General features: G+C 39.8%; 1 protein-coding gene, 3 non-coding genes and 3 pseudogenes across 7 annotated transcripts; 4 read left to right on the top strand and 3 right to left on the bottom strand.

Moving 5' to 3' along the window:
• The first annotated feature begins 36,136 nt into the window (after window positions 1-36,136).
• Window positions 36,137-36,204, top strand: LOC150013048 (small nucleolar RNA SNORD50). The gene has a single exon (XR_016510981.1). It is a non-coding gene; the product is annotated as a small nucleolar RNA SNORD50 (small nucleolar RNA).
• Window positions 36,205-48,172: 11,968 nt separating this feature from the next.
• PDCD1LG2 (programmed cell death 1 ligand 2) lies at window positions 48,173-114,333 on the top strand. 4 transcript variants are annotated; one of them, XM_090275830.1, is made up of 6 exons: window positions 48,173-48,381; window positions 59,215-59,283; window positions 72,692-72,991; window positions 81,997-82,266; window positions 92,159-92,293; window positions 93,949-94,152. In XM_090275830.1, exons 2-6 carry the CDS (start codon window positions 59,229-59,231, stop codon window positions 94,122-94,124), a joined length of 936 nt encoding a protein of 311 aa, XP_090131956.1. In that variant the 5' UTR covers window positions 48,173-48,381; window positions 59,215-59,228; the 3' UTR covers window positions 94,125-94,152. The 4 variants fall into 4 exon arrangements, with proteins under 4 accessions (XP_090131956.1, XP_090131957.1, XP_090131959.1 ...); XM_090275831.1 differs by lacking the exon at window positions 48,173-48,381 and adding an exon at window positions 113,478-114,333 and having other exon boundaries at window positions 59,101-59,283; window positions 93,949-94,064; XM_090275833.1 differs by lacking the exons at window positions 48,173-48,381; window positions 93,949-94,152 and adding an exon at window positions 113,478-114,333 and having other exon boundaries at window positions 59,101-59,283.
• Window positions 105,011-105,173, top strand: LOC150013047 (U1 spliceosomal RNA). The gene has a single exon (XR_016510953.1). It is a non-coding gene; the product is annotated as a U1 spliceosomal RNA (small nuclear RNA).
• LOC150013046 (small ribosomal subunit protein uS10 pseudogene) lies at window positions 105,945-106,462 on the bottom strand (annotated as a pseudogene).
• Window positions 114,334-123,510: 9,177 nt separating the features above from the next.
• Window positions 123,511-123,617, top strand: LOC150013044 (U6 spliceosomal RNA). Its single transcript, XR_016510912.1, has one exon. It is a non-coding gene; the product is annotated as a U6 spliceosomal RNA (small nuclear RNA).
• Window positions 123,618-128,266: 4,649 nt separating this feature from the next.
• Window positions 128,267-128,781, bottom strand: LOC150013043 (ferritin light chain pseudogene; annotated as a pseudogene).
• Window positions 128,782-133,706: 4,925 nt separating this feature from the next.
• On the bottom strand, window positions 133,707-134,566 carry LOC150013042 (small ribosomal subunit protein uS2 pseudogene; annotated as a pseudogene).
• Window positions 134,567-144,179: the final 9,613 nt, after the last annotated feature.

Below are 144,179 nucleotides of genomic sequence, written 5' to 3'. Positions count from 1 at the left end.
TGGGTTCTCTAGGGTACACTGGGTCAACTTAGTCCTAAGGGTAATTTTATTACTAATCCTGTATGACAGAATTATGTCTGGAACCTTTTCTTTTTCTGCTTTCCCTTGAGTATAAACTTCACTTTGATGTTGCATTTGCAAAATTGCATGTTCTTTTTAGAAATTACAGTAGAGTACTTGACCCTAAGACCCTCATCTGTGTCAGTAAAGGCCCATGAGCTGTGCTTAACCCCTTGAGTCCTACCAGTTCTTATCACTACACAGGCTTCTTATGTTATCTTCTAAAGGTATCGAGAGTCAGATGCCCTCTCCAGAACTCCCAGAATATTCCTTCCCTCTTAACTATTTACTGGGATTGATAACAAGGAAAACCTTCTTTGCTTTTCCATATGTGAAGGCTGAAGAAAGAGATCTCCAAAGAATGTCTTCTGTTAACTTTTTTGCACATGTTCATTTGTACAATATCCCTTGTTTGTATGAAGTATAAGCAAGCATCATAGTTGAGCAAAACATGAATCCTATTCAGTCCATTCCTAAGTATTAATGCCTTTTCATGATGTTGGATTCATAAAGCACTTTATCCCTTTGCCTTGTGTTTCATTGTAAATGACATAGGCAGAGATGATATTTAATTCTGCATTTGATTGTCACTGTATACGCCTGCATTAATTTAATAAAATACTCTTATTTATTTTGCTTCCAGTGTACCAGCATGACCGTTTTCTTATTTTCTACATGTTTTCTGAAATCACTCCTAGTTTAACATCCCAGTGGAAACAGTTACTTGAAAGATCTGCAGCCACCTTCCTAGTTCTTTTCTTTACATAGCTTCTGTATTTACACAGCATACTCTTGAATCCTGCATGATGAAAAATAGCAAAAGGTTTATTTTTAAAAGAATATATTGAACATTTTTATTCTTTCTCAATAGCTTCTTTCAGGGAACCGCCCCCCCCCCCCCTTGCCACCTCCAAAAGAGTTAAAATTGTATCATCCAGATTGAAGATCTGATGGACAGAGGGTGCAAGAGAACGAGTGATCAGGAGGACCATAGGGAAACAAAGGGGCTTTCCTTTATGAGAGTACTATTCTCGGATCAGTAAGCATGGATATGTAAGCCAGCGCATATGATGCTGGGTGTTTTCAGTCTTCAGTTTCTGAAAAGGAAGTGAGAAAGCTAGAATGAGGCCAAGTTGAGGACTGAGGCCTGGTACTGTGTGGCACCATAAGATTTATAGTTTTAAAACAAAATGACAGCACTTGTCATTCAAGGAAGTATAGAACTTTTAATGTATCATCTAGCTTAACTGGTTATCAGGTTTACTTTAAATAGGCTTTTGATCATTTCTCTGTATCAGAAACTCTCAAAAGGTGATGATAATTTCTAAAAATATATGTGAGATTCTACATGTTTTAAGAGTCTCAGTATCTTTGTAGAAATTATGATGGTATAATATATATGCCTCAGAGAAGGAAAACTCTGACTCCAAAAAACCTCCGCTGCCTTGCGGCATACCTCTTCAGGGGAAAGGCTAAGGGAGTAAACCCCGACAGAAAATCCGGAGCCGGAGTCCCTAAGGCGGTTTGACGTTGTAGTCAACACCGGCAACTCCTGCGGCGCACCTGAACCCAAGCTGTATCGACTCCGTCTTTCCCTTGGACCCTTCAGCTGCGAAGAGAGGGGGGGTCTGCTGCATGGGCAACAGCAGACCCTCCATATTACCCTGCCCAGGCTCTGTAGCTTCAGCGTCATCACAAGATGTCGATTCAACACGGGAGGAGACAGATACCATGTCACTCCCGAGTCGGACTGCACAGCCATTCTCGGCGGTGCAGATAGACTCTTAAGAAGCTACACCATCGTCTCTTGAGACGGACGGCTGCCGCCGCCGACGAATATATATGCCAGGGGCTGGCCAAACAACGCAATAAAAATGGGTGCTGAGCATCAGGCTGTACCACCTTTCTGACTAGTCTTCCTGGATGACTTTGGTGGTCATGGTTCTAGTTGGAATTTTGTGACATTGGAGGGGTCTGTGTTATAGAAAAGGTAGCCTGAAATTGGACCATAATCTTTCATTAAACTTTTACTCCAGTCCCTTCTACAAATATGTGACTATCTGCCATAATGGGCCAAATATAGTTTTATCTAAATATTTTAGAAAACAGATCATTACTACTTTAACACTTAGAATTTGAAATTAATTTCTACACTATTAATATCCCTGGCCAAATTTGTGAAGACAGATATATTCTGTTTTTATATATTTTTTTCTACCCCAGAACTCCAGTTTCAAGGAAGTTAATATAATAAACCAACATCTCTATTATAATTTAAATATTCCCAAAATTATATTTTTTAAAAAGTTAAAGTTTGGCTAAAGTGAAGCACAGGTTAATGGTTGGGATATATCATTAATAATAATAATATTAATAATAATAATTACCATTTATTGAGCATGTACTCTACGCCAGGCACTGAGATTTACATACATTATCTCATTTAATTCCATGAACTAGCAATGAGGAATAGCAAACAAGGGAACCACATTTACCTGGATGGCTGCCAAATCAGCAAAGTTAAGGAAAATTGGAGTATTAAATAGCCAAAAAAAATAAGACTGGATAATTAGACTGATATTATGGGGAAACGTCAAAAAAAATTTTTGATTATAATTCTTGCTGATTACTTACATCTTTTCCCTCAACAGAAAAAAATATAAAATAGCCACTTAAAAGTATTACATATAATATTGTGACATTAATTTTGAATGGACAGTAAGTAGCCAAACATTAGCTGAAATATACACTTCTTAGTTTCTGAATTGTTGGGAAGCTAACATATTTTGGCTCCATTTATCCACTAACTGATGGGCTGATTGGAGATTCTATAGTACAAAAATGCGATGGGATGAGGAGGAAGTTTAGAATATACATTTCCATTGAAGGAAGCATTATTAGTAAACACAGATTCCTGATTTCCTTTGTCCAGTCAGTGTGACCGCTGTAGGAGATCTTACAGAAAATGAGAACATCTAATCCTGTGTTGCTAAGGAGTAAGGCTGGGGAGATGGACAGCTGTCAGTACTATAGAGTGAAATCTCACCCACAACTCTGGTATTCAAACCTTTCAGGCCCGATGACAAACCAGGGGATGATTTGGGAGTTCAGGGTAAGTCAGAAATGTTAAGGGACACCCACTATAAAGATAGGCCTGAGGAAATGAAGAGCAGCAGCCTGGCTGAAGGCACAGTGAAGGAAGGTGAGGATCCACCCAGTCTCTAAACTTGCATTATCTCCATGCTGGGACCAGCTATAAAGGATTACACATTCTCACATTCAGTGCTTTGAGCTCCCTGAGAATGACCACAATGGTGGTGTAATGAGTTCAGACAGTGTTCCAGGGCCTACATTTTGTGGGTGGATAATTTTCAAGATAAGAAGTAAATGTGTTTACCAGAAAAGGGTTTTCTGTCAGGATTGCATTACATATATCTCAACATATTAATCTGATTTTTCTCTGTGTGTTTCCCTCTACCTCTGATCTCTCTCTTTGTAGCCTGAGGGTCAATTTCCCTCCCCAGCCCCATGCCAAAGCTGAGACATAGAAAGTTACCATTTTCACACCTGAAAGTCCATTCACATTTTCCACATTTCTCTACGAACAGCTCAGTGGGTCACAGTTACTCACTGAGCATCTTCTCCAGGCCAGGCATTTCCAGTGCATTGTGGGAAACTTAAAGAAAAATTAAATGTGGCTTATGCAGTCCTGGAGCTTTAGTCTGAAGAGATGGCATAAATTAATGAAGAATTAACTAATTATTCAAGTGTTAGAGGAAACTTGAAGAAAATGCCTCAGAACTGAAAAGAGGACAGCAAATGCTGTGAAATAGAGGAGGGAGTATATCCTAGGTGCTGGGAAACCTTCAGCAGGGAGGCCAGGTCCTATCTGGACCCTGGAGAGTGGAGAAGACTCCTCCCTCCAGTGATGGGTATCCTAGCCCATTCAGGCTGCCTTAGCAAAATACCACAGACTGAGTGGCTGATAAACAACAGAAGTTTTATTTCTCACATTTTTGGAGTTTAAGAAATCCAAGATCAAGGCACCAGCAGGGTTGTGTTTGGTCAGGACCCCTTTCCTGGCTTCTGTGTCCTCACTTGGTGGATGGAGCAAGAGCTCTCTCTGGAGATCTCTTTCATAAGAACAATAATCCCATCTGTGAGCACTCCACCTTCATGACCTAAGCTCACCCCAAAGGCCCCATTGTCCTAACACCATCATCTTTGGGTTTAGGATTTCAACATGTGAATTTAGGGGGAAAGGGTGAATCAAACCATTTAGACCACAGCAGTGTAGAAAGCAGTTTTCTTGCTTTTCATAAAAGATAAATTTAATGATTGAAGGAAATCTGTGATCCCTTGTATTTCTAGTGGAAATATAAATTAGTACAACCTCTGAAAAGGATAATTTGGCAATATCTATCAAAATTATAAATGACAGAGCAATTCCACTTGTAGAAATTAACCCTACAGCTATATTCTCATAGGTGCAAAATGACATATATAAGGATATTCATTACAGCTTTATTTATAGCAGCAAAACACTGGAAACAACCCAAATGTCCATCAATAGGGAACTGATTAAATGTGGTGGCACAATAGAATACTATATTAGATAGCCACGTGAACAAATAAGGAAATTCTTTCTCTACTGATATGAAATAGATCTCTAAGATATATTTATTGTTAAAAAAGGAAGTTATAGCCCTGGCTGGTGTGGCTGAGTGGATCAAGCGCCAGCCTGCAAACTGAAAGGCCGCCAGTTCAATCCCCAGTCAGGGTACATGCCTGGGCTGCGGGCCAGGTCCCCAGCTGGGGGCGCGCTAGAGCAACCAATTGATGTATCTCTTGCACAGCAATGTTTCTCTCCATCCCTTCCCCCCGCTAAAAAAAAAATAGTAAACAAATATTAAAAAAAAAAAAAGAAGTTATAGAACAGAGTGAAGTATGCTACTGTACACTATATTATGTATACAACATGTAGACTACAAACACTTGCTTTGCATACTAGGTACTTAGTATGTATATTATGTAACTTAATTAGTATATTATATACACTATGTATTCTTCCAGATATACATTTTTCACTTTTGAAAGGGAAAAATGTAGATGTATATCTGTCATATATGCAAAACATGTATCAGAAAGGATTCATAAGAAACTGGTAAAACTGGTTGCCTTTGGTGGCATATTGGGTTCCTAGAAGGAGAATTTTACTGGTATAATCTCTTGACTTTTGAGCTATGTGAACATATCACCTATTCTAAATGAACAAATTATAGTCTTTAAAAGTCTGAGCTCAATTATTTGCCTTCCAGGGCAAATAATTTATATACTTTGAAGGAAATGATAACTCTCAATGTATAAGGCCAATACAAAATCAGCGATAAGGAAGTTTGAACAACTAAATTCAACCACCACTGCATTTGTCTGGACTTGAAGACAACAGATTTGAATTAATTTTTTATTTAAATTTTTCCCTATTTTTCCCTTGTGTCACTCCCAGCACAGCTCTAGTATGTAGAAGCGTGATCAGGTTATTTATGGCCTCTGATTAAGCAGCTATGGATTTGGATCCACATGATATAAATGATATTATTAGAAACAAGCAAATGAACCAAATCAACCCACTGGTTGTTTTCTTACCTAGCAGAATTATATCTTACTCTTTTTTTATTGTTATTCTATTACAGTTGTCCCAATTTTTCCCCATTTACCCTACTCTGCCTAGCCCATCCCGTTGTCCATGTCCAGGAGTCATTCATACATGTTTTTTGACTAGTCCCTTCCCCTGCTTTCCACCATTATCCCCCTCTCTCCTCCCCTCTGGCTACTGTTAGTCTGTCCCATATTTCCATGTTTCTGGGTCTATTTTGCTCATGAGTTAATTTTGTTCATTAGATTCCTCTTACAAGTGAGATTATATTGGTATTTGTCTTTCACTGAGGCTTATTTCACTTGGCATAATCTTTAGTTCCATCCACGTTGTCACAGAAGGGAGGAGTTCCTTTGTTCTTTCTGCTGCACAGTATTCCATTGTGTAAATGTACCAATTTTTTGATCCACTCATCTGCTAATGGGCACTCATCTACTGTTTCCAGCACTTGGCTATTATAAATAGCATGGCTATGAACATAGGGGTGCATAAGTTCTTTAGAACTGGTGTTTCGGGATTCTTAGGGTATATTCCCTGCAGTGGAGTTACTAGGTCAACCCACTGTTTATGTTGCCATAGACATGAAAGATGCTTCCATAGATATGAAATAACTAAAACATTTGGACTTTGGAAAAGCTTACAAAAATGATCCCAGCTTACATTTATCCAGTCTGAGAAGTGAGTTTAGCATGTGAAGTTTTTGCCTAAGAGTGAGATGAAGCTTTTTGGTCAGCATTTTAGGGGATATTGCTGACTATCAAAATTCCCCAATCTAGGCTTCCCCTCTTAGCATCTTGGCTTCTCCTTGGGAAACTTTGGCTGCCTGCCCCCAAATCAAGCATCCCTTTGACAAGACACAATAAGCTATTTTCGCTTCAATGATCTGCAATGGTGAAAACTGAAAACGGAAAGATCATGGAGAAGTTACTCAACAGACAATAAAATTTACATAAATGAAACTGATTAGAAGAACTTTTGTTGTGAGAGTTAAAGAAAATGCCATGTCAAGCTTGAATAAAAACAAAACAAAACAAAAAAAATAGCAACAACAAATGAAGCAGGCTTCATCTGTCATCCACCTTTCTTCCTCTCTGGACATAGATGACTTAGCAAGCTTGGGGTAAGTTATGAATGCTAATGTATATGAGATCAAATAAAGTGATCTCTTTCTAGGGCACTAGAAAGGTGTTTGGGGACTTTAAAACATGGCTTCTAGCAGAAAACTGAAATAAAGAAACACTACTGTAAAAGTTGCTTCATTCTAGGTGACCATGAAAGGGGAAAAAAATCCAGCTGTATTGAGAAATATATGTATATTTGGGAAGAATGGGAATTTAAAGACCTATAGTTGGTGAGACCCAAATTCCAATTTATTAACTGTGACTTTGGGTATGTAATTTAACTTCACTATGCCTGTTTTCTAATGGGTAAGATAGAATAAGGACTAAATGAGACAGGATATCTAAAGTGCTTAGAGCAATATAAATTTGTTTATTGATATTATTGATGCCAAGAAATGGTTTATTAAATTATTTTAAGGCCTAAGAGCTATGAATTCAGCCAGACTGTTATTGTTATGAATGACTTAAGAACTATTTTTAATTAAAATTAATTTTGTATTATTAAAATGTTTACTTAAAAAATTAAAAACATTTAAGTTAAAATGCTTAATTTCTCTTTCTGTCTTAAGAGTTAAAATAACTGTGAATTAAAGTTGTGCTGGATTGATGGTCCAAGTTGATTATCTTAAATAATTTTGGAATTTTTAATAATATTTAACTAGAATTTCTTTTCTTTTTCAATTTGCACATTTATAATTCTGGCACTAATTCCTTTTTGATTTAGCTAGGGCTCCTCATATCAGTTAATGTTGAGCTGCTGTAAAACAGAAATTATGTAGCATAACATAATTTACTTAAGGGTAACTTAGTAAATTATTTTGGATAAATCATGTTTTGTTTTTAAAGAAAAATGCTTCATTCTTTGCTAATTTTAGAACAAATAGCTTTCTAGTGGAAAGCAATTTATCTTTTTACACCTCAAATTAAATTTCTATCCTCAGTCTCTTCAATAAATGGTGTTGGGAGAACTGGACTGGTACATGCAAAAAAATGAAATTAGACCACCATCGTACACCATTCATCAGAATAAACTCAAAATGAATAAAAGACTTAAATAAAAGTCATGACACTATAAAAATCCAAGAGGAAACCATAGGCAGTCAAATTTCAGATATCTCACATAGCAATTTTTGCTGGTATATCTCCTAGGGCAAGGGAAATAAAGAAAAAGTAAAAAAATGGGCCTACATCAAATTAAAAAGCTTCTGTACAGCTAAAGAAACTATAATAAAAATGAAAAGGGAACTGAATGGGAGAACATATTTGCCAAGGATACACTGGACAAAAGTTTAAGCTCTAAAATATTTAGAGAACTTAATACAACTCAACACCAGGAAGACAATCCAATTAAAAATGGACAAAGGACTTGAATAGACACTTCTCAAAGGAGGACATATAAATGGCCCATGGACATATGAAAAAATGCTCAACATCACTAGCTATCAGAGAGATGCAAATTAAAACCACAATGAGATATTACCTTATACCTTCCAAAATAGCTACCATTAATAAATCAACAAACAACAAGTGCTGGCAACGATGTAGAGAAAAGGGAACTCTAGTGCATTGTTGGTGGGAATGCAGACTGGTGCAGCCACTTTGGAAAACAGTATGGAATTTCCTCAAAAAACTAAAAATGGAACTGCCTTTTCACCCAGCAAGTCCACTGCTGGGAATATACTCGAAGAATCCTGAAACACCAACTCAGAAGAAACTATGCACCCCTATGTTCATAGCAGTGCCGTTTACAATAGCCAAGATCTGGAAATGGCCTAAAGTGCCCATCAGTAGATGAGTGGATAAAAAACTGTGCTACAGCCCTGGCTGCTGTGGCTCAGAGGATTGAGCATCGGCCTGCGAGCCAAGTGTCGCTGGTGCGATTCCCAGTCAGGGCACATGACTAGGTTGCACGTCAGGTCCCCAGTTGGGGGCGGGAGTGAGAGGCAACCACACAGTGATGTTTCTCTCCCTCTCTTTCTCCTTTCCCCTCTCTCTAAAAATAAATAAACAAACAAATAAATAAATAAATTATTAAAAAAAAAAAAAGAACTGTGCTATGGCTACACAATGAAATACTACTCAGCAGAAAGAAAGAATTCCTACCTTTATGACAACAAAAGCCAGTCAGTGAAATAAGCCAGGTGGTGAAAGACAAATACCATATGATCTCACTTATAAGAAAAATCTAATGAACAAAATAAACTAATGAGCAAAATAGAACCAGAGGCATAGAATAATGGAACAGACTGACAGCTGCAAGGGGTGGGGGGGGACTGATTGAAAAAAGGTGAAAGGATTAGTCAAAGAACATATATGAAGGACCCATGGGTATGGACAATGGTGATGAGACTGATTATGGAAGTGGGGGGCAGACTGGTTAGAGGGGTTGAGAAAGGGGAACAGTGGGACAACTTTATAGCATCAACAATAAAATGTAAAATTAAAAATAATTTTTGTCTGTTCTTTAGTCAAATTGAAAACAAAAGCATAACAAAACAACGATCCAGCTTGGTTTCTAGAACACACCATAAATGAGTGCTTATCCTTTTTATTGAACATTTATTGAGCACCTACCATATCCTTTAGGCATTATGGAGAATAGAAAAGTGACCGAGACACTCACACTGCCCTTAAAAACACAAAGATTGAAACATAAGATCATTAGTTATGGACCTAATGCCTATGCCTCCCAAAACAAAACAAAACATACAAATAGCAGGATTTGTCAGAAATATAGACACAAAACACTGAATCACCAGAAAATAACTACAACAGTTTGAACTCAGTTTTTACACTCTCTACCACTTGAATTAGAGTTTATCAAATTTTTGAGTTAGCTCATGTAGTTTAGTGCCTCACTGAGTCTAATCCAAATAAGGTATTTTTGTAGTTCCATCTGTTCTGATGCCATGTCACAGCACTAGAACATACGGAATAGATTTAATAAATAGTGTCAACTTTTTTTAGTATTTACTATGTGCTGGGCAATGTTCTGAATGCTTTATTAATTCACTTAGTCTTCCTAAAAACCCTATCAGGAAAGGGCTGTCTTTATCATCTCCTCTCGACAGATGAAGAAATAGAGGAACAGAAAGTTTAGGGAACTTGATCAAAATCAAGTGTCTAGTAAGCTATGGCCCCAGGATGCGAATGCGTTTTGGCTTCAGAGCCCATGCTTTTAAACTCTATGCATGTCCACTAAGAGGTTTCAGAATTTAATACTATGGAAGCAGTGTAGCACATACTGATGACAACTCCAGAAGCAGTCTGATGTTTGCCCGTATATTTATGTTTTTCCAGTCAATGGGCTAATCTGACTAGTGCTGCTATTGATATTCTGGTATGTTTTTGATAAAACTTTAATCTCATTTCTGGTCAGTGAATACCTAGTAGTTCAATTGCTGAATCATTGGTATATACAAAAGAGTGGAATTTCTGGGGCATAGTGTGGAATTGCTGGAAAGTGGACCAATTCGCATTCCCACCATCACTGTATGGGAGTTACTAGTTGCTCCACCTTCTCACCAACATTTGGAATTTTGTTTCTTTCATTTTAGGCACTCAGGTGGGTATGTATGTAGAGGAATCACATTATGATTTTAATTTGGATTTGTTAATGACTGATGGAGTTGAGTTCCTTTTCTGTATGTTTATCAGCCATGTGGCAATAAACTTTTATGAAATGTCTTTTCAAGTGTTTTGTCCATTTTTCTATTGGGTTGTCTATCTTACTGATTTTGTAGGAATTCTTAACAGATTCTAGATATAAGTCTTTTGTCAGATATACGAATTGAAAATATCTTCTACTCTTTAGGTTGTCTATTTCCTCTTATAATGGGGTCTTTTGATGAACAAAAGTTCTTAATTTTAAAATCCTATTTATCAATTCTTTTCCTGTATGATTAGTACTTTATTCATGTCCCATTTAAGCAAACATTGCCTATTCCAAGGTCATGAAAGCCTATTCCACGTTTTTTTCTAAAATTTATATTGTAGTAAGTTTTGAAATCAGGAAGTGTGAGTCCTTCAGGTTTGTTTTTCTTTTTCAAGGTTGCTTTGTCTATTTGGGGTCCCTTGATATTTCATATGGAATTCAGGATGAATTTTTTTATATTTCAAGAAAAATTACTGAGATTTTGATAGAGATTGAACTGAATTTTTAGATTACCTTGAGTAGTACTAACATTTTTATGAGAAAATTATTCTCTGTATTGCCATCTTTTTTATTTTATTTTAAAAAATTTATTGGGTTAACATTGGTTAATAAAATTATTTAGGTTTCAGGGGTACAGATCTATAATACATCATCTGTATGTTGTATTGTGTGTTCACCATCCAAGTCAAGTTTCTTTCCATCACTATTTATTCCTCTTTATTCTCTCCTACCTCTCCCTACTCCCCTTTCCCTCTGGTAATCACTCTGTTGTTGTCTGTCTATGAGATTTGTTTTATTTTGTTTTGCTAAACCCTACACCTTTTTCACCTTGCCTCCTACCTCCTCCACTCTGACAGCTGTCAGTCTTTTTTCTTTATCTACAAGTCTGTTTCTACTTTGTTAGTTCATTTTGTTCATTAGATTCCACATATAAGTGAAATTCATAGCATTAACATCTTAACAAAATATTAAGCCTTCCTCTTAATGAACGTGGGATGTGTTTCCATTTATTTATGACTTCTTTAATTTTTTTTCAGCAATGTTTTGTAGTTTTCACTGTACAAGATTTTCACCTCATTGGTTAATTTCTAAATATTTTATTCTTTTTGAAGCTATTGTAAATGGGATTTAAAAAAATAATTTTTTAAGATTGTACATTGTTACTGTATACAAATGTAACTAATTTTTGTGTGTTGACTTTGTATTCTACTACTGTGCTGAGTTCATTTATTAGTTTTTAGTATATATGCCACCAGAGCGAGCACCATTTATTAGTTTTTACATGTAGTTGTGTGTGGAATCTTTAGGGTTGTCTACATATGAGATTATATCATCTGTGAACAGAGATGATTTTACTTCTTCCTTTCCAATTTTGGCACTTTTTATTTCTTTTTCTTGCCTAATTTCTCTGTCTAGAATGTTCAGTCTTTGTGTATGATTTTTGATGTGGGTTTTTCACACATGGATTATATTATGTTTAGGAAGTTTCCTTCTATTCCTACTTTGATAAGTGTTTTTTGTCGTGAAAGAATGTTGAATATTGTCAAATGCTTTTTCTGCATGATTGAAACAATTGTGTAGCTTTTCTCCCCTTCAATCCATTGATGTGGTGTTTTACACTGATTGATTTTTGTATCTTGAACCATTCCTGCATTCCAGGAATAAATTCCACTTGGTCATGATGTAGAATCCTTTCAACACAATTCAGCTTGCTGGTATTTTGTTAAGGATTTTGCACCAAAGTTTGTAAGAGATATTGGTGTATAGTTTTCTTTTCCAGTAGGGTCTTTGTCTAACTTTGATATCTTGCCTCCTAGAATGAGTTACAAAGTGGTCTCTCCTCTTCAGTATTTTTCAAAACTCTGAGAAGGATTGGTATTAGTTCTTTTTTAGATGTTTGGTAGAATTTACCAGTGAAGCCATCAGGTCCAGAGCTTTTCTTTGTTGGGAGATTTTTGATTATTAGTCAATCCTCTTGCTAACTATAGGTCTATTCAGATTTTCCTATTTATTTTTATTGATCTTTGAAGGGTTTATGTTTCTAGAAATTTGTCCATTTCCTCTAGCTTATCCAACTTATTGGCATACAATTGTTAATAGTACTTTCTTATAATCCTATTTTTTTCTGTATAATTGGTAATAATGTCTCCACTTTAATTTCTTTTTTAAAAAATATGCTTTATTGATTATGCTGATACAGTTGTCCCAATTTCTTTTCCCTTTGCTCCGCTCCAACCAGTGACCCCCCTCCCTCCAGTTGTCCCCACTCCTTAGTCCATGCCCATGGGTCGTGCATATAGTTCTTCTCAACATTTTCCCGTCTACTCCACTCCCTCCTACTATGCTTCTTAATTCCTGTACCATCTCCCTCCCTTTCCTCCCTTCCTCCTCCCTGCTAACCTCCCCCCATAATGTTCCCCATACCTATAATTCTTTTCCCACTCTCGTTGCCTACTTAATTTGCTTTTGTTTTTGATTTCCTAGCTTCTGTTGTTCATTGTTGTGATACAGTTTTCATTTTGATGTTCATAGTTTTGATCCTCTTTCTCCTAAACAAGTCCCTTTAACATTTCATATAACAGTGGTTTGGATATGATGAACTCCTTCAGTTTTACTTTGTCCTGGAAGCACTTTCCCTGCCCTTCTATTCTGAATGACGGCTTTGCTGGATAGAGTAATCGTAGTTGTAGGTTTTTGCTTTTCATTACTTTGAATATTTCTTGCCAGTCCCTTCTTGCCTGCAGAGTTTCTTTTGAGAAATCAGCTGAGAGTCTTATTGGGACCCCTTTGTATGTAATTCTCTTCTTCTCTCTTGCTGCTTTTAAGATTCTCTCTTTATCCTTAATTTTTGACATTTTGATTCTAATGTGTCTTGGTGTGGTTCTCCCTGGGTCCAGTTTCTTTGGAACTCTCTGTGCTTCCTGGACCTGTAAGTCTATTTTCTTCCTCAAGTTAGGGAAGTTCTGCTTCATTATTTTTTCACAAAATTTTTCAATTTCTAGTTCTTCTTCTTCACTTTCTGACAACCCCATGATTCAGATGTTGGCCCGCTTATAGCTGTCCCATAGGTTTCTGAGCCTCTCCTCATTTTCTTCACTTCTCGTTTCCTCTTTCTGCACCGGTTGACTGTTTGTTCCTTTCTTATATTCTGATTTGTTGATTTGATCCCTGTTTTTTTTTCCCTCACCACTAGTTTGTTATGTGTTTTTGTTCATTTCAGCAGAACTAGCCTTCATTCCTTTCCCATATTGTTTAAGATCTGCTGTTAGGTCTCTAAGCATTTTTATAACCAAAGCTCTGAACTGTGCCTCAGAAAGATTTCCAATCTGCTGCTTCGTTAGGTTAGATATTTGCTGTCTGGTCAGCTGCATCACGGGATCTCTATCATGATCTGTGCCATCCTGACAGGTTTGTGTTTACCTTTGCTTCCTGGGCGGGGCTGTTGCACCTCCTACACATTAGGGGGCAGAGCCCCATACACTCCTCACAACCGGGCGACCCTTCTCACCATGCTATGGCATTTTCTGTGGGGTTGGGGGTCCAAGATGGATTCCTGCTGTTCATTCTCCGCTGAGAGACTGGGAGCTTCTTCCTCCACTGCCCCTCCCCCCCCCTTCTGGGCCTCATAGTCCAAGGCAATGAGGGTCTGCCTTTCCCAGCACTGGAATTGCAAGCTGATGGGTCTGGTCTGCAGCCAGGAGTGCTCCCCAGGCGCTTCTCACCTTCCCTTAAATACGGGTGTCTGTGCTTACTGCCATCCCACCACTATTGCCGCTGCTGCCACCACCAGCACAACTTGACCTCTCCACCCTGCCTTCGCCCTTTCTACCTGTCCAGACAAACACCACTTCTTTATAACTGCATATGTTGGACTTACATTTATTTTCTGGAACTTCTGGTTATTTCTGGTTTTGTGGTAGTTGTAGGCCTTAGTTGTGGAGGGAGACAGAGTGTGTCAATCTAGGCCTTCATCTTGGCTGGAAGTCTCCACTTTGATTTCTGATTTTAGTAATTTGAATCCTCTCTATTTTTTCTTAAAAAATAAGATTTTATTTATTTATTTTTATAGAAAGAGGAAGGGAGGGAGAAAGAGAGGGAGAGAAACATCAGTGTGTGGTTGCCTCTTGCATGCCCCCTAATCAGGGACTTGGCTCGTAATCCAGGCATGTGCCCTGACTGGGGATCAATCCGGCAGCCTTTTGGTTGCAGGCTGGCACTCAATCCACTGAGCCACACCAGCCAGGGCTCTCTTTTTCTTTTTAGTCCATCTAGCCAAGGGTTGTCAATTTTGTTAATCCTTTCAAAAAAACAAAATTTTGGTTTTATTGATTTTTCTCTACTATTTTCTATCCTGTATTTTCTTTATCTTTGCTCTAATCTTTATTATTTCTTTCCTTCTGCTAGCTTTGGGTTTAGTTTGTTCTTCTTTTTCTAGTTGCTTGAGTTGTATAGTTAGGATGTTGATTTGAGATATTTATTTATTTTTAATATGTGTTTATAGCTATAAATTTCTCCCTTACCACTGCTTTTTTACTGCATCCCACAAGTTTTGGTATGTTGTTGTTGTTTTTTTCCATTGATCTCTAAGTATTTTCTAATTTCCCTAGTGATTTATTCTTTGATCCATTAGTTATTTAAGAGTTTATTATTTAATTTTCACAAATCTATGAATTTCCAGTTTTATTTTTGTTATTGATTTCTAACATCATTCATGGTGATCAGAGAAGATACTTTGAATATTGATCACATAAATATACCTATGATATCATATACCTATTCTAGAAAATGTCCCATGTACACATATGATAAATATATATTCTATTGTTGTTGGATATAGTATTCTCTATATGTCTGCTATATCTAGTTCATTTGTTGTGTTGTTCAAGTCCTCTATTTCCTTACTTATCTTTTGTACGGTTGTTCTTTCCATTATTTAGAATGGGGTATTGAAGTATCCAGCTATTCTTACAGAATGGTCTATTTCCCCTTTCAATTCTGTCAGTTTTTGTTTCAAATATTTTTATGGTCTAACATTAGATGTGTAAACATTAATAATTGTTATATCTTCTTGCTGTATTGAATCTATAATTAATATACAAAGTCCTTCTTTGTTTCTTGTAAGCTTTTTGGTTTTAAAGTTGTTTTTGTCTGATATTAATATTGCCATCCCTGTTCTCCTTGAGTTACTATATGCATGAAATATTTTTTCAGTCTTATACTTTCTTTTTTAAAATTATTATTGATTGATTGATTAATAATTTTTTGTTTTTCAGTTATAGTTGATATACAATATTATATTAGTTTCAGGTATACAACATAGTGATTAGATATGTATATAACTTATGAAGTGATCACCCTGATAAACCTAGAACTCATCTGATACCTTACATAGTTATTACAATATTATCGACTATATTCCCTATACTTTACATCCCCATGACTATTTTGTAACTATTAATTTGTACTTCTTAATCACTTCCGCCTTTTTCACCAATCCTACTAACACCCCTCCTATTTGGCAACCATCAAAATGTTCTCTATGAATTTGTTTCTGTTTTATTTGTTTATTTTGATTTTTAGATTCCAGGTATAAGTGAAATCATATGTTATTTGTCTTTCTCTGTTTGACTTAATTCACTCAGTACAATACCCTCTAGGTCCATCCATGTTGTTGCAGATGGCAAGATTTTATTTTTTTTTAAGTATATTTTACGGATTATGTTGTTACAGTAGTCGCAATTTTTTACCCTTTGCTCCCATCTGCCCAGTACCCCCTTCCCTCTAGCAATCCTACCCCCCTTAGTTCATGTCCATGGGTTGTACACATAAGTTATTTGGCTTCACCCTTTCCTATATTATTTTTAACTTCCCCCTGTCTATTTTGTACCAACCAATTATGCTTCTTAATCCCTGCACCATTTCCCCATTTCTCCCTCTTACCCGTCCTAGCTGATAACCCTGCAAGTGATCCCCATACCTATGATTCTGTTCCTATTTTGGCTTGCTTAGCTGGATTTTGTTTTTATTTTTTAGATTCAGTGTTGATAGCTATGAGTTTGTTGTCATTTTAGTGTTCATAATTTTGATCTTCTTTTTCTTAAGTAAGTCCCTTTGACATTTCATATAATAATGGCTTAGTGATGATGAACTTCATCAGCTCTACCTTGTCTGGGAAGCACTTCATCTGCCCTTCTATTCTAAATGATAGCTTTGCTGGTTAGAGTAATCTTGGTTGTCAGTCCTTGCTTTTCATCATTTTGAATACTTCTTGCCAGTCCTTTCTTGCCTGCAAAGTTTCTTTTGAGAAATCAGCTGACAGTCTTATAGACACCCCTTTGTAGGTAACTCTGCTTTTCTCTTGCTGCTTTTGAGATTCTCCCTTTATCTTTAACTTTTGGCTTTTTAATTATGATGAGTCTCGGTGTGGTCCTCCTTGAATCTAGATTTTTTTGGGACTCTCTGTGCTTCCTAGACTTGTATTCTATTTCCTTCACCAAATTTGGGAAGTTTTCCTTCATTATTTTTTCACTTAAGCTTTCAATTTCTTGCTCTTCTTTTTTCTCCTTCTGGCACTCCTATGATTTGGATGTTGGCACGTTTAAAGTTGTCCCAGAGGTTCCCAAGCCTCTCCTCATTTTTAAAAATTCTTGTTTCCTCATTCTGTACTGGTTGACTGTTTTTTCTTCCTTATGTTCCAAATCATTGATTTGAACCCCGGTTTCCTTCCCTTCACCATTGGTTTTGTGTGGATTTTCCTTTGTTTCATTTAGCAGAGCCTTCACTTCTTCCTTTATGCGTCTGCAAATCTTAAGCATATCTGTCAAGCCTGTGACCAGCTTTATCACTAGTGTTTTGAACTCTATGCCTGTTAGGTTGGCTACCTCCTCATCTCTTAGTTCTCCCAATGGAACCTTGATTTGTTCCATCTTTTGGGCCATACTTCTCTGTCTCCTCTTCTTGACAGGCTCCTGTATTTGTTTGCTTCTCTGTCTTAGGTAGAGCTGTCACACCTGTTATGTTGTAAGGGGTGGAGCCTTAGGTATTCATCAATACAGGGCGACCCATTTCACCACGTAGTGGTGCTGCATGTAGAGGGAGGGGTCTGAGGGAACAATGCCGCTTGCTCAGCACTCGCCCCTTTTCCAGGAACTTCTCCCACTTCTGTATGGGACTGGCAGCCCTCTAGCTGTTGCCCTGGCCATTCTTCCCAGAGTGGGTGGGTCTGCAGATGTTCCAGGACCATGGGGCCCTTTAAACAAGCAGACTCTGCTGAGAGACCGGCAGTTTCTTCCTCCGCCCCAACCCCCACTGGTTTCCACAGTCAAAAGCAATGAGGCTTTAATTTCCCCGGCTCTGGAACCATGAGCTGTGTGGTCTGGTCTGGTGCTGGGGGCTCTCCCCACTTTTAAAAACATGTGACTGCACTTTCCTCCGGCCTGCTGCTGTCACCACCACACCGCGTCCTCTCTGCCCTGGCTATGCCCCTGCTACTTGTCTGGATGAGTATTTCTTCTTTATATCTTTGTTTGTTGGACTTCCATGCAGCTCAATTTTCTAGAACTTCTGGTTGTCTCTAGTTGTGAGGTAGTTGTATTCCTTCTTAGTTGTGGAGGGAGATGCAGCATGTCTGTCTCAAGATTTCATTATTTTTTATAGCTGAGTCATACTCCCTTGTCTAACTGCATCACTTCTTTCCATCTATTGATGGATGTTTAAGTTGCTTGTCTATCTTGGCCATTGTAAATAATGCTGCAATGAACATATGGATGCATATGTCTTTTTGAATTAATGTTATGGGTTTCTTTGGATAAATACACAGAAGTAGAATTGCTGGGTCTTTCTTTGTCTCTTGTTATAGTATTTTTGAAAAAGACTATTGTGTCTGGTATAAGTATTGTTACCCCAGATTTTGTTTGTTTGTTTCCATTTTTTTTGAAATACCTTTTTCCATCCCTTTACTTTCAGTCTGTGTGTGTCTTTTGATTTGGAGTCTGTTGTAGACAACATGTATAAGGTTTTTGTTATCTTATCTGTTCAGCTACCCTGTCTTTTTATTGGAGCATTTAATCTGTTTACATTTAAAGTAATTGTTGATAGATATGTAGTTATTGCCATTTTATTATTTACATATTTATCCTTCTTTTTCTCTTCTTCTTAAAAAAGACCACTTAACATTTCTTATAATACTGATTTGGTGGTGGTGAACGCCTTTAGCATTTTCTTGTCTAGAAAGCCCTTTATCTGTCCTTTGATTCCAAATGATGGCTTTGCTGGGTAGAGCAATCTTGGTTGTAGGGCCTTGCTTTCCATCACTTTGAATATTTGATGCCAATCCCCTCTGGCCTGCAGTTTCTTTATAGAAATCAGCTGACATTCTTATGAGAGCTCCCTTGTAGGCAACTGATTGCTTTTCTCTTGCTGCTTTTAAGATTCTGTCTTTCATTCTGGCTGCTATGGCTCAGTGGTTTGAGTGCTGGCCTGAACACCAAAGGGTTGCAGGTTTGATTCTCAGTCAGGGCATATGCCTGGGTTGTGGGCCAGGTCCCTAGTTGGGATTGAGTGAGAAGCAACCCATAGATGTTTCTCTTGCACATTGATGTTTCTCTTCCTCTCTTCCCCTCTCTCTAGAAATAAATAAAAATTCAAAACAAAAGTTTCTTTCTTTGTCTTTAATCTCTGGGACTTTAATTATGATGTGTCGTGGTGTGGGCCTTTTTAGGTTCATCTTGTTTGGAATTCTGTGTTTCCTGGACTTGTATGTATATTTCCTTTGCCAGGCTAGGAAAGTTTTACATCATTTTCTTTTAAGTAGCATTCATTTATTTTTAATTTTTAAAATATATTTATTGAATTTATTGAGATTTTGGTGAATAAAATTATATAGGTTTCAAGTGTACAATTCTGTAATACATCATCTCTATGTTGTATTGTGTATTCACCACCTCAAGTCAAGTCTTCGTCCATCACTATTTATCTCCCCTTTACCCTCTTCTACCTGTCCTCACACCCCCTTTTCCTCTGGTAATCTCCATAGTGTTGTCTGTGTCTATGAGTGTTTTTCTTTCATAATCACTTCACCGATTTTACGCAGACCCACAACTTCCCTTCCCTCTGATAGCTATCAGTCTGTTCTCTGTATCTATGAGTCTGTTTCTATTTTATTTGTTTATTTATTTATTTTATTCATTAGATTACACATATAAGTGAAATCATATGGTATTTGTTTTTCTCTAACTGGCTTATTTCACTTAGCAAATTACCCTCTTGGTCCATCCATGCTGTTGCAAAAATTAAGGTTGCCTTATTTTTAACTGCTGAGTAGTAGGTTTTCAGTTCCTTGCTCTCTCTTTTTTTCTTATTGTACCCCTATGATTTGAATGTTGTTACACCTGATGTTGTCCCAGAGGCCCTTTAACTATTCTTATTTTTTTTTATTCTGTTTTCTTTCTGCTATTCTGATTGGGTGTTACTGGCTAGCTTATCTTCCAAATTGCTTGTATGATCCTCTGCTTCATCTAAACTACTGTTGACAGCCTTAAATCCTTTCTAGATATCCTGGATAGTCATTGAATGCAAGGATAAAGATCCCTCCTCATTCCAAAAATGATTTTATTATATAGCTTAGAAAGAAGAACTATTATTTCTTACTGTTTTCCTAGAGGGTTGGTGGTTCTGGGTAGATTAATTAAGAGGATTAAGTTATTAAGACAGTTGGGACTTTTAGAGAAAATGGGTCCAGAGAATCCAAATTGCTACTAAGGACAATTTGTGAATGTAGGTCATGGAGCTTGGAAGGAAGTTTCTTTTTGATATTTATTTTGAATTATGTGAAAAGGAGATATTGGGAAATTCTATGAGCAGTCAGGGAAGCCTCGAGTGTGGGTGGTTGTTATGAAGAGAAGAGTTACAGATGGGGGTCAATAGGTGAATGTGGAGAGGGTGAAATAAAACAGGAGACTACTCAGAATCAGAAAGGTTATGAAAATTCTCTGGTTTAAACTTCAAGAAGTTACTGGAAGTGAATAATTTCATACACACATGCACACACATCTATTGAAAAGAAAAAACATAACAAATGTCTTTTTCAAGTGGTCTTGTACCAAGTTAAAGTACAATGATTATCCTTAAAATCTGCAGAGAAGGATATGAACAGGGAGTGAACATCCTGGCTGTTAAATCCATAGGGGAAATGTGCTGCTCCCCTCTTCGGGCCAGCCCTCCCAACTCTCCCAGTTTCTTTCCTTCTCATCCACTGCATGATGGTCACTGTTTCCAGCATCCCTGTCTCTTCATTCTTAGTATCATATTAAGACTGGGTCTTCCGACTGAGCCTCTGATAATCTTTACTACTTCATTTGACCCAACTGTTTTCTTGAGTAGTCAGGTCATAATTTCACAAGCTTAGGCATACAGTGTATGGAGTAAAATATTTATTAAATCTGATTACTTAATAACATTTTTAGAAAATTAACCATTTGTGGAGACAAATGGTATATGTATGAAATATATATACATGTATGTATAGATATAGATATATACAAAGAGGGAACATATGCATACAAGAGGGATCGACAGTGTGTATGTTTATTAGATACAAAGCAGTTAGTTGCAGCCTATGAGGAAAGGACAGAAGAAACAGGGAGGGAAAAGTAAAAGAGCTAGAGTTGACAAAGCATAAAAGCAAAGGTACCCACATATCTTCTGCTTTTATTGCAAAGCATGTCACTGTCAGATAATGTCATAAATCCCCTAGTTAGAATCCCCAGAGTACTGACACTTAAGAACTTGTTTTCCTTCCAACTCCCAGGTCTGGAGAGGGTTCAGTCCTCTTGTTTATCAGTTTTTTAATCATCTTAAGAGGTTTCACTTTTTACAACAGGCTCTTAAACTCCCCTTAGCTTCTTCAAGGCGTCCCCTCATACATACATACATACATACATATATATATATATATATATATATATATACAGCCCTGGCTGGTTTGGCTCAGTGGATTGAGCGTCGGCCTGCGAGCTAAGTGTCGCTGGTTCGATCTTCCAGTCAGGGCACATCAGAGAAGGAAAACTCTGACTCCAAAAAACCTCCGCTGCCTTGCGGCATACCTCTTCAGGGGAAAGGCTAAGGGAGTAAACCCCGACAGAAAATCCGGAGCCGGAGTCCCTAAGGCGGTTTGACGTTGTAGTCAACACCGGCAACTCCTGCGGCGCACCTGAAGCCAAGCTGTATTGACTCCGTCTTTCCCTTGGACCCTTCAGCTGCGAAGAGAGGGGGGGTCTGCTGCATGGGCAACAGCAGACCCTCCATATCACCCTGCCCAGGCTCTGTAGCTTCAGCTTCACTGGAGAGGACACTCCAGCGTCATCGCAAGATGTCGATTCAACACGGGAGGAGACAGATACCGTGTCACTCCTGAGTCGGACTGCACAGCCATTCTTGGCGGTGCAGATAGACTCTTAGGAAGCTACACCATCGTCTCTCGAGACGGACGGCTGCCGCCGCCGATATATATATATATATATATATTTTTTTTCATGATCATTTCAAGAGTGTCTGGTTGAAGATAAAATTACAGATCCCATTATTACAGACATGAAGAAAAGCTAGTAAACAAAGGAAATCCAGAGCTAGTTGATGGGGGTTAAATGTCACTTCTCTTATTTATTCAATGTGTAAATCTTGAGCAAATTGTCTACCCTTTCTTTGCCTCAGTTTTCCTATTTATAAAATAGGACCAATGAGCATATCTACCTCCTAGGATTTTTAGGAGAGTTAAAAGGGTTAGTCAATACTTAGAACTTCTCTGGCAATATTTAGACCTCTGTATTGTTTTCCTCTTTAGTTACAACAATGTGGTGAAGGCAAGGGGTAGGAAGTGCTTGGTGAAGGAGAGAAAAGAGGGAATATGGGGGGGAGGTCTGTAATAGTGTCAACAATAATTTTAAAAAATAATTGCTACAAGTAGAATAGACTGTACATTCCACTAATCCCTCATGGTCACTCTTCTCCCATGCCAAGCTGTGTGATGGAATGTTCCACCCTGGAACAGCATCAGGAAGGGAGGCTGGAGTGAAATTCGTAGCATAGCTGATCTCTAGTTTAGGGTCAGGGGCCAGGCACTTCCCCACCTTCCTCCACCTATGACAGGAGCCAGCAAATTGGCCAACCCTGTGGCCATTCCTTTGCATCCTCTATTCATCTTTCATTATTCTCCAGTCAGTGGAAGGTGCTGGTGTCATGACCACCACTCTTATTGGTTGCTTCACATTCCAGCTTTACTTGCTAAGGAAAATGCTCAGGATCACAGGCCAAGTGGTGAGGAACCTTTGGGGCTAGGAAAAATCTTCCCCAAGCCTGATTAGAGAAAAACTCCCTTGTACGGTATGTCCTTAGCAGGTTCCTCAAAAGTTGAGTAACATTTTTCAGCCAGTTGAACTTCCTTAACCTGATTTCCTAGAAAAGCCAGATATTCAGAGAAGTTGTAGGGCACTGGTGATCTAACAAAGAGGTCAGCAAATTCTCCCACAGAGTCCCTCGTCAGGCCTGAAAAATTACCTGCCAGCATAGGAACATGTTCAAACCTGTTGGCAGGGACAGCCTCCAGCTGTTGGCCCTCCACAAACTGATCATTGGCTTAGTTTCCCTGCACAATTACATCCCGAGTTGCTACATAAGCCTCATTTACGTAAGTTCTGTCAAGCCAGTTGACTAACCAGTCTTTTTCCCCACAATATGACTTACTCTACTGAGGCATGTGTCTTCAAGTACATGCCCTTTGATACAGAGATTCCACTTACAGAACATTTTCCCAAGGAAATAACTAGACAAGAGCTCAGAGCCAACTATACAGGGTCATTCATGGTGCCATTGTTTTATAATATTAAAAATATTGGAAATAACCTAATTGACCATCACTAGGAGATGGCTTAAATAAATTATGGAACAGCCATACAATGAAATTCTAATTAGTATTTACAAATAATCATGGGATCTATAATTATTCACATGGAAAGATTCCCACACTATCTTTGATGAGTGATGAAAGCAGTTCACTGAGCAGCATTCTGATATAATGAGTTTATTTTTCTAGAGAGAGGGGAAGGAAGGGAGAAAGAGAGAGAGAGAAACATTGATGTGTGAACAATGATCAGTTACCTCTCACACGCCCCCAACTGGGGATCAAACCCTACAACCTAAGTATTTGCCCTGACTGGGAATTGAGCCGGCAACCTTTCAGTTTGCAGGACAATGCCCAACCCACTGAACCACACCAGTCAGGGCAATATAATGACACTTTAAATTAAAGTTGCATTGTATCCAGAGACCTATAGAGAATTATATTCACCAAAATATTAACAATAGTTATTTCTAGGGTTAGATGTTTGAGTAATTTTTCTTTTTTTTTCATTTAAAAATTATTTTATAATACTACACTGTGTCATTTTACAATCTGAATAAAACTAAGCTTTTTACATTTTAATTCTAGGAGAAAATGCAATAGGTTTTTCTTTTTTACTTTTTAATTGAATTTATTGGGTGACATTGGTTAATAAAACTATATAGGTTTCAGTTTTATAATGAATCATCTTGTATATTGTATTGTGTGTTCACTACTCCAAGTTAAGTCTCCTACCATCACCATTTATACCCCTCTTTGACCTAGATTTTAATTATGTTTTGGGAATGTAATCTTGTATTGGCCACATCAACCAGGCACTAGCAACCAGGCACTAGCATGCAAATAACACAATTAATATTTATTGAATGCATACTATGTGCCCACAGGCCCTATCCGAGGCACTTTCCATATCTGAAATAATTTTTACAGTAATGCTGAGGCAGGTCTTTTATGATCCCTGTTTTACAGATAATGAAACAGGCACCAAAAGAGAAAGTCATTAGTTCAAGTTCTCAGGGCTGATAAAAGATGAAACAGATTTGGACAGAGGTCTCTGATCATGACCTCTGTGCTGCTCCACATACGGTTTACCTGCTCCTTATCTTCAAGAAGTGTGGAAGGGGCTGAGGAAGTGATGGGAGCAGGATTTTATCCTCTTCTCCCTGCTATTCACAAAGGCTCTTTGGACTCGCCACTGGGCTCCTATTCACTTAACGCCTCTAAACTTTAGTTTCTCTTTTGTAAAACAGGAAGCCTTCTTAGGCCACCCAACTTAGAATTAATTAGTCCCCTCTCTATGCCATACGTGGACCTAGTAGCTACTTATTTTGTGGAACTTATACGTCCCCCACTTTCATTACCAACATCTTGTCTCAGATCTAGAGACAGGCCCCAGCTAACCCAGTGAGATTGTCCTCAGAGTGTCTGGAAGACAGTGGTTATTCTCTGTGTCTCCACTTACCAGCCTGTATAATAATTCTATTCATTTGCCATCCTTCCACACTGGATGTGAGCACATCAAGGCAGAAACAATGTCTTGTGTACTTGGGAAATAACATTGTTCAGTTAATAAACATCCTTTGTGGAGTGAGTAACTGGAAATTAAAGCCATGTGGCCTTGTGATTCCAGAGTCAAAGTTAAGGAAAACAATACTTACACATTAATGTATTTTTTTAAAAAATATTTATTTATTTGTTTATTTATTCATTTCTTTAATTTTAGAGAGAGGGGAAAGGAGAAAGAGAGGGAGAGAAATATCACTGTGTGGTTGCCTCTCACTTGTGCCCCCAACTGGGGACCTGACGTGCAACCTAGTTATGTGCCCTGACTGGGAATCGAACCAGTGACACTTGGCTCGCAGGCCGATGCCACATTAACTTCTTTATTCTTTATTTCTTGTTTTCTACCACATCAGATAACAAGTTTAGAGAAGAATTGCCATTGAATTAAACAGTCACTAATTTTTACATGTGTCTATGTAAGAAATGTCCAAACCAGTAGAGAATTTTTATGAGTTCATTTAAGCCAAAATGAGGACAATTGCCTGGAAGCAAAATCTCAACAAATTGAGAAAAAACTCTGGCAAATGGTAGTTTTGTGGCTTATTTTACACATTAGAATGAAAGAAGGAGACGTAAATAGGATTACATGAAAACCGTTGGTGTTAGATTAAAGGGGAAGGAGAAAGATAAGTGAAGAAATCTGGGGAATTAGATAAAAAGAAAAATTCAGGGACACATACTTCTTTTACATTGGTGGGTATAGGATAGCTAATAATGAACATTTATAGCACATAGAGATGGGATGTGAGGGACCAGGTGACTATGAGGTGTTCTGTGGTGCGGGCGCCCTGAGGGGCCTGAAAAAGATGATTACTCTCACATTTCAAAGGTATGTTATCTTAGATGCAAAAAGACAATAGACAGGCTTAAGTAAGGCAAAGACTGACCTTTGTCAAGGAAGATACTGGCTTAGTGCATGACTACCACCATGGCCTGCTTTTAGTTAGGAATTTTTATGTTCAGACTGTCGTATGTGGTTATTTTCCTTCTCTGGGTTGGTAAGGCCTGCCATGCAGGCCTCACCTGAGTTTGTTAGGTCTAGTCGGTGGCCCCTTTTTCATCCAAAGCTACATCCTCAGCAATCTGGGCCAACCTGGTGCTTAGCTCACCCTCCATCTGCATGGGAATAAAATTGGGTGCCTATGTCCAATAGAGCCATAAACATTTGAGTCCCCCCTATCCCATCCCTGAAGTCCCCCAGAACACTCAGCTTTCTCCCCTAAGGCAGCTGAAGTTGGGAGAGAGACAGCCAGGTATCAGTAAGCTAGCCTTTGAATTTACTCTGTTTCTACGGGCCTCCCACCACTGGGCTCAGCAAACAAGTTTCTCATGTTTTTAGTCTACCCCAAGTTCTGTAACCTCAATGCTGACACCATTATTTCAGCTTTGGGGACCCCTTTACCCACCAGCCACAGCCACTGTGCATACCTTTGGGCTGAGGTGTGGAGCTTCATGCTCTATCGTCATGGTAACATTCTTCTCTCACAGCCAGAGGAGAATGTGCCACAACCAAAGTACCATCTGGGTGACCTGTTTTGACCCTGCTTTTTGTTGCTCAGCCTCACTTAACACATAGGAGAGTGAGAGACCTTTACTCTCCCCTCCCACCCTCACCACCACCTAGGGGAGAGCATTTTCTACCAGGTCACAGGGAGTCTTCTTATATCCAATAACCCCCCAGTGAGGACTCCTGTCCTTTCCCTTTCAGAATGCCCTGTTTCTATCAGCACCTCAGCTTTGTCACCACAACAGGCAGGTCTGGGATTTCACCCTACTGGCAAGTTAACAAGTTAGCCTATGACTCTTTCTGGGATGCAGGAGAAGACTCTGTTACAGTCGGTGGCAGTAGCAGCATGAGCAGACTCACAATGTTTTCTATGTGCCCTAAGTCCCACGGGGGGTGGCAGGGGGCATGCAGGTAGGTCTAGTCGGACGCTGACGTGGATGCAGCGGGTTTGTCACTTAACTGAGGAACAGTGAGCTATGGAATCTACTACTTTTACAGTGAGTGGTCAGCAAGGCTGCTCTTTGGTAAGAGAGATTACTTCATCCCTCAAGATTGCTCACTGCAAACACAACAGTGAGAAATGGCCCAGGTGAAGAATAGTCAGGGCCTACATCCTTGGCCTGTCCAGCAAGAAAGTACAAGAATGCTCAGGGCCCATGCCTACTGATTCTCTCAACATGTGTGTTGGTTAAGATGAATCCTCTGATTTCAAGGAAGGAGACAAAGAGAATATGTACACATGCATACGTACCTCTCATTTTTCCTAAAAGGATTTCAGGTAGTCTACAGTTAAAATCTTTAGATTTCTCACATGCATCTTGTTTCTACTTCATTTTCTTCCCTAAGATAATTAAGAGTGCAGAGCAGCAGGGAGAGAAAGAGTAGCCTCTATAAACATCCGTAATAGTTAACATACGGGGATAATCTCAGTGTCTTTATTCTTGAGTAAATTTACTAAATGCAGAATAATAATGAATTCACATTTTCAGAAATGTTTTAGTTGAAATAATTTTAGATTTGCAGAAAAGTTGCAAAACTAGTACAGAAAATTTATATATACCCTTGTCTAACTGATGCAAACAACTTAGAGTGATCAAAACCAGGAATTTAGCATCAGTATAATACTATTAACTAAATTACTGGGCTTTCTGAAGCTTCACTAGTTGTTCTCATACTGTCCCTTTATGTTCCAGGATCCAGTCCAAGATCTTATATTGCACTTAATTGTTGTGTCTCCTTAGTCTCCTCTAGTCTGTGATGTTCCTCATTCTTCCCTTGGCTTTCATGATAAGTACTTCTAATAAGTACTTGTCAGTTATTTAGAAGTTCTCTCATTTTGGGTCTTTCCAATGTTTTCTCATGATTAGATTGAGGTTGTGGTTTTGGAGTTTGTTGTTTTTTGACATATTTTTTTTAAACCGCAGAATGCTATTGTGTCTGTTATTATATCATATCAAAGGGCACCTGAAGTTATGTCTTATTTCTGGTGATGTTAATCTTGATCTCTTGATAAAGGTGGTGTTCACCAGGTTTGCCCAGTATAGAGTTACTATTTTTTCTTCTCTAACTGGTAAATATCTTTGAGTAGATACTTTGAGACTGTTAATGTCTTGCTTCTCCTCAATGTTTTGCCCACTCATTTTAGCATCCATTGGTGGGGCCTTACCTGCAACAGTTATTACTATAATGCTTGCCTAATTGTGATTCTTTTTATCTCCTTCATTTAATCTACATTTGTTCATTGGAGAAGCTGCATCTTTTCCATATATTACTCATTAAGTTATTTAGACAAATATGGTCTCATGGGCATTTTATTCTGTGGGTTATAATCTGGTACCATCACCATTTATTTCATGACTTAAATTGTTGTTTTGGCTATTAGGAACTCCTTCCAGTTGGCTCCTATGTCTTTTTGACACATCCCATCTTTTACTGAATACTTGCTTATTTTCTTCTTTCCTAAGATATTCACATATATTTACCCTGCCCCAGGCCTGGAATTAACCACTCTTTCAAGGAGTTCTGATTCCTCTTTTTAGAGAATGGTTTTTAGGAATCAAGATCTGGGCTCCAGATTTGCTTATTGCTATAGGTCCATTGTTCCTAGATCCTCTCTGCAAGGTCATGTATATATACCAACCTATGCATATGCATACACTTATCCTGTTTCTATATCTACCTGTGAATATATATATTCTAAACCATGAGTTCATACTGACACCCCTGATTCCAATCCACTAAGACATTTCCTTCCAGCCCTTCCCCTTTATTTGCAAGTTCTTTCTCAGATAGTGAGAAACCCTTTTTAGAGGCCACCTGAATTTCTTGGCTCGTGTTCCATTCCTCCTTCTTTTTCTAAAATTTTTTTTATAACTTTATTTATTTATTTATTTGTTTATTTATTTTATTTTTTGAGAGAGGGGAAAGGAGAAAGAGAGGGAGAGAAACATCACTGTGTGGTTGCCTCTCACTCGCGCCCCCAACTGGGGACCTGACGTGCAGCCTATTCATGTGCCCTGACTGGGAATTGAACCAGCGACACTTGGCTCGCAGGCCGACGCTCAATCCATTGAGCCACAGCAGCCAGGGCTCCCATTCCTCCTTCTTTAAGCCAGCAGTGTAGCATCTTCATGTCCAACTCTGACTCTTTTGCTTCCCTCTTTCACTTATGAGGACTCTTGTGATTACATTTTGCCCATTTGGGTAATTCCAGATGATCTCCCCGTCTCAAAATCCTTTAGTTAATCATATCTGAAAAGTCCTTTTTTTCCATGTAAGGTAATATATACTCAGGTTCAGGATGTGGATTTCTTTATGGTGAGGGACATTATTCTGCCTACCACAGGTACTTATTATTTCCCACATTTACTATTGTAAACAGGGCTACAATGAATAACATTGTGTTTTTATATGTTTGTACTGTTGCAGGTATATCTTCAGGGTAGACTTCTAGAAGTGGGATTGCTGGGTCAAAGGGAGGTGCCTCTGTAATTTTGTTAAGTATTGCCACATTTCCTTGCCTAGCATGTGACTACCACCATGGCCCACTTTTACTTAGGAATTTTTATGTTCAGACAACCCTATTTGGTTATGTTATGTCTCTGAGTTTGTAAGTCCCACTATGCAGAACTCTCCTGAGGTTTCAGGTTTAGTATGTGACCCCTTTTTTGGTCTCACATACCACTCAAACAAAAGGGACAAGTAGAGCCTATTTTATGTTACCTAACTCAAGAAATTCTAGACATTCTATATAAATTATAAAATGTCAAACTTCCTTTCTCAGTTCAACCATTTTACTACCAACGTAACCACATATTGAAATACCACTGTTTGTCTTTGGGTTCTCTCCTTCCCTTTCATCCTTTTACTCACTTTTCTATATAAGGATTAACATGATCAATGTCATCAAACCCAGGGATTTCCAAAGACCAAGTCATCAATTAGGGCACATTACTTCAGAACCACCTGATCAGAGTTTCAAAAAATGCAGATTTCTGAATCCCACCAGTAGCGATTTTGAATCACAATGTCTGGGGTACTGCCCCTATGTTCTGTGTTTATAAGGTTCCCCAGGGGGTTCTGATGTGCAGGCAGGTTTGGGAACCACTGATCTGACCCCAAAACATGAGTCTGCTGCTTCCTTCTGCTCCTGACTGTATTTGAGGAAATGAATCCTCATTTGAGTCAATATGAGAACTGCTGACTTCTTTCACCTGAGACTGAGTTCAGGTGTCCCCTCCACTTGGACTCAGCAACGCATCTGCTTCCCCATATCTTAATGCCAAAAGACATTGGTTCAGGCTTCAGGAGTCCCCCCTTCATTCTGTCCTGGGAGCATGTTGTGCTGATCCGCCCTGATTAGGGAGTCCCTGGGTAAAACAGCTATGTGATGTTGTGATTGATTGATTGATTGATTGATTGATTTTATTCCTCACTTGAGGATATGTTTATTGATTTTAGAGAGAGAGGAAGGGGGAGAGAGAAGGAGAGAGAGAGAAACATCAATGTGAAAGAAACATTGATCAGTTACTTCCCATACATGCCCTGACTGAGGATTCAACCCACAACATTTTGGTGTGCAGCATGACACTCCAATCAACTGAGCCACCCGGCTAGGGCATGATAGTGTATTGTGATTTATAATAAGAAATACATATTTGTTTTTTTTGTCTCCATTTCTGGCACAGAGCTCCTAAAAGCCTTGGAATTTCCTAAGTGTTGAGAGCTATAAAGGTGTCTTTCATTGTTTTAATGAGGTAACACAGTTGGGCACACCTAATGTTGGGGAACGGTTGCCTAAGATATTCACATATATTTGCCCTGCCCCAGGCCTGGAATTTTCAGTCCTAACCCCCTGACTTCCTGGGAGGGGATAGGGGTTAGAGGTTGAATCAATCACCAATGGCAAATGATTTGATGAATCATAGCTATTAATGAAGCCTTCATAAAACATGAAAGGGTTCAGAGAGCTTGTAGGTCAGGGCATCAGACACTTCCATGTGCCCCTGTGCTGGGCCAAAACTGTGCTGTTTGGGAAGCTCCTTCATTTGGGATATCACCCTATGTATCTCTCCATCTGGCTGTTGATTCATGCCCTTTATTATCCTTTGTAATAAATCAATAATATAGTAAGTAAATGGTTTTCCTGAGTTCTGTGAGCTGCTCTACAAAATTAATCTAACCCAAAGACAGGGTTGTGGAAACTTTCTGTCTGTAACTGATCTATCAGAAGCACAGATTACAATCTGGATTTGTGGTTGGCGTCTGAAGTGGAAAGCAGTTTTGTGAGTCTGAATCTTCAACCTATGGAATCTGATTCTATTTCCAGAAAGATAGTGTCAGAATTGAGTAGAATTGTGAGACACACAGCTGGTATCCAAAAATAGCTTCATTGGTGGTATGGGAAAAATCCACCCCCCACACAGACACTGGAAATTGGGTGTAGAATTTTTGGCTGGCTCTGGGGATTTCTTGGTTCCAAGTTGCTGGGTGTCACAAACGTCTGTTCATGATTTAGTCTTTCCTATAAGTTAGCCAGGCAGCTCCTCAGCTGCCTGCTGCACAGGCTGGCACCAAGGAATAGAGAAGAGTCACACACAGTAAGAACCACTGTGCTATTCACTCAGCTTTTATTGATGCAGGTTCACTCAAAGTAGAACATCAACATGCGTTAATATCCTACTCACACTCTAACAATCTAAGACAATTATAACACACAAACACAAAGGAGTCAATGGGGGATAACGAACCCGAGTCCAAGAGTCTCAGTCTGACGGTCCAGGAGACAGCATGGTGGGCAGAGGAGTTGTCAGCGCCTTGCAAGGCAGGATCTCTGGAGACAGGTGGGCAGCAGGGTGGGCGAAGGCCTCAGTGGAGCAGAGCTTCAGTGGCCAATGCCAAGGGAGATCAGCGTGGCAAGGAGCGGCACTCTGGTGTGTAGAGCTTGGCTGTCTCAGCAGTGGTCTGGAACCTGCCTCAGTTATACCTGAGAAGTGGTGTACTCCATCCTTCTGAGTCCTTCTGATATATGCCTTGGCACTCCTGATGCCAAGCTTGGAATTTGTCCAAGCACCTATGGATGTTACAAGGCTGTTCTGCTTGACCCCCCTCCTAGCAAGAGTGGAATTTCCCCAGGAGCCTATCTATGGGTGATCCCTCTCTGCAGACATGGCCATTCTGATCACATGGGCAGATATCTTAGCTGTGTCCCCTTGCCAGATGTGTCTAGAGTGACTTAGGTAGTTTTCCTCTTGAACCAAAGTGTCATGACTGACTGAAAGCCAATTTAGTTTACATGAGTGACTCCATTTTGTTTTATATACTTTATGCCGTCTTGAGCAGACCAATGCCATTTTATTGGTCCTGCTCTCCATGCTGGGACCATACCAGGTTCAACTTACTGCTGGCCCAGATATCTGAGTCCAACAGAGATGAGCCAGGATCAGGAAAAAGAAGAGACTTTGGGAGGCACGTAGGTTATTTGGTGCCTTAAGTCTGCCTTGTCTTACTCCCCAACTATCTGAAAAATGAGGTCAGGCCTGGGTCTGCATTCAGCAGTAGGTGAATCTCAGGCACTTATACTTGTTTTGTGTTTCAGAACTTCTGAAGGAGCGAAGACCCACTTGAACAGAAAGCATAATTCCACACAGGTATCTAGGCAATTCTGAGGCTAAGACCACAACCCAGGGTGTGGAAGGGACTGGAACAAGGGCCAGTATAGGACGCCAGCTGGGGCTGTGTCTTTTTCTTGTTTGCTTCTTTCTTCAGTTAATCTCTTAAGAACTTCTCTGGGCTACATGGTTAAAGATGCTCTCCGTCTTTCCACATACACATCAGCTTCCACAGTTACACTCTGTACTTTCACATGAAGCAACTAACTTGCTATCTTTTAGACCCACTGCAACTGCCCAGGGAAAAGAATCTGATAGGCTTGGCATCAAATGCCCATGGGAATAGGAAGTAAAGTGACACAGCACAGATATGGCCACTCAAAACCAATTTTATGATCTGAAGAAGTTTCTGGAGAAGAGGTGGATCACTGTGCCCTGATAAAACACAAAGGTATCTTTTCACTTTGGATGGGGATGAAGGGACAGATGCCTGGCCTTGTGCTCTAAACCAGAAGAGCTGCTGCAATGGCAGAACCCTTTATGAGTGTCTGAACTGTAATTCCAGCCCAGGGCTGTCATCCAGGCCCCGGCCCTCATCAGAGGTGTCCATCTTCTCCCCACTAACTCTTTCAGTCAAGTTTTGGAGTAGCTGCCCCTTTCTGAGAGAAGTTTGCCTGCCTTCTCCCTTTACCTGAAAAGGCACCCTAGAAAGCCAGGCTTCACTCTGCGTGACCCACATCCCACCACTGCTCAGTGGGCCAAAGGACAGGCGGTTTACAGGTGGCTTCATGGCACAGGGTATGGCTGCTTCAGGAAACTGTGTCAGCGAACCAGATGCTCCCGGCAGAAGCAGCCAGGAGGTTACCAGACCCATAATGGGTGATGTGGTGTTGAAGCAGCAAAACTCTAAGAAAGCAAAACCAACAAAGAGGAGAAAAAGAGGTTCAGACTACAGGGAAAGAATGAGGAAATCAGCAATGAGAGGAACCCGATGAGAAGCACAGAGAGAAGTAGAGATAAACAGAGGGAGAGACAGCTCCATGAGGTAGCAAAGAAAGCAGCTGGTGCTGGAGCTGTCTTGCTTCTGAGGTTTCTGCACCCACCCATCACACCCCCCCCACCCCCCACCCCGGCTTTCCTTAAGCCACCAAATTGGTTGAGGAGACTGAGTTCATTGAAATGTTCTACTTTTCCAGTAACTGTTGTCAACAATATTCTGTTAAGCCTCCCAGCCTGCAGGGTAGAGAGTGACCTTCATCATTATCTCAGTTCCGTTTCATAATGCGCAGGTCACTTGTTATGGCTCAGTCCAGTCACATGTTTCCTAATAGCTTTTTGAGACATAATTCACATACTATACAATCCACCCATTTGAAGTGTACCATTCAATGGTTTTTACTACATGCAGAGTTGTGCAATGATGACAATGATCAATTTAAAAATAGTTTTGTGATACTGAAATGAAACCCCATACCCTTTATTAATCACCCTTCTAAGTCCCCCCATACCTACAGTCCTAGGCAAACACTGATTATTTTCTGTCTCTATGGATTTGTCTATTATGGACATTTCATGTAAATGGAATTATATAATATGTGGGTCTTTGTGACTGGCTTCTTTCACTTAGCATAATGTTTTCAGTTTTCAAAGTTCATTCACATTGTAGCATGTATCGGTACTTCATTTCTTTTTAAGGCTGAATTATATTCCACTCTATGGATATACCAGAATTTATTTGTCCATTCATCAGTTGCTGAAAAGTTGAATTCTTTCTACTTTTTTGGCTGTTATGAATAATGCGGCTGTAACCATTCACATACAGGTTTTTGTGTGGACAAATATTTTTTTTTTCCTGGATCTATACCTCAGAGTAGAATGCTGGGTCATACAGTAACTACGGTTAACATTTTGGGGCACTGCCAGAGTTCAGTCCCACTTGAAATTCCAGTCATATATCCTTTATCTCCTTGTTCTTCTCCCAGAGCAGGCTAAACTTTTGGCTCTGCCGTGTTGGAGTAAGGTAGGGATATATCCCCAGGCTCCATCTGGTTCAGTCTAAAGTCAGTGGCTTGTTAAGGGCCCAGGACTGTGCTTCTGATGTTCCTTCCTCTGCTTTGTCTGCAGTCACAGAAACTGTTGGAGTCTTCGGTGGTCACTGAGAGCTCAGGAGGCTGGGATGAAGAATACGCTTATTTTCTCCATCCCTGAAAACAACCCTGCAGCTCTTCACATCCCTCCCCCACCCCCAGGTATAGGATACTGCAGTGAACCTCCCCCATTCAGAAACCCAGGCAAGAAGCAGATATTGATCTCTAAGTAATGATATTCTCAAACTTCAAGGATGTGCATCTGGTATCCTCTTTTCTCCAAGAATGAGAGGGAAAGAGGACAGCATATGTTCCCTTCTAGTCCCCTAGAACCTCCTCCTTGTCTCTAAGCCCTCTCTTTTATTTTTCACTGTTAAAGGCCTGTGGGCCAGTTCATCCACTTCCATCCCCCTCTCTTCTCTACTCTTACTTCCTGACCCAACCCTATACCTGGGAGACTCACCTGAGAAATTGGACCTTACTGAAATTTTAAGTTTTTGACTTCAGTTTTTTTCTCAACAGGGAGCTAATAGTAGCTTACACCAACTCATTAAAGTTATAGTAAACCTCCCTTTTATCTGAGTTCCTTTCAGGAAATGAACTACACCTGTTCCTCCTTTCTTCTTAAAAACAAACAACCACCTCAGTTGCTCTGGCTAGATTATCTATCCACACCTTCCCTTCCCTCACTTTAAGGCCAGGCCTTCCTTACCATGGGCTGACCATGACTCAAGGAGGGCCAATTTTCCGGTGGCCCCCATGTGGACTTCTCCTTCTCTCCCCTCTAGCTGCCTATGACTTCCTCCAACCTCTGAAAATGGGGATAGAGGTATCCCCATTTTCCAGAGAGGAGGCCTGTCATCATCCCCTATCATTATATTCCAGATAAACACAAATCAAAACCTTGGTTCCTGCATTTGGTGAGGTTGCTAAGGATGGTTCTAGATAAACTACTAGCTCCTTGTAGTTCTCACCCCTTCCTGAGCTCTTCCTTTTGGCCCATGTTCCAGAACCCTGGGTACATTTCTTTCTCAGTCTTATGCTGTGGGTTTTTTTTTTTTACCCCCTCCTGTAAGGCCTAAAAGAGTGGACTTAGTTTTTGGACCTGAAATAGTTAACACTGATTCAGTACCTGCTATGTGGAAAGTATTGTCCTCGATGCTTTATATGAACATTTACATCACATTACATTGCATTGCATTACATACATTGCATTGTATTACATTGCATTTGGAGGAAAATATTCTAGGAAGAAAGTATAGACATTATCCCACTATGCATTCTACTCACCAGGTGATCCTGGTTAAGCTGTGCAATCCTGGTTAAGCAACTTTTTCCTCTATAAAATGGAAGGGGCCTTGCAGATTGGTTGTATACACTGGTGAGATCATTGTTACACTTATTATAGTGCAATATTTATGACCTAAATTCCAGTTTTCCATTATCAAGTATCATCCGACACACTGTTAAAAACAAAATTCCTATCTACAATGAACCTATCTAAACCTGAATTTCTGTTGAAAAAACAATATGGATCTGGCTTCTGAAATAGACCTTTATAAGGAGAATAACATTTTTGAAAATAAGTTTTAAATAAGTTCTGAAAATATAAAAATTAAAAAATTCAACTTAGTAAATCTTATTGGCTTTATTCAATTATTCACAAATCCGGCAGTATCCAATTTAGCAAATAGAAAGGGGCTCTGAGGAGCTGTAAGAAATGGAAGATTTGCATGGCAGGAGGGAGCAGGAACAAAGAAGTTATGAAACCGGAAAAGCCGGTGTTGGTGCTGCCTGTCACCTACAAGACACAATAAGCAGAGACAGGGATTGAATCTTTACGGGCGCTTTATTCAGATGGTTGGTGATCTGAGAAGACAGTGGGTTTGTACCCTAACAGACTGTCTTAAATTCCATTATAAATAGACCCTTCTTATAAGGAGAGGGAAATTGCAGCAAGGGGCCTGGCATTCAGGGACAAAGTTACTCAGATAAAAGCTGCAGCATTCTTTCATCGGTGTCCTGCGTGGCGGTCCTTGTGCCTGGGCGGTGGTCTTTGTGTCCTGGTTGGTGGTCATCCCATCCTGGAGTATAATGGCTCAGATGCCATCTTGATTGCTTGCAGTCCTCTCGAGGCACAGAGGTGGAACTGCTTGTGGTCTCCTGGAGTCAAGATGGGTCATGCCTCCAGTTCCTGAAACAGTATCTTTTTACATGCATTGATTACTGTGCTTATTAGCTGTTACCTGAAACTGAAATTTTCCAACATTTGAGTCTCTCCCATCAGTTATACCAGATGAAAAAGCAAATTGTTATGACAAGGTTGCTTTTCTTTAGGGGATGGCAGGGTCTAGCAGATAGATTATCTTACTAATGCTGATGAGGTAATTCTTGATTGACTGGTTTGATGATTCCATTTGGGGAGAGCCAAAACTATAGTTAAGTTAAATCTTGGTTTGGTGAGGTGACTGGTGGTTGGGCAGAGGAGGGGTGTCAAAGTGTAACTGACTCTGTTGTTTTATTTGTTTGTTCTTTTATTAATAACTGACTCTATTTTGAGCCTGTTGTTGTGTTTTCAGGAACACACACACAATTTAGCTATGCCTCTTGGGGATCTTTTCTTTTGAATGGAATAAAGCTAAATTAAATAAGTTAGAAACAAACATAGCCCTTTGCGAAGTTCTTTAAATGTTTTCTTGTTGCTGTTGTTTAGCAATATAACTATACTTTCCACTACTGATTTTAAAAAAATTATTTCCATCTTTACAAAAGTAATTTGTGTTCATGGAAAGTTATTTAGAAAATAAAATATAAGCAAAAAGAAGAGACTATAAGATCACCTGCAAGTCCTCTATTTAGATGCCCCTGTTAACACTTTGGTATTTCCCCCTCTGGTAGTTTTTTAAGGCACAAAGATTTATGAGGCAGGAAAATACGCTGAGGTATTAGTTTTGAGTTTTATTTGGGCCCTGTTGTGAAAACACCCAGGGGTTTGTTGTGAAAATGTAACAGAACCCCTGGGCTGCTCTGACTGAAACAAAACCCACAGGCCGTTTAGTTAGGGGCCTGATTGCCCGCCGCCAGAATTACAACTCTCAGCACTAGAGTTTAGTGAAAAGAAAAGGAACTGTTTATTTAACAGTTAAATAGATTTAGATTATTTGCAGATTTCTGCTGTTGAGTCCTATGTTCTTTAAAATACCCACAAACATGTAGTTCTGCCTCCCCCTACCAAACCAGGCCAGCCTTAGAAAAGTCGGAAACACCATTTCCCCACTTCCTAGGCACAGTTCAGCTTTACCAGTAGCTGCCAATCACTCAATTCTGATTGGGGAGGTCCTTTCTGTGCTGTGGTGCCCTCCAGCTCTCAATGCAGGACCTTCTGGATTCTCAGCCTCGTTGTAAACTGCCTTCTCCCTGCAAACCGCATGGATCTCCTCTCCTTCTCAAAACAGCATGGCAAGAGCCTCTTAAAGCGGCCTGGAGAGCCCTCTCAAACCTGCATGGAGAGCTCAGCTTCTTTAATCCGCATGGAGAAGGCCCCTTCACCAAGCCGCATGGAGGGGGCGCGAGAGAGAATGAGAGCGAGTGAGAGAGAGAGAGAGAGAAAGAGAGAGAGAGAGACCGAGAGAGCCAGAGAGAGCTTGAGACAGAGCTAAAATGTCTGCAGCTGCTTATATATCGCTGGCTGCGTCCTCTAACACAGTGGGTGTTGCAACCAGTTCTGACCATTCACAGAACCCTACACAGGCAGGCTCTGTAGGCTCCTTGGTACCATCCCACAGTTCAAGACTCCTCCCATCTTCTTGGGCCTTGGAAGTATCAAAGCCATTTTGCATAACAAAGACACTAGCAACTAGCCCCAGGCATGCAAAGGCGTCTTAAAAGCTGCTTCCTTTTCCCCATCCCCCAGCCGCAAATTCTGGAGTTTGTTTTTGGACTCTCCTGTTTCTGTAACAAAAACACCCTTGCTTGGAATTGAGTCATTTTCCCCAAACCCATGTTTATGAAGAAAGAACCCAGAGGAAAGGGTGATGATTGAGGAAAGGTAAGAGGAGACATAGATGAGATAGGAATGGGAAACAGTGGCAAGGATATCTCCATCCTAAAGAGGGGCAGGCATTCTGAGGGGTCGTATGTGGGTTCTATGTAGACACTAAACTCTTAGAGCCATGTGGGAAGCATATGCCCATTCCTCAGGCCTCTGTGGTTCCACTGCACCATGGGGCTTTTCAGTGGTGAGACTAAAGCCAGGTGGCAAGAAAAGGTCAACTTGAATACAGACCTGGATGACCAATCTCATTCCTAATGAGACAGGCTAGTAAGCCGGGACAAACGGAATACGGAAACTGTGACAAACAGTTCAATGGCCAAGCAGTTTTTACAGCCATCTAGTAAATTTCAAAATCCTATCTTCTCTAACCAAGGACACTTAAGAATAAATGGTTTACACTTCCCCTCCCCAACCAGAGGATAAATAGCTTAAATCACCCTACTCAGGGAGATAGAGAGCAAAAATCCAATTAGTGCCATTTGTGCCAACCACCCCCAAGGATGAGGCCGGGAATAAATCTCATGTTGGCACATTTGCATAAAGCTGATAAATATCCTATTGATATCTTCCCCTAACATCTCCCCTAAACTCCCAGCCTTTAAAATCTTGAGACAAAGGACTTAGTGGGCTCTCCCTCTCCCCTCAGGAGCGAGTCTGTGCCTTTCCCTTCCCCCTCTTCTTCCCCCCAGGCACGCTGCCTTTGCCCTTTTCCTCTCCTAAGCTCCAGGGGCCCTCTTCTGCTTTCTGTAACTTGTCTCAGCCCAGCTGGTTCACTTCTACTACCTCTGTAACTTTCTAAATAAATTTTCTCTTATAATTTGAGTTCTTGGCTCTTAGTTCTTTCTTTCTTGGTTTCAAAAACCAAGGTCCAACCTGGCTGGTAACAGCTGGTGCCATTTCACTACTAACATCACCAATAACACTACCATACAATTCCTGTGGGCTCATAGAAGTGGAGTCAGCAGAGATGGGACTCTGATGCTCAGACAGAATATGTTTCTTAGCCACATTTCTTTAATGTTTTCTTGTCTTCTTTCCATGTTGCCTCCAAGTCTTTCTTAATGTTTTCTTGTCTTCTCTCCATGTTGCCTCCAAGTCACCTGCCTAAGGGTTTTTCTTCTGAAAAAGCAGTGTTCCCCTTCCTTCCTCCTTGTTCTTTTTACTCCATCCCTCAAACAAGAAACATTGAAACTTGTAGTAGCTACAACCACAAGTGGCTGCCTAAATGCCAAGAATGGGAGGCTGTGTCTGTGCAACTTAGGAAAGGTTACTTGAGGACAACTGTTTCTTTGTATGTAAAACTGATAGGGGAACTCAAGAGCTAAAGATTTTAGTCATAGTGGATAGGTTTAAGTGACTAATGCACGTGGAAAGCTGTTATTCCGGGAACTGAAATGCTTGGCTCCAACATTTGTGCTCCAGGGAGTCTGCAAGGGATGGAGGTGGTATCTGAGTTGTTGATCTACAGAAAAAGAAGTACTAGGAAAATTGCTCTGGATTGCAACTCTTATCTGATTAACCTTTTCCCCAAACCCATTGCCTACCCTTTCTTCTCCTTATGAAAAAGTTGGCTTGAGATGAGATACTAAGATGGTTTCTGAGGGTACATAACCCACCATTTTCTCAGATCGCGGCATCTGAATAAAGCGCCCATAAAGATTCAATCCTTCTTTCTACTTACTAGCTCTGGTAGAGACAGGTAGCACAAACACTGACTTCTCTGGTTTTATAATGGGCAACAGTGTGTTGATTGCAGTAGATAGGGGGTGGGTAGAGGTGAAAGAAGGTATGGGGGTAAATGGTGATGGAAATAATAAAAGATAAGAAAGAAAGAAAAGGAAAGAAAAAAAGAAAGAAAGAAAGAGACAAAGAGAGGAAGAGAAAGAAAGAAAGAATGAGGGTCTAACAGAATCTAGGCCGCAAGTTGCTCCAAGAATGAAATGAAGTCCTGTAGTGGGTTGAATAGTGTTCCCCCGAAAATTCATGTCCACCTGGAGCCCAAGAATGTGACCTTATTTAAAAGTAGAGTATTTGCAGATGTAATTAGTAAAGAAGAGGTCATACTGGAATACGGTGGGCACTAATCTAATGGCTGGCGCCCTTATAAGGAGAGGAGAGGACACTCAAAGACACGCATAGGGAAGAATTCTCAGTCATGTGAAAATGGCAGAAGAGAGGGAAGTGATGCAGCTACAAACCACAGAATGCCAAGGCTTACAGGGAGCCATCAGTAGCTAGGAAGAGGCAAGTAAGCATTCCTCCCTGGAGCCTTCAGAGGGAGTGTGGCCCTGTGACACCTTGATTTCAGATTTCTCACAGGATTGTGAGAGAGCTATGAGGGAGCTGTGAAAACAGTGTCTGTTGTTTTAAGCCACTCAGTTTGTGGTAATTTGTTACAGCAGCCATAGGGAACTATTAAAGATACCTGTGTGAAGTTCCCGGTGCACAGCTAAAACATGCTGTTTATTATCCGTTCCCTCTCCTTTTCTGCTCCTAAATGCACCAGTTCCCCCAGGGACACAAGTCAAAGGTGATTCTAAGTGAAGTGATTGTGAAAGCAAGACCAAACTCAGTAGGCTAGGCTTCAAGTAGTTCCTCAAAAGCAGCTCTGAGCTGGAAGGTAATGATGTCATTTCTTCTTGTTTAATGTACAAAAGACCACTGATGGCTTTTCATTATCTATCTTCATGTGTGTCTGCAAGCTAGAAGGAATCCTGGCCTGGAATTTCTGGTTGCTGCAGCGGTCTAGGCAGCAACCTAGGGTTTTTTTGTGTTTGTTTTCTTTTGTTTGGCTGTTTGTTTAACGGACTTCTAAGAAGGAACCTGATGCAAAGAACCATTTTATTGTTTTATTTTGTTTCTTTGCCTGAGGAGCAAGTGCCAAGTCCTGATGTGAGTATCAAATGGTTTGACATATCTCTGGTACTTTGAGTTAGTGTTGTAGAAAATGATGAGACTGTCACAGTGGGGGAAGTGTGGGTACACTCTGTCTCCACACCATTGGAGGCAGGAGAAATTCTGCCTCAGACATTTGTGTTAAGGGGCAGAAACAGGCTAATTTCCTCCTGTTCCCAAAATAACAGGATTTTCTTTGCTTGTCCTTATGCTTATTGTTCTTGTTGGGTGGTTTTATGAGGTGAGCTATTTTTTTTTTTTTTTTTTTTTTAAGATTTAATGTGTTTTATTGATTAAAATATTACATTTGTGCCACTTTCCCTTCCCTCTGCTCCCCTCCACCCGGTGGCCCCCTCCCTCCAGTTGTCCCCCCCTTTTAGATTATGTCCATTAGTTGTGCTTACAGTTCCTCCCAACCTCTCTCCGTCTATTCCATTCCCTCCTACCATGATCTCCACTTCCTATATCATCTCCCTCCCTCTCCCCAGTCCCCCTCCCTGTTGACCTCCCCCCACTATATTTCCCTTACCCACAGTTCCTTTTCCACTCTCGTTGCCTGTTTCGTTTGCCTTTGTTTCATCTCCCTAGCTTCTGTTTTTTAAACCAGTCCCTTTAACTTCTCATATAACAGTGGTTTGGATCTAATGAACTCTTTCAGTTTTATTTTGTCCTGGAAACACTTTCTCTGTCCTTCTATTCTGAATGACAATTTCGCTGGATAGAGTATTCGTGGTTGTAGGTTTTGGATTTTCATTACTTTGAATATTTCTTGCCAGTTCCTTCTTGTCTGTAGGGTTTCCCTTGAGAAGTCAGCTGATAGTCTAATTGGGACCCCTTTGTACATAATTCTTTTCTTCTCTCTTGCTGCTTTTAAGATTCTCTCTTTATCTTTAATTTTTGACATTTTGATTATAATGTGTCTTGGAGTGGTTCTCCCTGGGTCCAGTCTCTTGGGAACTCTCCTTGCTTCTTGGACCTGCAAGTCTATTCCCTTCCCCAAGTCTGGGAAGTTCTCCTTTATTATATTTTCACTCAATTTTTCAAGTTCTAGTTCATCTTCCTCATTCTCTGGCAAACCAATGATTCTTATGTTGGGCCTTTTATAGCTGTCCCAGAGGTTTCTGATCCTCTCATTGTTGCTTCCCATTTCCTCTCGCTGCATTGGTTGACTGCTAGTTTCTTCTCCATATTCCAGTTTGTTGAAATGGACTCTGGATTCCTCACCATCTGTCTCATATGTGGTTTTGTTCCTTTCGTTATGAAAGTTTTTCGCTTCTTTCATATCTTTTTCCTGCTCTTTTGTGAATTCTGTAAGCCACCTGATAACAATGGCCCAGAACTGAGCCTCTGACAGGTTTCTTATCTGTTCATCTGTCAGGTTCTCTATCTGCTGTCTGGTGAGTTGTGTTACCGGTATTTCTAAAGTTGCCTGCCTCATTTTGACAGATGCGTTTTGTTTTCCTGGGCTGGCTGTCGGGAGCAGGGGGCAGTGCCTGCGTACGCGTCACAAATCAGCGACCGGCAGGCGCGCGACCTATTTTGCAGCCCTGTGGTGCTTTCTGTGGGGGCGGGGGTCCAAGATGGATTCACACAGTTATTCAGCTAGGAGACCGGGATCCGTCCTCCCGCCCCCCTGGGCCTCACTGTTCAAGGCGATGCTGTGGCTGCACCCCAGCGCCGGAGTCGCGCAGGAGTCGCGCAGGAGTCGCGCAGGCCAGGGGCTTGATTGGAGTCGCGCACGCCAGGGGCTTGAATGCCTCCAGGATTTTTCGCCGCCCCGCCCCGCCGCTCCACAAGCAGCTTTGCCTTCTTTAACTCTTACCTGCCCATATGGCACCGCTGGTTTATAACTTCATATGTTGGGCTTCCGTGTAGCTTTATTTTCTGGAATTTCTAGTTATCCTTTGTTTTGAAGTAGTTGTATTCCACTATAGTTGTAGAGGGAGACCTAGCGTGTCCGTCTAAGCCTCCATCTTGGCCGGAAGTCCGAGGTGAGCTATTTTTATGCACAGGATATTGGCTTGACAAAAAAAGTCTGTTTGTGTTTTTTTTTTTTTTTTTTTGTGAGATGGCTCTAGTAGCACTTAGTTGTCTTTAACTTCATTCGAAACAATTTTGTTATTGTTGAAACCAGAAAAGCTGGCGTTGGTGCTGCCTGTCACCTACCAGACCCACTAAGCAGAAATAGGGATTGAATCTTTATGGGTGCTTTATTCAGATGGTCGGAGATCTGAGAAGACAGTGGGTTTGTACCCTAACAGACTGTCTTAAATTCCATTATAAACAGACCCTTTTTATAAAGAGAAGAAAAGTGTAGGTAAGGGATTTGGAATTCAGGAAAAAAGTTAATTGGATAAAAGCTGCAGCATTCTTTCATCGGTGTCCTGGGCAGTGGTTTTTGTGCCCCGGGTGGTGGTCTTTGTGTCCTGGGTGGTGGTCATCTCATCCTGGAGTATAATGGCTCAGATACCATCTAGATTGCTTGCAGCCCTCCTGAGGGACAAAGGTGGAACTGCTTGTGGTCTCCTGCTTCATACCTTCAGCTTCTGAAACAATAGCTTTTTACATACTTTGATTACTATGCCTATTAGCTGTTACCTGAAACTAAACTTTTTTTAACGTTTGAGTCCCCCATTGTTTTGACAGCAGTCATATCAGCATGCATTTTTATTTATTTATTTTTCTAATTCTTCACACTGACTATATTTTCATACTGCCTTCCAGTTATGAAAACATATTTCACATGGTTATAGTAACAGCTACAATACCACTTTTTGTCTTTATTTTAACATAACATATTATCAGAAACGATTTTAAGGTATAATTTTCATAGTGATATCTTAGTTATTTCCCTCATGTTTTGAAAAAGTTTGTTTACCAAACCACATTGAAACACTCCTTTAGTTCATTTTTCTATTTCATTTCTCAAGGACACATGGAAATGCTAATAAAGTTTCTAATGAGCATCTGATAATTAGTTTGGCCACTAGTTGACACAATTTGCTCACGAAATCTAATTGCAATTTTTATCAGTTTTTGAAAACTCCACCCTGAAAATAATTGCAGACCCTATTATTATCCTCACAAATCTGTAAGTCCAGGAAAACCAGGGTTGGAGCCACTGACTTAAAGTGTCACCTCTCACAGTAATGTTTCTGATGGAGTGTGATCATTTTCTAAACTATTAGATCTTTTTTCTTTTTTTTAAATATATTTTATTGATTATGCCATTACAGTTGTCCCTATTTTTCCCCGTTTTCCCCCCTCCACCCAGTACCCCTCTTCCCTCTGGCAACCCCCACCCCCTCAGTTCATGTCCATGGGTCATGCATATAAATTCTTTGGCTACTTTATTTCCTATACTGTTCTTAACATCCTTCTATCTATTCTGTACCTACCAATTTGTATTTCTTAATCTCTGCACCTTTCCCCCCATTCTCAACCTTTCCCCTCCCAACAGATAACCCTCCAAATAATATCCATATGTATGATTCTGTTCCTGTTCTGCTTGTTTGCTTAGTTTGTTTTTTAGATTTAATTGTTAATAGTTATGAATTTATTGCCATTTTAATGTTCATATTTTGATCTTCTTTTTCTTATATAATTCCCTTTAACATTTCATATAATAATGGCTTGGTAGTGATGAACTCCTTTAGCTTTATCTTGTCTGGGAAGCAGTTTATCTGAAAGCTTTGCTGGATAGAATAATCTAGGTTGTAGGTCCTTACTTTTCATCACTTTGAATACTTCTTGCCAGCCCCTTCTCACCTGCAAGTTTTCTTTTGAGAAATCAGCTGATAATCTTATAGGCACCCCTTTGTAGGTAACTCTTTTTTTCTCTTGCTGCTTTTAAGATTCTCTCTTTATCTTTAACCTTTGGCATTTTAATTATTATGTGTCTTTGTGTGGTTCCCTTTGAGTCTAGCTTGTTTGGGAGTCTCTGTGCTTCCTGGACCTGTATGTATATTTCCTTCACCAAATTAGGGAAGTGTTCTTTCATTATTTTTCCAAATAACTTTTCAGCTTCTTGCTCTTTCTCTTCTCCTTCCAGCACCCCTATGATCTGAATGTTGGTACATTTGAGGTTGTCCTTGAGGCTCCTTGCCCTATCCTCATGTTTTTGGATTCTTTTTTCCTTCTTGCTGTTCATATTGAATGTTTTTTTTCTTCCTTATGTTCCAAGTTATTGATTTGATTCATGGCTTTACTCACTGAACTGTTGATTCCTTGTAAATTTTTCTTTATTTCACTCAGTGTAACCTTCATTTCTTCCTGGTCTTTTTTATGCTGTTGAAATACCTGATGAGTTCCTTGAGCATTTAATAATTAGTGTTTTGAACTCTGCATCTGATAGGTTGCTTATCTCCATTTTGTTTAGTTATTTTTCTGAAATTGTTTTCTGTTTTTTCATTTGGGCCATATTTCTTTGTCTCTTCATTTTGGCAGCCTCCCTGTGTTTGTTCCTATGTATTAGGAAGAGTTGCTTTGATTCCCTGTCTTAGTAGTGTGGCCTATTGTAGAAAAGCACACCTGTAAGTTGGATGGGGTGGAGCCTTAGGTAATTACCAGGGCAGGGCAACCTGTGTGAACCAGGTTGATGGACTCTCAGAATTGCTACCATTGCTCTGGGACTCTGTGTGTGGGAATGCTCAAAAGAGACAATGCCTGCTGCCTGGCCCCTGGAGTTTTGTCCAGGAGGAAGTTATCCCCCAGCACTCACCGTCATGCCAGACGCTTCAGCTTCTCCCTGTATGCCACTGATGCCCTTCCAGCTGCTGCCCTGGTGCTGGAGCCTAGAGGGAGTGAGTCTGCATAAGTCCTAAGTCTGTTGTGGGCCCTTTCAGAGGAGACACCTGCAATACCAGTTTCTTCCATCACCTCACCCACCGGATTTTACATTCAGAAGTTATGGGGACTTATCTTCCTGGCCCTTGAACCCTGGGCAAGGTGGTCTGGTGTGAGGCTGGGATCCTTTGCTTGCAAGGTATCCCTCCCATTTTTATCTACCAAATGTTGTTGTAGGACCACCTATTCCATGTCTATGCATCTCTACATCTGTGCCTCTCCTACCTGTCTGGATAAATGTGACTTCTTTAATTCCTTGGTTGTCAGACTTCCATACAGCTCAATTTTCTATTATTCTGGGAAATAATTGTTTTGTAGTTCAGTTGTAACTTTTGCTGTGGTGGTGTGAGGCGAGCCATGTTTACATACACCTCCATCTTCACCAGAAGTCTCAGCATGCATTTTTTAAAAGTCATCAGAATTAGTGAATTTCTGTGTAGCCATTTTTGTATTAAAGGTGGGAGAAAATACATAACATTTTCAGCATATTATGCTTTATTATTTCAAAAAAGGTAAAGATGCAACTGAAATCCAAAAAAGGATTTGCACGGCGTATAGAGAATTGCTGTGACTGATTAAATGTGTCAAAGGTGGTTTGCAAAGTTTCTTCCTGGAGATATCTTGCTGGATGATGCTCCACAGTTTGGTATAGACCAGTTGAAGTTGATAGTGATCAAATTGAGACATTAATTGAAAACAATCGACATTATTCCACACAGGAGATAGCCAACATACTCAAAATATCCTAATCAATAAAGTTATTGGTGAAAATGAAAGATGTGTTTTTTATTTTATGGATAAAACCATATGGACTTCTTGGTCAACCCAATAAATGTGCACTGAAAAAACATTTAACTAATCTTGAGATTATCTTTCAGCTTAGAATTTTTGTAGGGGTAATGGGAGTCAAAAATTTGTTTTCCTACATCTGACATCTGTTTTGAATCAATCCTTTTGGCAGACAGTCAACATCCCAGACTAGCCTGTGTTTACAAGCCATGCTCTAAAAATAAGCTGTTTAAAAACTATAATTACATAAACTTATAGTATAGACAATCATTATTTTACAGAAGTGTGATTTGCAGCCTACTAAAATACTTATTTCTCTATATGAAATGTTGAGAGAAAGTTTAACTAAATGCAAGAAAACTGCAGCTATTTGTTGCTTACCACCTAGGTGCACATAGTAGAAAAGAGATGACAATGGTCTCATGTAAAAGAGGGTTGAAGTAAAGAAGTCAAGTTTGAATGAAATTGCCTATTAATATGTATGGTACAGAGGGCTGTAGCTGCTGTGTGGAGCCAGGACCAAAACACAGGCCCAAAAGCCCTAACCGGCTGGCAAACGTGCCCCACATACCATACTGCCGGTTCCGCACTCCAGAGGGTTTTAGAAGTAGAATAGGAATGCAATGTACTCTTTGAAGCTAATGAAGCTTGCTTGCCCTGTGTAGCTCCAAATTCTTATCAGTAGAATGTGAAAACAAAAATGATTAAGTAAAAAGAGACATCTAGAGTTTTATGATATGCCTTGGTGCCTCACAGACCTGCCGCCTATCTCCCTATGCTGGTTTATGTTCCCCTTTGTTATTACTCCCAACCATTTGGTGGAGGTCTGCATGCTTACCCCATGCATTTCTGCACACAGCAAACAATAAAAACCCTGAGTGAGAAAACAGTGATCAGTGATCTCTGAGAGACACTCACCCTTCTCTTTCCTCAGATAATTTGTCTCTGAGTCAGTTCTTTCATCTGCACTGAGGGATCTGCAGGATAGGATACTCTCGCAAGTGGCATTCCAGAACAGGGACCAGGGAGAAGGACTCGCTGGAGTGCTTCTGGCTACGAGCCAAGGGTGCGGACAACACGCCTAGACGAGGGAGCATTGGCCACATTGATCTCGAGCAGAGGGACAGCAGCATCATTTTCATTGGTAAGGCTGCGGATGTGTTTCAGTTAATAGGAAGAAATCTTTCTTTGCTAAAACTTCTCAGCTATTTGGTTCATGTCTATATATTCATTTTCAGTTTCACTCTCTCTCCTCTTGAAAAATCGCCACAACGGGCCTGGGCCGAGCAGTCAAACGCCATTAGGGCCCTTGCTGTTTAAAAGACTGCCGTGACAGGATAAGCTGGCACGTGGACTGGGACAGAAACACTAGGTTTCCCGCCAACCAGAAGACAAAGTCCATGCAATACTAGGCACACTGTAAAAAAATAGTAGCCCCACCCCCATGGCATTTCGCAACTCAGGATTAATATAAAAGAGAGAGAGAAAGAGAGCTAAACAACTTTCTTTCATAGAAAATTCTGTTTCTATTTTCTTTGTTTCTGTTTTCTTTCTATTATGGGAACAGGTCTTTCCAAAGAGCAGGGCGTTTATTTCTGCCTGCTCTTACAGCTCCTAAAAGCTGCAGGATGTCAGATAAAGGAACAAAATGTAGTTAATCTATTGCAGGCAGTAAAGTTAAACTTTATCCTGGTTCCCGGATAAAGGGTCATTTTACTTAGATTATGGGGAAAAGTAGGACAGAAACTTAAATGGCTCCAGGAAAATGGGACCCCCATAGGTCATCAGAATTTAATTACTTGGGGTTTAGTTCATACAGCTCTAACTCCCCTACGTACTGCTTTGGTTAAAACCGAAAGTAATAGGAGCAGGGAGGAGAATTCCAGTTTGGAGGGCGCTGCTGCCGCCTTACATATTCAAGACAAGGAAAAGGAGAGATTAGAAACCTATGAGGAGAGTTTTGCCAAGTAAGCATTAAATCCATCATCCACAGGGGTAGCGGGAGCCAAAACTCCCTTGCCTATGGTGTCTCTCCCGCCTTGGGACAAAGAACCCGAGAATTGGCCTTACCACTATATCTCAGGTAGTTAACAAAAAAGGGGGAGATATGAGAGACTGGTATGTATGGTACAGAGGGCTATAGCCGCTGTGTGGAGCCAGGACTGAAACACAGGCCCATAAACCTTAACCAGCTGGCAAATGTGCCCCACACACCATACTGCCGGTCCCACACTCTGAGGGGTTTTAGAAGTAGAATAGGAATGCAATGTACTCTTTGGGGCTAATGAAGCCTGTTTGCTTTGTGTAGCCCCAAATTCTTATCAGTAGAATGAGAAAACAAAATATTTAAGTAAAAAGACATCTAGAGTTTTATGATATGCCTTGTCACCTCACAATCTTGCTGCCTATCTCCCTATGCTGATATATGTTCCCCTTTGTTATTACTCTCAACCATTTGGTGGAGGTCTGCATGCTCACCCGTGCATTTTCGCATGTAGAAAACTCAGTAAAAACTCTGACTGAGAAAAGTGATCAGCAGTCTCCTCTGAGAGACACTCATCCTTCTCCTCAGGTAATTTGTCTCTGAGTCAATTCTTTCATCTTCACCAAGGGATCTGTGGGATCAGATACTCTTGCATTAATAAGTCCTTCTAAGCCTGAAATTCTATGGTTTGGTGGAAGGTAATGATAGACATTAAATAACAAGATGCACAGTTAGAATATTCAGTGTGAGCAGTAATCACACAGTTGCATCAGGAGTCAAATTCTCCTAGACCTGGGTATTCTCCAAGCTTCCTCCCAAGCATAAGATTTCATGAATAAATGAACCATATAGCTTTTGCCATTCAAAACTGGTTTATTCACCTTCATTACCTAAACTCTCACAATCAGCAGGATCTTCCTTGTCTATTACTTCAAGGTATCTTCTTCCTGAATTTCTTCTGTCTGTGAGCCTTTACACTAAAATGGAGCTCCTGGCCCTGGCTGGTGTGCCTCAGTAGATTGAGTGCCAGCCTGAGAACTCAAGGGTCTCTGGTTTGATTCCCAGTTAGGGTATATGCCTGGGTTGCAGGCCAGGTCCCAGTTGGGGGCACACAAGAAGCAACCACACATTGATATTTCTTTCCCTCTCTTCCTCCCTTTCCCCTCTCTCTAAAAATAAAACAAATAAAAATGAATAAAATGGAGCTCCTCACAAGCAACCTTTTATAGGTTCTCTGAATCCCAGGTGCCTAGCACAATGCCTCACAACACACATAGGTGCTCATTGAGTGCTTACTAAGTTGTTTAATTAAGTGATTTTATGAAATGGCAGGTGAATCACCAGAAGCGGGATATTCGTGTAATATACAGGAAGCAATTTGGGGTTGATGCTAATATCTTCAGAGATGGTGTTATGGATCACGCTTCAGACTTGACTCATTTTGCAATGCATTGTACAATTACCCATAGATTGTTGTGTGTTGCTTTTATTCCATATGGCAATATCCAAATATGCCACAAGTATGAAGCCTTAACTGCTTCATACTTGGGTTACCATGTAACGAGGCAACTGCAGCCTGACCTCCTATTGTCACACCCTGATCTACTACAGCAAGGCTCCTTTTAGGTTGTGTTCCTCTGTGTTCAAATGACTCGCAGAACTATAGGACAGATAAAAGAATTTGAAAGGTTATTCAGCCCCAATCACCTCAGTGCCTTCCAGCTGTCTACTACTTCTAGGGGCTTATTCCCAGTTCTTATTCTCCAGACCTCACTATTATCTTTTCAGGGTTTTCCTCCCTTGAATCTGAGACACTGCATTGGGGGAGCTTCTCATACCCCCAGGATCATTTTTTTAAAATGTTTTTTTCACTGATTTTTAGTGAGAGAGAGAAAGAGAAAGAGAGAAAGAACAACAATTTTGTTCCACTTATTTATGCTTTCATTATATATGCCCTGACCAGAGAGCAAATCTGTAACATTGGGATATCAGGATGATGCCCTAACTTAACTGAGCTATTTAGCCAGGGACTTGGGCCCACGTATTCTCTGCCTTCTCTAGTCTCCTTCTCCTGCTCTCCAAATTTGGGGGTATTCCTCAGAGTTCAGACCTTTTCTTTTTAGTTTCACTTTTTATATTTCTCCCCCTCAGCGAGTTAATTCATTTCCTAATGTAAACTAACATCTGCATATTTTTAAAGATTTTATTTATTTTTAGAAAGAGGGGAAGGGAGGGAGAAAGAGAGAGAGAGAAACAGCAATGTGAGAGAGAAAAACATTGATCAGTTTCCTCTCGTACACACCCTGATTGGGGACCGAACCTGCAAACCAGGCATGTATCCTGACCTGGAATCAAACTGGTGGCCTTTCTCTTTGTGGGTTGACACCCAACTAACTGAGCCACACCTGTCTGGGCAATATCTGCATACTTGAAATAACTTCTTTATCTTTATCTCTAGCCCTGAATTATGTCCCAAACTCTACACAAACATTTTTCTTGAATGCCTGGCATTACTTCATGACTCAAACCCAACTCACTGTCTTTCCTCTAAAAATCCGCTCTTATATCTGATTTTCTTATATCTCCTTTTTTTATTTTATTCCTAATTGCATCAATATTGTCTTTTTTTTTTTTTTTTTTGGTTTTTCAATTACAGTTGTCCCCTTTTCCCCTAATTTCTCTCCCCCACCCAACCCACCCCCTCTCCCGCAATCATATCCCTCCCCGTTGTCCATGTCCATGAGTCTTTTATACGGGTTCTTTGACTAATCCCTTCCCTTACTTATCCCCCTTCTCTCCCTCTCCCCTCCCCCCTATTGACTGCTATTCTGCTCTTTGTTCTATTTAGTTCCTTTGTTTGTGTTGTTCTTTAGTTTCCTGTATTAGGTGATATCATATAGTATTTTTCTTTCTTTGCCTTATTTCACTAAGCATAATTCTCTCTAGTTCCATCCATGTTGTTGCAAATGGCAGGAGTTCCTTCTTTCTTTCTGCTACATAGTATTCCATTGTGTAAATGTACCACAGTTTTTTGATCCACTCATCTACAGATGGGCACTTAGGTTGTTTCCAGCACTTAGCTATTGTAAACAGTGATAGTCTGTCCTCAAAACTATAGTCAAGTCATTGCTTCGATTGTTTTGTCACTGGTCCTGTCAATTATCTTACTAAGTTTCTTTTCCAGGGCCTCTCCTCCTTAGAGGAGAATGTCCCCAGGGGAACTTGAGATTTTTGGACACTGGCTCTACTAGAACCTAGGCTACAATGGTTATGCAAATTCCCACATTGTTTTGTGTTACTAGTAACAAAGTGCCTAAATTATCCAAAGTTCGGCCAACAGTTATAAGGACCTAATAAAGTACAGAGTTCTTGTTCTAGCAGGGAAACAGAAGTGTATCCATTTAACATACCAGTAATGAGTTAAGAACTAACACTAGAGGTGAGGAGCAGATACAATTGAGGTAGGGGAACAGCTTAAGACACTTAAGAGAGGCTTATTCACTTGTATTAAATGCATAAGAATATAGCTACTTAAGGAGATATTTAAGATACAGTACTATTTTTTTAAACACATGAAGAAACTGAAGTAGAAGAAAAATAAGGTTAGAAAGAAATGAGATCAGACATGAGAGATTAGAATTCTCAAAGAACTTGTGATATCCTAGTCATGGAAAGTTCAAGCATTTTTCTGTGACCTAGGCAAGAGGGGCCAGATCAGGGAAAGTTTTGCAAGCCACACTACGAAGAACTTTACCTTGTAAATAATGGGAGTTACTGAAGTTTTTCAAGCCAGATTTGATGGTGCAGTATTCAGGAGATTATTCAGCCTGCTAGATAAAGGGATAATTTGTTCAACAAATATTAACAGACTGTTTACTTGCTGCCAGACAATGTTCTAGGGGCTGAAGGCATACTAGTAAGCAAAACATTTAAGTGATTATATTCTTATGAAATGCAGCAGGCAGTAATATAATAAACAAGTACCTTATATTGTGTGTTAAATGGTAATGAATGCTTTGGAAGAGAGAGACAGATAAGGAGAACTGGAGATGCTGGAGGGATGGTGCTGTTACGATTTTACATAAAGTAATCTCAAGCAGAAAGAGTGAAGAAAGTGCCTGGTTATAGGGATATACGCACTGGCAGAAAGGTTTGTCCTTGGAGGGATGGATCTGGGGAAGGAGGTGCACAGGCCTAGAAGGGGTCTTAGGGCCAGTGGGCAGGAAATTCCAGCATCCCAAGGACCCAGACTGTGATGAGTAGTGGGGAAAGGTCAAGGGCTCCAGATGACACATCCTGGGGCTGCAAACATCTCACATTGCAGGGAGAGGCATGGTCACAGTGGCGTCCTCTAAAGCATGGGGCTTGAAACAGTTCTCTCTCATCTGTGTTTTTGGAAGGACTTAGGATTTTACTCTCAGTGAAATATTGAGCCCTTAAAAGGTTTCAAGCACACATGATTTTTATTTTTAAAGATTTTTTTTTCCCCCCTGGCTGCTGTATTGAGAAACTGTAGGAAGGCAAGGTCAGAATCACAGAGTCTAGTTATCTGGCTATTGCAGGGATCACCACAAGAGATGATAATGGCTCAGGTTGATGTGGAATCAGTGAGATTCTAGATGCATTTGAAGGAAGGGCCTATAGGATTTGGTAGTGAATTGGAAGCGGGTGAGAGAAGAAGGGAATGGAGGATGATGCCAAGGTTTGCATCCTCCACCTCGACAAGTGGAAGACGGCGCAAAGGGAGGCAAAACTAGAAGGTAAAAATGACAGTGAGGAGGCTGTACTATGGAGTCAGGAGAAATGAGGAGGAGCTGAATTAAGGTAATGGCAATGGAGTGATGTAAAGAGGAGGCATCACCCAAGAAGTATCCAGGGAGCAGAGTTAACAGGACTGGGGGATAAACTGGATTTCCAAGATGAGAGGTGAGTAGGTTTAAGATGACACCCAAGATTCTGGCTTGAAGTGAGTGTTATTATCACTGGCATTATAGAAAAATGGGACACAAAGAGTTTTTATAAACTGCCCAAGTTCTTAGAGGTTAAGACAATAATCTCTAAAATCAGGATTTTGAACTCAGATGTGTTTGACTTTAGAGCCTGAGCACTCCACCATTGCATGGGGCGTGTCATCCCTAGAAGAAAGGAGGCTGCTGGTTGGAAAGTACTTCACAACAGTGCCCGTCTCTCAGTTAGCTCAAGTTGCCTGTGCGGGGAAAAAGTCCCCTTAGATGAGCAAGGAAGAAGGAGAAGTTAAGGAGCCAAGGGTTGAGCCAGAAGTCCTTCTGTTGCCAGAACTACATGTTTTGTACTATGCTTTTGTGCTCTAGAAAGAAGAATGCTGGACAAGTCCCAGGCCTGCAGTTGTAGCTAAAGATGATATTTTTTGTGGATATAATAAGGAAGGGGATCTTCAAGTCTAGCTACGGTGTACCTTGAGCATTTTCCTATGGAAACACTTGATTCTGTTCTTGCACCTCCTGTAATATCTCCTTTTCTAAAATAAAAGCAAGGATACAGGCTACTGTGGACCTCACATTATATTTCTGTCTAGCTACAGCCTCATCACTCTTCTCTAAAATGTGGCCTATGATTGTTGTCTCCCTATCTTTCCCTGCTCTTTTCTTCTGAATCCACACAGGCTTTCATTGGCACCAGATCCACTGTCAGGCCATCCATGACCTCCATACTGCTATGTCCAACTCTCAGGAGCTTTTGGCTCAACTGACCACTCTTTCCTTGTAGCACTTTGTTTTAAATTCTAGGTTTTACTGTTATTTAGCAATGGTGAGGCCAACAAATCAGAAAATGACTGCCATTAAGAAATATTTTTTAAGGAACAGACTGATAGTGACCAGAGGGGAGGGGGGAGAGGTAGAAGGGAGGAAAGAAGGGAAAGGAACTAATCAAGGAACATGTATAAATGACCCATCGACATGGACAATGGGGTGGGGATTGACTGTGGGAGCAGTGGCGGGGGTTGGTAATCAGGGCAGTGGAGAGCAATGGGTGGAAAATTGGGAGAACTGTAATAGAACAACAATAACATTTTGAAAAAATATTTTTTATACTCTTTCCCAAGAGAAAGGGGCCTGTCACACCACAGGGGGCCACACAGGGAAGCATTAGAGTTAGCCAGGAGGCAGAGGGAGAAAGGGGAAATGGGGGCAGGAACCTTTATTGTGGCTTTCACAGGGAGGAATGGGCAAGGTGGGGTGAGCAGGCTTAGGACTGGTTGGTTTGAATAATTTCAGCAAGCTCTGGGGCATCAAGGCTGTTGCTTGTTACCTGGTACCTGGCCCTGGGTGATTAGGGCAGATAAGTAGTGGTACAGAGTATGAGAACCCAGTAGAAAGGGTGGCTGGAGGTATGAGTTCTGGATTGGTTGGTGTGCATTTGAAAGACGAACTTCTCTGTGAGGAATTCGTTAATTCTAGGAGGGGCAATCCCTCCAGAGTAGTCTTCAAGGCCCCAGAGGTGTCAAAGCATCAGAATACAGAAATTAAAAGACATAGCTAATTTGCCTTTTTACATTTACTCTCAATCCTCTTTTGCTGGTAGCCTCCCTCTCACCAATAAAGGTTGGAATGCCCCATATCTCAGAGCTTCAACACTTTTTCCTCTTTTTCTCTCTTTAGATAATGTCAGGCATCCCATGGCTTTAAATAACATACAATGATGAATCCCAAATATATGTCTCTACCCCCCGAACTATAGACCATCTATTATCCAGCTGCCCATTAAACATCTCCACTTGGATGTCTAATAGGTATCTCAAACCAAACATATTTTCTCTCAGTATTCTCCATTTAAATAAATAGCACCTACATTGCCCCAGTGACTCAAGCCCTGAACCTAGAAATTTTACTACATTTTTCTATTTTTGTCACACTACATATCTAATCTGTGAGCAATTCCCAAAAGATCCTCTTTGAGAATATATAGAGAAAGACATGTATTCATGGATTGGAAGATTTAATATTATTAAATGGCTATATTTTCCAATGGATATACAGATACAGTGCAATTCCTATCAAAATACCAGCTGCCTTTTGTGTGTGTGTGTGTAAATGAATAAGCAGATTCTAAAATTCATATAGAAATGCAAGGGAGCCAGAATAGCCACACACACACACACACACACACACACACACACACCCCACAGAGACATAAACACAGATGCAGGCACACACACACAAAATCCTAGAAAAGAAACAAAGTTGGAGGACTCACATTTCTCAATTTCAAAACTTACTGCAAAGCTACAGTAATCAAGTTTGTGGTACATGAAATAGACATATAATTCAATGGAATAGAATTGAGAGTCCAAAAATAAACCCATACATCTATGGTTAATTGATTTTTGGTAAGCATGCCACAACAATTCAATGGAAAATGAATAACTTTTTAAACACATTGTGCAGGGGCAATTGGATGTCCACATGCAAAAGTATGAATCTGGAGCCTTGCCTCATATCATATACAAAAATTAACTCAAAATGCATCAAAGACCTATGCCCTGGCTGGTGTGGCTCAGTGGATTGAGCAACCACTCTGTGAACCAAAGGTTGCCGGTTCAATTCCCAGTCAGGGCACATGCCTGGGTTGCAGGCCAGGTCCCCATTTGGGGATGTGTGAGAGGCAACCACACATTGATATTTCTCTCCCTCTCTTTCTCCCTTCCCCTCTCTCTAAAAATAAATAAATAAAAGCTTTTAAAAATAAAATAAAATAAATGCATCAAAGACCTATATATAAGAACAAAAGCTATAAAACTCTCAGGAGAAAACATAGATGTAAATCTTTTCTTACCTTGGATTAGGCAATGGTTTCTTATATATGACCTCTAAAGCACAAGCAATGAAAGACCAAATAGATAAATCAACTTCATCAAAATGAATTGTGCTTTGAAATTAAATTAAATTAAAACATTTGGGCTTCAAAGGACCTTCCAAAAAAGCTGAAAAGACAGTCTGCAGACTTGGAGAAAGTATTTGCAAATCATGTATTTGATAGACAGCTTGGCAGTTTCTCAGAAGCTTAAACATAGAGTTATTAATACCATTTAACCAAGCAACTCCTACATATATACCCAAGAGAACTGAAAACTTGTCTACACAAAAACTTGTATATAAATAGAATTATTCAGAATAGCTAACAAGTGGCAACAATCCAAATGTCCATTAACTGTTGAATAAATAAGCAAGATGCAGTATAATCATAAAATGGAATATTCAGCTATAAAAAGAAATAAAGTACTGAGTGTGTGATACAACACAAATGAATCTTGTAAATATTGTGCTTAGTGAAAGAAACTAGACACAAAAGGCCACATATTGTATGATTCTATTTATATGAAATATCCCAAATAAGCAAATTGATAGAACCAGAAAGTAGATCAGCAGTTGCCAGGAGAGGGAGGGACAGGGAAGAAGAATTGGGAAGTTTATGCTAATGGGTATGGGGTTCCTTTCTGGGGTGATGAAAATGATCTAAAATTAGATAGTGGTGTGGGTTGCACAATTCTGTGAATATACTAAAAACCACTGAATTGTACCATTGAAATGTATGTTTTAAGTATATACATATATATATACATGCACACACACATTTGCACATACACACATAATTATTATATATCAGTTATATTTCAATAAAGATGTTGAAAAAAATATTAAATTTAAAGGATAAATTATATATGTATATATATATACACATATATATGAAACCTTCAACAGACTACTTCTCACCTGTACTAGCCCCACAACTCTAATCCAAACTATCATAATCTCTGCAAAAATATTCCTCACGGATCTTCCTGCTTCTAATATTGCCCCACCCGCTCTTCTTCCCAACAATAATCTGTTATCTACACCAAAGCTGAGTCCTCTTTTAAATGTAAATGAGCCCTGACCAGCATGGTGTAGCTCTGTTGGTTGAGCATCACTCAGCATAGTAAATGGTTGCAAGTTCGATTCCCAGTCAGGCCACATGCCTGGGTTGTGGCCCAGTCCCCAGTTGGGGGCATTTGAGAGGCTACCAATCAATGTTCCTCTCCCTCTCTTTCTCCCTCCATTCCCCTTTCTCTAAAAATAAATAAAAGTTTTAAAACTTTAAAAACTAAAAATGTAACTGAGATCATGCCATTCTGATACAATTCTCCACTGGCTTTTCATCAAACTCAGAGCAGGTCTGATTTTACCTGATTTACATGTATGGCTCCAACCAATTTCCCTTGAAGAAATGGTTCCATGGCTAACACAATTTTCAAAACCTCTTAGAAGACAAAATGACTGACAGTCATATATCCTGTCCCTTTTTGCCTTCAACCATGGAGAGTTCTTGGGTGGGAAAAAAAGCCTGGGAGAAAAGGTGGAAATACAGGAGATGAAAGAGGACCAAGGTTGGGCACCCACTCAACAGAGCCAGTTCTCTGCTCTCCCTGTCTAAACCTCTTAGTAACAGGTAGTCCGAGAGATGGGAAAACTCGGTAACAGCACTCAAAAGAGCTTGAAAACTTCACCTGCTCAATCAGCTATCAAATGTTTATTGAGAATTGAGCTCTGTGCTATTGAGCACTATCTTCGAGTGTCTGACGCACAGAGTTCTTCTGATCCACCTGGGACAGATGGTGTGAATTGTTTATTTGACACGCATGATTGATTTTTCAAGGGCCTATTACTGAAACTATGGAAGGCTCTGTGGGAGAAACAGATAACTGCCAGTGTGGGTGAGTCATAATCAGAAAAGGCTGTTAGAAAAGGAGGAAGGGCTTCTAATACACTTTAGAGAAAGAGCTCCTCCCTTCTACTGACCCTATCTTCCCTCTCTCCCAGGCCCATAGCTTCCCTTCCCAGCTTCACTCCACCAGGGCCCACTGCCTCCCCTAAATGACTTGTCAAGTCATTTCCTTGTTATGAGTAAGCAAATCACCAAATCATGCGACCCAGCAAAACTTCAGAAGGCCCTGACGCTTTCAATTGTTTGTTTCAGATCATATACAGAACATGTTCCTCCTCCTGCTAACCTTGAGCCTGGGAATGCAGCTTCATCAGACAACAGGTAAGAATGGACAAAGGGAGGGGCCTGAGAAAGAGCCAATAAGGTGAATGTGGTCCTGAGGCTGAAGGCTTTCTCTGAGGGGAAGTGTGATAATTGGCTGTTACAAGTACAGTAAACAGAATGGTGGCTTGAGCACACCCATGTTCTTGTCTTACAAAAAGGACTGAGACTATTGGTCCATCTAGTCCTACTCTTCAATGAATATGGTGACAAGAAGACAGAACTACTCGGACCATGCGCCTCTGAACTGAAGCAAGAGGGCATTGGTTGTTTGTCCTGAAAGGTGAGGTGCTAAGCAGCTGTCCCCTTCTCTTCTGGCAGGGAAAATGAGGAGACAAAGGTCGGGGGGACGCCTAGAGGATTCTGTTACTCTAAAGTCTTTTGCAGACATTCCTCTGATTGTTAAATGTTCTTTGGAGTCTCTCTTTTAAAAAACAACAGTAACCTCGGCTGGTGTGGCTCAGTGGATTGGGCACTGACTTGCAAACCAAAGGGTCGCTGGTTCAATTCCCAATCAGGGTGAATGCCTGGGTTGTGGGCTGGGTCCCTAGTTGGGGGTGCACAAGAGGCAACCACAGATTGAAAGAAAAGGAAAAAAAAAGCAACAGTAGCAGCCTAATTGTAGAATACTGGAATTGGAAGATCTTAGTGAGTGATGAACCTTAATGCGATGCCTTTGGATATTAAAGAAAGGACTTCTACCAGAAGGTGTGGATGGACAGGAAGGAAAGCAGTTTCAGAGTTCCTAGCGCTCCTAGGCAGGGTAGTTCAGACCCTTCACGTGTGCAGTCAGGATTGTGAGTGCATTATTTTGGGTGAATACCAGGAGGTAAGAGAGGAAGACAGAAGTGGGCACAGGTCCTCGATGGGGTAGCAGCTCCAACCCAAAGAATGGCATCTTTGGCACTGATAACCTTTTGAAGAGCTTTTTCCTCCCTTCCAGGTGGTCCCAAACTGTTCTTTACCCAATCATATCCCTCTTCCTCCCTTGGGCTGGTAATAGGAGCCATCTCTGGAGAACACCCTAACATTCTGGTTACTCTAGCCCTGCCCTGCAGTGCCAGCTACAGAAACACTTTGTGTGTCCTTTCTAAGGCACCTTGCCTGGCTGAGGTTTTAGAGACGTGTAAAAAGGGCTAACGCTTCCTTGCTACCAAAGAGCTTTCAGTTTCCATAAAGTGATAAGAAAACCAAAGGTCAAAAGGAGGGTCTGACGCTGTGGTTTCCAGTCCCCCGATAGGACTGGGGACTCCAGGAGAAACCTTGGGACTTGTGCAGCCTCTGTGGGTTTGTAGCTTAAAAACACTGAGATCCTGCTTTGTTGTTTGGTTTTGTTTTTTGAGTTTTCTCTTAAGAAGGAAGTTAGGGTAACAAGTAGCATAATTTTCTATTCCTTGCTGAATCTTTCTCAGAGAAAATATCTTCCTAAGATGAGCAGCATAAGGCAATGAAGATAGGTGCTAACTATTAGGGATACTTATGGGGTATAGGGAACAGAATGTATATTTACTGAGGGCTTATTAAATGCCAAATACTGTGCTAGGAAATTTATATATGTTATTTAATCTTCACAATAACCATTTGGTAGATGAGGAAACTGGGACTCAGAAAAGTTATTTAATTTACCAAACATTGCATAGTTATTACGTGGCGTGCGCAAGTTTCCTACAAAGCTACTGTCCTTTGTACCTTACTATGCTACCATGAGAATGGCAAACACGTATGGCAGACAACCCCTAATCTACCCACTTTGGAATGGGTTTTTGGAGTTAATTTGTATTATGGACATAGATTAAACATTTATTCTGGACATTCACAAAACCTTAAAATATGTATGCTGAATTATGTTTATGAATTAACCAAGAAGAAACTATACACATATTGTATCTTGCTTGCTCTACAAATTTGGAATTCTTCTCTGCTTTCTACTATATATTATGCAGATAATATCAGTTCAATCAAACATTAAATATCTGCCTAAATTAGAATGCCTACTCCTCATGTTCCTTTTTAAGTCTTGACATTTTATGCCTCCCCAATTAGAGTTTTAATTTCAAAGGTTTCTTATAGAGGCTACCTAAGAAAGAAAGGGAAAAAAACAACTAAAGAATCTGAGGACTGATTAGAGTGCTTATTTTTTTAGAATAGATGAGATCTGGGATGAGGGTAAAATAAAAATCTTATTTAATATGTTTACTAAGTTGCATTTTTTAAACAAGAAGTATGCATTTACTTGTATATTAAAGGAAATCTACAAGAGGATTACTTGTATAATTAAAATATAATTTTTAAACTATAAGAATCCTTTAAAAAGCACATGAGAACAACCAGGCTACAGCATCCAGGGCCCAAAGACAGCTGTGGCTGTTAGTATGGCCAGACCGTTGCCCTCAATTCCCTCTTTGCCCTCTGCATCCCCAGACCTGCACTCTTCATTGAAAAGCAAAAAAATAGACACATGAATTGGATCCATGTAATTTCTTATTACTCTCTATGTTTAAATTTCTACTTTTAAACTTTAAAAAGCAACATTGTTAGTCATTTAAAAACAAAACAAAACAACCCAAATGCCCATCAGTAGGAGAATGCATACATTAGTGTATTAGCAGTATGAAGTATTATAAAACATACAGAAAGGTTAATTACAAAAGCATGCACCTACATCTAAGAATTTTAGCAGCATAATGTTGAGTGAAAAACAAAAAAATCAAATACAGAAGATGACATCCTCACATTGTCCTTTGTATAAACAAAATATTGCTTAAGCATACATATAACTGATAAAACTTAAAAAGAATAAGCAAGAGAATGATAAACAGAATATTTTAAATGGTGATTACCTTTGGTAGAAGCAGTAGATTTCAATACATCATTAGTACTAGTCTAGTTCTTGGGTTTTAGTAAGCACTAGTACGTAAATACTAGAAGTTGTATAAATTCATTTTACTGAATTCAATATCTTAAATTATTTTTGCATTTAAACTTTTATGCCACACATACAGAAAGCCACATAAAACAAATGTAAAATATCATGTTACTGGAAGGTAGACACTTTTAACTACCTAGTTTAAGAAGTAGAACGGTGCCAGCCTCCCCTGAAACTCCTCACCTGCCCTCACCTCAACATAACCTCCTCCCCAAAACACTCCCCAGAGCTCTATCGTATCTGTCCCCCTTTTTTTTTTCCATAAAATAAATTACTAAAAATTATTAAAAGAGGCCCTGGCTGCTGTGGCTCAGTAGATTGAGTGCCGACCTGCGAACCAAAGTGTTGCTGGTTCAATTCCCAGTCACAGCACATGCCTGGGTTGCAAGCCAGGTCCCCAGTTGGGGGCACCTGAGAACTACACATTGATAAAGGAACAGAATCATAGGTATCGGGATCATTTGGAGGGTTATCAGCTGGGAGGGGGAAGGAGGAGAAATGGGGAAATAGTGCAGGGACTAAGAAGCATAATTGGTTGGTACAAAATAGACAGGGAGAAGTTAAGAATAATATAGGAAAGGGTGAAGCCAGAGAACTTATATGCACAAACCATGGACATGAACTAAGTGGGGGTGGGATTGCTGGAGGGAAGGGGGCTACTGGGAAGAAGGGAGGAAAGGGAAAAGAAATTGGGACAACTGTAACAACATAATTAATAAAATATACTTTAAAAAATCATTAAAAGAAACTTTAGTAAGCAATTGGTAAGTGTATGTTTTTTATAGTTTCCATATCAGCAAATATAGACTTCCCTCATTTTTAAGGCGCTCTATGCTTCATTGGATATGCTGTTATTTATTTAACCAGTCCACTATTGATGGACATTACATTTATTTTAGTTTTTTTCTGGATTAATGCTTGAAATAAATGTGTATTGCCTAAAAAATTGTGATTAAAAATTGATTCTCAGTATACCCCAAATAAAATATTTATCATGAACTCTTCCCTTACATATGCTCTGAAGATATTCTGTATTGTGTATGAAATAGCTTAAAGTTAGAAGTAAAAATTAGTGGAAAACATTTTCATTTTATTTTTAAAATATTTATTCTTAAATTGATATACAGTAAAATTTACTTTTTCATAAAACATCTATGAATTTTGACAAACGCATAGTGATATAACCACCAACACAATCAAGGTCCAGAACAGTTTCATCACTTGCCAAACAAACAAACAAACAAACAAAAACTCTCCCCCAACGTGTAAGCCCAGACACCCACTCTTCTCTGTCCTATAGTTTTAACTTTTCCAGACTGTTATACAAATGGGATAAGTCATTAGATACTCTTTGTGTCTGGCTTCTTTCACTTAGCATACTGCATTTGAAATGCATTCATACTGTTGTGTGTATCAATAGTTCATTCTTTTTTTGTTGTTGAGTAGTATATCACTGTACGGATATACCACATTTTGTTTATTCATTCCCCAGCTGAGGGACTTTTGGGTGGTTTCCTATTTTTTGGCAATAGAAATAAAGTTGCTATACACATTTGTATATCAGTTTTTATGAGAACATAGGTTTTCATTTCACTTGCTAAATACCTAGAAGTGAGATTTCTGGGTCATATGGTTAAGTATATATTTATTATAAGAAACCATCAAACATTTCCATAGTGTCTATACCATTTTTGCATTCTACCAGCAACATATGAGAGTTCCAATTGTACATCCTTGTCAGCACTTCCTATTGACATTGTTGTTTTCTTTTTTTTAACTTGGTCTAAAAAGTGTGTAGAAGTACCTCATTTGGTTTTAATTTGCATTTTCCTAGTATCTAGTGATGATTAGCATGTTTTTAAAGATTTTATTTTATTTTTTTAATGTATTTCTTTTGAATTTAATTTTAATCAACAAGCATTTATTAAGCAGCCATTTGATTAAATTGAATTGACTCAATTTTATCCATTAAATATTTACTCAAACATACTAATGTTCCTCACTGAGGAGAAGATAAGCTTGTTTCATTATAAGCTTTTGTTATTTAAACATTTTTTTTTTGTTTGTTTCTACTCACTTTTTTTTTTTTTTTTAATTTTTGGTTTTTCAATTACAGTTGTCTCATTTTCCCCCCATTTCTCTCCCCCACCCAGCCCACCCCCTCTCCCGCAATCATATCCCTCCCCGTTGTCCGTATCCATGAGTCATTTATACACGTTCTTTGACTAAACCCTTCCCTTACTTATCCCCCTTCTCTCCCTCCCCCCTCTCCCCTATTGACTGCTATTCTGCTCTTTTTTCTATTTAGTTCTTTTGTTTGTGTTGTTCTTTAGTTTCCTGTATTAGGCGATATCATATGGTATTTTTCTTCCTTTGCCTGGCTTCTTTCACTAAGCATAATTCTCTCTAGTTCCATCCATGTTGTTGCAAATGGCAGGAGTTCCTTCTTTCTTTCTGCTACATAGTATTCCATTGTGTAGATGTACCACGGTTTTTAATCCACTCATCTACAGATGGGCACTTAGGTTGTTTCCAGCACTTAGCTATTGTAAACAGTGCTGCAATGAACATAGGGGTGCATAAGTTCTTTTGAATTGGTGTTTCGAGATTCTTCGGGTATAATCCTAGTAGTGAAATCACTGGGTCAAAAGGCAGTTCCATTTTTAGTTTTTTGAGGTAATTCCATACTGTTTTCCATAGTGGCTGTACCAGTCTGCATTCCCACCAACAGTGCAGTAGGGTTCCCGTTTCTCCACATCCTCGCCAGCACTTGTTTTTTGTTGATTTGTTGATGATGGCCATTCTGACTGGTGTAAAATGGTATCTCATTGTGGTTTTTATTTGCATCTCCCTGATGGCTAATGATGTTGAGCATTTTTTCATGTGCCTATGGACCTTCTGTATGTCCTCTTCAGAGAAGTGTTTGTTCAGGTCCTTTGCCCATTTTTTAATTGGGTTGTTTGTTTTCTTGATGTTGAGTCATATAAGCTCTTTATATATTTTGGAAATCAGTCCCCTGTCTGTGATGTCATTGGCAAATATGTTTTCCCATATGGTTGGTTTCCTTTTCATCTTGCTGATGTTTTCTTTTGCTGAGCAGAAACTCTTTAGTTTGATGTAATCCCATTTGTTTATTTTTTCCTTTATTTCTCTTGCTTTAGGAGATGTATCCGTGAAGACATTGTTACATGAGATATCTGAAATTTTCTTGCCTATGTTTTCCTCTAGGACTTTTATGGCGTCATGGCTTACATTTAAGTCTTTGATCCATCTTGAGTTTATTCTCGTGTGTGGTGTAAGTTGGTGGTCTAGTTTCATTTTTTTGCAAGTCCCTATCCAGTTCTCCCAGCACCATTTGTTAAAGAGGCTCTTCTCACTCCATTTTATGTTCCTTCCTCCTTTATCAAATATTAGTTGACCATAGAGGCCATTGATCTATATGTCTGTTCTTATGCCAGTACCAGACTGTTTTGATCACAGTGGCTTTATAGTATTGTTTGATATCTGGTGTTGTGATTCCTCCTGCTGTGTTCTTCTGTCTCAAGATTGCTTTTGCTATTCAGGGTCCTTTTTGGTTCCATATGAATATATGGAGTCTTTGTTCTAGGTCTGTGAAATATGTCATTGATATTTTAATAGGGATTGCATTGAATCTGTAAATTGCTTTGGGTAGTATGGCCATTTTGATGATGTTGATTCTTCCCATCCAAGAACATGTTATTTGCTTCCATTTATTTGTATCTTCCTTAATTTCTTTCTTCAATGTTATGTAATTTTCAGAGTACAGGTCTTTTATCTCTTTGGTTAAGTTTACTCTTAGGTACTTTATTTTTCTTGTTGCTTTAGTAAGTGGTATTTTCTTTTTTGTCTCTGTCTCTGATATTTTATTGTTGGTGTACAGAAATACCTTAGATTTCTGTGTATTTATTTTGTACCCTGCTATTTTGCCAAATTCACTTATTATATCGAGTAGTCTTTTAGTGGAGTTTATAGGATTTTCTAGGTATACTATCATGTCATCTGCATATAATGATAGTTTTACTTCTTCTTTCCCAATTTGGATGCCTTTTATTTCTTTTTCTTGTCTAATTGCTAATGTATTTTTTAAAGGGAGGGGAAGGGAGGGAGAAGGAGAGGGAGAGAAGCATCAATTGATTGTCTCTTGACCTGGCCTACAACCCAAGCATGTGTCCTGACCAGGAATCGAACCAGCGACCTTTCAGATTCACAAGACTGTGCTCAATCCACTGAGCCACACCAGCCAGGCCTGATTAGCATATTTTTATATAGCTGTTGGCCATTCATATATCTTCTTTGGTGAAGTGTGTATTCAAATTATTTGATCAATTTTAATTGGCTTTTTAATTTTCTTATTGTCAAGATTGAAGAGTTCTTTATAATTTTGAGTATAAGTCCTTTATGAACTATGTGATATACAAATATTTTCTCCCTATTTATGGCTCATTCTTTTATCTTTTTGCAATGTCCCTTGCAGAGCAAAGATTTTAATTTGATGAAGTTCAGTATATCATTTTTTTATTTTATGAGTTGTGTTTTTGATGTCATATCTGAAGAACTCTGTTGAACTGAAGCTCCAAAAAACTTTCTTCTATGTTTTCTTCTAAACTATAAAAGTGGTACATTTTATGTTTAGGTTAATAACCCATCTTGAGTTAATTGTTATAAAAGGTGTGATGTAGAGGTTGAAGCTCTTTTTATTTTTATTTTTTGCATATGGGCATTGAGTTGCCTGGCCCTATTGTTGAAAACACTATCCTTTTCCATTGACTTGTCTGCACAGTTGTCAGAAATCAACTGGCCATATTTGTGTGGGTCTATGTATTTCTGGACTCTGCATTCTGTTCTTTTGATCTATGTGTATACCCTCCCACATATATCACACTCTTTTATTATTGTAGCATTATAGTTTATTTTTTCTTGTAGTTTCTTATAGTTTTAGTTCAAAATCTAATGACATCTTGTAACCCATCTTGTAATAATAATTTAAGGGAAAAATATTTGTTTTTGTATTTCGTCATGTCTTGGAGGAAAAAGTAACCCAAATTTTACTCTTTCCATTGATATTTCCTCTTTCTTCATCATCCAAAGATGGATAAAAGCCAAGGGGGCACATGTCTGTTATGCTTGAGGTCTGGGTCTCTCCACTTACCTGATCTTCAGCCTCCAAAACTTCTTCTGCTGATACCTGAGGTATATGAAGCAGAAGAATCAGGTTAGGGAAAGGATTTCTAAGAGACAAGATGTCTGCATGCAGAGTACCTACAAAGAGGAGTGCATGAGTCAGGTGCCCAGAGCAGGCTTCTGTCTCGAGAAACTATAGTTTTCTGAAAACTGTGGCTGTGTAAAGCAGCCCCCACCTCTCAAGTTCTTTTGGGAGGAAGTATAAACAAGCCTAAGGTTCTGTTGTTAAATGGGGAAACAAAATATAAAATTAGCTTAAAGAGGAAGCTATCTTGAGAAGCAATGCAAATGATTTATTTTGTTTTTCCTGGAGCTGTGGCAGATGCTGACTTGCATTTATGCCTGATTGCAAATAAAATGCAAAGTAACCTGCAGAACTGTCAAAAAAGGTTCCAGCATTATGAGTATACCTTAAAACTATGTATGTTTCACTGAATTGTGTAGATTCTTATCTTTTGCTAAAATACATAGATCCAGTGGGCCAATATAATACAAAATTATGTATATATTATATACATTTTTAAAAAGACTCCAGGAGCATTACTCAAGGAAGCTGCTTTAATTTGTCTAAAGAACCTGCATTTATGAATTTCTCATGCCCTGGGCAAGTCCTTTACCTGTTAATATAGTCAAGGGATCCAAATGAATGGGGAAAACCTTTTTTGTTTGCTTAATTTTGTAGTCATGGAAACTTTCCAATTTTCTCCTTTGTTTGATAACTTCAGGAGTTCAATGCTAGGTTGAAGCTTATTTTAGTAACCACGAGGCATATAAAATAGAAAATAAATGTCTTTTCTTTAGCATAAAGATGAAAAGTATATCTACCTCATTCATGGATGTATAATGCCAGTGGATTTACAGTCATATCTGTAGAGTTATTAGTAGTATAGGTTTTCAAGTAACAGAAATGAATTTGAATATCAACTCCATGAGAGTTCTTTGATCTTGGGCAAATATATCACTTTTTTAAACCTCCGTTTCTCCATCTGTAAAATGGAGATATTAACTTCTACCTTGCAGAATTTTGGAAACATCAAATGCGATGATGATGTAAAGGTTAGCTGTCTGGCTCATTGTGTTTAATAAATGTTAACTGTTACTCTACTTCCTATTAAAAGTCCAAATGCAGACCAGTGTATAACTCTGCTTCTCAAATGTCAATGTGCACATGAATCATGCCAACAATGTTAAGATGCAGATTCTGCTTCTCTAGGTCTAGGTTTGGGCCTGACGTTCTGCATTCTTAACTAGCTCGCGGGTGAAACTGAGGACAGCACTTTGAATGGCAGGATGATAAAAGATGTTTGCAAGTGCAGGTGGTTTATTCGTCTAACCAATGGTTCTCAATGTTCTCTGCCCATTAGAAGCTTCCAGGGAAATAAAAAACAAATTGATACTGGACTCACAAAAGAATTAGAATTTAATTTTAAAGGACTCTAAGTAGGGCCAGGGCATTAGTAAGTTTTAAAAGCCTCCCCAAGTAACAATCTTCCAGTTATTCTGAGCAACCCAGATACATGATTCATGTTTGCTAATTGCTCTTTTCTCTGTGAACATTAGCTAAAAAATGTCACCTGTCTGAGAGGTAGCATATTTTATGCCTATGAACCCTGTACTCACACACTGTGTACAGGGCAGAGGGGGAAAGCAAGCAGAAAATGGATTTTTGTCAAAGGTCCAGACAGTCAAGAGGGGAGTTCTACTGTATGCTGTGGGGAGTTCCAGAGGAAGTTACAGCCATTCTTCTCATGAGAGGAAAGCATAAGTGTGTTAAATAAATTTGTTAAATAAATTCAGTAGAGACTACACCCAAAGTCCTCAAATTCTTCATATAGCTCAGACTCAGCAACTAATCTTCCTTGTAAGCTCCATTTCTCTTCCCTGTTTCCTGTTTTATCAAGTGTAATAAAATAAAAGAAGGAAGTACTATGAAGAGAGTAAAAGTAGTATAAATTCTTTACCCTGGCACATAGAAGATGCTTAATACATATTTGATAAATGAATAACTAAATTATTAATCTTCAGGAAAGAGCAGACTTGGTATCAAGTGGCTGTCTGTATCTATATCTACAGATATATAGATATATGTTTTATCCTCTCCCGAGGACATGCTCATTAATTTTAGAGCGAGGGGAAGGGAGGGAGAAAGACATTGATGTGAGAAACATCAATTGGTTGCTTCTTGCACGAACCCCAACAGGGACCGAACCTGCAACCCAGGTATGTACCCTGACTGGGAATCGAACCTGTGACCTTTCAGTTTACTGGATGACACTCCAGCCAACTGAGCCACACTGGCCAGGGCACTGCTGTCTTAGTTTTAAGGGGACGTCCTAACTCAAGTATTTGAAGATGATTCTCATCATAAAGGAATATGCCTTTAAGAGGGTCCTATTTTGGAGACCTTGGGTGAGAATTATAACAAGTGCTCAGTGGATTCCAGAAAATGCAATCATTCAAGATATTTGGAAGCATAACATCTCTTTCCTTATGTATCACCCCAGAATGTCCTCAACCTGGCCAAACAAATGCAGGTGTGATTAGCATTGTTGTACACAGATGCACTGATGTTATATAGCCCTGCTTCACCCTCATCCTGCACAAAAGAATGCTGGGCAGATGTAACTGCTTTTGGTAACATAGATCTCTGTTATAAAGGCACATTAATGTTCTAGTGGTTGTTATAACAAGGGTTGGAGGCAAGATGTAAATTTGTCAGTCATTTTTGAGAAAGCTCAGGTTTGTGCATAGCACTTATGATCAAGTATGCTATGTAATAATTAAGAATGCCAATTTGTATGATCTTGGGCAAGTTGTATTCTGATGAGGGAAAAACGGAAGTGAATATGATTATGCTCATCTTTTCTTTATCCCTCTCTCTCTTTCTGTCCTTTATTTGCCAAAACCTTAACTGGAACTTAGTATGTACTAGGCATTGGAGATACCAAAACAAACTCAACCTGGTCACTGCCTTCAAAGACTTGTAAGACAGCGGGAGAAAAACCATGAGTAAGAAGAGCATTACAATGCGAATCATTTAAGCAACTTATAAAAACCCAGAAATTACTTATGCCATGAAATCTGTTGCCTAGGATGGTCAGGGAATGAGCTTTCCTGGTTAATAAAATACTGTAGTTAATAAAGAATGGCCAAGCATTCCATACGTGAATTATTACTTTCCCAAGAATTGAATTGGGTACAAAAGAAAAGAACCAGTGTTTGCTGACCACCTACAACCTGCCAGAATAAGGTACTTCACATATGCCATTTCTCTTAGTTTTTATAATACTGGGAGGTAGATATATTAATCTTGTGCCTTTACAGATAAAGAGACTGAGACCCATAAATGTTAAATAACGGAATCAAGATCAGAGGGCTCGAAATCCCAATACAGTCAGAATTTGAACCCAGGTTCATTTGTCACTAAATCCAATGTTCTTTTCATACCACCTTTTACATGGAAAAAAAACTCCTTGAATGGCAAATGCTTGAAAGCCTCCCCAAATAGTTATTGTAAGGTTGGTTTTACTGATTAAATTAATGGATGGATGAAGCAAGCTCTACTGAACATAACTTGATCTAATTGTGATTTAGAAGCTAGTTCAGGATCTTGCTACACCTCAGTGATGATGAATATCCATTCATTAATGATGACTAATGATGGAAACAGCATAATTTTGTATGGTTTCTCACACTTTATTTGTGTATGCACCACCTTTATTAGTTTGCCATGTTTGACTACACATTATGTTATAGTTTTTGTAAAATTCTTTAAGTCAACACAGCTTTATTCTTTAACAAAATGGTATGCTCTGTGGTAAATGGAAAACCAGCATCACTGGCATGGGTAAATAGAGGATAAGAGCAAATATAAATGCAGTGGAAGCAAAGTGGTGTCATTAAAATCTACCCAGATACTATTCTCTGCTTGCAAGCTTCCTGTTTTATTAAAAGGAAAAATATTCATTTTTAAAGGTGTGAGAGTCTGGTTGTAAATTATGTGTAATTTCAATGATTGTAATAAAACTGAAGAGGAAATAAATTCCTCTCTGAATAATCCAACTCCTTTTAGGCCCTCATTCTGCTCCATCTAAAATCATTTTTCATGCTTCTAGTGGTCTACATCTGGCACATAGTAGGTACACACTTAATGTTAGTTCTATTCTTTCTTTCCCTTTGTTGATAGAAAGTAAGCTTCTGTGGTGGACTTATATGGTGTGGTGGTTAAGAGCAATTGGGATTTAGCAATACCTGGGTCTGATCCTGGCTGTGCAATCTTAGGCAAATTACTTAACCTTTCTGTGTCTCAGTTTCCTTTTCTGGAAAAGATGATGGTTCTACCTTGCTGATTTCCTGGGAAGACTAACTGAGATCATGTGTTATCAGAGGCCTAACACATGGTAAGAACGCAACACGTGATAGTTGTTATTTTTACTATCATGGATAATATTTTGCAGGGAATGATGTAATTTGATCCACAGGAAAAAAAGTAAGCCTGGATGATAGGTGGTGGGTGGGCAGTCAGCTGTATAAATGGGACGTGTTGAGGGAAGAGAACTACTTCAGAGCAACAGATCAAGAATTCCACTCTTGCCCAGACTGGATAGGGAAAGGAGAGGAAAGAGCCCAAGCGATGCCCAGATAATGACAGGTCGTCGTCGGCAGCCGTCCGTCTCGAGAGACGATGGTGTAGCTTCTTAAGAGTCTTATCTGCACCGCCGAGAATGGCTGTGCAGTCCGATTCGGGAGTGACATGGTATCTGTCTCCTCCCGTGTTGAATCGACATCTTGTGATGACGCTGAAGCTACAGAGCCTGGGCAGGGTAATATGGAGGGTCTGCTGTTGCCCATGCAGCAGACCCCCCCTCTCTTCGCAGCTGAAGGGTCCAAGGGAAAGACGGAGTCGATACAGCTTGGCTTCAGGTGCGCCGCAGGAGTTGCCGGTGTTGACTACAACGTCAAACCGCCTTAGGGATTCCGGCTCCGGATTTTCTGTCAGGGTTTACTCCCTTAGCCTTTCCCCTGAAGAGGTATGCCGCAAGGCAGCGGAGGTTTTTTGGAGTCAGAGTTTTCCTTCTCTGATGTACCCTGACTGGAAGATCGAACCAGCGACACTTAGCTCGCAGGCCGACGCTCAATCCACTGAGCTAAACCAGCCAGGGCATATAATGACAGGTATTTCCTAGAAAATGGGGGTGGTCTGAGTCTCTTCAGCTCCCGCTCTGTACAGAACTGAAATGTGAAGGCAGACTATGGGAGAACGTCTTGTTTTCTGTTCAGCTTTATTCACAGTGACAGTCCCTAAGGATCTTTACGAAGCAGAACATGGCAGCAACGTGACCCTGGAGTGTGATTTTTACCCTGAAAATGATCTGGAAGTTGAACATATAGAAGCCACTTTGCAAAAGGTGGAAAACAACACATCCTCGCGTGGTATCACTTTGCTGAAGGAGCAGCTGCCCCTGGGGAAGGCCTTATTCCACTTCTCCCATGTGCACGTGAGAGATGCGGGGAAGTACCGCTGCGTGATCATCTATGGGAAAGCCTGGGACTACAAGTACCTGACTCTAAAAGTCAAAGGTAAGTAGTTTCAGGGACTGGAATCCATGGAAGCACATCTCCAACAAGGACCTACAGCGAGCACAGGCAAAAGCTGGGAGGATGGTTATAAAGAGACAGCTATCTCAAAGAAAAGCACCAGTTCAGAAATCATTCTTGACAAATGAGTATAAAGCAGCTGAGGTAAGGGTAAATAGGGGCAGGAGTTGCAGGAATAAATGGGGCTGGAGGAAGCCAGACAATGACACCTTGAAAGGTGGGAAGGGTGCCAAAGATTGGCTGTGCCTAATTTACAGTTTTTGTGAGGAACAACACTAACTTGATTATTAAGCTACTCTTTGACAACAACTTATTCCTCTAGTCCAGAGTTATTTAAACCATGGTTTGCCATCCACTTATGGATTAAAACATCGGTTTAGGGAGTAGTAAATCAGGTGGATGTTTTTACCCAATAAAATGAATGAACAAAATAAGTAGAATAGAATATATCCAGAGGGTATCACATAATAGGGCTGAGTGTTGTTTTGTGAAACTCTTGTTTCCGAAGGTGTGTATGTTGGCTCATGGTGTAAATTATTTTTCTCACTCTTGGTCCATCTAAAACGTTTGGAAAGCTCTGCTCTAGTCCAAGCCTGACTTACTTCAGATGAAGCAGGAGTTCACAGAAGTGAAGTGGTGGCCTGAGGGAGCCTAGGGAAGTCAATAGCTAGGCTCAGGGCTTCCTCCACCACCACAAGAACCTAAATCTGAAGATAATATTCAAGTTTTTGTTTGTCCTAGGAAAGGTTGTTTTGGGAAAGACATATAACAATTATAAAAGAATAGTGTTAGCTCTATTCATTGGCTTGTAGTTTTTCAGCCTTCATTGACTGTTCTGAGTTAAAATATGCCAGTTTTTCTCTGTCTCCTCCCCAACTCACATTAGATCTCTGTTCTATCTTTTCAAGGGTCTGTGGACTTGGGTACATAAAGACTAGCCAGTGACCTTGGCAGCAATGGTGTGACTTTATGATCTGGTACCAAGAAGGATAAATTGAAAGGATTAAACATGAGGGTGAATGTTATTTTAACCTGTGAACTTGAGAAAGTTATTTCACCTTTCATAACCTAACATTTTTCTCATTTGTAAAAGGATAACAATAGTAGCACCTACCACATAGGATTATTTTAAAAATTAAAAGAGTTAATAAAGATAAGGAACTGAGCATGGTACCTGGCATATGATATGGTGACTGTCCAGAGATTCAATTCAAACACACACAGTTATTACAGGGACAGTGAGCTCCTATGCATCAAGTATTCATGAGTCATCAGGAAAGCCTTTATAGCCTGGATGTAACTGCCTTCTATCTTTATTGCATTCACTACATCCAGGCTTAAACTGGGAGGAACTCCAGAATATTGAAGTTAGTCTGAGTTCAATTAACAGGAAGAGAGAGGACTGTACATTTTCATGATCCCTAATGTACTCTGGTATCTGCCCCTCTAGGTCACTGTCCCCATGTCTGTTGATCTCTGTTTAAATGCAGTGATGCATCTAGGGTCTTTGGGCAGTTTGGGGCCAGTCATCCCATTTTTCCTCTGTGGCTGAGAGCTATCCCTCATTCTTGTGAAGGCACTCTTCCTGCTTCCTCACCTACACCAGGGAAGACTTGGGTGTTGAGCAGATTTATTCCTTAACTATTAATTAATTAATTAACCTTAACTTGTTAATGGTTTCCAAACTAGGATATATGGGAATCACAAAGACTTTCTAAGGAATGCATAGGCACAAGCAGTTTTAGGAAGTGAATTTCTCAATCTTCGTCTTCCCCAAGTACTCTTCCCCCAAATTTAGTGTGCCTAAGAGTATGCCTTCCAGATAAGGCTCTGGGGTTCCCCTAGAACACTTCCTCTTATATTATTGCTTTTTTCCACTGCATAAAAAGCCGACCTGTCACCCATCATGAATACATATTGCTCCACTGTGTAAAAACCTCCATAACCCTAAACAAAAGAGTAATTAGAAATATTGATAACTTATCAAACTGTAATGATTAACAAATTCTTTTGCAAATGAGGACGTATCAAATTCTTTATTTTTAACAAAATTGAAGGAGGTCCTCATGGAGTGAGCAGCTAATAATAAAATATGAAGTAGGAACTTCCCATCAAGATGGAGTTGTTGATAGACACTCTTCGCCTCCTCATGCAACCATAGGAAGAATTACAACCAGATCTCAAAAACAAATAACAACCAGACCATCAGAAAATTGAGCTATATGGAAGTCGGACAACCAAGAATTTAAAGAAGCCACATTCATCCAGATGGATAAGAGGGGTGGCCTCACAGAGATGGGGCAGAGAGGTGGTGTGGCTCAGACAAGTGGCAGCAGCAGAAAGACAGTCCCACATTCATGTGTGGTGGATAAACATTGGGAGGGAACCAGCAATCCCAGCCGCCAGCTAGACTGCACAGCCCAGGGTTTCAGCACTGGGAAGATAAACCCCCATTACCTCTGGCTGTAAAAACCAGTGGGGGTCAGGGCAACAGAAGAAATTGCCAAATTTTTCCTGCTTAAAGGGCCTGCGTGGTCTTAGAATGGTAGAAGAAACTTCTGGAGTCCCAAGAAGTATCTCTCAAAGAACCCACACATGGCACTCAGACTCACTCCTTCTGAGCTCCAGTATTGGGGTAGCAACTGGAAAGGCACCAGTGACATATAGGGAAGTGACTGGAGTCAAGGTGAGAGCTGGGAGACAGCTTTCTCCCAGACAGAAAGGTGAACAGAGGCCATTGTTTCTTTTTAGAATGCTCTCCCAACAGAGTCAGAGCTTTCAGGTGGCTGCCATATATAAGACTCAATCAACTTGGCTAACACTGTTTGCCTAGTCCTGGAGATCCCCTGAGGTTCTGTCCCACCCAACTTACAGGCCCAACTAAGCTGTTAACAGACTTTTCTATATGAATAGGTGGTATTGGCTCATGCTTCACAACTTCCTAAATTCTCTCAAACAAGCAACAGCCAGCCTCAGCAAGCCCCCAGCCCTTGTACCACTTGCTAAGTGGCCCCAGGCCCTGCACTAGCAGCAGCCAGCCTAGATTCACTACTTGGCTTCACCTGGAAATGTCCAAGCCCAGCACAAGTGCAGTTTTCTCAGATTGCTTTATAGCTCAGGCAGGGTGGCCCAGGGCAGAACACAGGTGGGGGCTGACCTTGGTCTGCACCACCTGGGAAATCCCAGAGCCTGCACACCCAGTGGACAGTTACAGACCACATTGGAGCCCCACCACTCTGCCCCTGCATGGTTGATCCTCTGTGGAGGGTGGAGGGTGGTGGTCAGTGGACACAACCAGTCCTGGTAGCTGACTGTCCTGGTTAAATACCTCCCATTGATTTGCAAACATCAATCAAGGCTCAACTCAAGAAGAGGATGTGCTCAGCCCACATGAAGGGCGCACCTCAAATACCCAACTTGGGTGATAGGGGTGGCTGTGCCATTGGACCCTACGGGACACCTACTACATTAGGACACACACCATGACAGGGAGTCATAGCATCTCTACCTAATACATAGAAACAAACAAAGGGAGGCTTCCAAAATGAAGAGACAAAAAAAAAAAACATGGCCCAAATGAAAGAACAAATCAAAACTCCAGAAAAAGAACAAAACAAAATGGAGATAAGCAATCTGTCAGATGCACAGTTCAAAATGCTGATTATAAGGATGCTCAAGGAACTTAGTGAGGACCTCAACAACATAAAAAAGATCAGTCAGAAATGAAGGATACACTAATTAAAATAGAGAACAATTTACAGGGAAACAGAACAGTAGATGAAGCTGAGAATCAAATAAATGATTTGACACATAAGGAAGCAAAAAACAACCATCAGAACAATAAGAAGAAAAAAGAATTTAAAAAAACGAGGATAGTGTAAGCAGCCTCTGAGACAACTTCAAGAGGTCCAATATTCACATTATAGGGGTAATTAGAAGGAGAAGAGAAAGAGCAAGGAATTGGAAATCTATTTGAAAAAATAATGAAGGACATATATATGCAAGTCCAGGAAACACAGAGAGTCCCAAACAAGATGGATGGCAAAGAAGTCCACTCCAAGACACATCATAATTAAAATCCCAAAGGTTAAGGATAGAATCTTAAAAGCAATAAGAGAAAAGCAGTTACCTACAGGAGAGTTCCCATAAATAAGACTGTCAGTGGATTTCTCAAAAGAAACTTTGTAGCCTGAAGGGATTGCAAGAAATATTCACGGTAATGGAAAGCAGGGACCTACAGCCAAGATTGCTCTACTCGGCAAAGGTATCATTTAGAATTGAGGGTTGATAAAGAGCTTTCCAGACACAAAAAAACTAAAAGACTTCATCATCACCAAACCATTATTATATGAAATGTTAAAGAGACTTATTTCAGAAAAAGAATATCAAGACTATGATCAATAAAATGGCAATAAATACATATCTATCAATGATTGAATCTATAAAACAAACTAAGCATACAAGAAGAACAGAGACAGAATCATGGATATACAGAGCATCTTGATTATTGTCAAATGGAAGGGGGTGTGGGGTAAGGGATGAAGAGGTGAGGTGATTAAGAGATACAAATAGGTAGTTACAGAATAGTCATGTGGATGTAAAGTACAGTGTGGGAAATTGAGTAGCTAAAAAACTTATACCATGGACATGAACAATGGTGGAGGGATTGCCTGAGGGATTGGAGGGTGCTAGGTGGAGTGGGACAAAGTGGGAAAATTGGGACAACTGTAATAGCATAATTAATTAAATATAATTTTTAAAAAGTTCTAGCTAATAATCTACAACAGGAAAAAAGCTCACAAGAATTTTGTCTTTCCCTATAGTTTTCTTTAATGACTAAACAGTTAGTTGCTTCAAAAAATTGCAAGAAAACCTTTAAATATGACTTCTTCCCTAAAGAGAGGCTATGTGCAGGGATTTTTACAATATCCCATACTTCTCAGAGCTTTGTTTTACTTCATCTCAAGTACAGCTGCTTAAACAATCAGAAATTACTTATTGGCTTTTCTCCCATTCATTGATTTCCCCTGATAATACAAAGTCAGTAGAGTTTTATAACTATTCCCTTTAGTGTCTAAGAGTACTATCAAGTCAGGCATAGAAAGATAAAAACCATGTCATCTCATTTATATGTGTAGTTTAAAAACCAGCTAACTAGCCAACTAACCAACCACCCTCCACCCCAACTCAAAGATATAGAGAATAAATTGATGGTTGCCAGAAGTGGGAAATGGGTAAAAGGAGGGGTGTCAAAAGTTACAAACTGCCAGTTATAAAATAAATAAGTTATGGGGATATAATGTAAAGCATGGTGACTATAGTTAATAATATTGTATTGTATACCTGAAAATTGCTAAGAGGATAAATCATAATAATCTCATCACAAGAAAAAAATGGTAACTGTGTGGTGATGAATATTAACTGGACTTATTATGACAATCATTTCATAATATATACAAATATCAAATCATGTTGTACACCTGAAACTAATATAGTGTTATGTGTCAATTATATATCAATGAAAAATAGACATTATTAAAAAGAAAAGAGACATGTTTTATCTTAGGGTGAAAAGACTATATGGAATCTCACCAGTTATCTTCAAATACCTGAAGGGTTACCTTCTCATATGGAAGAGCTAATAATAATTAATAACGTTAATTGAGTATTTACTATGTTTTGGGCACATAACTCATTTAATCATTCTAACACTCCTGTTAAGTATAAGTATCATCGTACCTATTTTATAAATAAAGAACCTGAAGGGTCATATAACCAGCCCATGGCTCAATCCTTTCTGACTCTGAAGCCAACGTTCTTAACTACTATGTTTACCATATGTTGTTTTACTAAATCAGACAAGAACCAATTGTTGAAGCTACCATGAGGCAAAATTTGACTTAGCATAAGGATAATTTTCCAAATGGAAGTTTAACTTTTTATTGTCTAATCATGGCAATAACTACTTCTGGAAGTAGGAGCTTCCATTCATATATATACTTAACAAAAAGTTAGTTATCTAGCAAGTTACTAATATTAGAAAAGAAGTATCATTAAAGATAAAAAGGGACATTTCATAATGATAAAAAGGTCAGTTCAACAGGGAGTCATAGCAATCCTAACAACACAGCTTCAAAATATATAAAACAAAAGTTGACAGGCCTGAAAGGAGAAATAAGCAAAGTCACAGTTATATTTGGAGACTTGAACTCATCTCTATTATAATTGATTGAACAAACATAAAAGAAAATACAAGAGTTGAACAACACAACTGTCTTGACCTAATCGACATACATAAAACTTATACCCAACAGGGAAGAATATACATTACTTCTAACTATATGTGAAACAGTCCTCAAGGTATTTATCTAGCAAAGTTGCTCAAGAAGATATTTCTCATTGAGCAGGAAGTTGAGCTAGTTGAATTTTAAAACCACTCCCACCTCTGAAATTCTAAAATTTACTCACTTTTCCTAAGAATAATACCTCAATCCAGCTTCCCCATTATGTGTTGCTGACAATGATTCTATTTCAGTCACTTCCCAAATACAAAAGAGGCTGTGAAGATGATTTTAAGTTGTATAAATATAGATGTGGTCTCCTGTCCCTTCCCCAAACCTTGCTGTTTCTTTTAGTTGAACATCTCTCCCATCTGCTTTCTCATATATATATCCCCAAGTCCAGGCCTTAGCCCAGCTCCTGATTCTTGACCCTCCTGTCTCTGAAATCACCTTTCAACTTGGCCATGAAGATCAGCTTCTTATTCCAAGCTACCCTGTGGGAGTAGATCAGACCTTCACACACAAAACATGATTCCTATGAATCCATTTATTCTTCCCCACCTCCCTCCAAGACCCTACAGCTTCAGAAATAACCTACAATATAATAGAATAAAATGATTATTGCACCATGGGGGGAAGTGTAGATAAATAACATAAAAGAAAATATAAAATGAGTACTCAGAATTTGTGACTGAGATACTGTTTGATTTGCTAGAGAGAGACCAAAAGTTGGCTCCAATGAGACTGGTGAGTCTAGCCATTTCAAGTCCTTTGGTAGGCTGGTTCAAGTCCTGATTCTCCTCATGCACTAGTTTTGGGTACTCCTGAGTCCTCCTGGGAAACAGACCCTTCTTCTATATTGTTCCGTCCCAAGACTTTTGCAGTTACATAGAGAATCATCTTATGATGATGATTCCAATGCAGAATGCAGAATACTGTAGCAGTGAAGGGGATGAGTTCAGCCCCCCCCCCATCCACCCCAGATTCCAGCTGTTTTCTTATTTACAAAATAAAAATATGAATTTTACCTACCACATAGGGTCCTTTTATAGTTTAAATGACATAATGTATGTTAAGGGGAGGGAGTCAGGTTTTAGAGCCAGTCACCTCTGCTCCTCTCCAAGTTCTAGACTGTGAGCTATATATACAAGATCAACACCAAATAGGAAATGAACTCTATTTTTTAAATTAATAACTGGATAAACACGTGATTTTCCCTTTCCCTGCTCCCAATTTGGGGGCTTCTCTGGTAATTACACGGGAGAACATGACTTACAATAGGTTTGCAGATCAGACCCTGAGGTCACTCATTTACCCAACCTCATGGACAAAATCTTCCCCACCTACCCATTCACTAATAGAAGCTGGAATACTGTGAGCTAGGAAGATACCAGAGCTTTCTGAGGCAGTCAGGCCAGTAGGCCCAGCCAAGTATGCTTTGCCATGTAGAGACAAGAACTCCAACAGGGCCACTTGAAAATTCAGGCACCCTGCTCTCCAGTGACCCATGTGTGACCCAGTGAGTGTCTTTGGCTATAACTAGTCAAATTAGCAGTTCATAATATAGGAACACACAGGGGAGGTGCTCAATGGGCAGAAACTGGAGAGGAGCATGAACATTCCTTCCTCCTGCACAGTATATAAAAGCACAGGGCATGAAGCGCAGAACCTAGAAAACACTGAGTAAATCATAAATATTTAATTTTTTCCCACATGGCTGTTATCATTATTTTAATGTAAATTTGCTTCTCAAAGTTTGTGCCCATTTATACTCCTCCCAACAATTTAAGAAAAAAATAGTTTCATCACACACGTGCCATATATTTATTTATCTTTACTTCAAAGATTGTATTGAAATTTTGTTTCTTTAGGAAATACTTTCTGCCTAATAAAAGCTGGTACTCATTCCCTCTTCTCCAAAAATCAACAGGTTACTTTCCACATTCCCTAGTATCTGTACTGTTAATAGTTATTTATTTTTAGCTATCATCTGAGATAACTGGACAATTTGTCTTTGCTCTCATGTCACCTGTGTCTATTTTAGATCTGTTTTCTAGGGGGCAGGGAGCCATATTGGATTCACTCAGCGTACACTGCACAGAATTGTGTGTTTGTGTGTGTGTATTGGAGAGAAATAAATAATAAATACACCCAATTTTGACTATTTATGCACATAAGCTAGTTCTTTATTTTTGCTCCTAATCTCAAAGAGAACAGAAGCAAAGGGGAAGTGAAAAGAAAATTTTCTCCTGAACATGTAAGGAAAGAACTCTAAAGTGAGATATGGGGTTAGCTAGTAATTATATTTATGAATCTTCTTTCTTCTCTTTAGTTTTCATTGTGAGATAATGTACAGTGATATAGGAGTCCACAGAATATGGTATAATAAAGTACTGTTGAGATTTGAACTCCAACTTCCATTGTGCAAATATTGGCTCCACTATTTATTAACCAGCCCTATGGCTCTTCAGTTACCGCCAACAAAAATTGGGAATATCAACAATATCACTTTTGTTGTAAGAGTTAAATAATTTAGTGTGTGTAAAATAGCATAACATCTAAAACAAAAGAAATGTTTTTAAAAATTAAAGCCCTTACTACTTAATATTGATAATGATCATTTTATTTATTTCACATGGCATCGAGGACAGAGCTCTACAGGAATCAGAAAAGAAAGACATTTATTTTTCTTCTTCTATTGTCCAGCTTCCTACAAGAAAATAAACACTCACATCGTTCAGGTCCCAGGGACTGATGAGGTAGAGCTCACCTGCCAAGCTGAAGGTTATCCCCTGGCAGAAGTATTCTGGCCAAATATCAATGTTTCTGCCAACACAAGCCACATGGAGACTTCTGATGGCCTCTACCAGGTTACTAGTGTTCTGCGCCTAAAGCCACTCCCTGGCAGAAACTTGAGCTGTGAGTTCTGGAATGCTAATGAGAAGGAGCTTACTTCAGCCATCATTGACCCTCAAGGTAAGAGCTGCCTACCCTTCCTGACTCTTACCAGTCAGGGTTCAGGTGAGAAACAGATGGGACATTCAGTAATTTGAGGAGAGTGTAATGAAGGGACTATTTATGAAGTTGTGATCAGGATTTAGAGAAACTACTCAGGATAGCGAAGGACCCTGGGACTTCAACAATGGGGGAGACATTACCACTATTGGAGAGGTGACTGACACCTGGAGAAGGGACCTGTGGCAAAAGTACCACTTGATAGGAACTGTGACCTCCAGTGGGACTGCGTTGCCACCCACACCAACCCTAGAGGGTGGGAGCAGGTGAATGAATACCCCAACCTCACTCTCCTCCCACCCTTTGATCTCCTGCTGGTGCCCCTCATTGGCTGACCCAGCTTGTAGTCAGAGAATAAAGGAGTCCACTGATACGGTCCATAAAGATCAACCTCTCAGAGCTCAGAACAGTGTTGAAGTGTAGATGATGGATCAGAAGAGGAAACGGAAAATATCCAGCACAAAAGCTAATCACTATGACTCAGGCATGGTGCCATAAGTCAGCAGGATGAATATCACTTTGCTGGCTCTGCCACCAGCCATGTGGTTTTGGGGCTTTACAGGAAAACTAGCCTCTTAAAAAAAAACTCACAGAGCTTTCACTGGCTATGCTGAATCCTGTACTTTTGAACAAACACTAGCAAAATTTCAGATTTTGGAAGTCTGAGTATTTTTTTTTTATGTACCAAGTAAGAACATTTATTTTCTAAACAAGAGCAACTAACTTCTAGTACCACAATTCATTTTACCACCAAGTACATAAGTTTCCTAATGCTCCTGTAAAAAATTACGACAAGTTTTGTGGGCTCAGGATGGTACAGATCTATTAATTTACACTTCTGGGACTCTGAAAAGGGCTTCCCTAAGCTCAAATCAAAGGGTCAAGAGGATAGCAGAGACTCTAAGTGAGAATTCATTTTCTTGTTTTTTCCAGCTTCTAGCAGCTACCTGCATTCCTTGGCTCATGGACCCTTCTTCCACTTTCACAGGCAGCAAATGCATTACTCAGACCTCTGCTTCTGTCATCAATTTCTTTCTTTAGCTTTCTTGCCTCCCTTTTCTGCCTTTTAGGGACCTTTGTGACTACAGTATGCTCTGGCCCCCTACCTCAACTCAATAATTCAGGATACTTTACCTATTTCAAGTTACTTAATATAATCATACCTGCAAAATCCTTTTGTGGCATAGGGTAACATAGTCACAGGTTTTAGGGATTAGAACATGAACATCTTTGAGGGGAGCCATTATTCTATCATACAAATAACGAGTATAATCTCAGAATAAAGAACAGACCTTGTACTTAATGATTTGACTTTATAGAAAATTCATGTTGTCATTTTATTTTCTTAGACAAAACAGAGCCTATGATAAGGATGTGTTGGCATGCAAGTATTTATCTAGTGATTCCAGGGAGTAGAAATGAAATGTTTAGGAGGAAAAAAGGAAAGCAAATATGAGGATACATTATCAAAGTTGATGTGGGCAACAGTAGCTCAAATATGCAAGGATTCCCTGGTTAAGTGTAGGCCAGTACTTTATGTAAAATGTGGTTTTCTAGAAGAACATTTAAATACTAGCAATCCCAGGGGAATTTATTTCTCCTGAAATTGTTTACTCAACTCATATTTGTTATGTGGGATTTTCTACTTGGTTAAGTGTAGGCCAGTTATTGAGATGAAATGTGGTTTTCTACAAGAACACTTATATAAAGGATCTCCACAAAGAAATACAGGCCTGGGTAAGATGAATTTGGAAACAACTAGAATATGCCCTTTGTACCACTGATTACATCAGTGTTTTTCTTTTCTTTCTTTTTTTTTAATTAATTAATTTGTTTGTTTATTTATTTTATTTTTAGAGAGAGGGGAAAGGAGAAAGAGAGGGAGAGAAACATCACTGTGTGGTTGCCTCTCACTCGTGCCCGCAACTGGGATCCTGACGTGCAACCTAGTCATGTACCCTGACTGGGAACCGAACCAGTGACACTTGGCTCGCAGGCTCAGTGTTTTTCTTTATGGTAGAGAAGTGGATGGACAGACTGATCATTTCTCTGGAAGCCTTGAGGCTATGAGAAGTTAAGAATGAAGTAAGGTGGCCCCTCTCTCTCTGGGACCCAGCATTGCTGACTGAATAGTCAATAGTTGTAGGAGGGGCCTGTGGGGTCAGCATCAAAGCTCGGGATATAGCTCATGAATGCAACCAGCAGGGAGATGGAGAAATCTTTGTGCAATTAGAACTTCTCTACCTAGTTTTACCCATCCTTCCCAGCTGTATATTCACCCTACTCTCCCTGACATGAATCCTCTGCTGCAGTCAGCTCCCCTTCCTCACCACGCACCCTCTGAATGTGCTTGACCCTCTCCCACCTCCATGACCTCGTTGCTCAGGAACTTTCTGCCACATAAAATAACATTTTTCACCAGCTCCAAGCCCACTCTCTCCCCAGGGCAGTTCAGAATACAAGCGGTCTTCCCTCATCTTGCCTCCTAAAACCGATTGGACCATTTATTTGTTTGCCTGTGACTGGACTTATCTTTTTTCTTTCATTGTTATTTTATTTTCCAGGTATTTTAGTTGTTCACATAAGTCTTCTTTATACTCAGGCTAAAGCAAAAGCAGAGTGCTGTGCTCTTAAGTGCTCAATAAATGTCAGGTTAAGGAGTTGAAGACTGAATCTTAGATAATCCCAGACCTGTTATCCCAGCTGCCAGATTGTGTGGGCAGTCAAGTCCAAGCTGTCAAATGATGCCCTGGCTTGTGGTACAAACACCTGCAACAAATAACCAAAGTCATGCATCCTTCCAAGGGTTCCCAGCTTCTATTCCTTAAAGGCATTTTAAGCTGTCTTATGACTGTTCCCTTTCTACTATTTCTCGTAAGTTGAGTTGCTCACTGCTGATTTCTGTGACTCACCACAAGCTTCTCCAGAAGTCAATGAATCAAACAATGAAATTGCAGGGGTGGAAGGATTCCCATGACTCTAGAGTGGATGACTGAACATCCTAACTTCCAATCAGAAATTAAGGAGCAGTGAGATGATCTTCCTTTTGAAATAGAGCTTCTTCTGCTCAGCCATTTGTTGAATTTTCATTAGGGAATACGGTGGGACTAGACCACAGATTCTTACAGGGCTGCCAGAGAAGACCTTCCAGGAGGCCTGGCAGTGACTCTGGCAGTGGTCAAGCGCATGCGCTCTGGAGTCAGATGAACCTGAATTTCAAATCCTCTCTGTTACCTACTAGCTTTAAGAACTTGAGCCACCCTAGAACTCTCTCCTTTCTCTCATTTGTAGAATGAGGGTAAACAACGGTAGCTACCTTATAGGGTTATGGTGAAGATTAAATGAAATAACAGTTGCAAAGTCCTTTGCACTCAGAAAGGATGGAAACAGGAAAAAAATATGGCAACTTTAGCAAGAGGCATGGCTTCCTCATGAGTGGATAGGACTGTGGATAAGGATAAAGCAGATGCCTTTCCCACTACAGCATCATATCATTATTAAGTAGCATGAAAATATTAGAAAACAATTTAGAAGAATATGCATTAGGACACAGGCTAAAAGACCTCAAAATACAGAGACTCTAACATGATAAAAGTGTATTTCTCTCTCATGTAATATTCACAGATAGAAAGTGGTTCGGAGCAGGTAAGTAGCTATATTCCATAAAGTCACTCAGTGTCTCAGGTCCTTTCCATCTTGTTGTGCCATTTTCCAGGGTATTATCCCTGTTGAATTGCCAAAGCTGGATCACTGCTACATCTGTGCTTCAGCCTTCAAAAGGGAAAAAGAAATATATTCAATGTTTTAAGGCCAAGACTGAGAAGACTGATTTTCTTGGCCTGAAGTTAATTTACATGTCTGGCCACGCATAACTACAGGGGAGGCTTAGAAATGTCGTTTCTGAGGAACCAGGTGTCCAGCTAACCCCTAGCTAATACTGGGGAAGAAAAGGAGAATGGATTTAAGGAATAAGCAACAATCTGCCACAAGGTAACCAATGACAACGAAGATTGGGTTCGATGGACTAGATTGATGGTCAGTTCAGCCCAACAAATCCTTACTGACACCATTCATACAGTTGGAGCTTAGCTTTATAGGGGATTAAGAGGTGACTTAGATAAAGTCTTTGCACTTAAAATACAGTTTAAGCAGACTGATACCCTATTGGATGTTCAATGTTAGAAAGTCTTCAGGGGAACTTCTGGTCAAGATGGCAGCATAGACATACATGGTTCACCTCTTCATACAACCACAACAAAATTACAACTAAAATATAGAATAACCATCACTCAGAATCATCAGAAATCGAGTTGAATGGAAGTCTGACAACTACAGAAGTAAAGAAACCACATCCATCTAGACTGGTAGGAGGGACACAGACACAGAACAGGCTGGTCCCTCACTCACGTGCGGTGGATCAAAATTTTGGGTCAGAGTGAGGAATCCAAGCCCCACACCAGGACCCTGAGCCCAAGGTTCCAGTGCTAGGATGATAAGTCCCCATAACTTTTGGCTGCAAAACTTGTAGAGTCCCGAGCAGTTCCTCTGAACACACACACAGACTCACCTACTCAGACTCACCCTCCCTGAGCTCCAGCACCAGGATAGCAGCTTGAAAAGCACCAGTGGTATTCACAGAGAAACTAAAGCGTCTGGCATCAAGGCAAGCAGAGGCCATTGTCCCTTTTCTAAACCCTCCACCCACAGAGCCGGAAAGCTGGTGCCATATTTGAGACTCCATCAACCTGGATAACACTGACCTGGCTTGGAGATCCCCACCCAACTTATGGGCCCACCCAAGGATTCACTAATTGAAATAAAGGCAAATTTACAAGGAAACAGCAGTAAAGTGGATGAAGCTTAAAATCAAATCAATTATATGGAACATAAGGAAGCAAAAAACAACCAATCAGAACAAGAAGAAAAGAATCCCCCAAAAATGAGGATAGTATAAGCAGCTTCTGAAACAACTTCAAGCATTCTAACATTTGCATCCTATGGGTGCCAGAAGGAGAAAAGAAAGAGCAAGAAACTGGAACTCTATCTGAAAAAATGAAAGAAAACTTCCCTGATTTAGTGAAGAAAATAGACATGCAAATCCAGGAAGCACAGAGAGTCCCAAACAAGATGGATGCAAAGAGGCCCACTCAAAGACACATCATAATTTGAATGCCAAAGGTTAAAGATAAAGATCTAATCTTAAAAGAAGCAAGAGAAAAACAGTTACCTATGGGGAGTTCCCAAAAGACAGTCAACTGATTTCTCAAAAGAAAGTCTGCAGGCTGTATGGGACTGGCAAGAAATATTCAAAGTGATGAAAAGCAGGGGTACAGCCAAGACTGCTCTACCCAACAAAGCTATCATTTAGAATCAAAGGGCAGATAAAGAGCTTCTCAGACAAAAAAAAACTAAAGGACTTCATAATCAACAAACCAGTATTATATGAAATGTTAAAGGGACTTATTTAAGAAAAAAGGATAGCAAGACTATGATCAATAAAATGGCAATAAATACATATCTATCAAACACTGAATCTAAAAAAACATACTAAGCAAACAAGAACAGAGGCAGAATCATGGATACTAGAGTGTTTTTGATAGTTGCCAGATGGAAGCGGGTATGGGAGGGGGCTAGATAAAAGAGGTGAGGGGGTTAAGAAGTCCAAATACGTAGTTACAGAATAGCCATGGGGATGTAAAATACACTATAGGAAATAGAGTAGCCAAAGAACTTATATGCATGAGCCATGGACATGAACAATGGTGAGGGGATTTCCTGAGGGAGTGGGGGGTACTGGGTGGAGAGGGTAAAGGGGGAAAATCAAGACAACTACAAAACATAATCAATAAAATATAATTTTTAAAAAAGTCTTCAGGGATGCGTAAACTTTTGTATGTGGAAATGACTATGAGAGACCCTGGACAGGACAAGTGCTTGCATGAAGGCATTGAGGTAGAGACCTCTCCTGCTATAGGAACAGTGAGGTCCCACGACTCCTTGACTCATCGCACTACCTGCAGCAACTGCTTAAATAACACTTCCTAGAAGTGAAGGGGCAGACTATAATCAATATGGCTTATTCATTGAGGGATGGTAACTAGATTTATTGTGGTAATCAGTTCACTATAGATACAAATATCGAATCATTATGTTGCACACCTGAAGCAAATATAATGTATGTTAATTACACCTCAATAAATTTTTAAGTATATTTTATTGATTATGTTGTTATAGTAGTTCCAATTTTTTCCCCTTTTCTCCCCTCTGCTTAGTACCTACCTTCCCTCCAGAAATCTCACCCCCCCCTTAATTCATGTCCATGGGTTGTACATATAAGTTCTTTGGCTTCCCCCTTTCCTATATTATTCTTAACCCCTGTCTATTCTGTACCAACGGATTATGCTCCTTAGTTCCTGCACCATTTCCCCATTTCTCTGCCTCTCCACTCCCAGCTGATAACCTTCCAAATGATCCCCATACCTATCATTCTGTTCCTATTCTAGTTTGCTTAGTTGGATTCTGTTTTTATTTTTTAGATTCAGTTGTTGATAGTTGTGAGTTTGTTGTCATTTTAGTGTTCATAGTTTTGACCTTCTTTTTCTTAAGTAAGTCCCTTTGACATTTCATATAATAATGGCTTGGTAATGATGAATTGTCCCTGGCTGGTTTGGCTCAGTGGATTGAGCGTCGGCCTGCGAGCTAAGTGTCGCTGGTTCGATCTTCCAGTCAGGGCACATCAGAGAAGGAAAACTCTGACTCCAAAAAACCTCCGCTGCCTTGCGGCATACCTCTTCAGGGGAAAGGCTAAGGGAGTAAACCCCGACAGAAAATCCGGAGCCGGAGTCCCTAAGGCGGTTTGATGTTGTAGTCAACACCGGCAACTCCTGCGGCGCACCTGAAGCCAAGCTGTATCGACTCCGTCTTTCCCTTGGACCCTTCAGCTGCGAAGAGAGGGGGGGTCTGCTGCATGGGCAACAGCAGACCCTCCATATCACCCTGCCCAGGCTCTGTAGCTTCAGCTTCACTGGAGAGGACACTCCAGCGTCATCGCAAGATGTCGATTCAACACGGGAGGAGACAGATACTGTGTCACTCCCGAGTCGGACTGCACAGCCATTCTCGGCGGTGCAGATAGACTCTTACTTAAGAAGCTACACCATCGTCTCTCGAGACGGACAGCTGCCGACGACGAATGATGAATTCCTTTAGCTTCACCTTGTCTGGGAAGCACTTAATTTGCCCTTCCATTCCAAATGATAGCTTTGCTGGATAGAGAAGTCCTGGTTGCAGATTGCCTTTCATCACATTGAATACTGCTTGCCAGTCCCTTCCTGCCTGCAAAGTGTCCTCTGAGAAATCAGCTGATAGTCCTATAGGAACCCCCCTGTAGGCAACTCTCTGCCTCTCTCTTGCTGCCCCCAGGACTCTGTCTTATCTTTCACCTTTGGCATCTCAGTCATGATGCATCCTGGTGTGGTCCCCTTTGGGTTCAGCTTGTCCGGGACCCTCTGTGCTTCCTGGACCTATTTGTCCATCTCCTTTGCAAAATTTGGGAAGTTTTTCTCATTTTTTTCAATTCTTGCCTCCTCATTCTGCACTGGATGACTGTTTTTTTCTTCCTTATGTTCCAAATCATTGATTTGAACCCCAGTTTCCTTCCCTTCACCATTGGTTTTGTGTGGATTTTCCTTTGTTTCATTTAGGATAGCCTTCACTTCTTCTCTTATGCGTTTGCCATACTCAAGCATATCTGTCAAGCCTGTGAGCATCTTTATCATCAGTGTTTTGAATTCTGCATCTGTTAGGTTGTCTATCTCCCCATCTGTTAGGTTGGCTATCTCCTTGTCGCTTAGTTCTCCCACTGGAACCTTGATCCGTTCCCCCTTTTGGGCCGTACTACTCTGTCTCCTCATTCTGACAGGCTCCTGTGTTTGTTTGCTTCCACGTCCCAGGTAAAGCTGTCACTCCTGTTATGTTGTAAGGGATGGAGCCTTAGGGATTTGTCAGTACAGGGTGACCTTTTTCACCACGTTGTGGCACTGTATGTGGGGAGGGGTCCGAGAGGGAACAATGCTGCCTGCACAGCATTTGCCCCTTTTCCAGGCACCTCTCCCACTTCTGCATCGGACTGGCACCACTCTAGCTGCTGCCCTGGCCATCATTCCCAGAGTAGGTGGGTCTGTGGATGTTTTAGGACCATGGAGGCCCTTTAAACAAGTGGGCTCTGCTGAGAGACCAGCAGTTTCTGCCTCCATCCCAACTGCTACTGGTCTGCACAGTCAGAAGCAATGAGGCTTGATTTTCCCCAGTGCTGGGACCGTGAGCTGCTAGGTCCGGTGAGGATCTGGGAATGCTCCCCAGGTGTCCCTCCTCACTTTAAAACATGTGACTATGCTTTATGCCGGCCTGCCGCTGCCAGCGCCGCTGCTGCCGCCACCACATCGCATCCTCTCCACCCCAGCTCCGCCCCTCCTACCTGTCTGGATGAGTATATCTTCTTTATATCTTTGTTTGCTGGACTTCCATGCAGTTTGATTTTACTGGAACTTCTGGTTGTTTCTAGTTTTGAGGTAATTGTATTCTTTCTTAGTTGTGGAGGGAGATGCAGTGTGTCTGTCCAGGCCTCCATCTTGGCTGAAAGTTCCCAAATTTTTTTTAAAGTATGTGTTATCCAATGTATAGATGAGCCAGTCTTCTTTCTCCTTTTCCTCCTTAGTGATCACCACGCTCTTTGGACAGAGACAAATATCTGTTGGGCCTGAGCTTTGGATCAGACAGATCTGGGTTTGCAATCCTGGCTTTGCCACTTCCTTAGTAGCGATGAACTTGGATAGATTATTTAGCATCTTTGAGCTTTACTTTATCAACTGTAAGCTGAGGGACTCAGATTAAATGATGCCTACTCCCTTCTCATCTAAAACTGTCTATGGCTCTCAGAAGACACTATGTTGGGGGAAGGGATGGCCATTGGCAGGGATGAGCCTTTCCTTCAGAGCTATTTTGCCAGATGTTTTTAGAGCCAGGCTCTTATGTTTATTTTATATAAGTTACTCCAGGAGGAAAAATTCAGGCATTTGGAAAAGACACAGCTTATCTTTGGGTCCCCTTCAGTCTCCCTGTAGTGAAGCCCCCTCCATCCTTGTCCTTTGTCAGTCTGGGACCCTCATTGTAACCTTTAGATATCCAGGACTTTCCTTTACAAGGTTTTCTCCAGGCTCCAAAATTATTCTTCTCAACCACCCTTCTACTAAACTCATCTTTTCCTAGGTGTCAGGAACTTGATTAGCTGTAACAAGGAAAAGGACTAGTTACTGTAATTCACAATGACTGGATTTTGTGTATTAACACTATATATAATATTTTATTTTTTTAAAGGACCTGTGACTTCTTGAAATTGAATAACTAATGATATAGATTCTAAGCACTGCGAGTGCTTGACAGAGGACTGGGGAGACAGTTTTGGGTTTAGAGATTATCCAACTGGAAAGAGAGAGATGATAGATGATAGATAGATAGGACATGATAGATGTATCAGAATGATGCAAAGTATGGAATCTGAAAACAGACAGCCTGAATTGTATCTCAGCTCTGTCACTTACTGTATAACTTTGGGGAAGTTTTCTAGACTTCACTTTCTTTACCAGTAAATGATGGTCATAGCAGAGCCTTCCTCATAGGGTGGTTGTGAGGAGTAAATGGGCTAATACATGCAGCACACCTAGGACAGGACCTAGCATGAAGTAAATGCTCCATGTAAGTTGGCCCTGTTTGTTATAACCCACTAAGAACGCCAACTTGTTGGTTTACCACTGAGCTACCAAGTACTTGACTCTGGTGCTTTTCTTTCATGCAGGTGAGATGGAACCCAGCATCCCTCCACCTCTGCTGCTTCATATTTTCATCCCTTCCTTCATCATTGTTTTAATAGTCATAATTATAATGATAATTCTAAGAAAAGAACTCTGCCAAAAGCTTTATTCAGGAAAAGGTAAGTGACTTTTACTCATGGTAACCATATGGACTGAGTGTCTGCAATGTGAGGATCTGCTTTGCGCCTCTGGCCTACCGCTTCCCAGCTTCACACTAAATCCACTCAGGGCTTATGAACTGCTTTGGGTGTGTTTTGATTATTTTTCCCCCCTGAATAAAGTGGCTCTAGTCTTCAGTGAGCTAAAACTCTTACACTGAATATTTTTAAAAGGAATGTTTTGTTCCTATGGCTGAAATTGTTTGCTTTGTTCGTTGAGCTGAGAAGTGCCGCTAGCCTCGCAAGACTGGTGTTGCTTTGGCAACATTGGACAGCTCTGCGGTCAGAGCTCACAGATGGGAGGGTGCCAGGATTCTTTCTGATGATTCCTTCAGTTTTCATCTTTCCTTTCCTCATTCTGGGCTCTGTCCCTCCACCCCCACCCCCAGGAATCTGAATCTCTTGGTTGTGTAAGGAAAGGAGAAAAGTGTGTGAGGCCATTTTGGGGGTGGGAAAGCACCTGTCTGGTGGTGCCCTGAGGTCTTTCAGCAGCCCCCCACACCTGTTGCACCAGCAGGGACAGAGCATGCTTGCAGCTTTTGAGCCCTGGCCCAAACATCTGCAGTCCTATCTGGTGCTTTCCTAAATTGTCCCTTTGTCAGCACCCAATGAGCTCCTCCCAAGATTGACACATGGGTTTGTCTTTAAAAAAAGAAATGACATCTGGGAGTAACTTAGTAGGAATTTGGAGTGGTCACTCTTTGAGGATTGGGGGGCTTTTAGGTGGTTGTTTTCCTACCTTTACAATCTAACATCTATATTCTCATCTGCTATGAAATATTGTTGTACTCTACTTTTGCCCATTGCTCTGTGTATACATTAGCTTGGGTAATAACCACAAATCTCCCTACTATAGAATCCATGGAGCTATTGTCAAAAGAAGGGGGAAGGAGGAAGAAGGGAAAAAGGCAGAGAGGAAACGGGGAAGAAGAGAGAAAGAAAAGAGAAAGAGAGAGAGAGAAATGACAGAAGTAGAAGGGAAGGGAGCTTCACCATAAAGGAGGAATCACAAGGTTGTGTTGGACAAAACTTGGACTAAACAGAATCACTTCTGCAAATCTAGGACCTCAGAGAGTCATAGCAGACACAGCTTATTAGAATCTTATCTTCTGACCTTTTTTTATTTTCATTTCCCTCATACATCTCTCTCAGAAATAGCTTTATACCAAGTTCCCAGGTCTGGGGCGAGAAACCTTTAGACACTTCAGAAATGAGCAGCAAAATCTTCTGTTCCTACTCCTTTGGGAGAATGAAATGGAGTTATACTCAAAAGTAGAGCAGAAAGAAAACAAATCATCCTTTCATCCCTCATTTCAATCCTGGGTGCAAGGCTCAGGTACCAGCTGCAATGGGAGAGATATTTTACCAATAGGGGTTAAGTGAATAAGTTTGCAAATGATTCCCTTTTTTGTTGTTTTTTTGTTTTTGTTTTGCTTTTGTATTTTGTTCTGATCTTAGAGAGAAGAGGTGGAGGGAGGGAAAGAGAGGAAGAGGGAGTGTGTACGCATGCGAGAGCGCCCTTTTTTGTTTTTAATGAACCAGAGTGAAATCATGATTGTCTGTATAATAACCCCCCTCTCTAACTCTTGTTCATTGGGATCTGCTTTCTTACATAGGAGATACACAGATACAAATGTGGAAACGTGGTGGTCATATGCACAGACTCACGTGTGACGGAAAAAGGCTGAGAACAGCTGATTCTGTGGACAGAGCTTTAAACCAGGGTCAGAAGGTTAGGTCTGGACATGGTGCTGCCGTTTTTTGGTTCTATGGTCTTACACGAATCACCTAACTTCTTTGAGATGATTTTTCTATCTGTAAAATGGGAAGTGACATGGAAATGAACATTTTACAGCTGATTGACCCAACCTCACTGTCATTACCATGAACAGGAGGGCTCAACCTGTACTGGAGCAGAACCTTCCTAACTCAGCTCCCTACATCCACTCCTGCCACCTCCACTATGATCGATTTTTACTTTTAGCTAGCATGGTCTTTTAAATGCTTGAATCTATCACATCTCCTCTCTTCAGATCTCTTCCATGGCTTCCCATTGTTCACTGGGTGGTATCACTCATGTTTACAGCTTTGTACTGCATCACTATCACCATCGTCATCCAAGCTTTAACCATACAGGATTTTCTAGTCTTAAAAGACATCCCCCTCTTTCAAATTTGAGTTGTTCTCATATAGTATTTGCTCTTCTTAAAAACTTTCTTTTTCTTGTGCACCATCTAGAGTTGGAGCCAACCATTAAATCCCAGCTAAGCTTATACTTCATCAAGCCTCCCCTGAACCTGCCCCCTCACCACATCAATTACATGAATTCTCCTTGTCAGATGCTACCATAGCACCTACTTCTTTCGATATACTCAGCACACAATTGTATATATAGGACCTGTTTTAATGGCTCAAGATATAAATGCAATTGCATCTCTTAATTTTCCAATTAGTTCCTTGAGCACCCACCTGTTCATCTTAGCAAGAAGTCCAATGTCTCTCTCTTACAGCAGGTACTTCCTCACCTCCCACAAACTTCCAGCAGACTTACTTAGCCCACAGGGCCAATACTACTTCCAAGAAGGCTACTGGGAAGCTAGGTCAGTTCACCAGAGGGCCCTGGTTTTAAGCTGCTGCTGTTTCTACTCCTGCCATGCAACATCCCTGTTCCATCAGGTGTCTCTATCCACCATACAAAGGTACCCTTGCTTGTCCAGATCCCCATTCAGATCAGAGTGGTGCAAGATGACAACTCTCCTGGCTCCCCTCACATGCTCTGGCACTGCTCCCAAAGCAGGACCCACAGGGGCTGATAAGGGAGGAGGGCCTTCCTACCTTAGCCTCAGCTGTGCTTAGCGAGCCTCTTCTGCTCTTGGCCTTCATGGTAAGCCTGGGACACCGGTCCTGCCTTCCTTCTTGAGTCATTGCTGTTATGACCTTCTCAGTCTATCAGAGAGAGTCAATTCTAGTCCCTTTCAGTTCAGAAAGCTCCTTGACTCCTAGACAGATTTATCCATCTATGCCTCAGTGACGAGCTCTGCACACCAAGGTGTATTGGGAGGGCAGATTTTGTCAGTCCATTAAAGGTTCTGTTTACCATCTTCCTCTAAGTGGAACTATTCAACAGATTAGGGCTCTAGGGTGATCACATTATTGCAAAATTAATGTCAAGTTCTGTTTCATCTACTAGTCTTTAAGTTTCACAAGTACAGGGACTGTGTTTCTCTTATTCACCAAAATATATCCAATGTCTAAAGAATTACCTGACAAATACAGATGTTCAATAAAATTTTAAACATTGAACCTACTATATGCAGGTACATATGCTAACCTGCTCTAGCCACCTGTGGCTTTAAAATTTAAATTAAATAAAAATTCAGTTCCTTGGTCACATTTTAAGTGCCTACATATTGTAAGTGCTCACTAGCCACATGGTCCAGTGGCTACTGTATCAAACAGAGAAGATATACAATTATTTCCATCTTTGCAGAAAGTTTTACTGGACAGCATTGTGCTAGATCCTTTTCAGTTAATGTCACAAAAACTGCTTGAGGCAAGGAGTAATGTCTACTTTGTAGATTAAACTGAAGCTTAGAAAATATTTCTAAAGTTATATAGGTGGGGCTTGAACACAGGTCTGACTCCAAAACTTGTGACCCTTTTGTTGCAAAAGTGCTTAATAAAAATTGGCTCAATTTGAATACATTTTACATTATATATTACCTTTGGGTAATGCAAAAAGAGAAACTCAACCCAAAGTAATTGAGTGACCTGTTCACTGACTTGCTGGGCTGATGGTATAGCCAATAATATAATCCAGTAGAAGGTATGATCTTTTGAGACCAGATCTCTAGAACAGGTCTCTAGATCTTTATTTCTCAAACTCTCTATGGTGAAGAACCAGTCTTGTTTTTTTTTTCAAATTTCTAAGATGTTAGGATCTATATATTATTATACAGGGTGGGGCAAAAGTAAGTTTACAGTTATTTGTATGGAAAATAATACAATAATTAATAAATAATAATACAAGAATTAACTCTGTGTTTCACATACTCACAACTATAAACCTGCTTTTGCCCCACCCTGTATATACTGAAAACAAATTACTAAAAAATGAAACAGAAAGATCAAAGACATACAACAGTAAGCCCAATTTTTACTGGATTTAATAACTATAATATTACATTTACATAATTATGACCATAAAAAATATACTAAAATAATTACTATGAAAACTGTCTAAATGTTTACACTCTACTTCTGTGCTCATCTCACTGAAGACTGATAAATAGTTCCTACCAGCACCAGCCTGTAGACCACGCTTTCAGTGGCACTGCCTTAAAGATTGACCAAGAACTTTACAGAGATTTAAACCAAAGGCCAAATGTGCTAGTTTATGGTGCATAAGAACCACAGAGAATGGCAGCACTGACTGCAGGCATTAGAGAGGCCTTCACTGAAACTCCAACATTCCAAGGCAATACCTACATATTAATCATTGGGCTCCTTTTAAATACAAACCCTCTTGGAGGAGACTGTAATGCTGAATTAGAGGCCCAACATGGTCATGAGGGAGTTACTAAAATCTGGTGTACAGAGCATAAGCAGAATTAGGGATGGACCAAATTTGGGAACCCAAGCAGCTGCAGGAAATGGATATCAAGCCCTGGATGAAAATAAAAGTGGGAGGGAGCATGTGAAATCAGTGACTGAGAAAGGTGAAACCAGGGAAACAGTGGTGAGCAGCATCCCGTTATGTGAAATTTTGCTTCTGCCCCCGAGTTACTTTGAACCAGTATCAGTGTTTTACACCTTAATGCAAATTAATTGATCAGAACTTCTACTCTATGTAGGACAGACAGAAGGAAATGGCAATAAATACTGAAGCAGAAGAGGGAGAGATAATTCTGGAGACGGGTATTTCCTGGACTGAAGACCCAAATTAGCATCCTTTAGCCTCTGAGTCCCTGGGGGCCTTCTTTGTTCACAATCTTGCCTGAAAGTATGGTCTCACATTGTACATTATTCAGGCTGAGGTCTCAGGACACAGTAGTCTTTGGACTTCTATACGTGGATTTATTTGGACTTACTTTTTTAAAATAATTTTTCAATTTTTCAATTACTATTATGTACAATATTATATTAGTTTCAGCAGTGCAACTCAGTCATTAGACATTTATATAACTTACAAAGTGATCACCCCAACAAATCTAGTACCTGACATGGTACATAGTTACCGCAATATTATTGACTATATTCCCTCTGCTGTACACTGCTTTTACCAATTTGTACTTCTTAATCCCTTCACCTTTTACAACCATTCCCAAACACCCCTCCCATCTACCTATCATCAAAGTGTTCTTTGTATATATGAGCCTGTTTCTGGTCTTCTTGTTCATTATTTTGGTTTTTAGATTCTACATATAAGTGAAATCATATGGCATTTGTCTTTTTCTCTCTGATTATATGATTGAGCACAATATCCTCTAGGTCTATCCATGTTTTTGCAGTTGGCAAGATTTCATTCTTTTTTTTTTAATGGCTGAGTCATATTCCATTGTATATATGCACTGCTTCTTTATCCATTTATTTATTGATGGACACAAGGTTTCTTCCATATCTTGGCTAGTGTAAATAATAGTGCAATGAACATACGTATGCATATGTCTTTTTGATTTACTGTTTTGGGTTTCCTTGGATAAATACCCAGAAATGGAATTACTCAGGTTTTTTTCTTTTCTCATTATAGCCTTTGTTTTGAAGTCTATTTTGCCTGGTATAAATATTGGTACCCCAGATTTTTTTTTCATTTCCATCCTTTTACTTGCAGTCTGTGTGTCTTTTGATCTGAAGTGAGTCTCTTATAAACAACATATGTAAGGGTCTTCTTTTATTATCCATTGAGCCACCATAGGTCTTTGGATTGAAGCACTTATTTGCATTCAAAGTAGCTGTTGATAGGTATATATTTATTGCCATTTTATTATTCATATTTTAATCTTTTTTTCTTCTTCTTAAAGAAGATCCTTTAACATTTGCTGTAACACTGGTTTGGTAGTAATGAACTCCTTTAGCTTTTTCTTGTCTGGGAAGCTCTTTATTTGTCCTTTGATTCTAAATGATAGCAATACTGAGTAGAGTTATCTCAGTTATAAGTTCTTGCTTTTCATCACTTTGAATATTTGTGACAATCCCTCTGGCCTGCAAAGTTTCTTTTGAAAAATCAGCTGACAGTCTTAAGGGAACTCCCCTGCAGGTAACTAACTGCTTTTCTTTTGCTGCTTTTAAGATTCTTTTTGCCTTTAACCTCTAGCATTTTAATTATGATATGTCTTGGTTTGAGCCTCTTTGGGTTCATCTTATTTGGGACTCTCTCTGCTTCCTGGACTTGTATGTCTAGTACCGTTGCCAGATTAGGGAAATTCTCCATCATTTTTTTTCTCCAAATAGGTTTTAATTTCTTGTTCTTTTTCTTCTAGCACCTCCATGATGGGTATGTTAGTAAGCATGACGTTATCCCAGAGACTCCTTAAACTATCCTCATTTTTTGGATTCTTTTTCTTTTTTTCTGTTCTGATTGGGTGTTTTCTGCTTCCTTATCTTCCAAATTGCTGATTTGATCCTTTGCTTTATTTACTCTACTGTTGATTCCCTATAATGTTTTCTTTTTTACAATTTTTAAAATATTTTATTTATTTACTTTTAGAGAGACGGGGATGGAGGGAAAAAGAGAAGAAGAGAAACATCAATGTGTGGTTGACTCTCATGCACCCCCAACTGGGGACCTGGTCTGCAACCCTGGCATGTGCCCTGCCTGGGAATTGAACTGGCAACACTTTGGTTCTCAGTCTGGTGCTCAATCTACTGAGCCACACTAGCCAGGGTGGTCTGTTTTTTATTTACTTTTTGTTCTGTCATCTTTTAGCCTGGAAACAGAACAATTGTCTCATTAGCTTTATTCCATCACTGGGATTTTTCTTATTCAGACACAACAAAAAAGATATGTCACCACAAACAGGAATGAAGTGAATGGAGCTATGAGTAATCATGACTTTTCTTTTTCACTTCTTCTTTTCTCCCAGCTTGAATTAAGAAATAGCCACTTCTATCAATGCATGAAGGATAACTGAATTGTTTAGGCCAGTACCAATTTTTCCTATTCAGTAACATTTCAGCTAGCTGTTCTCACAACCTTGCATTGTTCCATATCTTCCTTGGAGAACAAAGATGGTATCTGCTGTACAGCTACAGAACAATTATGTCTATGTGACTAAGCACTTCTAGAGAACACTGCACAGGACATGTGAGGTCATGTACTTAGAAACATGATAAAAATTTAACACCAAGGGGAAGATACTCAGCTGTGATGCAATCAACAACTATTGTTTTTGCAACAATTATTAAGTACATTGGTGGGGTTGTGGGCCAAAAGTAAAATGCTAAGGGATTAGAAGTCTCTTCATGAGGTTGACAGGCTTGGAGCTGGAATTTGTAGAAGAGAAAAGATGTGATCTGGAAGTCAGGAGAAGTAAGGTTGTTGAAATCATTTAGGCTGGTTGGGTGAAAAGCTTAGACCGTGGAAAAGCAATGTGTTGAGGACTTGACAGTCAGGGGTCATGTTGTAAAACGGGTATTTTTAGCTTTCTTGGGAAAGTTGCCTATCCTTTTGTAATCTAAAAATCACATGTTATGACACATGAGTTCATGAGTTCACCAAAATGATGATAGGCAGATCACAGAAATTTCTAAGTAACTTTGTGTCAGCTACTCAGAATATTCAGAACTATTCATTTTAGAATTTTGCTGAATATATTCCCAAAATTCCAGAGGCACCAATTGTGAAAACAACCCTAGAAAATATTCAGATAACAGGGTCTCTGTCTGGCTTAACCCTTTGAGTACCAACGTCGCTGTGAGTGACGCTGACAAATTTTCCCAAAAGTGCCAGCGTCGCTCCCAGCAACTCTTTTTTTCAATGGCTATAAATGTAAATAACAATGGAATAATTCGTATTTTATGTTTTGTTCTCTTTTTTTGTGCCTCAGGTTATAATTGATATAATTTTTTCTCATGTTGATCCAAATTTCGAATTACGCATGGCACTCAAAGGGTTAAACATAAGATATGGCAGCTCATAGGCACAAAATAGGACTCAAAGGAGTGAAATTGGCCCCTATACTCTCCCTGTCTCTCACCACTTCCCTGAAAGCCATTTGTGAAGATACATACTGTCACTGTATACTCATCCCTGTGTAGAGAAACAAGAAAAAAAAATGCAACATAGGCCTGGGCTTGAGGTACAGTTACTGCTGAGCTTCTCTGAATCATCAGCAAAGTTTTCTTGACTCCAAGAAATTTCAACACTGGCAGTCCTGATTGAAACATCTATTTCCTGGGGCACAAAAATCCTTCATTCCTGTAAATTGGTCTACTTGGCCTACGGTGAGTTTCCATTGGAGAGGCCCCAGTGATTGTCTGAGTTTCATTAGCTTGAAGTCATTGTGGAAGTGACTCCTTCAGCTGTTCAACATAAGGAAGAAATAGTGAAAGGCCTGAGAGGAGAGGGGGTATACTCAGATCCCCACCAAGGCCAGGCAGGAGATGAAATGAGCAGAAAAGGCCTAGTATAATCAAATAGGAAGTAGTGGGGACTGCAAAATATTGGAGAGCCTGTACCCCATCAATTTATCACTAGCCTAACATTGCCACAGAATATAGAAATTCAGACGTTTATGTAAAATGTTCTAGTTATTAAATGCTGGCTGAAAGTATTTCACATATCAAACAAACCAAATAAAATACACCTATGAACTAACAGCCTGTCAATGACTAGTTTGCAACCTCTCTCCTAGAAAAAAAATAGTCAGAAAAGAGCTTAGGATTTGAGTAATGAAGGCAGAGCATCTATCTGAGGAAAGAGAAATGCTCAAAGGCTTGCTGCCATCCTAAACATTTCACCCTGTAGCCTGCCACACGGTCTAAATATTGCACTATTATAATGACTTCTTTGGAATAATAGGATATCACAGCCATTTTTAACCAATGTGTCTCTTTATAAATAGAAAAATCACACATATACCCTTTGAATGGTATATAAAATTGAAAATAAAGTAACTATCTTAATCAATAGTAAAATTAAATAAATGGGACTAATTCTCCCCTCTCCCACCTTCTCAGTCAATTATAGTCACCTCTGTTCTTTCTAACCCAAAGAAGACAAGAGTCTGAGAGGTGAGAGAATAATGCTCCCCGTCTCTATCCCACTTACTTGAAAACATGTGTTGTGATGTAAAAAGGTCAGGACCACTTACATAGACGTCATAGAAATCATACATAGGAGTATACCTGGTACTGTTATGTATAATAGCAACAAATTGGAAATAATCAAATTTGAATCAGTAAGAGAATAGATGAATAAGAAGACCATACAATGATTAAAATGAAAGCACCAAAACCAGATGTATTTTTGAGATGGATAAATATGAACAATATAATTTTGAGAGGAAAGGCAGATTGTAGAAAGATAGAGACAACATATGACCTATTATAGAGATTTTTAAACACATACAAACAACCACTAAGCAGTGTTTATGGAAAAGTCACATGAAGTAAAAGTACAAAAACAGCACTGAAATGATAAACACCACATTAAATCTTTTTTTAAAATAATGTTTTAAAATCATTTTTATTGTTATTCTATTACCATTGTCTCAATTTTTCCCCCTTTGCCCCCAACCAAGGTATGTGCCCTAACTAGGAATTGAACCAGTAACACTTTTGTTTGCAGGCCAGCACTCAATCCACTGAGCCATACTGGCTAGGGCCCACATTAAACCTTTTAAGCTGGGTGATGAGTATACAGATGTCCCATTGTATTATTCTCTACATTTTGTTTATGCCTGAAATATTTATTTTTATTTTGAAAAGAGGTCTGTAAATTAAGAAGTTTGGACAAAATTCAGAAGAGCAAACAGGCCTCATGAGTATGGTTTGGGAGACCATTTCTGGGTGGGGAGTGCATTCAATGATGTCTGCCCAGGATGCAGGATGGGGAGAAGTCATGCACCTTGGCCATGTTTGCCAAATGTGAAGTAGGTACTCTTTAAAGAAGTGTTATGTGTTTACCTGTTCTACATGCTTTAGTTGCATTCAAAGTTATTTTTGGATTTGTTCAAGTCTTTGTAATTATGATTAGAGCTGCATAAAATGTAGAAATTGACTAATAATCAATAGCAATGGAGTATGAAAGGAAAAATTGCCCATTTTTACTTAGCATAATGTTTTATGGTTTTGTTGAGACAAATACCAATGTGTTAGATTTTAGTAGATGCTGTTTAAGTTCCTCCTCTATGAAGCTGATCACCCGCAATTAACTCTTTTATCAAGAACTAATTTAACATTTTGGGTAATATTCCCTGGAAACAAGAGGGATCAGGACATGGAGATACTGAGTTTGGGAATGGAAGGAGGATAGGCAAGTATAATAGGTCTGGGGCCCAGTGTTTAGAAAGCCAAGAAAACTGGTCCCTGTCGTTGGGGATGAGGGGCACTTCAGACTTCTCCAGAGAAACAGAACCACTAGGGGACTGGCGAGAATGAAATCTGGAGGGCAGGCTGACCAACTGGCAATTCAATGCAATTTGGAGTACTAAATATGTAGGTCAGTCCAGCAGTCTGGGAACTCTATATTATGGTCTTGAGGCAGAATTCCTTCTTTTCTGCATAACCTTCGTTCCTGAGTTCCTAAGTTCTTCAATTGATTAAACAAGGCCCACCCATGTTATGGGTGGGTAATCTGTTTTGTTTTGTTTTTATAGACAGAGGGGAAGGGAGGGAGAAAGAGAGAAACATCAATGTGTGAGAGATACAGTGATTGGTTGCCTCTCACACACCCTCAACCATGGACCTGGCCCACAACCCAGGCATGTGTCCTGACCAGGAATTGAACTGGTAACCTTTCGGTTCGCAGGCCAGCACTCAATCCACTGAGCCACAACAGCCAAGGCAAAAGGTAATCTGTTTTATTTAAAGTCAGCTGATGGTAAATGTTAATCATATCTACAAAATACCTTCATAGCAACATCAAGACTAACATTTGACCAGCAACTGGGTACAATAGTCTGGTCAAATTTTCACAGGCACCAACAGATGAGGGGGCACTCTTGGCTGGAGTAACTCAATTCATTATACCTTCCTGATCCTATAAAATAGAATTATGTTACCATCTATAATCTGGTCACCTGAGTTGTCCAAGAGGTCAGAGCTTTGTCTAATACCTGCTCATCCATGAACCTGCTACCCCACATTTACATACAAACTGTTTAGGGGTTTTGTTTATTTATTTCAGCAGGACTTTTTCTCAGCTCACTGCTTCTCAATCTTTCAGCAACAAAAGGACATCTGTGGTATCAGAATCAATGACTTTAAATATTTTTAAATAATGAATATTTGAATAAATCTAGAGGGGAAAACAGAAAACAATATAGGCAAAATTACTTGATAAAATCAAATGGAAGGTTTTGGAAATGATTTACTAGTACCATGAAGAGACGGTGTGAGCTAGGTGTGACTTATCTAATATCTTGTTTTCTTTGCCAACACTCACACCAGATCCAAATGCCTTCTTTTGGCTTTTTAGGCCTTCCATCATTCTTACACCTCTCCTGTTCCCATAAGATGCTCATTCTCACCTCTGTGCCTTTGCTCACGTTGTATCTTCTGCCTGGAATGCCCTCCCCATGCCTTCTTGCTTACCCAAATTCAAACTTCTGACAGGATCTATGTTAAAATACAATAATAATTAGCATTATTATTATTTTAGTGCCTAACCACTGTTCTAAATACTTTGTAGAGGTACTAACTCATGTAATCCTTACAGTAACCCTATGAGTTACATACACCCCCCCCCCCAACACACGATTTTATAGATGAGGAGATACTTCTGCAAGGTGCTATGGCTAGTAAATACTTGTAAATGAACCCAGGTATCCAGGTCCAGAGCCCACACCTATACACTACAGTATACTCCCTTGCTTAATTTGTCAGACTCTCTCCCCATCCCACTCCTCTTTATTTTCCCTCTGCATTGTACACACAGTCTATACCACTTTTAATGTGCATAATCACAGCATTATTTTCTGGCTCCTTCCATGTGTCCATATTTTATGTCTACCTGGTCAAGGTAATGAAGTGAGATATTAAGGCTAATGCAACTTTTGGGTATTTGATGTTTGTCCTAATGCCCATTTGTCTGTACTTCATTTAGTTTATTCTATGATAAATTTTTTAAACAGAACTGGCTCTGGCTGGTGTGACTCAGTGAATTGAATGCCAAGCTGCAAACCAAAGAGTCACTGGTTCGATTCCCAGTCAGGGCACATGCCTGGGTTGCAGGCTGGGTCCCCAGTTGTGGACGCATGAGAGACAATCACACATTGATGTTCCTCTCCCTCTCTCTCTCCCTTTCTTTCCCTCTCTCTGAAAATAAATAAATTGAATCTTTTTAAAAATAAAATAAAAAGGTAACTGATTTGGAACAAATTTGGCTCACTATCAAAAGATAAATTTTGTTTAATTTTAGTTGTGCCTGCCAGCTCAAAAAAGGATAACATATAACAATTTTTAGAACATTTTTAAAATTATATCTATTTTTTCTGAGTATAAAAATAAAAAGTATATATACTTAATTGGCAGGGGAGCTACCATGATTACGAAGGTGGTTTCTCAGGGCGAGGCTTATCCATTGCACTCTGGATGTGCTGACCCCTGCTATTTCCCCAAATGTGGGAAACTTGACTGCATAATTTGTTGTAGTGGGGAACTGTGTTGGCACTCTCCCCTGAAAGAAAGAAATAAAAATAAAAATAAAAAAGTATAAAAAATTAAAGATATTTGATAACCCATTGCCTAGAGATTACCATGGTTGATATTTGCTTTTGCTATTTAATTTCTAATGTTTTTCATATTTAAATTTTTTACAAAATTAAATTATAGTATCTGTACCTTGTTGTTTTTTTACTTAGTTTAACATTATTAGTATTACCTACATACCAAAAATATGATTAATGGCTCTATGACATTTCACTCTACCAGGATTTATCTAACTAACTCCCTATTATTGGACATTTAGTACCTACATCATAGTTATTTTATATTTTGGTTACCTAAACATTATCACAATTAATAGCCTTGTACATAAATCTTTATATGCAACTATGATTATTATCATATGATAAAACCTAGGATGTAGAATTACTGGGATAAAGTTATAGGCTCAAAATGTATTGCTGAATTGCCCTCTAAAAAGTTGTACCTATTTATACTAGCAACATATGAAAGAACTAGTTTTATCTGTTGTCCTAATGCTGGGTATTATTAGTGTTTTTAAATTTTGCTAATTTGAAAATTATAAGTCATTATTTTAATTTGCATTTTAAAATTATTAGTGAGCTAAAACTTTTCATATATTTATAGGTTTTACCTTCCTTTGGGAGTTGCCTATGCATTTCTTTTGTATATATCTTTTTATTATACCTTTACTTAAAATTAACATTAACCCATTGCCTGCTATATAGTTTATAAGTTTTTCTCTGATTTGTCATTTACTTTTTTTTTTTTAACAACTGATAGTCAATTTATTAAAAAGGTTGATTTAAGCATCTGCAATGGTGACTTCAACCTCGACGCCCGGCTCAATACTGACGGAAGTAATCTGTTTAACAATCTCAGAAGGGCTGTGCAAGTCAATGAGCCGCTTGTGGATCCTCATCTGAAATCGATCCCAAGTCTTAGAACCCTCCCCACAGGGAGTTTTTCTTGTAGTGATTCTCAGAGACTTGGTAGGCATCCGAACTGGTCCTTTCACTTTGAGGTTCTTTTCCTTTGCGCCTCTGATCAAGTCAGCACACACCTTCTCCAGAGACTTGACATTCCGGCTGGTTAGAGTAATTCTAATTCGGTGAATCGCCACCTCTGGTTCCACGGGTGTCTTTCCGGTATCTTTAAAAGCCATTGCTGCTGCACGGCTTCCTGACCGACTTGTTCCTCGGCGAGAGCGAACAGCGGTGAGTCAGGAGCAGAAGGGAGCTGAACTACACGAGCAGCAGCTGCAACCGCGACTTCCTCAAAAAAAAAAAAAAAAAAAAAAAAAGTGTCATTTACTTTTAAATTGTTTTTTCTTGTCCTGAGAAAATAAGTATTGGGTTTAGTAAAATTGGGTTCATGGAACCAGGTTATAAACATTAATGTCCTATATGCCATATATTTATTAAAAGAAAATAAATGTAGTAATTATAACATTTAGGCTGGGTAAAAAGCTTACATGAGTAACATCTGCAGTTCCTAAGTACTAAATTCCAAATTTCTAGTAAGCAGGTGAGAGTCTTTCTCTTCTCTTGAAAGCCCATTACATCTTTGGAAGTGTTATACTTTCATTAAGCACCTATTAAAGGAGAATCAACCAGAGTTAACACTCTATTATTCGTTGACAGGTATCAACTAAAAAGGGGTTAGTCAAACTATGACCAGGGGACCAATAGTTTTTCTAAAACAAATCTTATTGAAACAAAGCCATACTCATTGTTTCTATATTGCCCTCCCCATCAACGCTTACACCCTTTTCCCTGCCTCTGCTGGCAAAGTTGAATAATTCCAAGAGATCATATATATGGCCCATTAAGTCTAAATATTTTACAGTCCGGCCCTTTACAGAGAAAGTTTGCTGACCCCTGACCTAGATGTTCTCCCTGGCTTTCTACCTTCTCCCATAGTTGATGTACTTATTCCTGTTCTCAATGATCTAATACCACCCCATTACTACCTTAGCTTCATGATGTCTGAGGACAGAGGCCCACTAGGAAGTACTTAGGCCCAGGCAGCTCAGGGCTCTCACTCTTCCATACCCATTCTCTGCCATCACAGCTCTGCCTCACCCCTAAACACTATGTTGGGACAGTGTTGAGTTCCAGGCTGTTCAATAGCCATTCTGGGCTCTCGTTTTCCTACTTAGCATCATCTTGGGAGATGGAATCTTGGTACTTGCCTGGAGTATGTCCATTGCAGTTACTTCTAATAAGACTTTATTCAGATAAATATTCTCCCTTTCTATTTAAGCAGGGAAGGGCTTGCTTGTTTTGCTTTATTGACCAGAGACTGAAGTAAGACATGATTATTCTGGGAGAGTCCAGCAAGGCTCAGAAGCTCAAACAACAGCTGCTCAGGGATGGGTTTTCCATTCCATGGCTCTGCCCCTAACTTTCTGAGCAACTCTGGGAAAGGTGCTGCCTGTTCTTACTCTTGTGGAAATCCAGACTTCTCAATATCCCCAGATGGGCCTTAAAGACTTCAACTTTAATATTATAAAATAAAAAGATTCAGGTCAAACTAAGTGTGACCAAAGAGATAGCTTATTCTCATCCTTCTTCATGGATGTGGTGGTCATTAGTGTTATTTCACATATTTCCTGGATCTCTTGCTTTTGTGTACATAATAAGTTTGCACTTCTCTGCAATTAATGGGTAGTTATGTATGGTCATGTGACTGGCTTTAGTCAACTAAATGTAAGCATAAGTGATGAGTGTTACTTCTGAGTAGAAGATATAAGAGCTAGTGTGTGCTTTGCCATATTTTCTTTTTTCATCTGGCATGGTAATGAGCAACATTTGAGCTAGTGATTGCTACATCAGCCTGAATCTCTGAGTAACTGCAAATAGCAGAGCCTCCTGCTGAGCCACAATGGACATGGAACGTGAGCAAGAATATACCTTTGTTTTTTATATTGGAATATACCTTTGTTTATTATATTGGTGTTGTTTGTCATTGTAACATAATCTAGTCTACTCTGACTGATATAACTGGAACCACTACTCAATAGACCATATGCTACCATTTAAAATTCTGTTTCTCAGAGACAAACTCATAGATGGAGAGCAGATGACAGCTATTTTGGGGGTGAAGGGGTGGAGGTTAGGGGGTGGAGGGATTGAGCAAAACATAAAAAGGACTCAGGGACATAGACAACAGTGTGGTGACTGCTGGGGCAGGGGGGTATAAGGGGACTAAATGGTAATGGGGAAAAATACAATAAAGGTTAAATTTAAAAAAGAGATTTATAAGTAAATAAGGTCTAAAAATACAAACTTCCAGTTATAATAAGATAAATTAGTCACAGCAATGGAATTTATAGCATGGTGACTATAGGTAATAGTATCGTATTGTATATTTAAAAGTTGCCAAGAGAATAAATCTTACAAGTTCTTATCATAAGAAAAAAACTTTGTAACTGTTGTAATAATGGATGGTAGCTAGATTTATTGTGGTGATCATTCCACAATATATCAAACCATTGCTGTACTCCTACAACTAAAATAATGTTATATGTCAGTTATACCTCAATGAAAAATAGAGATGTAAAAAGATAAAATAAAATTCCATTTCTGAGGACTAATAATATGTGGAAATGCTTTCTATATAATAAAAAGAAAAAAGCTCTATTTAAAAAATGATTTTAATATACCTACCATACCCCCAATCTCCCCCCAAAAGTGAAACAAAAAAACATTAAAATCCCATAATTATTATCTTTATATTATGAAACCATGTATTATTTTCTTCTTTTATGCTTCCTGAACTTTCTCTGTAGCTTAATACATCTTTAACTGCTCCAATGAACCACTTTTAATTACCCAGGGATGCTTACTAGATAAAGAACTAAGTTCCTGAAGCCCTTTACCTATTTTTACCCCACTCACCTCTTTATATCTCAGTAGTGACATGCATTACATAGGACTCTTCATTGGGCTCTTGTCAACTTTAGGGAGGGAAACACTATATGCCCTTTCGATGACACCTACCAATGTCTTAGTTGCCTTTCAGAGATTCCTAGCCCAGCCAAACTGGAAGGGATGAATACATACTGCAAGGATGTAAAAGATGAGGTGATTTGCACAAGTTCATCTTATAACTTTGTGGTAGAACTGGAGCTAGAATCCAGGGCACCTGAGTCCTCGTCTATGGCACAGTGCCCTTTCCATTTGTGTAAGTTCTTCTTGCAGCTAACCTTGCTCACTTGTGCTGCTATTTGGTCTTGTAGCTTCTTGCTCTTATACAAGCAACCAATCTGTCAACCAGTAAAACTGTAGTCATGCAATTCTTTTTTCATTTAATTGTTGTTCTATTACAAAGTTGTCCCAATTTTCCCCTGTTGCTCTCCACTGCCCCACACACCCACCCCCACTCCCACAGTCAATCCCCACCCTGTTGTCCATGTCTGTGGGTCATTTATGAATGTTCCTTGATTAGACTCTTCCCCTTCCTTTCCTCCTTCTCCCTGCCCCTCCCTCTAGTCACTGTCAGTCTGTTCCTTATTTCCATGCCTCTGGTTCTATTTTGCTCATTTGTTTATTTTGTTCATTAGGTTCCTGTTATAGGTGAGATCACATGGTATTTGTCTTTCACCACTTGACTTATTTCATTTAGCATAATATTCTCCAGTTCCATCCATACTGTTGCAAAAGGTAGGGGTTCCTTCTTCCTTTCTGCTGTGTAGTATTCCATTGTATAAATGTATCACAGTGTTTTGATCCACTCATTCACTGATGAGCACTTAGGTTGTTTCCAGCACTTGACTATTGTAAATAACACAGCTATGAACATAGGGGTGCATAGGTTCTTTTGAATTGATGTTTCAGGATTCTTAGGGTATAATCCCAGAAGTGGAATCACTGGATCAATAGACAGTTCCATTTTTAGTTTTTTGGAGAAATTCTATACTGTTTTCCACAGTGGCTGCACCAGTCTGCTTGTTGAGCATCCTTTCATGTCTATGGGCCCTCTGCGTGTTCTTCTTGAAGAAGTGTCTATTCATGTCTTTTGCCCATTTTTAAATTGGATTGTTTGTCTTCCTGGTGTTGAGTTATATGAGTTCTTAATATATTTTGGAGATCAAACCCTTGCCCAAGATATCATTGACAAATATGTTTTCCCGTATCGTTGGTTCCCTTTTCATTTTGATGATAATTTATTTAGCCATGCAGAAACTTTTTAGTTTGATGTCCCATTTGCTTATTCTTTCCCTTGCCCTGGAAGATATATTGGTGAAAATATTGCTGCGTGAGGTATCTGAAATTTTACTGCTTATGTTTTCCTCTAGGACTTTTATGGTGTCACAGCTTATGTTTAAGTCTTTTATCCATTTTGAGTTTATTCTGTGCATGGTGTAAGTTGGTGGTCGAGTTTCATGTACCCATCCAGCTCTCCCAACACCATTTATCAAAGAGACTGTTTTTACTCCATGTTATGCTCCTGTCCACTTTGTCAAATATTCATTGACCATAGAGACTGGGTTTATTTCTGGGCTCTCTATTCTATTCCATTGATCTATATGTCTGTTTTTATGCCAGTACCAGACTGTTTTGATTACAGTAGCTTTGTAGTATAGTTTGATATCAGGTATTGTGATCCCTGTAGTTGTGGATTCTGACGCTATAGGTATCTATCATGCTGCCTTTTAAAAAGATTTACTCTAGTCATCAAGCTTTGGTTTGTCAGAGCTTACATACCTGACTTCCTCATTTTAGAGATAGTGAGATTGAGGCTAAGGGATGTTAAGAAAAATAAAACATCTTGCTATTCCCAGCATAGTCCTACTTATTCATTCATTCATTTCATTTGCTCTCAAACATGTATTAAGTATGTGCTATTTTCAAGATTCTGTGTCAGGTAGACTGTGTGGGAATCGTAAGAGTGAATTAGACTTAACACGGGCCTCTAAAGGATTGACCTGATCTCCTGGTGCCATCTTAGAACCAATGCATCTGTTGCCTGCATGAACCCCTTGTGCTCAATTTGGCTTCCTGGTGGTGCCTGAGAGTCTCAGGCTCCCGCACTTGCACCTGATTTGCCTGCTTGAACACCTTAGACTATAGGAGACCTCAAGTCAAAGCTATCTAGAGTGGACAACTGCTCGGATGAAAAGCAGAAGGCACTCTTAAGCAGATGGCTTCTCCCAGGATGCAGCACTGGGCCATTTGACAGGTGCCTGAGAGATCTCTTGTCAGCAGATGGTCTTGTTCCTCAACTGGCTACTACCCTGTCACAGGAGTCTTGATGGAACCAGATTGGACCAGAGCTGAACAGAACAGAAGTATCTAGACCAAGAGGGGTCAACCTCCAACACAGGGCCAAGCAGCAGCCCATGGCTGAGACCTAAAATGCAATGGAGTGCACTGAAAGAAAGTCTGTGTATGCAGCGACCTGGTTCCCAGCCCAGCTTAGCTGATGACCTGATGGGACATCTGATCAAGTCCCCTTGCTTCTCGCGGTCTCCACACCTGCTTCTGCTGGTCTTTTAGACATGTCCAAAGTTAAAGGATTAGTCAAGATTTCCCAAACTTTATAGCTGGTAGCTTCAGAGCACTAAACCTCACAAGTTCATACCGACAGATCAGACACCCCCAAGAAAAACAGGGACAGGTGACTGGTGACAAGGATTTTGCTTGGCTGGGAAGGTGGGTTGGAGAAGGGCATTGAGGAGCACATTTCTCTGCTGTTTTGCTCTATCAACCTGTTTCTGCCTAGCCTTGGCCTTCAAGACCTAGGGTCTCCCATATTACCCAGAATTCTAGAGGCCACCCAATGATGTAATCAAACACAAATCTTTGCTTTTTTGTCCCTGGTTCCTGCCACACAGCTGCTTATACCCTTGGGGTTTCTGGAGGTATAAGAAGTCCTTTGTATACTAGTGAGAGGAGTGAGGGCCTCGAGGTGACTTCAGAATGGAGCCTGGTCATCAGAAGGACTAAGGCAGGACCTACAGGGGGAGGGGCTAGGAATTTAGTCAGTCACCAAGGCCAATGAGTTCAGACATGCCTAAGTAATAAATCCTCCATAAAATCCTCTAAACCTCACCCTATGCTCCTCTTCTATGTGGCTGTTTCTGAGTTAATATCCTTTTGAATAAGGCAGTAAGTAAAAAAAGAGAGAGAGAGAAAAGAGTGAATTAAGTACATTAGTCATCCAATCGAATATTGGAGATAAGGTACTCAAAAAATTGTTCTTATTGGTATAAGTTAAAATTAAAATAAAAGACATCAGCTTTCTGTATACTCCCCAGGAATTGATCCAGTCTCTATGTTGTTGTTTTTTCATGAGCCTTTGGTCTAGATAGAGGGGACATAGGAGATACGGCAGAGGCAGGGAGACATGGGGGATCTGTAGGAAAAGGCATGTGATCCTGGTTGGAAAAGAGCCAGGTGTAACATGAGGGGAAAGACTGTTGGGAGCCTATTATGAGTCATGAATTTCAGGCAAAGGAGATTAGATTTTACTCACTGGGCATGGGTGCCTCGGTCAGGTCTCAGCAGGAAACAGAGGGCATGAACAGTAGGGGTGACAAAACAATTTTACAAGCTTTTATTATTTACAAAGACATGAGCAGGGTTAGACAAGATGAGCAAGGGATATTGAGCACTCTAAAATTAACAAAAGCAGGAAACACTTAACCACCCCTAGGCCTGAAGGGGAAAAAGGAGGGTGTAGTTACCAGAACCCTGGTGAGGACAGCAAGAGGAGAGGGACACCCACAAGGAGCTATGGCCTTTAATGGAGGGAAAAACTCAACCTGCAACTTGTCTGGGAGGATGCTGAAGAATACGTACCCCCATGTCACTCTTCCACCCACTGAGACTTCCTTTCTCTCCTGGACTGCGGACAAGAATGGGATGAAAGCCAGGGGGAAGAGAGCCCAGTGACACAGTCCATGATGTAATCCTCATGGGACATGAGCAGGATAGAGCAGGGTGGAGACTGAGTCTCTAGGAATGAAGAGAAATCTCTGGCACAGTGGGGAACTAGAAATGATTCTGAATAAGGGAGTGCTGTGTACAGTGTTTCAGTAGCACTGAGCTGTTTGCAGTCCAGAGAATGGAGGGAAGAAGGCTCTTGTAATAGGTCTGGAGAGAGAGGTTGAAGACTTAAACTTAGGGCAATGGTAGAGGGGATAGGAAGAAAGGTTTTGAACCGTGCTACCTCCAAATAGATGAGCTTTTTTTCCTAAAGTAGTTTCTCACTCACTCCAGTCTGTTTTTGAGAAGTTCTGTATTTTCTTATCAGAAAAATGATTATCTTATTTGTGGCCTTTCCTCCTCAGATTTGAACGTGTTGTCTCTGGAGCTGGGGTGACTTGAAGGAACATTCTCAAGAAGCTTCTGGACCCTGAATGAGAAGCCCTTGGCCCACAGAGTTTGTTTGTAGTTTTCAAATGCCCTTGTATGACCCAGCACTTTAATCTGGAGACTGCAACAAGACTAGTCAGCCCCTGGCCACGGTGTGCTTAGAGGGAGGCAGGCAGCCCACCCCTTCACCGATATGACTCTCACCTCTGCAGCCTGTGACTGAGCAGGCACTGTTGCACTTTAGAAAATGACCACATTGGATCCTGGACCCTAGGAGAGTGTCTCGAGGCTCCTTCTAACTGCCAGACTGAAAAATTCCAAAGTAATTTCCAGAAGTAGAGATGAGTGGAAATTTTAGTTACAGAAAGGGACAGATTGCCAATAGAGTTATTTTTATCTATTGTTTCCTCTGCATACAGGAAAAGCCTATGTAGACTATCAGCTCAGATGGGGCTTTATACAAAGTCAAGCCATAATAGACATGTCTCCTGGCTTACTGGAATCTTGAAAGCATTTGAGTTGTTGTAAATAACAAGAAGCATGTATAAGTACACAGAATGGCTAACTACAAATTGTAGAGAAAAGCCATTGAGTATTTTTGTGAGGTCTAAATCACAAAGCATTTTTTCACCTGTAATGCCACCGTGTTGGATGGTGGCTTTGTTGTTGTTCAAAACTACATCTTTCCTTCCAAAAATTCTTTTTTTTTTTTTAACCTTGGAAACCAATGATACATATTTTAAATTTTTGGCATGCAATTATGGTGCAGAGATTTCAGATGAGTAGCCATAATGGTCAAAGCCCCAAACGAAGGCTCATTTCCTGGCCTTCTATATGTTAAGATTTAATATTTAAGTACTTTTTTTAAATTTTAAAGTAATTTCAAACTCACCCCAAATTTCTAAGAAGTATAAAAAGATCTTTTTTTTTTTTTTTTTTTTTTTTCCTGAGCCATTCAGAAATATAAGCACTGGCTGAGTTAGTTTGCACTTCTTACAATGAAGAACATTCTCCCATGTAACCACAAGATAACAATCTATTAGGGTATATGACTTTAAACTTACCTTTATTGGCTCAATTTCCACATCTGTGATACCAACTAGTCAAAGCCTTTGATTGTTGGCACTATAGAAATCCTGTGGAATCCCATTATGTGTATGTCAAGGTAGGGGTGGGGAGGGGGACTAGGCACACCAGCAACAGTTAATTCATGTTAAATTTGATCTCTGTGATGGGGCCAAGAAGCTTGAAGCATTAGTTGACTCATGAACCATCCAAATATATATATATGCAAGTATAAAAGTATAACAGTCTTAGGTCAGTGGGCTAAAGGAAGCTCGTGAACTGGTGCTCAGACTAAGGAGAACTTGAAGTTAATGGGAATGAAGGGTGTGAAAGTGAGTAACAGACAAATTATATAACAACTCAATTCCTCCATTCCCTGTCTGTACAAATCAAAGAATGCCTTTGATTTGTTTATTCTTCAAAGTGTTTCAGATATTCTGTTTTTGGCTAAGTGTCCATCCAGGGCCTATCCAGATCAGCATGTTTAATATTCCATCAGGCCGGTTGGCTCCCATAGGTTTGGAAGCCTTTCACTTGACGCCCTCTTCAGAAGGATTGGGTCCCAGGGCTGTTTCCTAGGTCCTCTGTGTTGGTCTAATGTCCCTGCTGGTGGAGCAGCACCTTCTAATGCTGCTGAGATTAGGACAGGTGGACAAGGCCTTCTCCCCAGGGAAGCAGGCCCACTTATTCTGAATCCCTACCTTCCCCTAGACAGGTGGTTAGCATGCTAAATCCTTGGGTGGTGGTGTTTAATTTAGGAACCCAATGGCATTATGGTTTCTGTCAAAATACCACCATTTCTGATCCTAGATTGGGGCTATTCTCTAGAACATCAAATAGTGAGAGGGGTCCTCCCCAGCTCCAGTATCCTAAAATTCACACTTCTTCAGGACAGAAGACCATAAGAGAATGTGTGCTAGTGTGAGAAATGTTCTATACTACAGCATGCTGTGATAATGTCTAACAATTATCAAATTACTATATGCCCAATATTATTTAGCACTTTATATGTATTATTGGAGTGAATTCTCTTTAAACCCGCTGAAAAAGGCACTATTTATGTCTCCATTTTAAAGATAAGGAAGCTGAGGCACAGAGAGGTTAAGAAATGTGGTTAAGGCTGCCTTCACCACATTTAGTTTGGAAGGGATAGAGCTAATGCAATGAATCCATATTCATTATACCTGGTAATGTGCCCCGATTCCCTACCAAGTGGAACTTTACTGATTACATATACCTGTGGTCTCTATACTAGTCAAGGATTAATTTCACTCTTACTCTATCCAGAAAGGCACTATAGGAGGCTGAGTGAAGTATGGGCTCTTTCGTCAGCAATTCCAACCCCAGCTTGACTGCATATGAGTTATACAGCTTTGGATATCTCAGTCAATCTCTCTAAGCATCAGATTCCTTATCTAGAAAATGAATAATATTAGGAAGGTATTCAGCACCTTCCTTGATGTGGCACTCACTGTGTGTCACAGACAGTAAATAACTGATAAATATCAAGTATCTGGGGAGAAGAGTATATAAGGGGACTAAATGGTAATGGGGAAAAATACAATAAAGATTAAATTTTTTAAAAATCAAGTATCATTGGTAATCCCTCTACATTCCAGCCACTGTCCTTGCTCAATACGCAGTGCCCAGACCCTATCAGAGCTGCAGGGTGTTTCTCCTAAATCCTACTCCTAAGGGATTTCCAAGGAATTTCCAGCCAAGGTACAGTAGTCCCTCGCTCTATCGCGGTTCACTTATCGTGGCCTCACTGTATCGCAGGATTTTTAAAAATATTACATTTAATTATTTATCATGGACTTTTCACTACATCGCAGGATTTTGTGGTACTGTATATGTATGTTGTTAAAGTTACATAGGTTTAAGAGTGTAGAATAAATGTAAGGTTCCTACTTCGCGGGGGGGGGTCTGGAACATAATACCTGGGATAAGTGAGGGAATACTGTATATCAGGCTCTCCTCTACACAGAACATCTCCTTTCTGGGACCTCATTTCTCCCTGGCAAAAATCTATCCATCCTTCAGATGCTTCTTCTGCCAGTTAATTTTTTCTGATTTTCCCCAGCTAAGTATGAGCTCTTACTTTGGGCACAGCAATATCTTCTTTGTTCTTCTCTGGAGCAATTATCTTTCTCAGTTTTGAATCATGCACATTTAAGCACATGTTCTATTTCCCCCTTCGGCCATAAGCTCCTGGAAGGCAGAGAGATTGTGAGATTTTGTCATTCCTGGGGCATCTTGTATATGATAGATACCTCATGCATGATTGGCTATGAGACTCATTATAATATTGAGGAGAATGGCTACACTTTTTATGATCTCAATATGATTGGCTAAAAATTATATAAATGGTCATCTTTAAAATAAAAGAACTATATGAGTTTTTAAGTCTTAAAAAAAGAAGTACTTTTACAGAGGAAGCAAAAATATCATTTGGGAGAGTTTGAGGAACTGAGAGAGATCAAACAAACAAAAATCACCTATGATCTCATCATCCAAGCAAATGTATTTTCACTTTTGCTGTCACCATTTGCTGTTTGTGGACATAATTTCAGCTATAGCTATAACATGTAATTTTCTATCCTTTTTTCAAATTTTTCATTGTATCATAAGCTCATACCTGTGTTGCTGACTGGTCTTCCTAATTATCATCTTTAATGATCCATGATGATGACATGGAATTCGGCCCAAATTGTACTTATCACCTGGCCACTGTATGCTATTCCCCCCTTATCTGTGGGAGAGATGTTCCAAGACTCCCAGTGGATACCCAAAATCACAAATAATGCTGATATATACTGCACTACTTTTTTTTTCCTACACAAACACACGTATGATGAAGTTTAATTTATAAAGTAAGCACAGTAAGAGATGAACAACAATAACTAATAGTAAAATAAGAGAGAAAGCTAAGATGGCAGCCTATGTAAACACAGCTTGTCTCCTCACACAACCACATCAAAATTACAACTAAACTACAGAACAACCACTATCCAGAACCACCAGAAATCAAGTTGAATAGAAGTCCTACAACTATGGAATTAAAGAAGAAACTACATTGAGACTGGTAAGAGAGGGTGGGACCGGCTGGTCCTACACCCATGTGTGGCAGATAAAAATTGAGAGGGATACTTAAAGATCAAGAAGTCCCAGTCCCACAACAGGCCCCCCATCCTAGGATTCTTATGGAAGATAAGCCCCCATAACTTCTGGCTGTAAAAACCAGTGGGAATTGAAGCTGTGGAAGATAGAAAGTGCTGCATTCTCAGGCAGTTCCTCTTAAAAGGCCCATACCCAGACTTACTTGGACTCACTCCCTCTGAGCTCTAGCACCAGAGGCATATAGGGAGGAACTTAAGTGTCTGGCATCAGGGCAAGTGCTGGGGAAAGCTTTCTCCTGGAGAGAACTGCTGGCAGAAGCCATTGTTCCTTCTGAGCCCTTACCCCCACTGAGCCAGCAGGCAGGTACCATATCTGAGTCACCATCAGCCTGGCTCACACTGTTTGCCCAACTGGTGATTCCCTGAGGCTTTGTGCCACCCAACTTTCAGCTATGACCCATGAACATGGACAATGGTGTAGGGATTGCCTGAGGGAGTACAGGGACTGGGTGGAGATGGGCAAAGTGGGAAAACTCTGGACATCTGTAATAATATCATCAATAAAATATAATTAATAAATTAATAAATAATAAGATAGAACAATTATAACAATATACTCTAATAAAATTTATGTGAATGTGGTCTCTCTTTCAAAACATTTTTGTCCTCTACTCGCTTTTTCACTTAAAGAAAGCATTTTACACATTCTTTTTGGCATATCTTAATTTCCAGCATCACTGCTGTTATTATTTGGGCCATTTTTAAGTAAAATAAGTTTACTTGAACACAATCACTGAGATACTGTGACAGTCAATCTGATAACTGAGATGGCTTCTAAATGGCAAATGGGTGGTGAGCAAATGCAGCATGGATCAAAGGATCGATGAGTGGGGCAGGAAACAGCAGGTCAGTGTGAGATTTTATCACGAGACTCAAAAGGGCTCACAACTGATAACTTATGAAGGATTTATTTCTGAAATTTTCCATTTAATATCTTCATACCACAGTTCACTGCAGGTAACTAAAACTATGGGATGCAAAATCACAGATAAGGGGGACTACTGTAAGCCCTGATTTTGACCAGTGGACCACAGTCGCACTTGGGTTTCCTAAACCTTAGCACCATTTCAAAGTAGTGTTTAGGAATACCTGGAAAGTCTGGGTATTTCCGTTTCTCCCAATGCATAGACACCTTAGTAAATGACTTCAAGCCCCTTTGGGGTAGGTGTGGAGGAAGATCTACCATAAGTATTTGTGGCATTGTTACAGGGTCCTTTCTCAAGTGGTCCCATCTTTCTCTTCATCCTAGAGCTTCAGATCTATGAACTGATAAAGTCTGAGAATTGAAAAAGCTATGATTCTCAGCTGTGAGAACTCAAGTCAGATTTCTATTACATAGATCAAATAAATGCTTTGGTAGTCTGGTCATATACATATTTAATTCATAGGGCCAATTACCACCAGAGATCCCTTTGAGGAAAAAATTCTGATTGCCACTCCGCGATCTCATCATATCCATTGAAATCAGGAAGCTTATCTCAATAGCAGCATTCCCCACTATCATCCTTGGCCTACAGAAAACAGCCAGGTGTTTAAGATTGCTTGGTTCCCCCACTAATGCATTCCTCAATGCTTTAGTGAAGGGAATATTCAGAACCCAGTGCGGTGAGGAAAGATGCACAGGCTACACATGATAAATTACTCCATTATTTCTATCTCTCTAACCCATTAGAATTCTTTCTGTACAGTACGTCAGAGAAATTCTGTCAATTGAACATCATTGAATGTAGCCTATGGTTGAGGACAGGTTTTGGACAACTGAGTAAGCCAATAGAGCCACTCCTAGCTGAGCTAATATATGTGTTTTAGCTAGCTCTTGCTAAAGTAAACTTGGTGGCTTATGTGTATCACCTATGTTTTTATCATTTTATAGGTAAACAATTTGTGCTGGGCTCAGGTGGTGCAAGTCATTTTTGCTTTACATGGTGCCAGCTGGGCTCACTTATGCATTTACAATCAGTTGACAGATTGGCTGGAGAATGCTAGTCTTAAATGACTCACATGTCTTGCAGTTGGTGCTGGCTACTGGTTGGGCCATGTGTCTCCAGCAGGTTAGTATGTACTTCTTCAACATGAAAGCTGGACAATAAACGGCACAAAAGAGGGCAAGTCCTAGTGTGTAAGTGCTTTTCAAGTTTCTGTTTGCATCACATTTGCTAATGTCTCATTGGCCAAAGGAAGTCAGAGAGCAATGTGGAAGGGTACTACAAAGGGCATAACATATAAAGACTCATGGTTCCCTGGGGACTATTCCTAGACCAATCTGTCATAGCATTAAGTCCAAAAATCTATGGAAATTGTATTATATCTAGGCTACCTAAATTTGACCACAACCCAATGTATCTAAAACCCTTAGAATCCATCCACATATATATGAGCTAGGTTTCTTCTAATATAAATTTAAGAAAACAGTGTCATTCTTTTGGAGTATAAGTCTTTTACTCCTCAGCCAGATTCTGCTCCTGTCCCCCAAGTTATGCTGGGATCTGACTCTAGATAAAAGCCTGAAAGCCGTGAGAGATAGGTCTGCCTTCATGATTACAGGATGGCTGTCAGCAGTTACAAACAAAACATCCCATGTTCAAGTCCATAAATTAAAAACAAACAAACAAAACCCAGAGTATTTTTTCCAGCATTCCAAAAACAAACAAACAAACAAAAAAACCAAAGATGTACTCTGGACAAGATTTTGTCATGTGCCCTCTCCTAAACCAATCACTGAAACAAAAAGGAAGAATATGTGAGTAACGCCTTAAGTCTGGACCTCCATTTATAACATCTGAACTGCAAATGGGATGTCTGATAGATCCCCAAAGTAGGAATGGATGCTGGAGAGGCAGATACCAGTGTCCACTACCAACACCATTTATTTAATCATTCAACAACCGATGAGCTCTTACTATTCACAAGGCTCTCTGTTAGGGGCTAAGAATTTAAGATGGCTATGTCATGACCTTTAGCTTCAAGGAGTTTGCAACTAGCCTGGGAAACCAAAATTGAATGTAACCCCTGGTGTGTGCAAATATTGGGACAGATGCATAAGAATCAAAGTGATAACATTTGTGTTGAGGTGCTGAAAGTGTCAAAATGTATTTATGGACATTTCCTGGAATGTAGAGCACAAGATGTCAGGAGCCTGTTCTTAAAAATGTATCACTATCATATAAGACCCATGAGGAAAAATACTTCCAAATTTGAGATAAAATGTCACATTTTCAGAAGTTAATCTTCCCATCTTTCCTGATAATATACTTCTGATTTTCATGGCATATAGATGCATTAAAGTTCTAGGAAGGGTTTAGACTATACATTCCTTCTTATGTTGAGCTCAAAATATCAGATTGCCCATGTCATATTGCCAGTAGCCTTCATGAGGTTAATTAAGGTTATCATTATAGCTAACTTACATACCATGTGCCAGACATTGTTCTAATTGCTTTACATGTATTATCTTATTTAAACCTCACAATTCAATAAAATAGGGACTATTATTGTCTCCATTTTACATGTAAGCAAACTAAAGCCTAGTGAAATTTGATGAATTGCTCATGCTACATAGCAGAGCTAGTCTTAAGGTTCTGCAAGCCAGACATATGACAAGAAATAGGATCCTAGACCTGTTACACAGTCAAGCTCTTGTCATATGGTATTTTTAAATTATGTATGTGTTCAGTTTTCTTCAAAAGCCTGTGAGGCACCTGGGAGCAGAAGTGGATTTTTATTTATTTACATAGTTCCAGAACCCAATACAAGGATTGGCACATAGAAAAAATGCTTAACAAATATTGTAGAATTGAATTGAAGGCAATGTGCATGAACTTTAGGAAAAAGAGGTCAACATGGAAAAATGTGTTAGTGAATCCCAAGCCTGTCCAATGGAGAGGGGTCCCTGGCCCATGCATTCCTATCACCTGTCAGGTCTATTCCTCCAGTGGCAATGAATGCATCAGATTCACAAAGATTGATGACATCAGTCATTGAAATCATCCCTGCCCCATCTAATTCTGTGGTTACCAAGAACCTAATTATAATTTAATTTCTCATATACACTTTTCTATGCCAATAGAATGTTCTGAAGCAAGTTCTGATCTGCAGGTTAATGGTAGCTTGTTTGTTTGTTTTTATTATAGAAAAGTGTTTTCAAAGTTTGCTTAGCACCATTCAATGTTTTAGTCTAATACTAAATCAAATTTCTGAACTTTTAAGATAAGACCTTGGTGATGCCAACAAGAAACTGTTTCTTATAAGGGTGCTTATGGTGGCCATCAGCTGCTTCCTATAACATAGTGTCTCTATGTATTCTCAAGAGCAGTCTCCTCTTAGAAGAAGTAAACTCAAAGAGAGTAGCGTGTTTTCTGCTTAGTTCTGTTTGTTCTATAAAAATAGAATGCCATGTTAAAACAGAACAGCTGCAAGAAGTACGGAGGAAGCAACTAATGCCTGGAATTTTGAGTGTTTCAGATCGAGTAGAAATGGAATCAGGCTACTAATCAAAACAGGCAGCTTCCCCGCATCTCAGTTCCCCTTGCTTTAAAATTCAAAAAATGAAATGCTGAACTTACAGGTAATTTAAATTTTAAATCAAACAAAACATAAGTATGTCTTTTCAATCATTACATTGGCAAAGCTTTTATAATAACACATAATGCTCAAAAATATGTTATTAAATTGGTAGACTCATAAATTGTTAGTGGTCATATAAATCAGTACATACAATTATTTTGGCAGGTGATTTGTTGATAAATAAGAGGCCATATGATTTGTCATACCATTTGTTCAAGTAATTATATTTATGTAAATTTACTCTAGGGAAATAATCCAAAAAATATAGAAATAGCTAAAGACATGGAGAGGTCCATTGCACATATAAATATATGATTTTAAAAAAGAAAGCTCTGACATAACTATGAATGAAAAAAGCAAGGTACAAAAAATGAGCTAAAAAAAATATGCTTGGATATGTAGCAAGAACCATGTCAAGGGTCATACTTTTACCCCAAAATACCATTCCAAGGAGTTTTCTAATGGAAATCTATAGACTAAAGTGAAATGTGTATTATATGAAAAATAGTATGTTAATTACACTATTATCTAGATGGCCCCAAACTGGAAATAACCCGTCAAACAAAATGAAAGTGAATTAGTCAGTAATTTATATTTGCATTACACTACTATCTAGCCATAAAATGACAGTTATACAGATTATAAAAGTATGAAATCATTGCTGTAATTTTAACTGAAAAAAATAGTTTCTATATATTGAGCACTTACTCTTGAGTTTTTCACTGTATCACTCAATTTACATACATTATCTCTTTTCATGCTCACAGAACCCAGTGGGTAGGGATGAAAAATTTGTGCAGATAAAATAATTCAAAGTTGCTTAGTAATTTTTCCAAGTCCACAGAGTAGAGCCTGGATTCAAATCTAAGCAAACTGATATCAAAGTAATTTCTCTGTATCTAAAATGCTAAAAGAGCCCTAGAACCTTGAGAATAATAAGCAAAAGTAAGGGGGAGAGAGAGAGGGAATCAGAATGGGGCAGTGATGTGAGAGGTCTTATAATAATTGTTCACTTTCAGTTATAATATTAAGTCCAAATAAAGAAATAAATAAGAAAAATGTGAGAATAAGATAAAAGCCTGGAAGTAAGTATAACTAAAATATTAATGACTTTATTAATGGGGCTGTGTGTAATTTCCCCCTTTTTTCTATTTCATAGTTCTTTTGTAATGTATAGTACCTTTGTAAAATATTATTTTAAGTGCTTGCTTGGGCAGCACATACACTAAGATTGGAAAGAGACAGAGAAAATAAGCATGGCCCCTGCTGAAGGATAACATGCAAATTCATGAATCATTCCATATTAAATATGTATATGCTGTTTTAAGTATTTGTCCTTTGTGATATGAAAGCTAGAGCTTTGCAAAGTTTAGTAATCAATGAAACACTGTGATGTTCTGAAACAGCAATGGTATTCCTGGCAATATGTGTTATTAGGAATATGACTATCTGTCATTTATTTTAAAAATTTTGGGGATTACTTCTACAGAGTCTGTTTTTTGTGGGTTTTTTTGTTTATTTGTTTGTTTGTTTTTTTACACATTTGGAAAAAAATCTAAAAGCTCATATCCTTTTTTTCCTTCCTTCCTGTCCTTTGCTTTCTTAACTGTAAAGTTAGAATGGTACTAACAGTAACTGTCTCTGTGGATGTGATGAGATTATGAGAAATTTTTATTTTCTTTGTATGCTCCCTGTATTTGAAAGGTTTTAAAACACACTTAACATTTTAAATGTGAAAAATAATAATTAAACTTAATGTCTTAAATTATCTTAATTTAAGCTATAAAGCTTATTTAATATTTTGAAATGTTAGAAATGTATTGTCTGTCTATTGAAAATCAAAAGAGACTCAAATATCAAATGTAGTGGTATTGTGGCCAAAAATTTTATATGTACAGCCCATGTTTTTTCCCTCGTCAGGTGCAAAGTTTCACCTATGTTTTCAAGGGACTCTGAAAAGACACTAAAAGACAAGTTTACTAAGTGAAGGTTTAAAAAAGCACTGGAGTTGCCAGCATCTGGCCTACTTAATCAAACGTCAACTCAGCTTCTGCACACAACGCATGACTGGGCTGTGACTGGGCATATGACACACATGTGATAGGATGAGCGCTTGAGTCTTTTCAAGTAATGCTCTGGGGAGTTGTCCTCAAGAACCACTCTCCTGAAAGCAGAAAATTCAAGAGTAGGGAGGGAGAAGCGTTTTTCTAAAGCGCAAAATCTTTTTTTTTTTTTGAGTGTTCTAAAATGAAGACAAGGAAAGAGCAGGGAGTGCTGGATGCTGGGATGTGACATTTGAAAGCTATTAGAGAAAATGTCAGTCTGACAGGCAGCTATCAGCCCCAGGAGGTAAAATAAAAAGCTCAAGCCCAGGTTGACAGAGGCTCTGCTTTTCTGAGTGCTCATCATTGAGACAGGAGGGGGAGGGAGGGTAGTCATTGGACTATCCCAACAGTTTGTCCTCCCTTTCAGGGCTGTAGTGGGGAAAGGTCCCCCGGATCTATCAGTCTTGATTTTTATCACAGCAGATAACAAAGGGTTGCATTTATATACACGTGACTAAGTTAACATGGTTGGGAGAAGAGGTCAGGCTGACAAAGCAACTATTAAAAAATTGTCTTGTTTCTGTTTATCTCTCTCCTATTAGTGACTGGGACAAAGACATAGTAGATTAGCTTATACTATCTGAAGATTAATAACGGAGGGAGAATATTCAGTTAGATATATGAGAGTTTTCTAAGTTAAGAGCCCAGGTTTAGTCTCTCGGTTAAGACCAAGAAGGTAGAAAATAAAGTCTTGCTTTTGATTCACGCACCTAAGATGGAAGAAGCTTGTTTTGTTAGGAGTTAATAGGGAAAAGGGGTTTAATATAAAGAAATATGAGTGATATCATACTCATAAGCTACAAATATGCCACAAATACAAATGCAGGTTGAATTGAAATCCAGTTGCTATAAAAAAGAGAAAGCGAGAGAGAACTTCAACACTACTAATAGTAGGATACTGTTCAGAACTGGGAAGAAAGTCTTGCTGTACCTACTTTGTCTAGACCAGTGTGTATGTAGAGTATTTTGTTCTATTCTGAGCCCTGCTTGCTAACTGGGACATTGTTAAGTGGGAACAGATCTCGGGAAGGCACCCGAAATGGTGATGGGACTGGAAACCACCATAGACTAGGAATACCTGAAGAAGCTAGGTGCATTTTACCTAGAGAAGAATGATTAAGACAAGACATAAAAGCCAAGGTCAGTGGGCACGTGTTACATTGAAGTAGAGTTTTGTCCAAGAACTGGAAGGAAATCTCTAACAACTACAGCTATTCATCAAAGGTTATTCTCCCCATTGCTGGAAATACAGGGGTGGGCAAAAGTAGGTTAAATTACCAGCCATCATTACCTAAAAGATAAACCGTAAGTAAGAATACAAGATAATAACAAATAAGACAAATAACAGAAATAAATAATACAATAATTAATAAATAATAATACTAGAATAAACTGTTTCTCATACTCACCACTGTAATCCTACTTTGCCCACCCCTGTATTCATGCAGCATGGACTGTCAGGTATTCATTCCTTAGGAGGTGAACCTTTAAGGTCTCCTTCTTACCCAGAGAGTCTATGATTTTCCAAACTATTCACTTAACTTCTTTTGGGGAGGGATTGAGATGGGGTGGAATGAAATGGCTCTTGAATTCCCTTCCAGCTCTACCCTTCTATGATGTACCTGGTTCTAAAGTGTAGCCTCATTCATGTTTCACAGCAATATCAGAGACAGGACTCTCATCTTCAACTCGGCTCCCAATATCTTATCCTCGAATGAATTTTTCTCTACCAATTGAAACAAGTCCTTAAAAATCTTCTAGGCATTATATCATCAAATGCCTAACCTCATTGGTATGGTTTCTTGAGAATTATGTCAACTTGTTAAATTCCTTTCTCAATAGTATTGTTTTTTTCCTAAACTCTGTTTTTAAACTCAAACATCTTGTTTTTCAAAACTCTTTGTATCTAAAAACAGAGTGAGGTTAATGACACAGGATGAGAAACTTGTAAAGGGTTGCCATTTACCTGGTAGGTAATGTCAGGAGGAGACAGATACCATGTCACTCCCGAGTCGGACTGCACAGCCATTCTCGGCGGTGCAGATAGACTCTTAAGAAGCTACACCATCGTCTCTCGAGACGGACGGCTGCTGACGACGAATGTCAGGATTATAAAACAGCCGATGTGAAATTCTGGATTTTGTTTTGAGGCAGTAACTAGGGGTTATATTGTCTCAAAAAAAAAAAATCGCATCCAGACAGGATCGCTAAATGGCTGCGTATGGATGTCTTACGAGGGATGATGGGAAATTTCTGCACTTTCCTCTCCACACACCTCCCCCATTTCTCCACCCTTCTGCCTGAACAGTCACCTTTAGAGAGAATTCCATGTAGGCCTCAATGCCATTTTAGACTGTAAGAAGCTCTTTAGGGGCTATTTATTTATTAGTTCATCCAGAGCAACATACTAAGACTTAGAAGGAAGGGCCATTTTTAGGGAGGTAGGGTCAAGGGATATCTTTGGAAGCTACAGTCATGGGAAGACCAAACTGTTAACCTTTTTCATTTATTTGACCACTGATTTAGTGCTAAGTGCTATACTAGACACTAGGGATACAGTGATAGTAGAAAATCATCCCTGTCCTCAAGTAACTTGCAGATCACAGAAGCCTTTTCTCTAACCTTTTACATGGGTAACATCCTATGTAAAGAGATGTTACAAGATGACTAAAATAGGGAAAGCAGCTGGGACTTATGTGGGGTGGGGCAGCCCATGGCAGGGCCTTTACCCTGGCGACATGTCAACTCCTTTAGTCACTAAGGGGAGTGGCCAGAACCCGCTGGTTTGCTCAGTGGGGAGTACCAAACCAAGGGTAGGAAAAGTGAACTTATTAAGGACCAGAGGGAAGTCAAACAGACATTCTCGGCCAAGTACAAGGCCATGAATATTTTCTGTAAGGTTTTATGTTTTCTGGCAGTCATTTACAGAATTCCACAGGAGTCACCATGGACAATGTTGGTAAGGGTGAAGAGCTAACATTTCTCAGAATTTTCTTTTGGAGCCTCAGTCAGAGAAAGGCAGAAGAAAGAAGTACCACAACTTTTTACCCCAAAACACCAAAGGATAATTTAACACTTGTCATTAGTAACAACAGCTAATTTCTGCAGATATTCACAACCATTCAGGGTGAATTGCAGAATATCATGGGGAAGCAGGGCATGGGGAGTAATTTCATAGCTTCCTTGTTGAGTCTCTGTGCTCTTTTCAGGCTTATAGGAACAGGCATGAGTTGAAGCCACTAATCAGCTACATAACCATAGGTGAGTCACTCTCCTTGAGCCTTAGTTTCCTCATATATAACACAGTGAACCTTACCTGGCACCATTATTGAAGGGATTAAAGATAATATGGTAAAGTACCTATCACAGTTAATATATAGACATATAGCCAAAGTTTAATGAATGATTAGCTTCTAGTATAGTAATTTGTCTTAAAAACTATATTGTGGGATAATAAGAGTCTACTCAACCAGCCTTCAGGCAACAGAGAAAATCCCGGGATTTGCAGGAAGTATGCTCTTAACAGTAAAAGCCCCATGTGATTAGGTATACCAACTTAGACTGAAAAAAATATTTCATGACATCTTAATTGCTAAAAATAGAAAGTTGGCGTGTAGAAGTAGGAGAAGCTGCTTTTTCCAAGCTACAAAATTTTTATTTTTATTTTATTTATTTATTTATCTATTTGCTGCAAAAGCTTTATTGTTTCCATTTGGTCCAGTGCATGGGAGAGAGCTCCAGGGTGGTTAAAAGGATGCCTCCTGGTTTCAGAGAGAGAGGCTCAAGCAGAAGCCAGATACCAGGGAAACACAGAGGGACCCCTCAAAGGTCTCTGGGCTCCAAAGGCTCCTCCTAGTCGTGCTGGAGGGTGAGCCTTTCGAAGAGACAATCACCCTGCCCAGCTGGGGGGCCAGCCAGACCGCAGATGTTAGTCATGTGGTCACCCATCTTCCTGATGAGTTTCACCTCCCCATTCAGGAAGTGGTTCTACAGGAAGTACCGAGATGAGGGTCCATGCAGGTAGAATCCAGGGCCTGCAGATCCAAAAGGTTCTTCTTGAAGGCCATGGTGACTTCCACGGCGTTGTGAGTGTCACCCCACTCACCTGGGAAAGGCTTCTGCATGTCCTGGAAGAGAATGTGGCCACCATGCTGGTTTTGCAGTTTTAGGAGACGCTGGGCACCCTCCAATTTCTTTTCGGCCAACTCTCGGGAGAAGCGGCCCATACCCTGTGGAGCCACATCGTCACAGTCAAAATAGCAGCCCAACGAGAGGTAAGTTTAGGCGGCCCACAGACGCAGGTTGGCCAGGCAGTTGACGGCGGCCTTCACGTCGGTGGAATAATTCTAATGAATGTGGGAGCTCATGGTTATTTGGCAATAGGGAGTTAAGGTAAAAAAAAGTGGGGTTGGCTGGTCCCAGAGGCTGAGGATGGCCCAGGTGGTTCCAAAGACGGTGACTAGAATGGAGGTTGGAGGGTGGTTGGAGGCTGGAAAAAGGGACGTCCCTGGGTCTGTTCCATCCAAACTCTGTTGAAGCAAGAGACAGATCTGGGGGACCACTGAGGGCACTGCCAAGATTTTTCTTTATAGAAGGAAAAATTTATTTTTATAAAGTTCTTATGTGTTAATTTCTTTATTTTTTAATTTTTTTATTATTGAAGTAACATTGCTCAATAACATAGTATAAGTTTTAGATTTACAACATTGTAATTCGATAACTGTATACATTATAGTGAGCTCAGCACCAAAAGTCTAGTTTCCGTGGGTCACCATACATTTAACTGCCTTTATCCCTCACCTGCTTTCCCTGTAGTAACTACATTTGTATTGTCTATATCTGAGTTCATTTTCGTTTTCTTTTTTGTTTCATAGTTAAATGAAATTATATGTTTTTTGTCATTTTCCATCTATTTCACTTAATAACCTCAAGGTCCATCCCTGTTGTCACAAATGGGAATATTTCATCTTTTTGTGGCTGAGAAGTATTCCATTGTGTGTGTATATATTTTTTCCTTGAAACAGTCTGTCTCAAGCATGAATTTTAAGATTAAAAAAACTTAATCGTTTTTTAAATCACATAAATGTAAAACCAAGGTTCTAATTTGGACTGGGAGGGCTGAGACCATTCATTTATTTATTCATTTACTGAACAAATATTTATTGAGCTCTTGCTGCATTCACATAGGCACTGTATATAAAAGGCACTGTTTATGTAAAATGGTTGTGTTTACTGTGAGTAGAATGGCAGCCCTGGATTTCCTTGTGCTCACGGTCCATGGTCTCATGTCTATAGAAAAACTGATCCTTCCCACATGGCAGCAGGATAGGGACTGAGGGGAGAAACCTTTCCTGTGAGGTCAGGGTAGGAAAAACTTTGGAGAGTCCAGTTTGATATTCTTATTTTCTGCATTGCTACTTCCTTGTGTTATTCCCATGTCTCCTTCAGTAAAATTGGGTTAAATGTGGCAGTGTACTTTGTGTTGTGAGGAATTATAAGATGTGCTGCTACTGGGGCCCCAGGTATTTGCATGAGATAAGCACTCCTTAGGACTCCCCAGAAGTCCTTGGGGAGGAGAAGTGGAGGCTGGCTTTCTTGCAGTCATGTGAGGGAATGCAGCTCAGAGTTATGTGGATATTAGAAGTGTGACCCCTTGAAAGCCGGACACCTCTGTTACACGTCTGCGCTTGTGTGGGGCTTGAATGATCCTCACGAAGCGGCTGGGCACAATATTTAAGGGATCGGGCTAGAGCAGCTCACTTCCCACTAATGTAAATACAGTAATATTAAAAATGCAAGTTACTTCACATGATGGGGTAAAAACGTCTTGAACCAGCTGACTTGAATGGATTACAGATTGCCAGTCCAAGCTTATTTCCTTTGATTCCTGTCTTTTCCTTCCTCACCTACCACCCATGCTTCTCCCAAGCTCTTTCTTGGGCCCTGATGCCCAAGTGAAAGTGAAGAAGAAAGTAGCACATATGGAAATCTGCTATGTTAAACACTGTGTGGGCTGCTCTGCATGAATTATTTTATTTAACTCCTTATAACAACTTGATGAGATAGGTAGGATTCTCCCCAGCATTCTAATGACAAATGGAAGATGAAGTCCTATGTGTCCAAAGTAATACAGCCAGTAAGTAGGTAAAGTCCTGGAGTCCTAATACAGGTTTATCTAATTCCAAAGTTCTTTACAAAAATCTCAAAGGAAAATGTATTTCAGGGTTAGGCTAAGCAGAACATAAATAATCATAAATAACTGCCTATCAGTGGACACTGACTTCCAGTTGTAACTGAAACCAGAGCTGTGGGGGGCTCAGGTGTAGACACTTCCTCTCCACCTAGAAAATTGCCACAAAGGAAAAATGAAGTGGTGAAAGGCAGCTGCAGGCAGTTCATCGCAAAATCAACTTGACATTCTGATAAGAGTAAAGGGGCCATATCTATCTATCCTGAGGAATCAAACAGTTGCCCAGAGGTTAACAAAACCTGTGGTTTCAAACCCAACTTGTTTTGTACATCTGGCCCAACAGTTTATATTTAAAAGATCTATTCTCCACTCGTGCAAAAATTATGTTTCCATATAAAGGAATGTCCACAGTTTGGTCATCCACAGCCCTCTTATGAAGGATTGGCCAAGTAGGCCCTTGCAGAACAGTAACAGTTTGAGGACTGGCACAAATGCACAGTTCACACTTGAGAAGCTTGGATACTGCTTCCCTTCCCGATATGGCGGCTTTACGGTGGGTTACTTCTAAAATAAATCTAACCGTTTAACCTCCATCGTAGTCTCAACCTATCAATTCATTGCAAGTTTTTCTTTTCCTCTTTCTTTTTTTTAAAACTCAAACAACCTTCAGGCCTGCTTAAAGCAGTCTTTAATTACTGCAGACTTTTTGAAGGACATAAGAGAGATTAGAGGTCCAGATTTTATGTTCTTTGCGATAATTTCTGTGTAACTCTGAATAAGACTGGTATTTTTTATCATCTCCAAGATTAAGGTTGCCTCTGATAGCGCTAAGGTAGAACCTCAATATTTGCATGTTTCTTCTTCTGATTTCCCCTTTTCTGATCCTGCACCCACATTTTTAGAGGAAGCAGACCAGTGGGAATAAGGTAGAGAGAACACGTAAGCAGAGCTACTAACTCGTGGTAGGCATGCAAATTGATCTCTTTTCAGTCTTCTTACAGAATCTGATGTAAAAGACAAATCAGATACCACCAGACCAGCTTCTGGACCTTCCCTTTGTCATCCCTGTTTTGTGGTAACATTATTTTCTATCACAGAGTGATGATACAATTACAACCTTATGGGGTTTCTGTGCTGAATTACCAGAAACAGTTTGAGGGAATAGTGTTATCTCTCTTTTGCTTCTTCTCCCCCGAAGATCCCTTCAGTGTACCCCAAACTCACCCTTCAACCTAATCTTTTTTTGAGGGGAAATTAGTCAGTGGCTCATAGGAAGACACCCTATCTTTGACCTCAGTGGCTCACCAGAACCAGAGCCAGTCCCTCACTCAGTCAAGTTCAATAATGATCTTCCACAGGTGCTGAAGCCTCACTTGAACCTGAATCTCCCCCTTAGGATTCCCCTTGGAGAAAAAGAATCAGAGAAGTTCACATAAGAGGGCTGAGCAGAGAACAGAAACTCCAGAGTCTCCCATCTTCAACTGTTCCTGCTGTTGTGACGAGTTGCCTAGGGCTGGAGAGGGAGATCTAGCAGAGGAAAGGTAGTGGCTTTTGAAGGCTTTGGGGAAGGGATGTCTGGGGATCTCTCCGGGGAACTCAAGAAAGGTCTGTAGAAAGCCCTGCAATTACTAGGAAAATGCAGATATCATTCCTGACAAGGCAGTAGGTGTTCAATACATACATTAAATAATTGAATGGTTGAATGGATGAAAGGGCAAAAGGGAAAAAGCAGGAGAGATGAGGGTGAAGCAGGGTTGTGTACAGATGACACTTGCCTTCCTTTATTTCTAGGATCTTGTTTAGGGTTATTTCCACTTTTTCCATTTGCTCTAGAATGATGTCCATGCATCACCTCCAAGCTGACAGCTTTTTGATTATTTCACCCTTCCAACCTTAGTGATTGCTAGAGTAGGAGTTCTCTACCTCCCAGGTGGAGGCTCAAGATAAGCAAGCCTGAAAAGTAACAAGAAAGAGAGAGTGCCCTGGCCAGTGTGGCTCAGTTGGTTGGAGTGTTGTCCAGTACACCAGGGCGCGTGCTTAGATTGCGGGTTTGGTCCCCGGTCATGGTGTGTGCAGGAGGCAACTGATTGATGTTTTTCTTTCACATTGATGTTTCTCTCCCTCTCTCTCTTCCCTTTCCCTTTCCGTACAATCAATAAGCATGTCCTTGGATAAAATAAAAAGAGAGAGAGAGAGAGAGAGAGAGAGAGAGAGAAAGAGCAAGCAAAGTCTGCATTCTCTTCCTTACATTTTAATTTGCTGGTGGTTGTGGGCAAGTTCCTTCTTCACCCCTCTGGTTCCCATAACTGAATTATAGCTAATATTACTGAGGCACCCTGAAGGTAAATCTATTGATGGCAGATGTGTGAAAGCATAAGAAAAATACCACATTGGTAATATCTAGAGAATATGCCTTCAAAGTTGGCTCTCATCAGTTCTTACCTAAACCAGTGCTACTCAGACTTTAACATGTCCATGAAACCACCAGGGAGCTAATTAAAAGGCAGATTTGATTCATAAGGTCTTGGATGGGGCCCAAGATTCTACACTTCTAATAGGTTGCCTCATAATACCAAAGCCGCTCTACAGAGCTGTACTGTCAGTAGCAAGGACATAGAGTGTATGTCCTACATCATTACTATAGTATCTTCCAGCTTTGCATGACTTGCAGAGGCCCAAACATGTCATTTTCTTCAAATCTATGTTGCTTTATATAGCTTCTCTCTCCCCTTCACCCCCCCTTCAAAGGATAAGCTCCTCCATGTCCCAGCTTACATGTTATCTCAGCTCCAGGAAACCTTCCCTGACTCCTCATCCTACCAGGCAGTCAGGCCCACTCTCCTAGGTGAGTACCACATAATATGCTATTTACACATCCAGGGTCATAGCATGGGGTTGTTCAAGTTATGCCCTACACGAGGGTCCCTGGCCAAGAAAACAAGAGGGGCCTGAAAGCCATCTGTTCTCCACTTGCCATGTTGGAGCCATGGTGCAGAACTATCTCTGCCAGGAGGAAGGGATGACTTTTCTAATTCACACAAAGGTTTCATATGGGCTGATCACCTGTCTTTCCTGCCAAATGTGGGGTCCTGGAGGAAGGAATCAAGTCACATCCATCTTTATCATTTCACCTCCTAGCACAGTCCCTGTCAATGAAATGTTGGAATAAATAAACTGCTGAATAGGCACGGAGCACACCTGCATGCCTTCAGACCAGTCAGTGACCTCTGGCTGAGCAGCTGTGAACTTGGGAACTGGAGCAGTCCATTCACCCTGAAATCCCTCCTTAGTCACAGCCTTTTCAGCAATGGCCTGCTCTTCCTTCTCAGCCTCTTCAGAATCTCTGTAGAAGCAGAGATCAGGCATGACCTCCCACCGGTGTTCCCAGGAGATGGTGCCACACATGTGCAGAGAACTTCCCGGGCCAGCATCCACCACATCAGACCCACTGGGTGAACCACCTCGTTGTTGCACGAAATGGCAATGGTAACGTAGCCCAGAGGAGAGTCTGTGTGACATAGAGCAATGGCGGGCCGCTTAACATACGACACCTCAGTGAGAGGCTGGTGGTCAGCTCTGGGATCGGTGACCACCAGATGTCTTGGCCCGCGGAGGGTTGCCTGGCTCTGGGTAGTGAAGCTTCCAAGAGTGAAGCGGCCTGCACTCAGAGTGGCTCCAGTGGCAGCAGCAAACTTCAGCACAGCTCGCTGGCCAGCGTTCCTGGATGACAGGACACTGACATTGGCAGGGTTTTCAATGGCAACAATGGCACAAGCTGCCAGCAGAACTTCTTCCAGGTTCTCTTCAGATTTATGATGTAGATGCCATCACTTTTTCTTTTGTAGATGTGCTGTTCCATTTGGAAGTCAAGGTTGGTGCCACCAAGTGGGTTCCTGCTGCAAGGAATTTGAGGACATCAAGGCCTCCAGACATTGTCAGAGTTTCCCTTTAAATTATGTGGGAACCAAGAACAACGCTGTATGGGTCCCTCTCTGGGTAGTATGGAAGTCTATATCCAATCTTTCAAATGGAGTTTATTTGATCTGCTTTGCAAGAGTTCCTCAGTTGTTTCCATGTGACTGTCTCTGTGACAAGACTCTAAGCTCCCAGAAGTTAGACTGAAACACCTTTTAACTTCATGGGACTGTGTGATTCTCTGTGAAATGAAGTAGGTACGGGATTTGCAGGGAGTTTACAGCTGTCATTGATGATAAAATAAGAAAGTGCAAAGTGCTACTAATCCTCAGCCAAAATATCCAGAACTTCACTGTGGGACTATAAAAGAGACTCCTCTGAGAAACACACTAATACCTTGTAAAAATCCAGCCTTTGCTTTGCTTCTTACATCATATTCTCATTAAGGCTGGTGTCTGAACCTAAGCCTGTGGCTCTGTAGTAAGGGGAACTGAGAATCTTAAATACTGTATGCTATCATGTGACTTCAGGATAAAACGTTATTCAAAACAAAACCTAAACTAAACACACACACACACACACACACAGTAGGGTAAGATCTCCAAATTTCCATTTATTTCTTACCAAACTTTAATCTCAGATCTTCATCACTGTAAGCCATTGCAGCAAACAGTTAATAAGAATTTGAGAAGTGCTTTGGGCCTGATCTTTTCATCTAAGGAAGTTTCTGGTCTAGTTACCTAGGACCAGCTTTATAATCATGGTGATGAGTAATTATTTAAAAGAAGAGAGATAAGGTCTTTCTGACACATCACCACCATTAGACTTAAAATTGATAATCATCCAGGACCTATGGGCTATACTGTAGGCAAGAATTGGATAATTGCCAAGTTCCTTCTTTTAAAGGCAATAAAAAATGTTGACTTCATGCCCTTATTTCCTGGATCATTTCTAGAAGAAAGGCAGGCTAGTTCTTTTTTTTCCCCTAAGAAAATAGGCCAAATAGCAACCACTAATTTTTTTAAAGGCTTTCAATTATTTTTTTAAATGCACGCTCAATTTAGAAAGCATGAGTTCAAAAAAGGATTGCTCTAATACTACCAACTAGCACAACCTTACTAATATCTTGCTGTAGATTTCAAGCCATAGAGAAAATCAGCACATGAAAAACTATGTTCATATATTCATTAAGTGAACCAAATGCAGGCTATGCTCATACACTCTGAGGATCAGTGGAATTAGATAAGTGAAATAATCTGGAAATCTTAAAATGTCAAATTCAAAAAGTAAGAAAATATTTGAATATTGATCAATACTTTCAGTGGATAACCTGTCACGTGATTTTTTTTTTTTTTTTCCATACAGGTTGAAAAGGTTTTGACACACTTGTTTGTTGTTTCTGCACCTCGGAGGAAAGCTAAAAGCACCTTCCAGATACTGGTTGGCACCAATAAAAAAAATTTCATTCCAGAAAGTTAAAGAAATCACAGAACATTATTTATCAAGCAATTCAGATGTATCCTTTTAAAAAAAGATTGACTCTGGAAATTTGATTATTTAGAATATCAGTTAGAAGTCATTTCTCCTGAGTGTCCATAACATTTTTTTTCCTTCTTACCCAGCTCTTCTTCCTTAACTTCTTTACCTGGTCCTCCCAAGAAAACTGAAGTGATCTAACTCCTAGTAGGCTGCTAAATGTCTTACTCTATGATAAGGAATTGCTTTGAAGCTATAAAATAACATCAACAATAATTACAAACATATAAAGTTTTTACCAGGTGTCTGGAACTATTCTGTGTTTTACTACTCATTTAATCTTCATAACAGTCTCATAGTCCTCCTGTGAGCTCAATAGCATTGCTATCCCCATTTTCCTATGAAGAACAGAGGATAATTTGCCAAGAGTCACAGAGCTAGTAAGTGGCAAAGCCATGATAGGACTCTGGCAGTCTGTCTCACAGTCTATATCTCCAGCCATTATACTCCATTGTCTCATCTAGCAATCTGTTTGCCCAGGTGAAAAATCATACTGGCTCCTCCTCCAGTTTATCCACTTGAGTAACTGAATGCCAAATTTAATTCTGCTGCATCCTCTAACAGCTCCCTTTCCAACGGTCCCCTGAAGACGCTTGTTATTTGCCCATGAAGCCTTGTTCACTACCTATTTGAAGAGGCATGATGGAGATTAACACTGTGTCTGTGGTATTTGGGAGAAGAAAGTGAGTTTTCTTGTTCATTTAACAGAGTCTCTTAGGTTCAGGAGTTCCCTTTCTCCTCCCTTCAGTGCCACCAGCTATAGGTGAGAAAGTCCCCTGGGTATTAGTTTCACAAGATCTGCCTGAAACAAAGACAGGTGATGTGCTCCAGATACAGCAACTTCTTGCCCCAACCTTACTGCTAACTGCATGTTTCATCTGCAGGAAGAGTTTAGGGAAATAAGCAGGAATTATAAACATTTTGCTACTTGGTGACATAGATAAATCTCACTGGCTTTCAGTTTTTCAGCTGGGAATGGACCCAATATGATTAAAACAAAGAAAGAAACCCTCAAGTATCGTATTACCAATTTTGTTCTTTGGATGAGGCAATATACAACCTTGGGCCAGTAGAGCTGGGACATTATTTCCCACATAGTACAGATCAGGAAACTGAGACCCAAGGAGATAACACAACTCATTTTTTACTTAAAAATTTTTTTTCTTCCTTTTTGCCTTATTGCCTTTTTGAAAAGAAAAGAATAAAATTTAATTAGCCTATGCCCTCTGAAAATGGCTCATGGAATAAGCTCATGACATGAGTAAGCATTTTATTGGCTTACACAAAGGTAACCTCAGTTACCACCCCCAATCCCAAAGGGGGTCATTCTAGAGTGTGGGGATCACATATTGGCATGAAAATGGCCTTTGGTCTCTTTCCCATAGCTGGTTGATCCTTTAGGATCTCTTGGGCCTTATTGCCCTTGGCCAGCCACACAGATGCTCCCACAAAGGTCCTCTCTTTTGATCACAGGTCTGTCCCAAGGGCTTTTGCCACTGCTCTTGCCCAAATACTCAGGCCAGACCACCACAGACATCTATCCGTGCTTCTCCGATTAGAGATCTTATCCTCTGGATTACCGTGCAAAGTGCAGTCAGATCTCAACTCTCACAGATCCTACCGCAAATCTGTTCCCCTAGTTCCCTATCCATGCCAGTCTCATGCACCCTCCTTTCTTCTCAGTGTCAGGCCACTTGCTTTCTTCTTCTCCAAAACTCCAGTTCGTACCATCCCAGAGACTAGGAAGCCTGGCCTCAGGACAAGAAGCTGGGTTTATACTCTTTCAGGGGAAGTGTAGAGCAGAAAAAACAAGATCCCTGAACCAATTACCTGTATAATTGTATGTTTAATGTCTGGCTCTTTCTCCGGATTATATACATCATGTATTGAGGATTAGGTAAGAATTATATTTAGGATCTTTCAATCTTATTCTTTTTTTTTTTTTTTTTTGCATCCTCTGTGCCAGCTCAAGGCCTGGTAAATAAGGGTCATCCAATACATATCTTCAGAGAGAAGAAAGCAAGAGAGCAGGGAAGGGAGGGAGAGAAGAAGGAAAGAAAAGAGGGCGAAGACTGACTGCAGTGTCCCATAGAAATAACAAGAATCTCAGAGGAGATAAAGGAAAAGGAATGGAAATGAAGTTGAGAATGATTAAGAAGAAATAATTTATAGGGCTTGATAACAATTTTGCCATGAAAGTTGTGAAAGACAGCAGTCAAGACAATTCTGAGATTCAAAAAATTGACTAACCTAAATGTGATGTGTGATTGTGAGAGGAAGATTGGGTTTGGTTTTGTTGGTGAGGACAATGGATGGTAGAGGGCTTGTGAACAGTGAGTCTAGTTCAGAATCTGGAAGATATCTGGGGAGGATGCCCATCAGGCAGATAGATTTGTGGGTCTCACCATTTTAAGTGCACGTGAACAGGAAAACCAAAATGAAATTGTGAAGTGGGCAGCTACCTTTAGGAACTCATTTTAATTTTAGAACCACTGTAGGTCCCAGTTTCCTGATTTTTAACCTAAATTTCTTCATCCACATCTGCTCTTATGAAACAATCTGAGAATTATCAGTTAAAAAGATAAACTATTGATGAGACATAATGAGTTTGCTCACTCCTGTTGTACTTGAATGCTAATATGAGAGCACAGCCTCAAACCAAAAGAATGGTAAAGCTGCTAATAAGAACCAGTGCTCATATGGATCTTAATATATGCCAGGCGCTGTTCCAAGCACTTAATGGTCTCAGGAACACTGAGGTGGGAAACATTTTATAGGTGAGAAAACGGAGTCACTGAGAGTCTAAGTGACCTGTCCAAGGTCCTGTTAATATTAGATCAGGAAACACACCCTGGAACTGCGGCTCTAGAATCCACTCTTGTAACTACCCTGTGAATGAAAGTATTGGGGTAGAAATTTAAGAAGAGTGGAAACATGCAGTAAATTTTGTGGAAGGACTCTCAGCCAGATTCAGATCCTGTTGTGCAAATCACTGTGATGACAGGTGCTCTGCAAGGAACTGACTTCAGACAACTTAATCTCTTTCAGTTTCATTTTCCTTATACAGAAAATGAGAAGTGATGGAGATACAATATTATTCCTTGTAGCAATGTTTTGTAATAGCAACTAACTGGAAACAGCCTAAATGTCTATTGATAGGAGACTGGCTAAAAAAGACTTTTACACTCATAAAATGGAATATAATGCAGCCATGAAAAGGAGTATGGCAAATCACTATATAGTACTCTAGAGTGCTTTCTAAGAGAGAGATATATACATACATATATCAAGATTTTATTTATTTATTTTTAGAGAGAGGGGAAAGGGATGGGAAAGAGAGGGAGAGAACATGGATGTGAGGGAGAAACATCAATCAGTTGCCTCTTGTATGTGCCATGAATAGGGACCAAACCCACAATCCAGGCGTGTGCCCTGACTGGGAATCAACCCCAGGAGCTTTTGCTTTGTGAGACGATACACAACCAAATGAAACACACCAGTCAGGGCTAGACCTGGGTATATAGAGTGCTACAATTTGAGTAAGTAAGGGTGATAGGAATATATATATTTCTTTTTTGAAAGATTTTATTTTATTTTTATTTTTTTTTAGAGAGGGGTGAAGGGAGAGAGAAAGAGAGGGAGAGAAACAATGTGTGGTTGTCTCTTGTGTGCCCCCAACTGGGGACCTGGCCTGCAATCCAGGCATGTGGCCTGACTGGGAATTGAATTGGTGACCCTTTGGTTTGCAGGCCGGCACTGAGTCTACTGACCCATACCAGCCAGGGCTGTATATTTCTTTATGCTTCTTTGTGAATACAAACAGGAAAGTTATGGAATTCATTGCTTCAGGAGAACTGGGTGGATGGGGAACAGAGAACTGAGGGGGACTGTACCAGTTAGGATCCCAGCAGGAAATACAGGCCACCCTCAAAATGTTAATGCAAGGGGGTTTAATGAAAGAATGACTTACAAAGTTGTGGAGAGGGCTCAGGTGCCCACCCTGGGCCTAGATAAAGTGGGGAATAAGCACCATGCCTAGGCCCTTAGGGACAAGGTAAATGGTTACCTAAACCCAAAGAAAGAGCTGTAGGTATAGAAGGGGCCACTAGACAAAGCCATAGCCTTCTCTAGATGAACCCTCAGCCAGCAGGGAAGGAGCTGGGGAAATAAATACCCTGACCTCCTCTTCTCCTCCTGCCCTTATTCTCTTGCTAGTGCTGCTGCATGGGCTAACCCTACCAGAAGCCCAAGTTTGAGGACACTGTCAATGAAGCCTTGGAAATGAGGCTGTCTGGCCCAGGTGGATCTGGAGGGCAGATAGAGATTATCTACTGAAAAGGCTGTAATACCATTTTTACCTTGTAAATTTAGACCTATATAAATAAATGACTATTTGAAAAGTAGTCAGTTTTGCACACACAATAAACAAGTTTACAAATAAAATATAAAAGAAGAAGTTAAAGCAGATGGTTTTGTCTATCCCTGTTTCAAATTCTACTTCTTTGAAGCCTGTTTTTCACCAAATCACAGTCCATGGCTCCACCTAGTGTCAAAACGGTGCCTCACTGAGTTAGCAGTCCGATTCCAGGGGAATCCTGGGACTTGCAGGCTCTCTTCCCCGAAGTGATAGTGGAAGTTTACTTAAATTAAATTTTGCACTAAGTAGTTATGATTTTTTCCTCATTTTCAAACTGCTCCATGAACTTAGAGGTAAGCAGCCTGTGGTCTAAGCCTGTAAATCTTCCCTAAACCCACTTTTGAGCTTGTCACTACCCTGCTCATAAATCCTTAATGCAGTGATTCTCAACTCCTGCTACAGAATAATACCCCCTGGGGAGCTTTACGAAGCTCCTACAGGAGATTCTCACTTAATTGGTCTCAGATGGGACTCAGGCATCGATTTTCTTTTTTAAAGCAACCCCCATCCAGTGGTTGTAATGGGCAGCCAGGGCTGTGAGTCCCTGCTTTCATCATTCCTTGCTGCCTGCTACTAGATGCGTTTCTCTAGTTACTTGGCATGTGCTCCCCCTGCTTTAGACAAACTAGGTAAGACATTTTTCCACCCTCCATGCCTTGCTCAGGCAAGCTAAACCCTACAAAACTCAGCTGATAACCCTCCAAATGATCCCCACACCTATGATTCTGTTCCTATTCTGGTTTGCTTAGTTGGATTCTGTTTTTATTTTTTAGATTCAGTTGTTGATAGTTGTGAGTTCGTTGTCATTTTAGTGTTCATAGTTTTGATCTTTTTCTTAAGTAAGTCCCTTTGACATTTCATATAATAATAATGGCTTGATGATGATGAACTCCTTTAGCTTCACCTTGTCTGGGAAGCACTTCAACTGCCCTTCCATTCTAAATGACAGCTTTGCTGGATAGAGGAATCTTGGTTGTAGATTGCTTTTCATCACATTAAATACTGCTTGCCAGTCCTTTCCTGCCTGCAAAGTGTCCTCTGAGAAATCAGCTGATAGTCCTATAGGAACCCCCCTGTAGGCAACTCTCCGCCTCTCTCTTGCTGCCCTCAGGATTCTGTCTTTATCTTTCACCTCTGGCATCTTAGTCATGATACGTCCTGGTGTGGTCCCCTCTGGGTCCAGCTCACCCGGGACCCTCCATGCTTCCCGGACCTGTATGTCCATCTCCTTTGCAAAATTTGGGAAGTTTTCCTCATTTTTTTCAATTCTTGCCTCCTCATTCTGCACTGGTTGACTGTTTTTTTCTTCCTTATGTTCCAAATCATTGATATGAACCCTGGTTTCCTTCCCTTCACCATTGGTTTTGTGTGGATTTTCCTTCGTTTCACTTAGCATAGCCTTCATTTCTTCTCTTATGCATTTGCTGTACTCAAGCCTGTGAGCATCTTTATCACCAGTGTTTTGAATTCTTCGTCTGTTAGGTTGGCTATCTCCTCGTTGCTTAGTTCTCCCACTGGAACCTTGATCTGTTCCCCCTTTTGGGCCATACTTCTCTGTCTCCTCATTCTGACAGGCTCCTGTGTTTGTTTGAGTCCACATCCCAGATAGAGCGGTCCTCCTGTTATGTTGTAAGGGGTGGAGCCATAGGGATTTATCAGTACAGGGCAACCTGTTTTACCACGTTGTGAGGCTGTATGTGGGGGAGGGATCTGAGAGGGAACAATGCTGCCTTCCCAGCACTTGCCCCTTTTCCAGGCACCTCTCCCACTTCCGCACCAGACTGGCACCCCTCTAGCTGCTGCCCTGGCCATTGTTCCCGGAGTGGGTGGGTCTGTGGATGTCTAGGACAGTGGGGGTCCTTTAAACAAGCAAATTCTGCTGAGACTAGCAGTTTCTGCCTCCCCCCCCCACCCCCCACTGATCTGCACAGTGAGAAGCAATGAGTCTCCCCAGGTATCCCTCCTGAGTTTTTTAAATGCGTGACTGCGCTTTCTGCTGACCTACCGCTGCCGCCGCCACCACCACCATACCACACCATGTCCTCTGCACCCCGGCTCCGCCCCTCCTACCTGTTTGGATGAGTATTTCTTCTTTATATCTTTGTTTGCTGGACTTCCATGCAGTTTGATTTTCTGGAACTTCTGGTTGTTTGTAGTTTTGAGGTAGTTGTATTCCTTCTTAGTTGTGGAGGGAGATGCAGTGTGTCTGTCTATGCCTCCATCTTGTCTGGATAAGACAAATTATTTTTAAGTGTATCAATTTAGGTCAATAAGTTGAAAACTTAAGTGAAGTGGATAAATTTCTTTAAAAATATAACATCAAAACTTATTCAAAAATAAAGAAACTGAATTGTCTTTTAACCTTTAAAGAAATGTCATCAATATTTTAAAGTCTTCCTACAAAGGATATTTTTACAGATAACTCATACCAGCTTTTAAAGAAGAGATTATTCCAATCTTCTCAGAGAAAAGAAAAAGAGAGACTATGATGTAATTCATTCTATGAGATCAATATAACCTTTATATCAAAACCAACCAAGGACAGAACAATAAAGAAACATTATGGGTCAAAGGAATCTCAATCAAAAACAGCTACAAAATTCAAATAACATGCTAATAAAAACAAACTCCAGGAGTTTATTTTTAAAAGATAATAGATCATAAACAAGTTAGATATATCCAGAGCTGCAAGGCTAGTTAAACTCTAGGAAATATATAAATAAAATTTACTACATTAACAGATTAAAGGGGAAAAAAACATATGATCATCTGAGAAGCTGCAGCAACCAATACTCTTGGTGATAAAAAAAAAATGAGAAGCAGACCCTAACAATCAGGAACAAGATGAAGACCCCATTTACTTCTGTTAAAAACTTTTGATGGATTTCCTAACAAGTGCTGTAAGACAAGAAGAAGTAACAAAGAACAAAGCTCAGAAAAAGTGGTAAAAGACAGAATAGTCTTTATTCACAAAGGCGTAATGATCTACATGGAAAGTACCAAAGATCTACAGACAAATGACAAGTAATAATAACAGAGCTCAGCAACATGACAGAAAGGGAAAACTAATATATACAATCAAATATACTTTTAAGCATTGGCAGTTAGAAATATATATATATATATTAATATATATAGTTTATTATATATTATATGGATATAGTTAGAAAATATAATTTTGTTCCTTTTTTTCAGGATTGCTTTGGCTATCCTAGGTCTTTGTGGTTCCATACAAATTTGAAGCTTTTTTTGTTCTATTTCTTTGAAAAACCCCATTGGAATCTTTATGGCAATTGCATTAAATCTGCATATTGCTTTGGGTAATATGGTTATTTTAACTATGTTGATTCTTTCAACCCGTGAACATGGAATATCTTTCCATTTCTTTGTATCTTCTTCAACTTATTTTAATAGTCTCTTGTAGTTTTCCGTGCATAAGCTCTTCACATCCTGTGTTACGCTTATTCCAAGGTGGTTTATTCATTTTGTTGCAATTGCAAATAAATTCTTTTAAAGTTTCTTTTTCTGAAAGCTCATTGTTAGTATATAGGAACACAGTGGATTTTTATACATTGATTTAGTATCCTGAAACTATATTGTATTTGTTTATTGATTCTAGTTCCTCTTCAGTGGAGTTTTTAGGATATTCTATATGACACTCAGAGACTTCAAATTATACAACAAAGCTACAATAATCAAAACAGTAT

This window comes from Furipterus horrens, unplaced genomic scaffold (assembly GCF_987537825.1).
Source record: "Furipterus horrens unplaced genomic scaffold, mFurHor1.1.pri manual_scaffold_4, whole genome shotgun sequence".
NCBI classification, from domain to species: domain Eukaryota; kingdom Metazoa; phylum Chordata; class Mammalia; order Chiroptera; family Furipteridae; genus Furipterus; species Furipterus horrens.
The sequence above is the reverse complement of the archived record's forward strand: the minus strand, read 5'-3'. Positions and strand labels throughout refer to the sequence as shown.

Excerpts from the sequence above, each read along its gene's own strand:
- PDCD1LG2 (XM_090275830.1), top strand. The coding sequence starts at position 59,229 with ATGTTCCTCCTCCTGCTAACCTTGAGCCTGGGAATGCAGCTTCATCAG. Across the intron at positions 72,992-81,996 it reads CCTGACTCTAAAAGTCAAAG|CTTCCTACAAGAAAATAAAC; the intron begins GTAAGTAGTTTC and ends TCTATTGTCCAG. Across the intron at positions 92,294-93,948 it reads AAAGCTTTATTCAGGAAAAG|GAGATACACAGATACAAATG; the intron begins GTAAGTGACTTT and ends TTTCTTACATAG.